The sequence below is a fragment of the Anguilla anguilla genome, chromosome 7, assembly GCF_013347855.1.
Source record: "Anguilla anguilla isolate fAngAng1 chromosome 7, fAngAng1.pri, whole genome shotgun sequence".
NCBI lineage: Eukaryota > Metazoa > Chordata > Actinopteri > Anguilliformes > Anguillidae > Anguilla > Anguilla anguilla.
The window spans coordinates 24,698,258-24,842,436 of NC_049207.1; the positions used below are offsets into that span (position 1 = coordinate 24,698,258).

The window sequence follows — 144,179 nt, forward strand, 5'->3', positions numbered from 1 at the left end:
GGCTTGACTTTTGCAGTTTTCAGTCTCAATTTCACCGCAGATCACGCGAATGCACGTGCGGCGCGTTGGGTAGGATATTTTGTATGACCAATACTCTACAAGTATTGAGGTTGTAGATGTACTAGTCAGCAAATACTCACCAGAACCCTGTTATTCTGTCTTTCAGTAGTACGCTACTTTTTTCCTTTTCACATTGTTGTTAACAATGATGGAAGCGTTTTCTCTCAATTGCTCTCAATTACTGTTTAGCTTTTTTATTCTATCAACAAGGTGTATGTCTAAATTTGTGAGTGTTTCAGTAAAGTAGCCTGCACGCACGAAAATATTTATTTTTACGACACGTTTTTGCGGCTTTGGTATTCCAGGGCGGGTAACAATGTTCTACTGTTGTTATAATAATAAATAGTTTAATAACAAAACGATTAAGAATACACTGACATCCTCGTAACACCTCCTTTTTGTGCGTGAGGTTAGCTTCAGTGCGACTTAAATGGCTGCTAAACGGGCACAGTTATTTAGGCTATGTTTTTTGCAGTAAATAACAGCTCTTCTAATGTACTACTTAGCTGCGACCGGGAAGCATCAAGGTATAACTCGACGCATATTAACAAGCGTTGCTGTCTTAGTGAGCGTTTTATCTTAGAGAACAAGAGTAATGCTAAAAACAAACGTTTTGGGTTACATTTTTAGCACATGAGATGAAGTTATCCCGTCCCTATCACTACCTGGCCCATTTGAAGGTTAGACGTGATACAGCAGTTTACTTCATGCTATGATTATAACAATTACACAATTACAATTATAATAATGGTAGACTGTGTTGTTTGAAAGAACTCCCACATAAAGTGAGTGCATAGTCTGTGTTTCTTCAGAAAATATTATTTAAGTGGATTCTTAAATAATTGCATTATTTTGAACACTTCATACAGGAAATGTTCTCACACCAATTTTCACTCAATGGCTACCCCCCCCCCCCCCCCCCCCCACTTTTTGTTCGGATCCTCTTTACTTCTACATTTCACTTTTAAGCTTTAAATCCGAGTGAGCTTGAATTTAACTGGTTTCCATTATTTTATTATTTTAGTGATTTCCTCGGTTTAGGAGAGAGTGGGACTGCACAAAAGAAGAGAGGGGAGAGAAGATAAGACAGGAAAGGAGGAGTAGACTACGGAAGAAAAAAGAAAGGGGAGTACTGAGGAGAAGGGGTCTCCTGTCGGGTTTTTTCCTCTCAGACGGACTGTAGCCTCCTGGGCGGCCGTGCTTTCGATGTGGAGTTTGGCTTTGCTCTCGCCAGGCTGAAATCCACTGCGTTCAGGAGTTCCTTAATGGCGGGATTGCTTCTTGGGCTGCTCCTTCTCATAGCTCAGTCCCCTCCCATCCCGTCCCGACCTGCCGACGGTAGCTGGGGCGACGTCAATGACAAGGGCGGCGGCCCGGGGTCCCCGGCCACCCCAGGTCCGGCCCCCGTCGTCACAGCGATTCCCACCGCCGCCGGTCCGAACGGGACCGTCCGGCAGCTCCCCGGGACCATCATCATTGGCGTGAGGAAGGGCGGCACCAGGGCCCTGATTGAAATGCTGAGCCTGCACAGCCAGGTGGCGGCGGCCGAGAACGAGGTGCACTTCTTCGACTGGGAGAGCCACTTTGAGAAAGGGCTGCCCTGGTACCTCAGCCAGATGCCCTTCTCCCAGCCTGAGCAGCTGATCGTGGAGAAGACCCCCGCCTACTTCACCTCCAGCAAGGTCCCGGAGAGGATCTACAGGATGAACCCCGACATCAAGCTCCTGCTCATCCTGAGAGATCCCACGGAGCGGGTGCTGTCGGACTACACCCAGGTCTTCTACAACAGGCTGCAGAAGCACAAGCATTATCAGCCCATCGAAACGGTCCTGGTGAAGGACGGCGAGGTGAACCTGGAGTACAAGGCCCTGGGCCGCAGCCTGTACTACCAGCACATGCAGAACTGGCTCCGCTTCTTCCCACTGGAGAACATCCACCTGGTGGACGGCGACCAGCTCATCCGGGATCCCCTGCCCGAGATGAAAATGGTGGAGAGGTTCCTCAACCTCACACCCCAGATCAACGCCTCCAACTTCTACTTCAACAAGACCAAGGGCTTCTACTGCCTCCGCGACCACGGCCGGGAGCGCTGCCTGCATGACTCCAAGGGCCGGGCTCACCCACGGGTCGAGCCCGCCATCCTCCAGAAACTCTACCGCTTCTTCCACGAACCTAACAGGAAGTTCTTTGAGCTCGTGGGCCGAACTTTCGACTGGAACTAAGCTTAGGGATTTCATTTTATTATTTTTATTATTATTATTATTTTATTATTATTATTGTTTTTAATATAATATATACCAAACCTGAAACCCAACTTCCACGGCACAAACCCCAACAGCAGTATATGCCTATAAGTATTATCAGTAAACTTGTTATATTTTACATGCTAATTAAATACAGAAAAATAAAATAGCCAGAGTACAGTATAAATATGACATATAAGCTAAATATATTTTTTTATGTTTTGAATTGAATTCAGCTGCTGGACAAGAAAATGACACTTTTTTTGTTGTTGTTTGTTTCTTATTTTTGTTGCTATTTTTCTAGCTTGCATGATGGAAAAGGTCAAGTTTGTAATGAAAAAGAAGTGGTGTTTCCTAAATCGGAATTGGCTTTTAGAGTTGGTGTCACGTGGCATTCAAGAGCCCTCTTCTCCTCCCCCCTTGTCATGTGTGTCTGCTGTTGTTTTTTGACACTCAAGTCATAGAGTTATGCTGGAAATAAAGTGTGTCACAGTTCAGTGCCATCATGCTACGGGTTCTCTCAAATGTCAAGGTCAAAGGTCATTCCGTGTTGTGTTTCATCCCACATGCAAATGTAAACCATGCAAGCTATTATAATTATGGGATGCGAAAGATGGCATTATTAATTGGTAATTATGGTGTTATGAAACTGCAAATGAAGAAACGGTGGTCTTATTTTGGTCTCTGGAAATGTAGTTATACCACAGAAGAAAAACAATACTCCATATGACTTTGTGAGTGTACACGTGCTGCTATGTTTTGTTTTTTTATTATTTCATTTTTTTCTGTCATGTCTGGTGAATTTAATTTCAAATACACAGTTTTATGTTTATTTTCAGATGAAGAATTCTTCATACGAGTCCTGATATGAAATGTTTATTAAAGTTTTCTTATGTTGTCATCTCATGTATTAATATGTTTATAATAGCATTCTGTAAATATTAACAAATTACTTTTATAAGTGAAGGATTAAGACACTAATAAAAATGTATTTTTATTATTTACTGTTGTGTACATATATATATATATATTTTTTTTTTTTTGCTTGACTGTAAATGATGTCAGGTGTGGTATGTATGTGTGTTTTATCAGAGATTTACTGTGGTCTCTGTTTCTTGTGTTCGCCTCATTCTCCAAAGATGAGGCTCGGAGTGTAGCAAAGTAAAAATCAGATTGTGGCCCTTCACGTTAACCGTGTTCACATTGAACATCTTTTTCTTCAACTCGTATTAGGTTGTGCACTAAGCTCAGGGAATTCCTGCTAGCGTTCTCTACCCCGTTTTAAGAAGTACGTGCTGTGTATGTCGCATAATTTTACTATAGCTCTGCCTTTAAAGGGGAAGGAGTGCATACGTTGTACTGATGTGAGCAGAATTTAAAAAGGCGAAGTGAAATGTGTCCCCTGAGCTCCATTCCCTTTAGCATATGAGGTGAGTCTCTCTCCTTTGTAGACTTTATACAGAATGAGGACGGGAGGCATTTCACTAAGTCCTCTTAGTGCCTGTAAGCGTTTTCAGTGTAGTAGTGTTAGGGGTAAACATTTGATTTTCAATTCTTAATTTGTCATTTTTAAGTTGATTCAGTTCTTGAATTGAAAAATGCCCACAAGGTTATTTTTCTCTATTTATGTATTGAATTTAAATTAATTTCTTGAATTGACTGAATTAAAAATAAGTTGATTACAGTCCTGCACTGGTCCCCAAACCCCCGCTCATCCACCCTACCCTGCAAGCACAGAGAATACACCAAAATAAAAAAGTCCTGCAAAATGCATAGAATCACTTTTGTCCATGATACTATAAAATGAATGGCCAATTATATTAATGCAGAGGTGGCGTCACTTTATTTTCAATCAATTTAGTAATGAATTTCAGTTTATTTCTTGAATTGACAAATGATTGCTGGGATATGGTTTTAAGCTGTTATGCAGAACAGTGCGGATTCCAGGGCTTATTCTACTGTATCCATGTTATAAATCTATGCAGATGGATAGTTCTTGAAGTGCTCCCAATGAGGAACCCTTAGTCAAGGAAGCATGATCCTACTGTACGTTGCCAGCCAGGCCACCATTCTACAGTCTTCAGCATACCTTGTCAATTTCCAAACCACTGTGTCCACAATGTCAGGTTTTTTTTTTCTAAAATGGGAATATATAGCAGGGAATTGTGGGAGTTCCACAGTGTGGAAAATGAGATTCAATATAATTTACTGATGATAAACTGACTGGACTGTAATGCTATGTCGGCCAGTGGGAAATATAACCAGCTTTCTGCGATTGCTGAGAATTCTATTGCAGATGTGAGGTTTTTTGTGCGCCAGATACGACAGATTTTTGTCGATCAATGTGGGTTTGTCGATCAGTAGCCTTTGTCAGTCCGTGTAGTTCGCCATTTTGCCCTTCTAGCCTTCTGTCCTTGACCTTCTGCTTCCGTTTGCCTGACATTTCAGGGTTGTTGCCAGGTGCTGAAACTGTGTGCCATTCCAGCATTTGGCCCGTGGCTCAGACGGATCAGACACCTGTTTCAGATTCTGTGCGATAATGCCCATGTCCCTTGGTCTGGTGTAGCCCACGTCCCTTTGGCTTAGAGAGCACTTCCTGGTGTACTGTAGATGCATTTTTTAAATTATTTTCTTTCCTGTTGGGCATTAGCTCAGCATTTCAGCTGTTTAATTTGAACATGTGCTTCGGCCGGTCAACTGAAATGTACAGCCCAATTTCTAAACTTTCATGATTTGTTTAGATTTGGTTTGGAAAATACTCTTTTAAAACACTTTTGTTGAATCAATTTATAGTATACAGGATGTGGAATTACTACTAAAGCAAATGTACATATGTTTTTTTAATGTTTTTAACCATGGTAAAAGTGTATAGTTTGATGTTTTTGCAAGTTTTAAACCATGTTAGCAGTCTACATTTTGATGCGGCGATATAGAAATAGGAAACCTGAGTATCTTGTTTCAGTGCTCAGCTGATAGGCCGATAAAGAAACAGGACCTGCTTTGCTGATATCGAAAGTTCAGCGATGTGAATCACGCGAGTGAGCGTGCAGCACGCTCTCTTTCAGAGAGATCTGGCGTGGGTACTTCAGACTTGGGCAGGAGGAAGTTCCTGGGGGGAAGTGGTTACTTGTCTGTTGAAGCCTGAAGGTGATGATTGTAATCCTTCACTCATTGCTCTTGTCAAATTAGCAGCTCTCCAGGACTACAGTTGCAGACCCCCGACAAAAAACATGCATTATTCATGGTGCTTAGGAGTGATTAGAAAAAATACAGTAAAATGTATTGTGTCGCCAGATGCAAAATGCACCTCACAAATAAATGAGTCTGTAAGCTGCAATCAAAATGGGGGAGGCGTAGGTTGTTTTGCATGTGGCACAGAGATATAAACTGTGGTAAACAAATAAAGAGGTGAGTAACCTATGAGATACATGCATGCAAATATTTATTTCACATCCAAATACTGCCCTTCCCTGGAGCCCCAGCAGAGACACAGTGCTCCAGGGTGGTTTTGCTATGCTTGCCACAGCTAGTACCTTCATGCCTGTATTCTACAGGAAAATGCCTCCCCATTAGCATGTTGCTAACAGGCAGTGCTCCCTAGGACAGTGGTTCCCCAAAACTCTCCTTGGGGACCCCCAGCCAGATCCAGGTACTTCATATGTTCCGTGTCAAGCACACCTGCTGAAACTAATCAAGGGCTTGGTATGTCGTATCAGGTGCGGAAGTGGAGGTGGTACGCATCAAATACCTGGATCTGGCTGGGGATACCCGAGGAGAAGTTTGCCCTGCCCGTGACTACCTCCCTGACCCTCAAAGTGCATGCCTCGTCTTCACACGTTCAGATTCATCCAGTCCGCAGATTTCCTCCCATCACAGAAACACTCCCTGGCCTTGAGAAAGTTCAGATCTGTGTTTAATATTGAGCTTCCCTCAATGCCGTATGACATACAGTAACCTTTCACCTTTCAATTGCATCACCGTTCGTGAGATAAGATCCCTCTCAAGAGCCCAGACAGGTATTTCCAGCTGCACTGGCACCGTGACTACAACCGGAAAGCAGTCTGCACCAACATTCTTATTATTATTATAATTTAACTTTCCATCATTCCTCTTTGAAACAGTCATGGCAGTGGTTTGAAGCTAAAGAAAATGCAAATGGCGGTGTGAAATGCAAAACCACTGGAGAAAAATAAAAGGCGTTTACGGCAGAAACTGTGGGAGGCAGCTCCTTCGAAACTGAGAAAATTGTACTCACAACACTAGTCTGAGTGGAGACAAGCGCTTCATAAGAAACACGTTGTTCCTAAGAATTTTGTTACATAGATATTATTTCTTTATCTGTCTTTTTAAGGCAACCGATTTCATGCTACATTATGAAATATTTGCAGGTGAAAAAAGATTTTATTTTTATTTTTTTATTTTTAAATCAATTCAAATAAAATATAAACCCAAAATTATTGCTATCACTTCTTGAAACCCTCAAAGGTCATTGCTTTTCCCCCCTGATTTTGGCTGTATCATGTCTCCTCTTTACCCCAAGTGCAGATGGGGAGTCGTGGCTCTTTTTGTTTTATTGTGATTCGGTGTTTTTGGGCCAGCAAGTCCAGTCATTTCCAGAATTGTGCATACAAATGTAGGATGGGCTGTGTGCCAGTGAGGTCATCACCGTGAGAAATCTTCATGTGTTTGCCCATGTTGTTGAAATCTAACAAGAGAGATGAATAACCAGGAGACAGAAACTGTAAATGTTTACATCTGAAGATATGTTCCTTTTGACAGCTTTTTAGAGAGAACAGACCGAGCAAAGAGCAAGCCCCAGGATCTTTTGACCGCACTGTTCTCCATTCTGCTTCTTGGCATTCTTCTATTTTAAACTGGTTTTAGTCAGAACAGGGTTCTGACAGAGAAAATAGTTTCCTCTTTACCATTCAGTTCACTTAACATGTCACAGGTCATCTCCATGGTTACTGAATCTGGTCCCTGGAGTGTGTTCAATTGCACAGGAGAGCAATTAGTGAGTTTTATGGCACATAGTTATATTTGTTATTTTCCAAACTGATTTGGTTTTCTTTTTTAACGTTCCTAAAGATTAGGTAAACACACACACACACACACAAACACATGAAGGGGACAGGGGTAGAATTTGTATTTCTGACAATTCAGTGTTGTCAAAATAAAACACACCTTTTTTACGACATGGGTCCTTTCAACATCTCCCGTGAAACAGTCAAGAAAATAGTGCTGTGAGTTATGTGAGTGATTACAAACCTCAGCTGGCAAAACAGAAATATTCCCCCGCACGTTTTCTCTTTCAGACTACATCTTAGATCCCTTCCCATCCTCACCCTATAACGTTCCCACCTATTGTATTTGTTCAGGTTGTTTTTATGATTGTGTCTTGCTATGGAATTAGGTCTGTTTGTATTTAAAATGTGTACTTTGGTCACCCTGGATAAGACCATCCGCTAAATGCATGTAAATTAATTGTGTCAAATTTGTGGCAAATACTGTCACACAAAAGACCCTGAGTTCTCCACACTGTAGATCTCCCTCAAGCCATGCTATTAAGTAGTCTGGCCTCACTAAATCTCTGAATCTCCACTAAGAGAGACAGAGAGGTTTCAGTAATTGGACAGAAAGCCATCGATAATTCAAAAGCATTACTCCCAACACAAGATGTGTGAGCTCCCAGTCCTCACACATGCTTTGATTCTCCTCAAAACATGTCAGATTGTGGATGGTTCTGCAGAATTTTCATTCATTTATTTTTCATGGGCATGCGGTTTTCCCTCTGTTCCTATTTTCGTCTCTGACATATTTCAGGAGTGAGGGCCTGCAAGTTTTTCCCGACTGTTGCCTTCAGCAGCTTTCTTCTCGAGAAAGATTAGTAGTGGTTCTGATCATCCAGCACTGGCCTCGCTGTTTGAGCGGCTCTCTTGGGTCAGACTGCGTGCCAAACATACTACTGTCCTAATCCTGCACAGATGTCATCCATTTAAATCTCAATACTTCAATAATGTTTGAAAAAAGGGGGTTGTGGTTGGATCAGAAAAAGGAAATGAGAACATGCTTCATCATGTCACTTGATACCAGTGAATTACATTTATATTACATGCTGTTTATATGTACACTCAGTAGTCACTTTATTAGGTGCACCTATCTATAGCTGGGTAGGCCCCATTTTTACTTACAGAACAGCACAAATTCTCCTCAGCATGGATTCCACACAGTGTAAACACTTTTTAGGGATTTTGGTCCACGCTGACACAGTTCCTGCATTTTTTGGCCATTTATCCTGCAAACCTCCTGTTCCATCTCATCCCAAAGGTACTCCATAGGATTGAGATCTGGGGCCTGTGCAGGCCATTAGAGTAAATTGAAGTCATTGTCGTGTTCCTGGAACCCGCTTGTGACATGATGTATTATCCTGCTGGAAGTATCCTTTTGAAAAAGGATAGACTGTGGCCAAAAAAGCGCTTCACATGGTCAACCACAATGCTTAGGTAAGCTGTGGCATTCAAATGATGCTCAACTGGCATTAAGGGGCCTAATCTGTGCCAAGAAAAACATTCCCCACACCATTACACCTGCACTGTTTACATATGGCAGGATGGACTTATGGATTCGTGTTATTTACACCAAACTCTGACCCAATCATCTGAATATGGCAGCAAAAATCACGTCTCGTCAGACCAGGTAACGTATTTTTCAGTCGTCCAGTTTTGGTGATCATGTGCGTACTGTGGCCTCATCTTCCTGTCTTCAGCTGACAGTAGTGGAGCCCAGCCTAGCCCATCTGCGTTAAGGGTTGTTATGTTGTGCATATAGAGATGCCCTTCTGTACTCCACTGTTGGAAACAGCTGTTATTTGAGCATTTGTGGCCTTTCTGTTAGCTTTAACGAATACGCCCATTATCTTATGACCTCCTTCATTAACGAGATGTTTTCACCCACAGAACTGCCACTCACTGGATGTGTTTTGTTTATCACACCATTCTCTGTAAGCTATTGAGACCATAATGTGGTAAAATCCCAGGAGGGCAGCTGTTTCTGAGTTGCTGGAAGGACTATGTCTGGCAGCAACAATCATACCATGGTCCAAGTCACTTAGATTACACATCTTGCCCATAAGTAATGTTTGGTCAAACAACAACTGCTTCACCATGTTTGCATGCTTCATATATTGTGTCACTGTTTGGATATGCAGGCTATTTGTGCTAACAAGCATATATATATATATATATATATATATATATATATATATATATATATATATATATATATATATATATATAATATATATATACATACATACATACAGTGCCTTCGGGAAGTATTCAGTTCAGACCCCTTACCTTTTTCCACTTTTTGTTATAAAATGTCAGTAACTACTGTCCGCAGAAGACTTCATGAACAAAACTACCGAGGCTACTCTACAAGATGCAAACCACTCGTTAGCTGCAAAAAACAGGATGGCCAGGTTACAGTTTGCTAAGTAGTACATAAAGAACCTGTAGAGTTTTGGAAAAAGGTCTTGTGGACAGATGTGACCAATATTCACTTGTATCAGAGTGATAGCAAGAGCAAAGAGTGGAGACCAAAAGGAACTGTCCAAGATCCAAAGCACCCCCATCCATCTGTGAAACATGGTGGTGGGAGTGTTATGGTTTGTGCACGTGTGGCAGCTGCAGGTAATGACTCACTTGTCTTCATTGATGATGTAACTGCTGATAGAATTAATTCTGATGCACACAGAACCTGACTGTTCACATTCAAGCAAAAGTCCCCAAACTCATTGGATGAAGCTTCATCCTTCAGCTATACAATCCCAAACATACTGCTGAAGCAACAAAGGAGTTTTGCAAAATCAAAAACTGGAAATTTTTCAGTTGAGCATGCATTTCATATGCCAAAGAGAAAACTTATGGTCAACTAGCCACCGAGACAAGCAAGAGCTGATTATGGCTGCAGTATAGGTGTGGCAGAACATCACCAGAGAAGATACTGAGCACCTAGTGATGTCAATGGGACACAGACGCCAAGCAAACATTGTATGCATTAAACTTGAGACAAAGTACTAAACATGAATACTTCCATTAACATAATATTAATATGTCCCAAACATTATGATGCCCTGAAATGGCAGAACAATGTATATAAAGTACTGCATTTACTATGTGGTGAAACAAAAGTATATAAAAATACATTTAAAAAATAATACCCTTAAATAAATCTAGGAATATGCACTATTACTACTTTTTTCATTACAAATCTAAAATTGTGGAGTACGCAGCCAAATCAAGAAGATAATATGTCTTTGTCCCAAACATTTCAGAGCTCACTGTACACACACACATGCACACACACTCACACACACACACACACACACACACACACGCACGCATGCACACACACACGCACGTACACACACGCATGCACACACAAACATTTCAATACACAAAGTCAATAGCTGACGTGTGCATGAAGTAATGCTGCAACGACACATAGCTGGCCAAGAGACAGCTTAGCAGCCAATTACTTTTGGTCCCAAAAATGAGGAGGATTATGTATAAAAAGGGATGCCATTCTAGAAGGATCACCCAATATGGATGTAAATACCTTTAAATTAAAGGTACTGGACTTTCACCTCATATTCATACTTTCGTTTCACATCCAATGTGCTGGAGTACAGAGCCAAGATGACAAAAATTGATTCAATGTCCAAATACAGACAATACATCCTATATTTACATTTTTGAGTACTTCTAATGCCTTGCCCTAGAAAGTGGAATAGTAAGGGTAGTAGAACAATACTGAAGCAATACTGAAGATGAGCTCACAAAACTCAAATGTGGAGAACCACGAGGGCCTTCATAAACAGGTTGCAAAACAACCTTTGACCTCTTTGCAGAGACCTTTCCAGGTCAAAGAAGATCATTGCCCTGCAAACATTCCACTTCTCCTTGGGTAATTCTGAAAGGACGATGTCATCAAAGGCCAATCAGGAATGGGCATTGGTGGTGTTGTCAGTGGATGATGAGTCCCCTCCCCCTCCCCTGTGAGGCCCAGACAAACAGGCCCTTTTCCACAAGTGTAAAGAAACCCTTCTGTGGCCCTGAAAGCTCCCTCTCTCTTTCCATCTCTCATGGCTGAAAGGTGTCAAAAGCATCAGAAAACACTAGTCTAATCCCTTTCAGACTTTGCATGTTTCCTGAAAGGTTGTGTCTGGCACATACAGGCACAGGGAAAACAATAAACAAGGTCATGGTCATGGTCATAAAATATATTTTGACTAGTCATTGGGAGTTAAGATTGCCACTACAACTTCAAAGAGAAGGAAGGCTGGGAAAAACAGCTACCATACACATACATTCCTGCTCAGCTAGTAGTTTAACCCTTTGAAGGGTAGTTTCTTTTTTTCTTACTAGTCAAAGTCAATGTTCTAGAACTTGTTGCTTTCAGTCGCCTGTAGTGATTGTTTCATCAGCAATAGAATGTTCAGTTCATAACATTCTAATCACATAATTGTGATCTTACCACCTTAATACTGAATTGGTTTAATTTAATTTAATTGGCACATTTCATTTCTGTTATTTCATTAAAACCACAAAATCTCATACTATATCATGTGAAATCATTTGGCATTTTGAACAATCTATTTACATGTTACATTTTCTTGAACAATTTTACATTCACCATATTTGTCTCTGGTATGGAGTACAATATTGGAAGTCATAACCATTGCTCAAACAGTAGTTCAAGACTGAACATGCTTGCACACTTGCAAACGTGACAGACTGAAGCTGGTTCTGTCAATTTCGCAATCCATTAGCTGAGCTGCGCAATCAACGTAATAGAGAACCACATACGTGCCGCAGCGCAAGCAGCTAACCAATCAACCGTGTGGAATGCACTGAGTGATGAAATGAGGACATGAAACCCTGTTCCTAGGCTGTGCTGTGGCTAGATGCCTGGGACTTCAGGTCATTTGGCTTAGTATTCAACTTGGCTTAAATTCAGTTTAAAATCGAAAGCATGTAACTGCACTTGTCGGAAACGTCTTAAGGGAACGTGACTTGGGAGGCAGTTTCTTTGTTTCTTTTATTGGTTGTTCAGTTTTAGATGTGGTTATTTGTTCTGTTTGATTGGTTGTTCAGTCTCAGATGGCTATTATTTCGGTTTGATCAATTGAATACTTTTTCACAGCACTGTGTATATATATATATATATATATATATATATATATATATATATATACACACATACACTCACACCGGCCACTTTAGTAGGTAAACCTGTTCAACTGCCCGTTAACGCAAATATCTAATCAGCCAATCACGTGGCAGCAACTCAATGCATTTAGGCATGTAGACATGGTCAAGACGATCAGCTGAAGTTCAAACCAAGCATCAGAATGGGGAAGAAAGGTGATTTAAGTGACTTTGAACGTGGCATGGTTGTTGTGCCAGACGGGCTGGTTTGAGTATTTCAGAAACTGCTGATCTATTGGGATTTTCACGCAAAACCATCTCTAGGGTTTACATAGAATGGTCCAAAAAAGAGAATATATCCAGTGAGCGGCAAAATGCCTTGTTGATGGCAGAAGTCAGAGGAGAACGTCCAGACTGGTTCGAGCTGATAGAAAGGCAACAGTAACTCAAACAACCACTCGTTACAACCGAGGTATGCAGAAGAGCATCTCTGAACGCACAACACGTCGAACCTTGGAGCAGATGGGCTACAGCAGCAGAAACCTAGCAAGGTGTACCAAATATATATATATATATATATATATATATATATATATATATATATATATATATTCATTTTCTGTATTTTAAAGTGACCATTTTAGAAATGAACTAATGACGCAGATTTCATTGCTGTGTTCACTGCAGAAAGCAACGTAAATTGTCAGTAAAATGTTTGACTGTTTTCATTTTGGCAAGCTCACTTTTCCCCTCACCTGATTGATTCTTTTTCTTCACTGGTTATCAATCCTCTCCGAAACCCAATACATCTCAGGAAAACTTGTTCTTTGAATCTGAGGTCGCCTGTTAGCCACCCACTCATTAAATGAGGGTTCACAAATTTTTATAAGCAGACATTGTTTCGGCATGGCCAGAAGAATCTGCAGAGCTATCATTGTGCCCATGCTGAGAAGCCTCTCTTCCTTTTAAATTTCATTCACACTGATTTATTGCCAGGAGTGAGTGTTGACACAGTCAATTTATTCTTTGTTTTCACTGAAGATATGCAAAGATGACATGAGTAATATCAAAGGAATCCATGTAAAATCTCCCAAATAGCTATTTCAGATCAAAGTCTGTAATGTTCACCTGATGAAAACTATCGACTATAAATCATTGTTTCAATGTTATTGCAGTAAGGACATTCATTTTTCAGATGATCTGGTGTTTGCTGCATTGTAGTTAAAATCTCATTATTCACTGTTGATAAAATGTTCCTTGCTGTCAGCTGGGGTATAAGCCTACCATTCACGATAGAGGTCAAGAGTCAAATTTATTTCATTACAGAGTCTGGAAAATATGATCGTAATTTTGAACTCATGGGCAGGCTCATTGGGCACTAGTTTTTGGAAGCTTCCCAGAGGCTGGAATCGAATACCAACTGTGCCACTGGCACACACAAGTGGGTTCAGATCCATTTCAATTCCATAAATTCTGGAAATTAACTTAAATTCAATTCCTAAATTGTGAAGTCCTCATAACATTTCAATTCATGAGCTGAATTCAAATTAATCCCCGATTTGACTGAATTGAAATGGAACATCCTCTCAACCCTGCCGTCAACAGTGTCTGGAAGCCCTCTCGGGTTCTCATAATTGGTGTAAATATCTCCCAAGATTATTTGGTAGCAATATCCATCCTCTCAGTGTGCAGGAGTGGCTCCTTCTGGTCTGTCAAGGTCTTGCAGTCTCTCTGCGTTAGTCGCACATTAACTGTGCGCCAGCAGCACAATGACTGTGCCGCTCAGCTGTTCGATACTCTCAGTGTCTGGCAGCATGCCGGTCCAGAGGAGTGACAACACACTTGCCTGAGCTCTCCCAGATTGACAGAGCATGCTGCAGCAGTGAGACAGGCCCAACAAAAACAATAGATCTTTCTAGATTAGAAGAAAGGAAACAGAATATTGTTAAAAAGCATAACAACAATGAGCGGTTTAGTAGGTGATTACAGTGCTGTACAATTGCTGACATTTGTACAGTCCGTAGGCACAGGTGGTGACCACAGAACATTCCGGATCCCAAACCCTGCCCCCTCCCTACCCATAACCATTGCTGCTCATTTGTTTTTTGTGGAATAGCAATTGTCCCGCTCAGGACTCCAAAAGGCGATGCGCACCTCCAGAGCACGGCTCTTTGCTCATGAGGAGAGCCTCAGGCCTTTTAACCCTTTAAGGTGTAAGCTCACAAATGCGTTTTGAATGTTCTTAAGGGAACATTCAAAAGCTGATGTAACAATCACTACAGGTAACTGAACACAATGGAGTTAGAGAACACTAGCTTAGAATTTCTGGGACAAAACATTCCAAAAATCCAATAAATGCTCTTAAAGGGTTCATTAGAACAGAATGTTCTGCCTGCAGAGAGCATGAGGCAGGATCAGAAGGAATACGCACCTCGTCAGACTGGAGGCCTGGAAAGATCCCCACAACCCGTACACATTTTCCTACAAGTTCCCTTGATTGGGCAAATCAAGCTCAATCAGCCAAACTCCTCTGACGGTAAAGATTTATCTGGACTTTGGAGACTGATAGCAAGCACCTCTGGGCCGAACTCTGTGCCAATTCTGTCCCGAAGTCAGCAGTGCCAGGCTGGGATCTGCGCTGATCGTTTGCTATCTGGGAAGTGATTGAAGGTGTGGATCAACTAGCTGAGTGAATCTGGATGAAATAAAATGGCTGATCGCCCACAGTGGCTTTGTAAAGAAACCATTACTGCATCCATTGTGCTGGAGCTGCCTATTAAGTCCCTAATGGCTCCGGTGAACACAACCGCTACCTTTGTCAACTCAGCACAAAATGTATTTCCTGACTTTTTTCTTTTCTATTTTCTTTTCTTTTTATTTTGTACACACGCATATGCTCTCACTCTCTCTCTTTCACACACACACACACACACACACACACACACACACACGGGTTGATACCATGGCACATGGGAATTCATTGTGCTTGTACTGCTGCAATGCATTTCACAGGCATTCGCCAAAGAACGCAGTTTCCCGGAAAAATCCAATGAGGGCACAATGAAATAATTTAAATTTTGGTTTCATGTCTCGATTAAAACCCTCAGGCCTTTCTCTCTTGGTAGAGCAAGCACTACTGTTCCCTCCACCCCCTCCAAACCCTCCCCGTTTTCTGTCCCACAAGATTCATTCATTATAGTACATCCCGACACCTCTAAATGTCGAATAAATGCTATTGCTTGACAGAGGATCTTCAGTTCTCTGCGGTTTTCAAAAAGAAAAAGAGAATGTCTCTCATGTGAGTGCAGCGGCAGCCCAAAACACATCAATACAAATGTGTCATTGTATTGGACTGAAAGGAATATCTCTGGAACAGACCTGGAAAACAGAAAGGGTGGAATGGAGGGGGGCAGGAGAAGGGAGGGGAATCATACACTGTACGGTGAAGATTTTTGTGTGTGTGTGTGTGTGCGTGTGTGTGTGTGTGAGAACTAAAACAAATAATATCAAGAGCTAAACCCAGAAGACAAACTGACCTTTGGATCCAATAGGTTTTATAGGACTACCAGCTGGTACATTACAACAGTACAAACATCCCTGGAACATAGAGATTCCCAAACTCAGTCTTAAGCCCTATTCGCACGGGACTAGTATTACCTGGGACCTCATGTGATTTAGAAATTACCGCCCCACGTTTGTGTTTTGTGCAGCGCATTTGCACGGGATAAGCAAAGTCTGTATTTTACTCAAATTTACTGACATTATCCCCCCGGATATGATTGAAAATGTCATGGCTCTGCTCTGCGTAACAGTAAAATACGACCCCAAATCACCGAGATGCCGATTCGCACGGGACTAATATTATCACATGGCCTCTGTGTTTGGTGAAATATGGTAGGTAATTTGCGGTGGAATTTTTACTTTACAAATTACGGACATGGCACGGGATTCGCAAACTCAGGCCACTGTATGTTACAGGTGTTTGTTCCAGGTGAAGTAACTATTTTCAGAGTCTAAGAAGCAGTAAATTGAACATACTCAAATTTGACATTAGATTCATTGAGTGATTGATTGATTGATTGATCATTCGATCAGGATTACTTGACTGGATGGCACTGGCATTCCACAAGCTGAATGTGCAAAAAAACCTGAACCAAGCATCTGTTTGTGTGTGAAATGAAGGCTTTAAAAAAAGAAAATACCAAAGACAAAGCCTGCTTCGGAATAATTCAGTTAAAATGTAAAAATAGCATACACATGGGTCCTAGGACTACAACCAGTGCCTAAATTATATAGCTGTAAAGTGATATTAGCATCTCAATCAGTCAGCATAAGTTAGCATGTCAAAAAGCTAAATACATTTTTGATGTAGGCTCTTTGCAGTTTGTTGTTTTTTTTGTGTCAGCATGGGTCTGTCTGTGCTTTTTTATGTTATGGTTGTTCCCTAGCCCATATCCTCCTGTCCCTTCAGGGTAATAATGGTAATAAATCACCACTCACTGCCATTGTACATGCTGGTTGAACAATAGGTTGCCAGCATCTGACGTAGTTTAGCTAAAGGTTAGGGTCAGGCTGACATTGCACTTCTGAAGAAAAGATGGTTTCTGAAGTTTGACATCTATGCCTGCTCCAGTGTACCCTGTGCAATTAATTCTGGTTCAGACACAGTTTTCATTTTTGTCATTGTCAATAATAGGGAAATATTACAATTTTGTTCAATTATGGTCTATATCAAATTCAGTCGCCTCTTATGACTTTGAGTTATATACAAATGCAGTTCCCGCATGGTTTGACAAATTACACATAACAAGTTAGAGGGAAATTAAATCAGGCCAGTATCTTTTTATGTCATACAGCCAAAAAACTCATTACCCTTTTCTTCCATAGAACCATATCAGGATTTTCAAGCCAGTTTGGCTTTCCATGAAGCATGTTTAAAATTCTTCACATGGTAAATATCTGAAGTGGCATATCTCTGGGCACTGACTCATGATAGTAGGGGGAATTAAACTCAACAATGTGTCAAACTGTTACGTGGTGGATAAAAGGACCAAATTTGGCAGATACTCTTTGGAATGTACAGAACCATCTCAGAAGGGGTGCCCAAAATGTCAGGCCCATGAAAGGTTTTTCTGAAGCGAAAATTCAAAATGGCCAATCAAAAAACACTAAGATATTGCTATTACTCTTAAATGCTGCTGCACTAATTACATTTATGGACAGTAGACACATAAGAAACAATGTTCTCAGAATTGCCTATTAAAATGTTTTCAAATACTTTTTACACTGTTTTAAACAGTAGAAACTAGGGTGACCGCTTAAATATTCACCTGTGACCTCTGTTTTTCGGAGAAAACTGCATCTAGAAAGTTTTCTAGATGCAGTTCACCTTGAAACAACGGACCCGTGTAGACCCATATCTTTCCAGTACTCTATGCATCAAAAATCTACAATTGAAAAACTCAACAGCGATGTTTCGTTATAATGCCACAGTTACTCACGAACATTCACATTACTTCATTTGTTTAATTGAGAATGTCTTCTATCCAAAGCACGCCAACTGTGTATACCAGAGCAATATCTTCGGCAGGCAGACTAGTTTGAAACTTGACGTGATGTTAATGGAACACAACCATTGTTGTAGTTTTGGTATAGCAACTAGTTAGCAACGTATTTTATAAAAACAACAGCATCAAAATTCATGATTGAGATATTGACAGGTGCTTTGTTCTACAACAGAAATTACACCCATTAATATCTCAATTATGAATTTCCACCACTCAAGTTTCAAACTAGTCAAACTGGTACACACAAGAATGGGACTGTGCTACCCTCCACAATGTCTGTGGCGAATATCATTAAGACAAAAAGTTGCAGGGCAACAGCGGGGCTGCCAGAGCATGGCTGGTAGCAGACTAAAGCCAAAATCATACGATGATAAATTGACAGGGTTTTAACAACAAAGAGGCTGATTAGCAATTATAAAACTAACAAGCATCTAGCATTAGAGACTGATAGTGTCATTTTCCTACCTGTTTGAAGTTTACACTACGCCGTTCATTTGAGGCAAACTCCTGCAGAACAGCCGCTGCATCAATCTTGATGTTTCTGTGATTGTATGACCTTGAAGTGGCATGTTTTGCTGCCCGCGTACGGCAATGAGATCGATCGTAGCTTTAAGTCCGCACTTAGGCCGTTCAACCCTCTCTCGGTGAGAGTTATCTAATCTGGAGCAAATTGACTCCTTTTTCCCCAAAGCAACGCTGACAAACTCAGCTGCACAAAGCATTCTCTGATGTGCTTCTGTGCTAACATGCCTTGAGACAAACTTTTTTTTGCGTTGCTCCAGTCTTTTAGGGGCTTTGTTCTTTTTTTTCTTCTCCTGAGAAGAAAAGCATGCATGCCACACAGAAGATCCCATCAGCAGATAGATAAGCTGTAGAGGAGGCCTCATCAAAAACACCTCAGGAATTTGTCTGTGCTTTCCAAATATGTATTTACACGGGGCTGCCCAACCACTAGGAGGTTTGAACCTAGTTTGTATCTCCTTTAATTTGACTAAATCTGGAACCAGTTTGAGTTCATCTTGACATCCCCTAAGTCCCCCAAAAAAACCATGTTGCCTAGGCCTAATGTTAGCTGTTGCTGTTGGACATGTAAGTTAGTTGCTTCAGGGTGGGGGCACTCAAGGTTTTCCCTGTCTGTTAGCGGTTATTGAGTCATTTATTTGCAGGTTCCCTTCAGTGCAGGAGCCTTTTTTTAATGCTTCAAAGACACTGAGTTGCTTTCACTTCCTCATTCCAGCTTACAGTAGCTGGCATTTGATTTATCTGTGAATTAACTATGCAGACATTAAAGAGCATGATAAACATGCAAAACTTCTTGATGGTAACACTGTATGAACAGTAGCCTAACACATAGCGTAGAATAACCACGTCATCACCAATCATCATCCCACAACAACTTGATTGCTCATTGGTGGATGGGGTAGACCTACTGTCAACAACAAAGTTTAACTATTGTATCAACATCAATAACATAACCTCTATTAACAGAAGTAATTTTATTTAACACATTTCAAATTAAAATCATGCCAGAAATAGAAGTAATTTAATCTCTTTAATCTAATAACACTGCAGTGCTACAGATTTTTTTTTTCATTCTGCAAAATGTACGCACAGTGCATACTGGCGCAAGGCCACAGGCACCAATGGATAGCACAAACTTCAAATTGGGGCTACATCAACAATGCAATTTACACTAACCGTGGTGATTACTATTAACATGAACTTTTTGCCAGCGATAACTACGATGAAATGAGATATAAAGCTTCAAAAACATGCTTTTTTCTTTTCAAAGATATAGTAGAACTCATTGGTGGTGGTGCAGTGGGTAGCACTGCAGTCTCACAGCATGTGTCTGTGTGGGCTTCCTCCGGGTACTGTGGTTTCCTTCTGCTGTCCAAAGACTTGCAGGTAGGCTAACTATAGACTCTAAATTGCCCATAGGTATGAGTGTGTGAGTGAGTGTTGCGTGCGCCCTGTGATAGATTGGCAGCCTGTCCAGGATGTATTCCTGTCTCTCTCCCAATGCACGCTGAGATAGGCTCCAGCACCCCCGCAACCCTGCCCAGGATAAGCGGGTACAGATAATGGATGGATGGATGATGGGTAACAAAGACCTTGTCATGCTGGTATAGATAAATAAGATTTTCCAAAGTTACTTAATTATGCATTGAGCGTAACATGCAATAAACCAATCAGAGTGTCATCTCCCATATACAGTGTCATAAGCCACTTCTTTAAATGGATAGCCATTGTCCCCTAAAAGCCACACTTCCAGGCAGAGTTGGCCACTATAAAGGAGGTGTTATGTTATGGGGAGTTCAGGTATTTGATCTGTGTGATCTGTACAGAGTTTTCACTGGGTCTTGACAGACACCCAGTACAGATATTATCTAATTCAGATCAATATTATGACTAACCGTTATGAGATGTTGTATTTTTTAATTATAGTGTATTTTCTGACATACACAGTAATAATCTTTCAAATCTTGATATTTTTATGCATGTGCAGTATGTCCATGGCCCTGTGTCTGTAACACACAGGAGGGTCAACACCCATTGTGCACCCACCTATGTAGGCACGTTGCTATCTCAATATTGCACCTTTTGAATAACAATGAACCAACTGCAACATGACTTAACCAGGTTTCTGTTGGTCTTATCGCAAACACTTTCAGCTGCATCAAAATAGCTGTATACCAAAAATGCGCCTGACCACACCTCTTCTTTACATCAACCCATCACATGGGTGCAAGTTCATTTGCTATTCGAACAATATGGGTGGGGGATAATAACCACTCTTCTGGGAAGGCTTTATACTAGGTGTAACGGCATTGTTGCAGGGATTTTCTTCCATTCAGCCAGAAAAGCATTAGTGAGGCCGGGCACTGATAGGACAATTAGGCCTGGCTTGCCGTTGACTTTCCAATTGATAGGTTTCAGGTCAGGGCCCTGTGCAGGCCAGTCAAGTTCTTCCACACCATTCTTGACAAAACTATTTCTATATGAACCTTGCTGTGTGCCTGGGGGCATTGTCATGCAGAATCAGGAAAGGACCTTCCCCAAACTCTAATCATCTAAAATGTGATTTTATGCTGAAGCAGTAAGATTTGGCTTCACTGGAACTAAGGGGCCTAGTCCAAACCATGAAAAACAGCCCCAGACCAAGGGGTGTCCAGATACTTTTGAAGAAGCTCTACGTCTACTATGCTGACACCTGTTGTTCTGTGTAGAGGAAATCATACTTTCGAAAATATTTTCACTGCCACACGTTTTTGCCATCCAAGACACTTGTATTATGTCAAAATAAATTAAAATGCTTAAACAGTTTTTCTGTCTCAGGGGGATAGGAAATAAAAAGAAAATGAGCTGCAATATGATCTCAGCATGATCTAATATTTGGCTTTGTAGCATGTTGATATTTCAGTGCTTTGTTCTCTTGTCGTCACTATTACAATTCTGACTGAAGCATTTTTAAGTGAATTTGTAAAATTCAGCATGTACCATGACTGAAATGTCACATTGCACCTGTTGTACGCATTTGGATTACTGTTCTCACACACACACACACACACACACACACACACACACACGCACACACATGCTTGCACACACACACACACACACACACACACACATACGCTCAAATACAGACATCCAGCACATTGATAGAAGTGGCTTCCTGCCAAGGTTGTCCTGGCAGGAGAGCAGGCCCTCCTCCTCACAGTTAATCCCTGCTGCTTGCAGACATTTCTCTCTGTAAAACAAGACTGGGCACAGAGATAGCCTGACTCTTTGAGTTGAGCGGCCACCGTTTGAATAACCCACGGGGTCCGACGTGTGCCGTATGCTTTTATTACACAAAGAACAGCAGCGACATGTGAGGGGGAGAAGGCTCAGTCTTTTTGGCTGACCTGAAAATGCGAACCGGGGAGAAAAACCCCATGGTGCAATTAGCCCTTTGTTGACATTGTAGGAGACAAGAGCAGTGACACTAAACCAGATGACAAACAGTTATTTCCTTTTTCTTTATTTAATGTTTGTAAAAGTAGAACAACAACCTTTATTTTACATTGTTTAAGGGGAATAGAAGAGAATAACTGTAACTGATGGGCAGGTATTTGAATAAAAAGCCAATTTACTTGAGCTCACCTGTTACAACCCCTGATTGGATTCCTGTGTTTGACCATTTGCTTGTTCTCAACCTTGACTCTTGTTTTGCCCTCTGCTCGCCGCATAGTTCTCCGGTTAGTTAGTGTGTTCCCAGCTGGACTGTAAATCCTTCCATTGGGACACTTCTTTGTTATTTTGCCTTGTTATTTTCCCTTTCGATTGTTGAAGGTACTCTGGGTGGAGTTTTAACTCTCCGTTGGAGGTACGCTATTCGGACTTTTGGTTTCAGACTACTAATTAACCGTTCGAAGCTCAGCGTTCAAAGCCTCACAGTGCCCAGTACCCTTCAAAGCCAAGCCAGTTTTCAGTTAGATTTGGATTGGCAGATAGGGGCCGGAGTTACTGGTCAGTAGGCGGTATGTTTCCCTAATCTCTCCTGCACTAATATATACTCAGTCGATATATGGGCTCCTATATTTAGAATACAAAGGTGCACTGAGATTAGCTAGGCCTTTGTACACATCATTCCCCTGATTTCCAGGCTATATTTAGCTGCACATGCTAAAAGCTGATTCATAATTTCGCTCCAACAGAGGAGCTTTTGTTCCCTGCGTGCTGGTGAACACATGACTAGACACACTAGTCCCCTTTCATATCCTCTCTTACGTAGCCTTTTAGTTTAGATGTGTGTTTAATAAATTCTATTTTATTAAACCTCTTAATTTGTCTGATTATTATTTGGATGAATGCTTGAACCTACCAGCTCTAAGAACTTAAGCATGTTCTTATAGTATATATTTTAATATTTAATATTGAAGTTCAGTATCAAGATTTAATTAATTTTATTAGACAAATTAATTATGAAACTGATTGTACTTTTGTACCATTTGATCACTTCACAATGTAATATATTTATATTTCCTGCATTCCTTTGTGCATACTTCTTAGGATTGTAAAAACAGACATGTTTTAATTATTGATCCTCATTATCCTACGATTTGTAGAGGCGTTTTCCCCTACAATACAACAATCATCAACCTGGGGAATCAATTGCAGCTCTCATTTGGGGAAGGGGACTACCTTGTTTTTAATTTTTTATCTCTAGGGCTTTTACTTATGTAATCAGGGTTTTTATAATGCCATATGGGTTATAGCACTGTGTCTTGAATCAATGAAAGCAGTAATTTAAGACTTTTTTTTTTTTTTTTTTTTTTGAGATGCTGGCATCTAATTTCATGGCCATTGGGCTTTTTAGGTTTAACTGCATGTGATTTGCTTGATTGCAAATATAAGATTGTTGAGTTCAGAGCCAAATCAAGAAAATATATGTCTTTGTCCCATGTAGCACACTGTATATTCCATGTTTGTGGCTCTCTGGCTACCATGTTCTCTGGCTGCTGGCTTGACCTTGTCCTCCAAGTGTCGTCAGGAGGTTTTAATAGGTTTTAAAAGGGTATGATACATAAACTGCAGAATTAATATTGGAATAGGAGAGTGGCAGTTATGCTGTCAGCAGTCAACAATTCCAACATTCATGCTGCAGTTTGCATATTGTATCTAAAAAGCTTTCTCCGGCTGTTACATACGCCAGCTGGTACTGAGAGAGCAAGGGTCCAGTTGGCAAATATGTTACCACTGGCTGCCAGTTAACTACAAATTCAGAAAATAAATATGCATGTTTCTGTGTGTGTGTGTGTGTGTGTGTCTGAGTGTGTGTGTGTACAGTATGTGTGTGATCGCGTGTGTGCGCATGTGCGTGTGGGTGCTTGCATGCGTGTTTGTGTGTGTATGTGTTTGTTTGTGCGTCTGTGTCTATATATAGTCAGAAAGTCGGAAAGAGAGAGCACGGTAAATGAAATCCAGAAGACAGAACGTACCCAAAAACACGTTCTTCCCCTTTAATGAATTCATCAGTTTTATTAAGGCTCACACAACCTCTGCTACGTTCACAGGATGGCGATTCATTAACTCAAATAGGTATGGCAATAAATAAAACAAACTTCACCTCATTACAAGTCTGATCACTGATTTGATCACTTGATAATGAGGAAAAACAGATCCTGTTTTTGCTTTTAACCTTTAACAAACATACAACCAATATTTTAAATGCATCGCTGCAGGCTCTCTAATTACAGTAATCAGTGGTAAGCAATCAAGGCAACAACGCCATTAATTTAATCAAGTGCTGTAGTGCTGGACTCGAGCATTTTCAGGCACCGAGTTTCTCTTGTAAGATTGGACCACCCCTGTGATAATTGAATGATTATGTGGGATGATTACCACAATGTGTTTGATTGCTTAACAAGTGCCTACACAGCCCTCTCGGTGTTGGAGGATTAAATAACAGGTAAAAAAATAGAACTATGGAAAATCTCAGGACCCTTATCATACTGCTTATCAAGACTTTCCAATCCCAAATCTTTTGTAATTCAATATCCCATAAATTATATAGTTTTTTTTTTCTTTCAGATGAAGCAAGCTTTTTTTATATGTCCTCGGTAATATTCATAATGTAATTCCACATGTACTGCTGTTAAATAGCTCCTTAATTGTCTTGTAGCTGGTGTGGGATAAAGATGTCGAACATTCTACTTAGTTAGAGATGTTTATTTCAGTGGGCCTTGAGATTAAATAGTTTGGAGACTGAAATGGAGCCATTCTCCTTTGTATACATTTATTTTTCCCCAGAATATCTGGGTGTGCAAACTGAAACTTGGCCTTGTGGAGGACTGGTTGCAGCTGTGCAAGTAAAGGCTAGCTGAAATCATTTTTTTCAGTCAACTTTTATTTGGTATAGCAAGTATTTTACAGTTGTCAGAGTCCCGCTTGGCAGTACACAGTGCATTTTCAGGAAGGATGTAAAAAAATAAAATAAAACTAAAACCATTTTTGACTGAATGGGACTTCCAAAGGTGAGTGAGATGAAGGAGAGTAGGCCAGCTGCACACAAGCATACAGCTGGCCCAGAATATCTGCCTCCTCTGTCTTGTTGTTAAAGAGGCCATCTCTTCCTTCATATTATCCTGTTAAAAAATGAAGCCACAAAAGCGCTGAGAACTCTCATATAAATGCATCAAATGTGCAGTTTTGGTGTTTCTATGGATGGTGTAAAAGAGGGAATACAGTGCAGAGTCAGTCGTTTATTTTACATTCTTTGATTAAACAGACAGAATTCAAGATCTCTTTGACTTCACTGCTACAACCTTTACATTTGTTGTTTGCAGGGAGTGAAAGTAGGCCAAAAATTGACAGCAAACTGAATTTTTTTCTGGATATCTGGATTGTGCAGATCAGAGAGCTATGTTTCCACAAGACCTCTGCACAAAGCCTCCAGAACAGAGTAGTTTCAAGAAAGAACCACTCTGTGCCCTGGTTCTGTTTCATGTGAAAGAATGCCAATTTATCTCCCTGGGTCAACAGTCCTGGCTCCTGTGGCACATTTAGTTTAGTGAAGAATGGTCTTAACAACCTCCAGGGCTCTTGGCTCGCACTTGCTCTTACAGATTAATGGCCATCAATTCAGGACAAATTCAATATAACAAATTTGATCAGCATAGTTATTGAGCCTCATTCACGAAACATGCGTACGATCATATTTGATTGTAAACTGTGTGTAAGAACGTTTCCACGATCATTTCGATATTCATCATTTTTTTCTTATCTATATTTCTTCATGATTGTTTCCTTGCTAATGCTAATCAGATGATGATAATGTGCTAATCGCACAAACAGGATAGCGCATACAATTGTAAAATGTAAAATTTACAATGAGCATTTATCATCTCATACACTTGGGACATGCACAAAAATAAAGGCCTGCACATGAATCCCATATTTTGTTTTCTCAAGAACATTTTTTAAGAACAAACGTGAGAATAATTTAAGAAACCTTTGGTGCAATTGGCCCATTGATTTTAAATTGAAAAGCCTCTGATGCACCCCTGATTTTCCCGCATGTAATTTTTGTAGATGAATCGGAATACTGGGCTTTTCGTACAACAACACAGCGGAGATTCATTAAGAGGTTTGTTCGGTAGTTCTACTAATCCAAAAGTGTTAATTAAGTCAATGTACACACCATAAACTCTCCAGTTTCATAAGCGCTAAATAGATATTCAGAAATGTTTATGTCTATAGCTCCAAAGTCACTACTACATCAGGGGTGACACAAAGGCTATTTGTGGTTTTTTACCTAAGCATTTATGAATCTCTATATGGTGTTTGTGAAATTGCTAATGAAAGACTTACATAGCTCTTATGAAAGCCCATTTATAGAAATTAAAGTTGTAATTATTTCAGTGGACAGCTGGTGGCTGAAATAAAGTCTGTGTGAGGTAGATACCTTTGACTGAGGCAGCTGTAATTGCTGCGAGACTGAGATATTGGCCTGAAGTCAATAAATGTCTGGCCTTGCTTTGATTCACAAATACATGCCAGTGCTTTCCATTATATACACAGCCTGAAGAGTACATCATCTGCACAACCTGTATTCATTTTCAAAGCTGTGTTTATGAAGAAAAAAAGAATGCCTTTCTTAAAGTCGAATGCTGACTAAATCCAAGACTAATTCACAACAAATCTGAAGATCAAGAGAAAATATTCCCTGGAGGTTATATTGGTCCATGTACATCGATTACATGACAAAAAAACAAAATATTAAACATCACAGGCGCTACCGTTCCATGGCATCTAATCCCATCACTATTTGTTTTTTTGGTTGCAGAAACACTTCCTGGTCTGCCGGATGCACTTCCTGCTGGGGCATTCTTACCTGGCCATGCTCACATAAATACATTTTTTAAATAACTTTAAAAACCCATTGTTGTGTGAAAGTTCTTCTTCCAGCTTCTTGGTGATGTCATGCCATATTTTCCCCATCCTTCCTGTTAGATAATTTCATTATTCTGAAAGAATTAATTTTGTGAGTGATTGAATTCACCCTCAATTTATTTCCCCAGGACTGTAAAATAAATGCCATTTAAACTAGATTTGCACAATGACACTGCCTGCACTCACCCAATTCCCTCGCTAATGTTTAGTCTTCTCTTGCATTTGCTGTCATTCCTTTTGTTTTCTTTTGGTCCATAGGGATGGAACGCATGGTGCTTTGGTTTAAACTTGCTTTTTATCGAGTGGGATCAGGTTTAACTGTGGCCAGCCAACACTAATAATGTCCTTGTTTAGTGGTATAACTAGCTGTTTAGCATAAATTAGCAAACATTTTGACAACAGCACAGGCAGTACGTTGTTGCCATTCATTCTACTCTCTCAGTGTATGAGATCAAGAGCAAGAGCATTTTGAAGGTGGGGTAATTATAGTCTTCTTTATCTTTACCTGTGTGTTTGTGTGTGTGTATGTGTGTGTGTGCGTGTGCATGTGTGTGCATCTATTGGACTTTAAATACCAGATAAATATCCAAAGCAAGGAAAAGGATGTTTCATAATTTGAAATTTGAATTAAAAAAAAAAAATTAAACAATTCTGCCAATTCTGTTCTTCTTTAGACCTGCAGATTTAGCGGTTGTTTGGGTTTGAGTTTATAGGAGTTCTGTGTCCGCTCTGTGGCTGCTGCTGCTTTCTGTCCAAACTGCATCAGTGATTGAAGCCGTATGTTTTTCCATGAATGAATGCTGTGCATTGTGTTGCTCACAGTTCTCGTAAATGCCGTTGGCTGCATTACTAAAAGTGTTTGTGACCAGTACGTTACGCTACTACCAGTGTGTGACTGTATGTAATTGGCAGGCACCACCCATTCGCGGGGCCTCAAGAAAGTCACGGTAGTGGTACTTTTAGGCCATCTTTCTCTTTATTTCACTTTTTGCCTGATTCTCTCTCTCTCTCTCTCTCTCTCTCTCTCTCTCTCTCAATTCAATTTGCTTTATTGGCATGACAAAACATTACATTTCATATTGCCACAGCATACAATGTCATAAAAAACAAAAACAACATACATTTAACATAGAACAATACTTATATCCTTTGATGTAAACATCAAAGACTAGAAGCTAGAAATCTCTGTCTCTCGCTCTCTGTCCATCCTTCCCTCATCCCCTGTGTTCAATATCATAGTTATTTTCAAAAAGAATGTATGTTGTAATTAGCGTCCATGTTTAAATCATAAAGGCTTTGTTATGATACTGGTATGTTTGTGGTAGACAATATAGGCTTACCCACAGGAGCTAATAAAAAAAGTGTGTTTGTGTGTGTGTGTGTAGGGGTGAGCCAGTCTTTTAAATATTGCAGCTAAATATTCCATGTTGTTATAATGAAAACATTTAGTGGTGCACTTACTCCTTCAGAGACAGATTTCATATAAATGTATTAGGTACAGGTTGTTTTTCTGTTACAGATAAACTTGAATCATCAAACAAGTTAAGTAATGCATATGGCACTTTAGGCAGATATGAAAACATTTAATGTGAGAATGAAGTGTGTTGCTATAGCAATCTGGCATTTGCAGAAGCGAGGGAATGGGCATATGGTTTGAGTTCTGTTCAATAGTTAGAGCTGAAATTCCGTTGTATTTTCAATGTGTGAAATGGCCAAAAGACATGCTGTTCTGTAATGCTCTGCAACTCTCACATAAATACCAAATACTCAAATCACTCAAATAAATCTCTAGCATGAACATTTATGTTTTTTTGGCAATTCTCACAGTCTCATACAAAAAAAAAAAAGTTTGTTTCAAAGTGGGTTCTTTTGCCATTTTGTTTATGAAGGAATATTTTACAAGTAATAGAAACAACTGATTAAATAATTTATTATACAAAAAAACTAACCAAATAAACCAATGAAATTTGAAACAGCTGATGGTCATGTGTCTCAATACTTAAGCTGACTTGAAATCAGGGAACTTGACTGATTGAATGGCATTGCTGCAATGCAGTTTAATGTCTGCTTAAGAATAAACATGAAATAAATGCAGACATTGTGAATTTTGCCTCATCGACATTGTTTGATTTGAAATACTGCACAAATTTGATTAGTGTCTTTGTGTTTAATTGTATACCAGTATTAGTGTTTCTTATGGATTTGAGACACACTGGGCCTTGCAGTAGCCTTGATTCCAGCACAGCTATATATTTTATCATTAATTTCATTTTTATTATCATCTTTTTTTATTAAAAAGCCAAATGTTCTTACAATAAAATATGTTAAATGAGATTTCAATCCCTCCATTCAGAGGTCAGCTTGTCACTACTTCAAATTATAAGAGCAATATAATATATAATGAAGAGAGCTCATCTAGGTTTGTAAACCTGCTGACTAGAGTATCCAGCACTGCGTCAGGCCTGGACTTGAACACTCAGCCTTTATGACATAATCTGGCGAGCTGCTCCACATTGACTCTTGTCTCTCGTCTCCATGACCTTGTAGACATGGCCGGTCTTTTCCAAGGTTGAGTACACAGGCCACGTTCTAAACGCTATTTTCTATTTCGCTGACGATGCCAGTGCTGACTGTGGTCAGGAGGCCCACACTGCTGGCACTAGCATCACTCAGGGATGCGACAATTTCAGCCAACCAGGATGACAGCTTATAACCACTCAACAGCGACCCCTGCTGGTCAACCGGGTACCTAAAGTCCACCTGTTGAGCCACAGATGAAATGTCTTCCTCCATGTCAAATGTCTTTGTGAGCAAAACTTCCAAACTGTATTACCACAGAAGCCAGGCTTAGCATTGTATACTTTGAGGAGAGCGCATGCCTTGTCTGTGCTCAACTAAATATATAGCAGAGGTTGTAGCAATGAGCACTGATATATGTATGATTATGAATTCTAAATTTGGATTTTGGGAATTCAAACCTGAAACTTCTGGTTTCACAGTGATCCTCTAAACATCACTCAGACTCTGTTGAGGGGGGTTAATGTATACGTCATGGAATGTGGCAGGGGGTGTTTCTGCAGGGACGGCCCTGCAGTTCAATCATTTGAGTTCACAAATTTGAATGATAAAGCACAGTAATTAATTGCTTTGTTATTACTATGAACAATGTTATCCAAAAAGATGTCATAACAGCATAAGGTTCAAATATTCCGGTATATGGTCTACATGACCCTTTCGCCCGCCTTTCAAAATGTACACCTGGAGTTGCAGAATACCACTGTCTACCCCACACTGCAGTTGAACTTCCCAAACACGCTTCTCGCGTTTATCTTGTTCTGAGTTTCCACCGTGCCATTTTATCGCCCCCCCCCCCCCCCCCCCCACACAACACGCAGCTTAGTTAAGCATCCTACATCGTCCTATTGCTTGGAACTCAAGGCACAAAAACTTTGCAATAAATTCATGTTTCCCAGAGGGAGAGAAAGGATGGAAAAGAAAGCTATTGATTAGATGTTGTAACATTATACAGTTCACGGTAGGTCAGTGGAATTGCATTAGTTTTTCTCCCCAGTCAATACCCTTCCATCTCAGAATTACTGCCCTGAACTGAAGGCTTTGGTGAAGAGTCAGTGATGAGCAGCTCCAGCCAAGGGTCACAAGTCCACTCAAAGCTCAGAAAGCTGCCAGCTTACATCGATAACTATAGATGGGGCCGATTTTAGATGCTGTTGGGATAGAACATTAGAATTTTATTTTTCTTGCAAAAATGAAAGTTATCTTTCATGAGATGAGAGCCTGCTGTCTCACTCCTGTGAAGATTAAAATGGACGTGGCCATTTTTTTTCTAAAAATAACTGCAAATTCCCACACAAACAATTATTTACTTGAGCCAGTGTATTCTCCTCCTTGGTCAGGAACCATGAGCTTTGTTCTTTCTTCCTTTTTACCTTCTCTCCTCAGATATCCTTGGTGCCATCGTTAGGGATCATGTTGTTGCCGTCACTCCTCCGCAGAGACCAATTTTTCTCAATCATTCTGGCAATCCATCAGATTCTGTTCAGCTCCCCATTCCCTTTGATTGAATTATTGAATGTTGCATTGCCCTTAGGTCTTTTGTGAATATTGATTACGTCAATAAGTAAATAAATATATAAATAAACACACCATCGAAAAGGTATGCAAAACACACACACACACACCCAAACTTGTGTAATACCTTAATACAGTTGTAGAATGATTTATGAAAATAAGGAGAATGGTCAGAAATGATGTCAGTGACAGCCAATAGAAAATGAGACTGTGGGAAAGGATCTAATTGGCTGATAAAGAGGAGTATACAGTCAGATGAGCTGTGTTTAACACATCACTGGTGCTGTTGCAGGGTATTTCACATGCTGACAGGGAGCTTTTACACTTTGAAAAAAAGTTTAGCAATTACCCTTACCCTTGGTTCCTCTCCCTTATGTAAATGTAATATACAATACTGCATAACTGCAAATTATTGTTGCACAGTGGGTAGCAGTGTCGCCTCACAGCAAGAAGGTCGTGGGTTCTAATCTGGCCTGGGCCTTTCTATGTAGCGTACTTTGGTTTCCTCCCACAGTCCAATACATGCTGGTAGGCCAATTGGAGACTCTAAATTGCTCACAGGTATGAATGTGTGAGCGAATGGTGTGTGCGATAGAGTGGCGGCCTGTTCAGGATGTATTCCTGCCTCTCTCCCAAAGCACGCTGGGCTCCAGCACCCCCGCAACCCTGCCCAGGATAAGCTGGTATAGAAAATGGATGGATCGTTGGATCTTGCTATGAGGTTTTGTAGAATGTTTTATTTTTTCCAAAAATATGTCATGAAAATATATCTGTCCTTATATTTTCTGCAGCAAAAATGTTTTTAAAAAAGACATTTATTGCCATTTAGAAAATATTTCATGACAAGGTCAAACTTTTTTGGAAAATTTGAATTCTAGTACAGCCGTGAGTTGCACAATAATCATTTTATATTAAATGCCATGTTAAATTGGTATGCATGTCAGTTAAGACCCATGTTAGATCAATTTGTGTTAATATATTTTGCAGGATCAAAAAATGATTAGCAATTAAATCATATGTCCTCCAAAGACCCAGCAATTCTTTTTTGTCCCCAGTAGGGGACGTGAGTCTGGTCTTAATCAATATGACCAGAAAGTGGAGTTTGTACTTTTTGAGAGTATTTCACTGGTCCCAATACACCAGACAAGATCAGCAAAGCATAAAACATATTTGAACCATATATCTGTATTTTTCTATGTTGAAACCTTCAGTACAAGGGACATTCAGTACATCTGTCCAACCATCCATTATCTATACCTGCTTATTCCTGGTCAGGGTCACGGGGGTGGAGGCCATCCTAGCTTGCATTGGGCTAGGAGCAGGGATATGCTCAGGTCAGGTCACCAATCCTTCACAGGGCACACACACCATTCACTCACGCACACGCACCATACCTACGGGCAATTTAGAGTCTCCAATTAGGCTCACTTGCATGTCTTTGGACTGTGGGACGAAACCCACAAGGGCACGGGGAGAACATTCAAACTCCACGCAGAAAGGCCCCGGCCAGGATTTGCGCCCAGCACCTTCCTTGCAACGTTTTTTGTCATCCAAGACACTTGCATTACGTCAATAAAATTTTAATTCTTAAACGTTTTTTTCTGTCAAGTCTCAGGAGAATATTGGCAATTTACTATATTTCTGTTAGATCTGTGAGGTAGCATTATTTGGACGTATTTTCATAGTGTCATTAATAAATTATAAGTCTCTGACTTGGTGAAGCAGGCATGGGAAGAAGGTAAAACTCACTTTTCAGTCATATTTTATTAAAACCGTCATCATACTGTTAGTTTTCCCATGTCTGTGTTTAGTGCGGAAGCTGCACTTCACATTCTTATTAATTTATTAATGTTTTGTTTCCAAGACTGCCTTTCTAGAGATGGAAACTTTTTTTTTTGTTTTTGTTTCCATGGAAACTGCTACTTTCCCATCATTCAGAGACTTCTTTAATGAGCATTTCCTTGTCTGGGACGTTTCACATGCAAATGAGTCTCCTCCCACTGATGTGTCTTGGGAGGGTATCTTGAAGGCCATTCGTTCCGCGTCCCTTTGCTTGTTCTCCCTGCTGTCTTCACATTCAGGTCAGACGAAGGGGGCCCCCTGTTATTTTTATCTTTTTTTTGGGGGGGGGGGGGAGGGTTCTGCTGGAATTGACGTAGCTGAATAAATACATTTGGTTTGGATATATTGCAAAGAAACAATAATGATAGCTTCACTATGCTTATTAAATTCTCACACTCATTCGACCCTGAGTTCTAAGTGACAGAGAATAGCACCTAGAGAAAAGAAGCAAAATGGAGCCGTATCATATTAGCAGCTTCAATGCTAAGCATAGGACCTGAACAAGCCTCTGAAGGACAAGAGTTAGAGTGTGCCCTCCCCCTGAGGAAATTTAAATGGGGAATGAAAAAAGGGGGGGGGGTGAGAGTTAAAGGTGAGAGCCGGACCTGGGGGGAGGGGGGGGTTAGAAGAGGAGTGCTCATTCTGATGAAACAAACTCCCCCAATCTCCTCTCCTTGTTCTCCACATGACAGGAAAACCTCGCACCTTATCTTTTTCCTGCTGAAAAATGATGTTAAACTAAAAGGCTAACCTAGGTTATATTTAAATACGAACTACATCATGTGAAGTTGCTGTTCACCAGAACTGAAATTCAGTTTTCTGTCAGTTGCAAACATCTACATGCACACAAATGCACTACACACACACACACACACACACACACACACGCATGCACACACATACACATAAACACAGAAACACAAACACACACATACTGTACCACCTCAGTTTACTATTGAGGTTTGCCATTTTCTCTGCTCAATTTTTTATTTCATAACCCAAACAAAGAATAAGTCCGCAAACCTTCATTTAAACTTGACCCATCACCCACAATCCTTACTGTCAATGTTTTTTTTTATCACAATCCTTACTGTGACAGTTTTTTGTCACAGTCCTTACTATCACAGTCCTTACTGTCACAATTTTTTTATTTTTTTTTGTCACTGTCCTTACTGTCACAGTTTTCTGTCACAGTCCTTACTGTCACAGTTTTTTGTCACAGTCCTGTCACAGTTTTGTGCATGTGGGACAGGAGAGAGAGAGAGTGAGAAAGAGATGCAGAGAGAGAGAGAGGAAAAAAAAAAACAATTAAGTGACGTATGACCAAGTTACACTCCTTCACAGCATTGAAAACCCAACACGGGTCAGACGTAATTAAGTATTCTTTTTTTTCCTCGGTACTGCTTCCATGCCCAATCATGCTGTTTTCATTGGGTGTGTGCTTGCTTGAGAGAGAGAGAGAGAGAGAGAGAGAGAGACCTTAATAATGAGCACAGATAACATCCTACAATACAGCAGGCCCTGATGAGGCTGTTTCTCAGGCATGTCTAATCGAGCGGCTGTTAGCCACAGGTACCGAACAGCATTTGTCTTCTGTAGTCTGGGAGACATCCCTCCTGACCCTCACTTTCACTGTTCACATGGCAGTCTGAGACAAAGGATCCCTGAGATTATTTTTTTTTAAGTGAAATGATGATCAAATCATAGAGATTATTTTTCGTTTTTTTTTAATTTTCCATGTTGTAATTGTGATATATACATGTCACTGTGCGCCCGAGAACAGGTGGTAATTAAATGTCAGAACAGATTTATTAAGTATTTACAGTTCTGCTCCCTCAGCTGGGAACTTTCTATTGTGTAAATGCATCTTAAGACAAAATACAATGCATTTGCAGTTAACACTGTGGCAACATTGTCTGATTCTTTCCACATGAGAGGGTCTTTCTTATGAACATTAGACCTACTTAATCTCCTGCTTGCAAATCAAATAAAAGTCTATTTGTTGTATGTCCAATAACAGTACAGAATGTTAGCAGACGTCAGCTGGCAAGGGAATGCTTAGTCTATGAGCAATCTCATATGTAAGAGGGTAAGAAAAAAAGGGTAATAAGAAAAAAAGTTGAACGGTTTTAAATAGAATTGAAAATTATATAGAATTATATAGAAAATTATATAGAATAAAAAAGTATGCCACATAGAATGTACACGTAAGATACTTTTTTTTTTTTTGTTTTGTTCCATATGTCTGAGCAGTGATTATCAAAGTGTCATTGTAAAGAACGCCATGTGGACCTGGCATTCAACGTCTCTGCATGATGTCTCTTGTGTTGATTTATTTTTACCAGATCCGCAGGGACATTTTTGAGTCAATTTCTTTCGAAAGGGTAAAGCAGAGTTCTTCCTTAAGAGATATAGCCTGCTGCCGTAGAACCAACTCCCGCCTTCAGCTTATTAAAGCAAATGACCTTAGGTCATCAAATCTGTACATTTCCAATAAACATGTGTCTCAAGATCTCCCTTGGTCTGTTTCCAACCGAATTGAATTCCTCACTCCGATACTTTCAATGTAACTGTAAGTGTTTTTCATTGTCTGACATTTTTTATAGGTATGTAAAAGGGAGAAGAAGTGTAATAGCTTAACGTCTAAGTTTACAATTATTGATCTTGAGCCAGTGTCTGGATTGAGGAAGTGAACTGCTGGCTGATGAGAGTTTTCTGCTCCTAATAGTTAGACTCAGAGGAGTAACTATTTGCTAATTTTCTGTGTTAACCAAGCTAATCACAATTTTTCCCAATAAAAATGTGACATGTGACAATAATGGCTGGCTTGCCCAATAACTCCATTACCATGAAGCTTATTGATATGTGGTATGGTAAAAAAATTAAAAAAAAAAAAAAAAAAAAAACAGTTTCTCTCTCAGGTACTCTTCACAAAATGGCAGAGGCATCCCCAACATATCTCCACACTACTAGGATGCTTTCAACTAGAACATGCAAAAATGAATGGTCCACAATAAAAGTATTTAAATCCATCTTGTTATTCTACTCTCATTATGTACAGATAAAATTTACAGGATGCTGGATGCCTACATCTAATTAATCATGAAGAACAAAAATAAATAAGTAAATTCACCAAAGCAAATCAATTCTGCTATTTTTCAAACATATTTTTTTCTGGAATGTCATAAATCAAAGATTGAAGTTAACCAACAGAATTTAATATGTTTCCGACTTATAATGATGCCTTGCATCAAGAAATATTTTTTTGCACCCATGACAGAACCTTTTTGATAGATAAATAAATATGCTATAAATATGCAGCTATTTTGGGGATGTTTTCCACACAACACTCAATAATATAACCAGACTGTAACCAGAACATTCTGCAATATTCTTGAAATGCTCTTTGTAAGCTAGGTCTTTCTTTTGCCTTGTTGAATGCAATATTCCTGTGAAACCTGTACTTAGTTTCACACATTAACTTCATGTTACAGAACAGACCTCATCTATTTACATTTATTGTGTCGGATTTTATATATTTGATATTGTCTTTCATTACACCTGCTCAAAAATGATCTGACACAGCAGTTTAAATAATGTTAGTATTTAGAGTGCAGTTAAATCTCATCTATAGAAGCCCATAAATCTACTTTTCCAGACAAGTATGACTGAAGTCCAAAGGTACTGCATATAAAATAAAAATAAGGTTTGTGCACTTTCAGTAGAAGTTTAAAAACAAATGCAATATTTGTATTCTAAGGACACTAGCGACAGAAAGTGCAAAAAAAAAAACAATGCAAATGTTTTAGAAAAGGAAATAGCCCTTGTGCTTTGGCCCTTTTTATCAGGTGTTGACCTTGCAATAATAAAAAGTGATGTAGCTTTGGTATATTTATTTTTTGTAACGCTTCAGCACTTCTGAAACTTTTTACTGTTTTCGGAGTCTTTCACCTTTTATATTTCATATAAAAAAATACCAGTAACAATATAAGATGCATTTTAACAGTAAGAGTTTAAAGTATTAACAATGAAATTCACTAATATATGTCAGTCATTTATTTATTTATTTTTGATCCTTTGTGATGTCACATATATGAATTATACCTTACATTAATTACCTGTCAGTTGGGTTGCTCCATAAACAGGAAGTTGATGTCTGTAATCTGGACATATGAGCAAAGATGGTGGTGTATCTAATTAACAATATGCATGTGCCACTGGACTTTGTTTGTGCAAAATATAACATGGAGAGGATTTTCCAACCTTGATTCAATTTTTTTTTACTCACAAAGAAAACACTTTGCGTACAGCTTTTGTAATAATTGATTAGTTGTAATAATTGATGTCAAGACCAGGGGTGGGCAAGGAGGGCTTCTGCTCTTAGTTATTTAATTAGCCCAACCATTTAGAAATTGATGCTTTACCTATATTTCTTTGTAGGTTTATGAATGACAGCTGAAGACTGCTCCTGTTTTCAAAAAATGAAACATCTTATTATGGGCCAATGTATGGTTAAGCCAGCATAAGTGTATCCAGCTTCTTAGCTAATTTTACGAGTGTAATTGGCAACAATCAACACTTGCATACACAACAGCCCTGAAGGAAAGGCATACCCAACCCTGGTCTTGGTGGAAAAGAAAATGGAAATGTTGCAATACATTTTCTTGAAGAACTGACTTATTGCCCTCACACTACTCAATGCTTTCTTTCTTTCTTTCTTTTTCATATTTATGAAGTGGTTTTGATATTTGTTTTGGAAGTGTTCCCTGCTGGACTGAATTGCTTAATGAATTTGTCCATGCTATGACATGAGCCTGTTTCCTTCCATGTGTCCTAGGGTGGATGGGTATGTGAGTTTTGGAGGTTTGTAACTGTAGTCCACTGATACCATTTGATCAAACGGCCATGAGCCTGCATGCACAGCATGCTGTTGGTGCTCTGCATGTGAAGAGTAGTCTCACCCAAACTCATCACTCAACATGAGCTCAAGCTGTATTACTGGGAACCTTCATTTGCACAATGCAGGCGTATGTCCATTCAGTAATAAAATCTGCATTTTGAAACATTTTTTTTTAAATCTTGCACATCCAATTAATGCTGGTGTACCACAAACATTCGTCAAACGGAATTTTTTAAAACACAAGGGTTGCTGTAAAGTTTTAAGTTCCCCACCTACATCACAATTAATCTGGTAACTACAATGATTTTACAACTGAGAAACATTCGGGTAGAACATACTGGTGTAGCACATACTTGTGTTAGTGAGTGAGGAGTTGGTGTGGATGGAGAGTGTCAGTGGAAGTGTGGCCAGCTGTAGTGATTGGATGTCTGTTCTGTATGTATGTGTGTGTGTGTGTGTACGCATGTGTCCACATGGTTGCATGTTTGTGTGTGTATCCCACACCCCCTCTGTCTTGAAAAGCTCTTAGCACCTCGAGTCCCATGTGCATTTTAGGGTGTGAATCAATCATCGTTTCCACGCTCCAGTACATATTCTGTTTCCTAACCATTCCATTTGCCGGCCTTTTTGGGGAGAGCACTTTGAGGTGAGCGGAGACGCACTGGCACAGTCTTAGGTTTCACATCATTTCGGTCTCAGAGTGACCTTTGGCTGCACACTTGGAAATGTATTCTTATATTACACTCTCTGGGCTGAGAGCCTCACACCTGTGTTTTTACACACTGAATTCATTCATTATATTCTGTTCTCCATCCAAGTGTCCACTGGTGGTGCTACAGTAATTATTTGGAATAGATTATTGTTAATTCCTTGTAAATTTATCAATCATTGCTGGTTATGCTGTGTTGTGTGTGTGTGTGTGTGTGTATTTTGCTTTCATCCGGTTTGGAGTAAATGCCATCGCACACTGTCTCAGATGTGCATCTGAAAGCCCAGACTAATGAAGGGTATCCTTAGTGTACGTGCTGACGCGGCTGCCTGAAGTCAGACATTAAACGACAAACGAAACAGAGAAAACCGTGCATTTAGATAAGATTCCCTCTGACCATACGTGAAATACAGACCTGGGTTGGGGACCATTTTTTACTTTTCGGGCTAATGATAATTCAAAGAAAAATGAAAGATAATCTACTGAGAGAAAATACTGAGCATCACCAATTACGTGCGCAAGCTGGACTGAGCCTTTAACGACATAAGGCAGTCCATAATCTCCGCTGTGCAGATGCTGCTGTTGTGTTTAGACAGGCAGCTGTGGAAGTTGTGCGACGCCGTCAGAAGCGGAACTAATAAATAAGATTGAGCCGCTCGTACGGCGGGACGGGCTCAATCGAAACAACACTTCTAGGTCACCGCAATAAATAAGCCACATCACAGCAAAGTAATCTGGTTTCTGTCACCAGGTCCCAGTGGAACAGTGGGCCCTATCAAGATCTAAATGGTTTAGCCATTTTGTTTGGCAGGGGTAAATAACATTATGTTGTCCGTGAAACAAGATAAGGCGTTTTTTTTGAAAATGAACTGCCTTGACAGAGTCTGACATATTATGGTTGATATACAGAAATTATTAAATGAGAGAAGGGGACACGGAGGGAGAAGTCATTTATATATTCTGCGTGTGGAAAAGGAGATATGTGGTTAAAAAAAATTTATATATATATCCATTGAAATTGTGAAAATGCCACAGCTATAATTGTTTATCTGTAGAGGCTAACTTGGTAACTTGTCGTCATACACTGTTTGAGTAAACCAATATAACCCAAGATGGTCATTTATATTCTTTTGGCTCTGTACTCCACAATTTTAGATTTGTAATTAAACAATTTACAAGTTCAGATTCTCACTTTGATTCTCACCCACCCATTTCAGGGCACCATAATGTTTGGGACAAATGGCATCACAGCCGTTTGTGATGAGTCAGGTGTGTTCCATTGTTTCCTCAGTGCAGTTATAAAAGAGCTGTCAGTATCTACACTTGATTCTAGGCTTTTGATTGCCTTTAGGGTCTGTAACCAGTGTTTGTCGACACAAGGATCAGAGTTGTGCCAATGAAAGTCGTGAAAGCCATTATGAAGAAATACGAAAAAAAGCAGTCAGAGACATTGACCAAATCTTAGGCTAAAACAGTTTGGAACATCATTAGGAAGAAAGAGCGAACTGGTAAGCTCAATACCCACAAAGGGCCTGGTAGACCTCTGCAGTTGATGCCTGAAGAATTTTCACCAAAACAAAGAAAAATCCAACATATCAGAAACAGTCTTCACTAGGCAGCTGTGGATGTGCCAGTGACTACTATCCACAGAAGACTTCACAAACAGAACCCTAAAATCCAAGCTGATAATGTTAACTTTAACCACATGATATTAATTTGATTACAAATATAAAATAGTGGAATTCAGAAAAAAGAAAAAATATCTTTGTCCCAAATATTATGGAGCTCACTGTATACATATATGTGTATATATATATACCCCAGAGTGCTGTATGCACACATAAACACCACACACGGTTTTCACTATAGAAAGTCAATATCTGAAGCATGCCTGAACTAATGATGCAACGACACATAGCTCAGTGGCCACTATATTATACCACCTGCTTATTAACTCAAATAGGCTGGAAATTGTGGCTGCAACTCAATATATGAAAGTGTACATGTATATATATATATATATATAGTAATGTCCAAATATGTTTCATTATGTCAATCTAGGCACATTAGAGAAAGAGAATGTCCATGAAAAAATCAAAGGACTCCTCAGCACTTTAATTTAAATGCCTGGTGATATATATCCTGTTTTGTCTTTCTATCAGACTGACATTGAAGGAATGTCAAGCTCATGATAATGAGGATGATGACAATTCTATTATTATTATTATTATCATTATTATTATTATTATTATTATTATTATTATTATTATTATTAATAATAATAATAATAATAATAATAACAATGTTATTGTTATTATTATAGTGTAGCTATCAATAATCATATGATAAAAAGAGAAAGAATTTAAAACGAATCATTGTCATCAGCACCACCACCACCATAAAAATGCCAGCAATAACAACAAGAATACTTTTTTTACTGTCTGTAGGCACGGGGCCCCTGTTCTCAGGTCAGTTAATGTGTTGCGGAGTGGCGCGTGCCCCCGTAATGTGCTATTCTGTGAACCGCGTCGCCGGAGAAATGGATTTAGGCGCCTGCCCTCCGCAGGAACGAAGGTCAGCCGCCGCGGCCGAGGCGCCGCTTTCTGCTCCGAGACGGCGATATTGTAGTACGGAAGGAAAAGGGGAAAAAGTGCACAACAATGAGAAAAAGAAAAAGCGGAGCCGGGTTTTAATTCCTGTGATACTTGGAGGGAGGGGGGGGTGGGGAGCGACATTTATTTATTTCTATATTTATTTATTTATTAATTTATTTATTTATTCTAGATAGCACTGAAAATCCTTTGGTGCTAGTAACCACACAGCGTGTTCGACGGCAGAAGTAAAGTCTTAGCGGCGGGATTGTTTAAAAACAGGCACTTTCAAGCACTTCCCGTGACCTCAGCTTCCAGAGCGATTAGTTTACTCTCAGAGACGAAGATCCAGTTATTTTCCTGAGTCTACAGAGGAAGACATGATGGATCGTTCCCTGTGAACACGGGCTGCGGTCTTAACCCCAAAAAAAGCAGTCCTCAGTCTCCATACCTTCTCCCTGTCTGAGCCCCATTCGCTGAGAAATGGAAACTGGCACCTCAACTTTCAAAAGGGAAGTAATAGCCTGTAAAGCTATTTCTTGTTTTTTCCACCTATAAGAAAAAGAGTGGACGTTATTTATTCATTTATTTAGCTTGCGATGTTGGAGCCAGTCAGCTGTTTCAGCGCTAATGTGGGACTCCTGGGTTGAAAGCGTACACATTTCATTACATGAAACCTTTACCAAATGAAATAAAAGAAAGTCTGTCCAGCATTCTCTGGCAATAAACTATGGAATCATGCTGGAGAACAAAACACAGGGTATGCCTTATTTCACATAATTGCGTGTTTTTTTCTTCTTTAAAAAAAAAAAAAAAACTTTTCCCGGCCTTTGTTCAGTACGGAAGAAATGTTTAAAGCTTAAAGGACAATATTTTGTTTGGAAACCTCCAGTTGCATGTTCTCTGCAGAATTTCTGCTTGCTCCTATTTGATAGAAACCAAATGTACTCATTGCGGTCTTGGTAGAAGGAAAATGAATTGTTTTCTATTTCCTTTTTATGGTCAGAGATTTTATAAACAGAAAGAGTTCAAAGTTATTTCTGAACTTTTTTTTTTTACTGAGAAAAATAAACAGTGCTACAGATTTCTCCCGTATGTAACCTTGTACTGTTATGACAAAAGGAAACCATTTGTGAATAAATATCTTTCTTAAGTATTTTTGAGCAAATTCAGGATGCACTGCATTCTGAAAGAATTAAACGTGACAATGGAGAGAAAGGATTGTGTAGAATAATACTGTTACTCCGAGTAGGACACAATGATATTGGACAGCCAGTTTATGTTACGTGCCACTAAAATTAAAAAAAATATTGACTTCTTTTCTTTACCTTCTTTTCCTAAATCTTATTTGATTTTGATTTGCATATGCAGTGGTCAGGATGTTGGCCTTGTGGCTATAAGGTTGCAGGTTTGATTCCTGGCTCCACCATAGCTGTGGACCTTAACTGCTTCAATATACAGTAAAGCTGTAAATGGATTCTATGTAGAATTATACAGCAGCTTGGCTGAATACTCCATTCTGATTGGCCCAGGCCGTGCATTAATTCTGTATGATGAGCACTGCTATGGGTAACGGACTGCTTTAACCTAGAACTCTCCATATCACTCTGCAAAAAAAGTTCTGCAGCTGTCAATATGACTGTTGTCACTTTAACTTAAACCAATCTGCCATCATATGAACTTGTGTTGCCTAGTAAATCTAATCGGTATTGCAGTTACTACTGTATGACTTATGCTAGCTAGCTATACAGTATATTCAGTCAGATTTACAATAGTGCAGCTAAAACTGAATAAGTGTTCACCATGTTACAAGAGTTGTGAGTCTGAATTAGATGCCGGGGAGAAAATGAATGTCGACGACACCGACAGTGTCGGGAGAGTGACAGTGAGCCAGAAATACAGAGGCAGAGAAAAAAAAAGCGGTTGTTCCAGTTGGTGTTATGCCATCGACATCAGCAGAGAGTTCATTATTAAATTTTATATAAGTATATACTACGGAGAGTCCATTAACTTGACCGTGTTAACTTGCCTCATATCAATGCCACATAAGCCAATACTCTGGAATACACAAACATGTCGTGAGACTATTTTGAGACCATTTTAAACCCCAAAAAGAATTTTACTATTAACTAGATAAAGTAGCCTAACAACGAACCTAGCATAAAGCTAATGTAAGTTTACATTCTAACCCGATTGAGTGGGACAAGAAAGACGTTACACTGTGTGACCAAACCATTTAAAAAAAAACAAAATTGAGTTATGCCAATTTTCTTAAATAATTTAATGACAAAAATAACCAAAATTAGTGATAATTCTATAATAAGATATAATAATTTTTCCTGATAAAATTATTGTTTTCATTGAATCATAAAATTGATTCTACCTTTTCTGTCCAAAACCTTTCAACAAGCAGTGCTTAAATAACTATCATCTGTTCTCCATCAGAATAAAATGCCTGACCCTCACCAGTCTGGCTTTTGATCCAGGGACAGCGAGACTTCCCTCCTGTCTGTGATGCTTGCCACTGCAAGAGCCTCATCCCTCTCCTCTGTTCTGATCCTCCTAGACCTGTCTGCAGCATTCAACATGGTCAACCACAAACAACTCATCTCCACTTTGGCTGAGACGGGCATCTCTGGGACTGCTCTCTCCTGGTTTGCTTCCTTTCTTGCAGATAGGCCCTACCAGGTCACCTGGATGCGGTCTGTCTCTGCACCTCATCCCCTTGCTACAGGAGTACCACAGGGATCTGTACTGGGGCCTCTGCTGTTCTCCATTTATGCCAAATCTCTTGATTTAGTCTTTAATTCACATGGCTTGTCTTATCACTGTTATGCTGATGATACACAACTTTTCTTCTCTTTCCCTCCCTCTGCCATACAGGTCAATGACAGAATATCCATCTGCCTGGCTGACATCTGAACTTGGATGGCCAGGCATCACCTGAAGCTCAACCTCAACAAGACAAAAATGCTGTCCATGCCCTACACAACCTTCCTATTACGAGAGCTCTCAATCACTGTCGATGGCATCACAGTGACTGCCTCTCACTCTGCAAAGAGCCTGGGGGTGGTCCTGGACAATTGGAACTCAAGGAGCAGATCAAGGCAAAATCACGGTCCTGGATATTCCTCCTGTACAACATCAGGAGGATTCAACCATACCTGACCACATACTCCACCCAGCTACGTGTACAGGTAATGGTGACCTCCCGTCTTGATTACTGCAGCTCCCTCCTTGCACGTCTGCCAGCCTGTGCCATACAGCCACTGTAGACGATCATGAATGCTGCTGCCCAACTTGTCTTCAACCTTCTTAAGTTCTCTAACATCACTCACCTGCAGAGGTCACTCCACTGGCTACCGGTTGCTGCCAGGATCAGGTTCAAAGTCCTGAACCTCGCCTACACTGCAGCCAACAGGACAGCTTCCGTCTACCTACAGGACATGATTCAATCCTACACGCCAGCTTGACCACTCCACTCTGATGTAGCAGGGCGACTCACACTACCCGCTATCCAGGTGAATGGTTCTCGCTCGTCCCTATCAGTGAGCTTCTCCACCCTAGCTCCTCAGCGGTGGAACAAACCATCTGTTCCCCTACGAATCATTCAGTCACTGCCTATCTATCACCATAGCCTGAAGACACAGCTCTTCAGACTGTACCATGACTAACTATCACTATTCTGCAGGGCACTCACAAACTAGAATCACTTATCACTTGTACCATTCTACCTTATTCCTGTAGCACTTTCATGTTACACATGTACCTCCATCCAGCCCTTACATTGAATTTGTATCGTTATCTTGATGTTGTAGCTCGTTGTTGTGCCTCCTAGTTTGACTTAACATTACTCTCTGACCTTGCTTATGCTTACTGTGTGAACTGGACTTACTGTATTCATAGCTATGAATAACTGTTACATAAAGACTATTGTACCTTATCGGACCTGTGATTTGTAGTTGTTTAAATGACCTTCAGGATGCACTTATTGTTCATCGCTTTGTCTGCCAAATAAATGCAATGTAATGTAATGACCAGAGGTTTTTGCTTAACAACTGTGCAAATAGAACCAGAGTTTTGCTTGATAACACTAAAGCAATATGGTCAAAGGGCCATGGAAGAATATTTCAATTTCAGCTGATGAAGTTGATAAAAATTAAAGAACGGTGAAAGTAACTAATATGTAATCACTTAATAACTGTTGTATAAGGTAATTAGCGGTCTAATAAGTAGGATAATCCGCTCCGAGGCTGTCAGCTATTGGGGAATAATGACCTTCACAGAGGTAACCTTCACCTATGCGGCGGCCATTATACCCCGATAGCTGACCATCTTGTAGGGGATTATTGTTAATAATAGCAAGGGATGTCATTGTTTGTATTCAAAAAATGATTAATCTATCTCCGGTAATATTTTAATAATTGAGCCAATTACAAAAACCGTTATTTCCCTGCTCTCACCTACATCATCAAGCTGTCCAAAGCATTCTCCGTTCTTGGCTGTCGCACACACATTTTTTTAAAATAGAATTTTTTACAATCAACTGATAACCTATGTGAAGCATGTCATTTGGAGAAAGAGGTTTTATAATTGTTTGCTCATGAGAAGGTAAGATTTTTTAAGTTTTCCTCTATGGGAAATTCCATTGTTTCAAACCACTTCTTTTTTTTGCGATGGGCAGGATTTAAATGCTATAACGGGACACCTCGACCTTTTAACAGTTCTAAAATCAATGCACTCCAAAGTTCATCATTCTAAAGCAGTTAAACAGTAACTTTCTTTTGATTTCAAATTAACGTTACACCCCCTCCCCTTTTCAGTGTGCAGTTTCACAATTAATGACAATGTCGAATTTAATTTTAATTAAAGTTTTAATTTAATCTTGTGTCATTTCCTACATTGTAGCATTCGTTATGTTAACGCTGCGTGACCAAACCATTTAAAAAGACAGAGGGAGGTACATTTGATTGAGTTATGGTTTCACACAATTTCCTTAAATAATGCAACAACAAAATAACAAAAATGGTGCTAATTGTATGGTATTAAAAACAAGAAAGAACTTTTTTTTCTGATAGAATCAGGAAGTGTACTTCAGGGTTGATTATGTGGCCGAAGCAACATACATTATTTTCCAATAATGGGTCAGCCCATCGTGGTTTATGATTATGCTTATTAAAGCTTATTAAAATTGCATTGAAGATGATTATATGATAAGCAAACCAATTTCCTTATTCAGATTGACTTTTGCAGATTTGGGTTCTGATAATGCCCATTTTAGCTGGTCGGGTGTTACCCAAAGACAGCTTCAGTGCTAAGTGCAGTCACCCTGGGCCATTCATTAAGAGCAGCCAATGAGATCTAACACAAGCCACAGAACGCTGAAAGCAGAAATAGAACCTTCACAAAGAACACCACAAAGAACAGACTATGCAATTATTATTATTATTATTATTATTATTATTATTACGACTACTACTACTACTATATTTTGACTAACACAGCCAACTCAAGCGGACTGCTTTGTTGTGTATGCACAGAAAAGAGCATGCTTTTGCGTGTCAGTGCAGGTCATGTTAATAATGACTCAATAGTAGCAACGCGTCACCCGTTTGTCAGAGTAATGTCATGTTGTATTCGTTCCCTTGTAATGGTCACAAAGTGTCTGAATGGTACACAGAGTTTTAGGACTTAAAGTAAAGCTTTGAGTTTTTTGGTGATTGTCCTCCCTTCGTCTGATGGGTCAGAAACTGTCTTGGTCGAAGTAGCAGAAAAGTTCAGAAAGGGGAGAAAGTGTGTGATCTTCTGGTTGGGTGTAACAGTGTTATCAGTGGGGAGGAGTCTTGTGTCAATGTGCTGTACTACCAGGCTCGGCCGTATCAGTACTGCCCATTTCAGCAAAGAATTAACAGATCCCTCAAATGAAAAGAACTCCCACTCCCACCAACCCCCCACCAGACAAATCCTGAACCTTAAGGGTGGTGGGGGCTTAGGTAGGTTATTCTGCTTTTCCAATAATAGTATCAGAAGTACAGCCCTTCCCTTCACATTTTTTTTTGTTGTTTTCTTGTGATTTTTCAACCTGCTGATTTAAATAATGCTCAACACATTAGTCAATGAGTTCTTCCTTCTTGATTGCATCTTCTAATTTGATCTACACACCTTTGGGAACTTCACACAAAATGTTCAGTCTCTTAAATAATCAACGAGATTGCATCATTATTCCATCTCTATAATTAATGTGAAGTGTGCTATGGCACTGTAAAACTGTGGAATTGAAGTTTAAAAAAAAAAAATTCAAATGCTAAGTTTGTTAATGTTGAAAACAAATGAGTTTTTTTTTTTCTTTTTTTTACCAGTTTGAAGGTAGAGTAGTTGCTTTCTGTTTCTTTTTCCGGGACTTAGCATGTTTATTTTATGGGACCCGGTGCATTTCAGCATCTTCAAAGTGCCTTCCTGTGTGTGTTGCATTGAACCTTTGAAGGCACTCTCTCTGTACTGTTTTTTTTTTTGTAGTCTTATTATTATTTAATTTTCTTCAAAGAAAATGTACTGTCATTACTGCCTGAAGTATAGTGCCACTGTCATATCTTCACTTTTTTGGAAAATATGAGTGGTTTAGCATCTTGTTGATGGGTAACAGATCTGATTAGTGATGCCGCCTAGGACAGCTTTACGGAACGTAGGACACGGCCGGGATTCACACACTGCCCTATCCCGTAGCTGTGAAGTATGCTCAAGAACAGGCCCACTATAGGCAGTGCACCCTCAGTCTGCGGCAGTGGGTTCCTCATCCAGTTCTGGTTGGGTGACGGGGTCAATGGCATTGAGCTTCATGCTTAGTCTGACCGAAAAATGAAACTGCTTGTTAATGGGAAAGGGCTGTGCCACCTAGCGGACTTTTGCCGTTAAGGGGTAGTTGTAATTCCAAAAAAAAAAAAAAGACTCCAGATGGTCTGCTTATAATGTACTGCAGGTTTTTGTATCATTGGATTTGGACTTTTTATGATGAATTGGGGCTGTTATTTCTAGATGCTTCTCATGCAGTATATAATACATTGCAAAGGGAAACCATCTGTGTGATATGGGGTTAGTTATGATGGGTCTGTAGTAAATTTGCCACTTCTAAAAAAACACCAATGAAACCGAATGCTTGCACATCTGTCGCAGAATGCTATTCTCTCTCTCTCTCTCTCAATCTCTCTCTCTCTCTCTCTCTCTCTCTCACTCTCTCTCTCTCTCCCTCCTGCTTTGATGAGCACTTGTGGCTGGCATGTGCTGAAGGATCGCAGTCTTCCTCGCCGAAAAGCATTTTTAACGTTCACGCTCGCCGCTTTCCCAGAAAGAGAAACATCTGGAGCCCCACGCATGGCTTCCCTGCCTCTGCGAGGAGCCGCCGTGCTGAGGAAAGAGGAGTGACAAATGAGCAGCCCAGGGGGAAAGGTGCGGCGGAGTCTGAGGCTGTGAAGAGCTTGTGCTGTGGTTGTGAAGTGGTTGAGGGGACACTGCGGGAAGGCTTGCGGGTGTGTCGTGTGATGGTTGTGCAGACATTTGGGAAGGCTTGTGGGTGTGTCATGTGATGGTCGTGCAGACATTTGGGAAGGCTTGTGGGTGTGTCATGTCATGGTTGTGCAGACATTTGGGAAGGCTTGTGGGTGTGTCATGTGATGGTTGTGCAGACATTTGGGAAGGCTTGCAGGTGTGTCATGTGATGGTTGTGCAGACATTTTGGAAGGCTTGCGGGTGTGTCATGTCATGGTTGTGCAGACATTTGGGAAGGCTTGCGGGTGTGTCGTGTGATGGTTGTGGGAATATTGTGCAAATGTTGAAAAGGGGTTGTGTAGTGGTTTGTGTATGCTGTGGGAAGGTTGTAGGTATGTTGTGTGATGGTTGAGGGGATATTGTGCAAATGTTGTAAAGGGGTTGTGTAGTGGTTTGTGTATGCTGTGGGAAGGTTGTAGGTATGTTGTGTTATGGTTGTGGGGATATTGCTATTGATGTTTTGATGTTTTTTTTTTTTTTAATTTCACCAAAATACTGAAGTTTTATATTGATAAATTCAATTTTTGTTCTCTGTCAAAAAGATACTAACAGATGGATTTAGGGTCTGTGTTTTTTGCTTGGCTGCAGATATGTGCTGTAGCTGTAAAAAATTTCATTTGGAGAGAAGTAAACAGGAGTTCAGCATCACAAATGGAGTTAAGTGTACTGGTTTATCAAAATATTTAACTTGGTCCCTAAATCAGGGCTTATCTTTGTCAGACAGGTGTTAAAAAAGGTCATTCTTTTTTACTGGTAGGTGGGTCAGTGTTTTGATGAAAGTCTGTCAGTAACATAAACAAGCCCTGGCAACCTTCACAGTTAGGGCTGGGTTGTGTGGTGCCAAGCAGGAAATGTCTGAATGGCTGAGGAAGTGAAAGGTCAGGGTGTTGAAAGGCTTTTTTTCACGTTATCTATCATGAGACCTTGCCTCTGGCCTGCAAAAGCAAAAGGCAAAATCAAGCAAAAGCTTATTTTCATATTCACAGATGATACATTAGCATATAACATCATTAGTTTTATTTTTTTTTTTTGGAAATGGTTCACAAAATGCTAATTCCATCCTTGTAAGCTTTTCAAAGGCAAAATGCTGAATTTTTTAATGCCTGTTTCTGCTGGGTCATGTCACAGTTCATAACTCTTGAACACGGCCTCAATATTTTCTGGATGACAGGACATTGGACAGAAAAGGGAACATTTTAAAAAAATAAATTTGGTGCCCATCATGGGGCTGAGCATATCCAATTCCAACCCAAATTTGGAATAACTAATGAACTATTTGTAGTTGCATGCATGCACAAGTCCCCACTGCCAGTCCAGGGGAAGTGAAAACATCCGCAGTTCACCACCCTGCTTCTTTTATCGCTGAAGCCCACAACCAAGCTTGCACAGACCTGAGCTGAAGGAAGACATCTCATATGTGGATTTTGGCCTGTACTCCACGGGTACCCAGTCACCCAGCTAGGATCTCTAAACAGCGATAAAACACGGTCCCCCAATAAATGGAGCCCTCCCATACCCTGAGCGACGCAACCACCCATTAACACAGCGAGGTGTCATTAACCCAAATGAGCCACCCAGCAGCCAAGAACACTTTTTAGATTAGATTCTTCTCGCTTAAGAATCACACTGAAATGTGACAAACCAACACTTCAGCTCTGAAGCTACCCCATGGGCATCTATAATTACATCAAACCAAGTGCTTTAGAAATAGAACGCTATGCATTAAACACATTATAACCTGTTAAACTTTGATTCGTTTAATGATAGAGTGCACACTGTAATGATGGAGTGGGAGAGACAGATGGGAACATGTATCAAAATCAGTTACAGAATAAACATAAATTCTACATGTACATTAAAAAAAATTATAATAAGCAACATTACAAAACATGTAACCACGCTGCAGTCAGATTACCCATACCCCCCATACATTCAGACTCTGCCCATACCGCCCCCTCTCCCCACCCTCACCCCCCCAGCCCCCCCATTTCTTTCCTGGGCTCCTGCTGTAATCATTATTGCAAGTTAAATACAAGCCCTTAATGGTCTTATAGTGTGCAGGGCATATTGGGCAGGGCATGATCAATGTCGGGATTAACGGTTAAGGAATTGCGGCTGTGCTCTCCGGTGAATGAGGCCATTAAAACGGCCGTGCTGGGGGGTGAGGGGGGCAGGGGCCGGGGTGGGCGGGGGGGGGGGGGGGGGGGGGGTTGGGGAGTGGCTGAGTTGCAGGCCTGGTGGAGTGATGGGGCGGTATAAACAACACGCTGCTCTAATGGCCGACAGAGACTAATGTTGGCTCTGAGAGCCAGTTTCATGGCCAGCCGGCTCGTTTGGTCCATCCACACGCAGCGCAAAGGACGGCAGAGCCATAAGATTAACCTGCAGAACCCCCCCCCCCCCCCCCCTACACACACACACACACACACACAACCACATACACGCACGCACGGACACTCCAGCCACCTCACCGGATAATGTATCCCCACTGCACTGAGCCGTGGACCCACTCCTTTTACTGAGGTGTGTGTGTGTGCGCGTGTGACTGTGTGTGTCTGTATGTGCATACATGTTTGGAAGCATGTGTGTTTGTTTGCTTGGGCAGATATGCCCATATAGCCTGTCTATGTGTTCGTCTGTGAGTGTTTGTTTTCTGTATATTTAATCATTATTTCACGGAAGATAACATATGACAAGTGATGGGATTGTCAAACATTCATCTCTGTGGATCCTAAATTGTGTGAAAATGTACTGATGAGGCATACTGTAAATTCCTGCTGCATGTACAGTGAGTGTGATTGGATGGGGGGGTGGGGGGGGGGGGTGGGTTGGAGTGTTCTGTGACGGACGTGCAATCATTCTGTTTGAATGGCATGTTTTAGAAGTGGCACATTTTCTACAGACCCATCATAACTAACCCCTCATCACGCAGATGGGTTTCCTTTTGCAGTATATTATATACAGCAATCTAGAAATAACAGCTTCAGTTTATCACTCAAAGTCCAAATGTGATGATACAACACCCTGTCCTTGAAGCGGACCATCTGTGTGTGCTTTTTTTTTAGATGCCCCTTCCCTGCAAAAGTCCGCTAGATGGCACCACTAATCACAGCTCTTCCCCATTAACGAGCCGTTTCATTTTTCGGTCAGACTAAGCATGAAGCTCAATGCCATTGACCCCGCCACCCAACCAGAATGGGAGGAGGAGCCCACTGCCGCAGACCAAGAGTGCACTGCCAACGGTGGGCCTGTTCTCGAGCGTGCTTCGCGGCTCCGGGCGAGGGCGGTGCGTGAATCGCGGCCGCGTCCCGCGTTCCGTAGAGCCGTCCTCGGGATTGGCTCCTGAGAATTTCGTTCGTCTCGCTGCTCTTGCTCGGGGCTCTGAGGACCCGTGATGCCGTTCTCACAGACGGGTTCTGTGGGTCCACGCGTGAGCGATTCCCATAAATCTCCCAAAGGCTCACGTGAGGAGCGCCCCTCACACCTAAAGCCACTGCAAGGTTTCAGGTTTCCCTTCTAAAACCAAAAGAACTAATAAAAACCAGTTCACTGATATTTGGCCACCATGCAGCTGGGAAACTGCTCCATTTCGGGGAGGGGCGGGGGGGACTGGTGTCGCGACTTCAAGCGACACGAGTAACCCGGGCTGCTTTGGTGCATAATCTAACTGCGAAAAAGAAGAATATCATGTAAAAATAGATTGAAGAAAAATGTGTGAGGTATGCATATTTCCCTGGATAAGGACATCTGAAAAGAAATCAGAAATATCAGGTCTCAGCTAAAAATAAGCAGCAAATATAAAGACACCCCTTCATTGCTGTGGCCTGTGTTCGGATGCGGTAAAATTATCAGTGTTCATTTAGCTAGAACATATTTCATATCCAGGACAGGTCAAATCCAAGGTCAAAATTCACTCTAGTGGAGTTTAACATGGAACCTTTTATTGTGTATCCATTGTATGTTCCTGCTCTTCTTCCCCCTGTGTGCAGTAATAAAGGTATCTTGTCAAGATGGCTTGGAAGTCAAATGGAATAGAAAGTAAAGCAGCGTGATTTGGTGGTTAGAGTACAGGTAATACAGGTAGCGTTGTACAGATGTCGGCAAACAGAGAGATGGTGTGATGCAGTGGTTACTCTCAGAAAAAAAGGTACCATTCAGTACCTAGAAAGGTACAATTGATTGTCACTGTGGCAGTACCCCTTGAAGGTACAGAACTGTACCTTTACCAGAAAAAAAGGTAGAAAGGTACAATCGCTTGTCACTAGTACCTTTAGAGGTACAGTTTTGAACTTGTACAGAATTTGTACCCTTGTGTACCTTTATTTCTGAGAGTGTATATAGAACAGCCAAGAAGTATGCTTTTCCTGATTAAGGGACCAGTAAGTAGTGTGGTGACATATTAAGTGGTGTGGTTAGGGCATGATTTCCAGAGTAGCCAGGCCATAGGGTTTAGGGTAGGCATGCACAACTCCACCTCCTGGAGGGTTATATGTACAGTATGTTCGTTTTTGACGTGGTTTCCAAGGTCTAAATTGGCTGTTGATTGAAAGGAAATTGTGAAGACCTGCGCTCTAGATCTTGAGGTGGGCACAGTTGCTTTTGGGAACAGGGAATTGGCAGAAACTGGGTGGGAACAAAGTACAGAGTGCACATTAGGTCCTTGGCCCCCTAATAATGAAAATACTGCAAGCTAGTGTGGCACACTGACCCACGGCAGTCTATGAGAGCCTGCACACAGACACACCAAAGAAGCTTGCCATTTATTAACTCTTCCAGGAGCACCACATTATTATTATTATTATTATTATTATAGATCCATTATGAGCTCAGCACAATGGGTTTAGAGCTGAGGAAGGGCGTTAACCATAGAGTCTGAATGCAGGGAGAGCAGAGAGATCATGCCCACATGCATCATGCACTCTGTGTCACCCTCCGGCTCTTGTGTAAGGTTATCCTAACGGTCATGTTCGCATTCATCTGCAGGAAATGGTGGGTCTCATTTCGCTTCCATTTTCTGCATGACGGTTACGTTTGTATGCGGTGTATCCTCCCCTGACAGAAAATTATGCAGGCTAAACTCACCCCTTACTGTTGCCATTGATCACTGAGACATTTGCCCCTGTCACAGACAGAGCAACATCTGTCAGCCTGCTAACACACAATCCCGCTGCATTTCATTTTGCACAAACACACAGACACACTCATGCAGACAAAAATACGCATGGCGATGCATACAAACACAGGCACACGCATATACTCGCAAACATGCATCTATCTTTCTCTCTCTCCGTTAAAAAGGGCTAGCCTTTCTGTCAAAATCTTCTTCCTTTGTGATTGCAAATACATTACGTTTGATTATAGGCTAACAGGGACACTGAGTTGCATCAAATAATTTTAATTACATCAAAGAGATTGAAAATGTCTTTTTATTATTACAAGAATTATTTAACGTGAGGAACACAAATGTAACGCATTAGATGCAATCAAAAGGGAATCATCTGCTATTGTGCGAGTCTTATTTAAATTGGCATGCCTGATAATCATGCAAAAATCCGGTTAAGGATAATTATCAAAACAAAGGAAGGTTCACTGCCTTCTCTGTTTGCAGCTCACCAGCCGTTACTGCTTCTACACTCAACTGAGCGCACAGACACTCGTGAGCGCATGCATTCCCCTCTTATTTAGCACCTCATTTTAACTTATCGCGCCAATGCGCAGGGAAAATTAATATAGGTCTCACCTTTCTGAAGTGTGCCTCTTTTGTCTAAATTGTAATAACTATCCTGAACGCTCAGTGCCCTGGCTGTCATCTTTCATCATCTTTAATCCCATTATTCAAATGCATTTGTCCCTTGTAGCTCTTCTGAACGAACTTACTATTTTAGTTTCGGCAGAAGAGAGAAAGGCACATAAAACGTCCCCGAAGACTCAGCGGGGAGCTTCATGGTGACCCCAACGCATTAACCCCGAAGTTACAAGAAGCAATTTCGAGAACGGCGCGTGCTATGTGTTACGGAGAAGGTGAGACGCCGCCGTTCAGTCACAATGCTCAGGTAGGCAGAAAAATGCAGCTAAATATAAGCTCGCCATTCGGAGAGCCGAGGCACACGACTTGAAATAATGTCAGCTGAAATGAGAAAAGGCTGAGGGCGCGCGCTTTCGATGGGGTGGCAGGAGCGATACGACGAATTATGCGTCCTCGCGCAGGGGGCCCGACTCCCGTCTCATTAGCGCCCCCTTTATCGACCGACGCTTTCCGCGCTCATCTCCCGGGGACTTCTCAGAACAGCGGGAGAAAAAGGCGCGGATGAATGAGAAGATCATTAGGAACACTCCGACTGCGATCCGACCTGGATTCGCGCTTCGTTCAAAACACCTCTCCAAAACTGACAGGATGAGGGTTAGACGGCCCAGTGAGTACTAAGTAAAACATAAAAAATGAAATAAAAAAATCTCCTCTGCACGCTGCAAATGGTGGCAAATAACCCAAAACACACATAAAAAATAAATAAACAAGGCCTTGACACGGATTAGGGAAATATGCCTATTTTTATTTAAAATCCAACGGAAGAGAAGCTCCCGCTTATAAAAACATATTATCAAACTATATTTCTCACGTTTCTAATTGTCGACATGGGTTTCACAACCTGATGTTTTGTTTTGGATTTAAATTTGCCTGGAAATTTACTGGTGGAGCTTGCTTGGGGCGCAAATTGTAACACATCCTCTAGACTGTATGCCTCTGGTTTTTGTTCCAGTTGAGACCCGAATTGCGTAATTGAGATTAATTTATAATTGGCCATTTTTGGGAATGGACTGTTCCTTGTTCTTCTGAAGCCAAATGGACCGCAGAACTTGACACTGTATTCTTGCTGCACGTTATTTTCTTTTTCATCCAGGGTGACCGGCATGATTTGCAGTTTAAAAAATAAAATATTTTTGTGTGATTCAGCCTATTCGTCTGGATGTATGGATTATTGCGGTGGTGACAGTGTAGTACATCGGGTAGGCATCAGGGCTTGCAACTCAGGAACTGTAGGTTCAGTTCCCTTGCAAGAAATGCCATTATGCCATTGATAAAGCTGCTTAATTAACCTAAATTGCTTTGGTAGATATCCAGAATGTATAAATGGATCGTATGATTTAAAAAAAAAAAATAAACAGCAAGTTGCTTTGATTATGGGTGTCTATGGAATGTTTAAGTGTCTGAGCCACTATAACTGAGCCCACTCTAGTGCAGTCCATGGCGATGTAGTTTAGCTCACTGCCATATAGTACAGCAGGTCCACAGTCATACAGTGTAATATGTTGTCATGCAGTTCATTCCATGGTCATATAATTGATTCTGTAGCTCAGCTGACACTTACAGTCAAAGAGTCTCAGATACAGTTCCGTATTACAATTATCAGTACAGTCCAGAGTCATATAGTTTAGTCCTGGTGGTCTGTCTAGTGTGTGCTTAATTGTTCTCTATACATCATCTGTTTTATTTCAAACTCAATTTAGGGAAAAAGAAAAATGTCATTGTAGGTGAGAAATAAAATTGGAAATCAAAAAAAAAAAAAAAACTTGCTTTGTGTATTTCCTGACCAGGTTGAGATTCAAGCAGGAGGAGCATCAATGGCTTGGAAAATTAAGGCAACATAAAAAAATAAAAATTGTATATACTGAGCTGTACAATCTGTATAATCTGTAACCATACCGACACCCTCAGTGAGATCAGAAATATGTCATTAGAATTTTATCAACTGAACATTCTAATGTTTATGTAACAATCACTAATTGAAACCAGTGGAGATCTAGGACACCAACAAAAACTTAATTTTGAAGAAAAGAAAAATTCTAAAAAACGTTTGAAATGGTTGCTCTTCAAAGGGTTTAAGGCATGGGGCTCCCAAACCAGGAGCCACTGGTGGGGCTGGGGAAAGGGCTCCAGGTGTGCCTTGAGATAGATATATCTAAAAGAATAACTTGCTGTATATTAAACACTTTCTATCAGCATCCATACCAGTCATATGAAAGGCTGCCTTTGGTTGCATGTGCTCCACAAACTGCAGTGTACATGCAGTTGATTTGACATATGATTTTAGAAATTATGATGTCATTTCTGAACATTGGGCCACATTTTAAGAAGCTGTGACTCATAGAAAGGGTATTCACTGAAGTAGGCAGGCTGAGAAAGTTTGGTAATTAGTTCCTACTTCTTTCCCAACAACTTCCTGTATAAATAGAGACTCAGCTGTCAGAACATTTGATCCTCTGTATCCAACCTAAATGGCAGAAATTAGAATTGAGAACACCGCGCCAGTGTGTTATTACACCAGTCTAACACCTAATTTTACGTTGTTTTCATTTCCTATCTAACACCTAATTTTACATTGTGCATTGTATTTGCTTTTGTTTTGTCATTGATAACTCACTATATTCAGCAGATAATTTGACTTCAACCATGACAAAAAAAGCATATAAATACATCATCTATGTAGTTAAGCAGTCACATCCAAAACTCATCCACAATGTTGTGTCATTTAACAGTGTTATTTTTGTCATCAAGGATGTGGCAGTTGTCAAACAGATTTCAAATGTGTTTTCAATTTTGAAAGAAGCAAGTTTTTCACTTCTCCCACAGTGAGAGTTGGTGCCATCTAGTTGTGAAATAAAATATTGCACTGTGATTGCAGCGCCAGAGCTCATACGCTCTTCGTGCGTGCGTGCGTGCGTGCGTGCGTGCACACATGCGCGTACATGCTCAGCCATTTTCCCAGAAAGCGTCCGTGTGACAGCGTCTCCGTAAAAAGTTCAAACCAAATTAAAGTTGAATTGAACTGAATTTGAAAGAGTGTGATGTGTGTGTGTGTCACTTCATCTGATTGACGTGTTGTATTATTGGCAGTGTTTTCAACTTTTTTATGAATTGGCAGGAGGAGCATGGTTCGGTACTCTGTGGGGCCTGAAAGATCACAGGTCGAGGGAAAACTGAAATACTCTGCACTACTCTCACTGTTTAACACCCTGTGGCCAAAGCCACTTCCCTCAGCTACGTATATCCGTTAGCAGCAAAGAGAGGCCTTGTCTTCAAAGAACAAGTCAAACATGTGGTTTCTGTTGAAGCTATCTGTTTCTGTTTCTTTTGTTTCCTTTTTTACAAACCTTTATTAAATTTACAGTCTATGGGATTGTTCTTCCAGTGTATGAAACATAAAAGAAGCATACAGCTTCTCTCTGAATGACTGCTCCCTATGACACACGCACACACATGCACACACACCACCGCACAAACACACACATACACACCACCACCACCGCGCACATACACACACACCCACACCGCCAACACACACACTCACACACCCCCCCCACACACACACACACACACACTCACACAAACATTTAACTCAAAGTGCTGCCATAAATTCCCTATTCCGTAAAACATTATAGTTACATCTACCTCATTAATGTTAATATCACCTTGTTTGTCATAGGGATAGTATACAGCACAGTATTTGTGTCAGTTGAATCACTCAAGACTCAATAGATCAGGGGAACCGAATGATATTGTAGCCAAAATGATCACTGTATTGACATTAATGATATTAATAATAATAATAATAATAATAATAATAATAATAATAATAATAATAATAATAATATTATTATTATTATTATTATTATTATTATTATTATTGTTATTATTACAAGGTTGAGGTGGTGAGGGTGCACCTTGTGGCCAGAGGTGCTTGTGCGATTTGCAGTTATTTTTGATGCACCCTCTACCAAGATTACTCTCATGTTTCATTCTGTACTCAATGATGACAGGAGAGGTTGTTAAATGTCACTCTGACAGAGGACCATGATTAACCCAAATGGTTTCTCTACATGACATGCCCAGAAAAAAAGAACAGACGCATGAACTGCTCAGATAAACAGCTGTTTCCAAGAATGCAGACTCTCAGCTATATCATTAACTAACCGACCGCCTGCCCCAGTGGATGACAGTGAGCCTCGTCTTGTCTGGCGTCGGGTGGTGTTATTTTGGCCGGGCCTGGTACAGCTGTTTACATGCCACAGTGAGAGGCGTGTCACTGGCTCTCCTGTAGTACAGTGTGTGCCCTATAGGGTTTCAAACAATCACTGGCTCTCAGGTTTGAAAAAATACAAGCCAAGGGTGTAACTTCAGTTTGAATGTCGGGGGAGTCGAAATGCATGGACTCCAAGAACTGGAACCCTCTGGTTCTGGGAGCATGCCCCCCCCCCCAAGAATATGTTTTACCCGCTCACAGAACAGCTGTGAAATTACCATTTCTGGTTAATTCTGAGGGGGAATACTATAATATTGAACAGTGAGGCTTTCATCACAGAAATATTGACTGAAGTTCAAGCAGTTTTTGAAAATCACAGAAAACTGAAAGAGCAGAAGAAATAACAGTTTTTTTTACGTGAATTTATTAAATTAATTAATAGATCTCATGCGCAGCAGTGGGAAACAATTGAAATAACATATGCAACAATAGCAACAGTAGCCCAACAAGTTCTTGTAGTTAAAAAAAAAAAATCAATAGGCAGTTGCCGGCTGCTATAAGATGTGAGTCAAATAGCCCAGTGCATTCAATCGCTTAATTTGGTCCACAGAAAGACAGAATGCTTTTTGCCTTTTGCCTTCATTTTCACTTCCATGACAAACACCCAGTCTTACTGATCAGTACAGTATATCGTAATCACATAATGAAATCCTCATCTTTATTATATGAAAATATTTTTCCTCACCATCATGTTATATATTATTGGGGGGTAATTTTGTTTTACAATATGGTGTGTGTGGGGGGGGGGGGGGGGGGGGGGGGGCTGTAACCTCACTTTCCCAATCGCTCCCCATCCTTAAATTACACCATTGGTACAAGCTCTTGAGGGAAGGCAATGGTCAGGATGATAAGCTGGAATCAGAAATGCAGAGGCAGTTAGGATGAGGAAGCTTAGTTGAAGCTCCAGTGAGTTGAGATGAGATATCAGCTGTGAATGAGTAATTGGTTTCACAGACCTGATGCCTGTGCTCTTGATTAATAAGCACGCATGGTGAGAGAGCCCCATCCCTGAGATTTTAACAGAGGACAGGCCTGCATTTTAAAGAGCCCCCTGCATTCTGCCTGATGACATCTGCAGTGAAGCCACACATCTCAAATTATTTTGATTTTTTTTTGCTGGATTGTTCACTTTCCCATTGCAGTAATTGTCTGTGTGAGTGTGTGCTTGGTTGTGTTTGAATGTGCATGCATGTGTGCATGTGCTGATGCATTCTTTAATCAAATTATTCATATAAATTTAGTTTATGGCCATAAAATGCACAAAATGAAATGAAAATGCACGTTCACGACAATTGGCAAGCAAATGTATTATGATTGGCTGATGTAGTCATGTGATATGGAAGCTAAGGTTCCTAAGGTTGACAAATTCTTGTCATCTTTCTTGTGAACTTATTCTTGGAGCATGGAATGCCGGGACCTAATGTATATGTGCCAGTGGAGAGCTTTGGTTAGTGCAACAGATCCCAAACATTTTTACCTCAAGACCTGCTAAAATCATCACCTCCTCGTTCAGCTGGGAGATATACTGCAACAATCATTATGGAGTGCTATAATGATCCTCATCATCATGTGGTGTATTGCCTTTCTTGGAGTCTTCTTTTCTTTCTTGATACCTGATGTGTTAGTAAACATCCAAACTGCCAAGGCAGCGTGAAATGCTTTCGGGGAAAGACATCTCTCCTGTTATCTGTTGGATGTTGATAAGACAGCCAATCTGTCAAGGCCTTGCAACTTCAAGGTAACAGACAAAAACACATGATATAAGACCTTGCTGCTGATTGTCTAATCAACACCAAATAGATATTGCCCAGCCCTACAACCCCTCCCCACCTCAATAAAATAGATAATGTCTGACACCATTTTCCAGTATCAGCCATACAGTAGCTGTTTAACTCACTAGTGCATGAAAATATTTTTCTAAAATCAGATGCCATGTAGTCACTATATCAGACAAGCACACAAATCATAGGGCTAGTTCTTTCGTAAGGCACTGCATTTAGTACAAAATAAATGAAAACAGAGTTAATGAAATATACGCCAACACAAAAGGGAACATATTTTTGTCCAGTCTGCTAAGAACATCCACAGGGCTCCTTGCAGACCCCGGGGGGTCCCAACTCCTTACACTGCAGTTTGGGAACCAATGGCTTAGTTTATGCAAAACGTGTGCCCAGGTGTTGGGGTCCCAGATGGTGGGTTTCTTGTTTCTTGGTCTTTTTTTTCTGCGAAGAAAGTCCTATAGTGCTGATCCTATACTGGGAAGCTCACAAAATCGTTTGCTATTTGGGGGGCTATTCATCTACCTATCGATCTGTACTGTCTAGCCAGCCAGTTCCCTGATTAATGAGTCATCTTTGGCACACCGACGCAGAAGCACTACGTGTGCTTTTCATTGCAGTTTGGACAGGTGCGGTCCATTGCTCGTGTACCTGCCTTATGAGACCCCAGCACGCATCTTTTTCTCTTTCTGATCTAACAACCATTTCCTTCTGGGTTATTATAGTTAAATATAGGCACTGGAAACTTACGCGTGAGATAAGTAAAAGTCTAAAACAGACGCTGGTGCTGGTCAGTTTCACACACACCGAAAAATGGGGTGTACCTTTTTTCAGACTCGCTCATGAATGCGAGCAGCAGGTTTAATCAGCCAGCAGGTTTGACCTCAGCATCTGCGTCTGACTCACAGCTTCGACCTCATAAAACACCGGCACGTGTTTACGTCCCCTATTAATAACCCGGCTGATGAAAAAAAAAAAAAAATTCTCACCTTGAAACTTTTTTTTTTTTTCCAGCAGCGGACTCTGTTTTTATCAGGAAGTCCGTTCTCTTTCTGTTCTTCTCTCGCTGTCCTTCAAAGAGAGAAACTTCCTCCGCAGGGGGCCGTGGAGACGTGGGCTAACAATGAGGCTTTGTCACCCGAGGCGCCACTTCTCTGAAATCTGAAGGGAACGCGGAAAGCCACCTTACTGCCAGCCACAGGTCTAAGCTCCCGCTCCGGGGATGGAGAGACTCAGGGTGTGCGCGGAGATTCTGCGCTCCAAAGAGATGCCAGTCCCCAGGTACGGTAAAGAATCGATCCTCACGCACCTTCTCTCCCTGATCCCCTCATCGATTTTACAGGGGAAGCTGGAAGCTTTCAAAGCGGAATATCTGCGCTCGAAACAAATAAATAAATTGTGTTAATGCACATCTGTCTTTTTAACCTATGTCTTTATGTAGAGACCAAAAGGTCAAGTGTCTGGTGACAAATTAGAAGTGACAGAATGGCAATCCGTATTGATCGGTTCAGTGGGACAAAAAAATGTGATTGTACTTAACTGCTGGGTTTATATTTTTGTGTGAAAAGTGTGATCATTCCAGACAGACCTTTGTGCTGTGATTGTTTCCTTTCTTTTGATCCTACAAGCTGCACTTTCTCTGAGAAGCATTTCAGCTGCACGTGGCTGTAGGTTGAGGATGTTACGATCCCCCTGAGATCTTTTAAAAATAAATAAATAAATAAATAAATAAATAGAAGTCAATAACTCAGCTTTGAGAGTTTCAAAGAGTTTTGCACTCAGTGAAAGTTTTATCCTGGATTTAGAGCACAGAATCTGACCCTGCTGATGGTCTGTTTTGGCACCCCCACATACACCGTAGATCTCTGCCTCTCTGGGGTCACAAAGGCACACATTCTTTTAAAAGCCATTCATAAAGAACTGTTTGGCGTATCTGATAAATGAGTTTTACACTTAATTTGAATTAAATAAATGTGATTTTTTTTCTCCCTGCATTGAGTTAAATGGGATCCCAAACTGAAACACAAGCGACTTTCCACATCCATTTGTGTTTGTTTCCACATTTCTGTCATTAATTATGCCGACTTGCACAGTTAATATTTTATACATCCATTTAAATTTTATTGATTCAAAGCCCTGAGTTCTTTCCAAGCTCGTTGAGGTGAAGTGTGTGAAGAGTATGGAACCCATAGGTGGGAACTGAAACAAAATCATATCATGTGAGGTACAAATTTCACTTCTTAAAAAAAAACTCCCTGAACCCTAATTTTTTTTTTTTGTTTTTTTTTTTTTTTAAAGCTAAATTATATGTACTTTTGCAGTATTATTGGCAGTTTAGGCGATAGACCTGGAGTCAAAACGTCCTTGTCTCATAAAGGAAAAGATCCGTTTTAAAAATTAAGACTGCTGCATTCAGTCAAATCAGCCTTGTACTCGTACGAATCCACTTTAGGGCCATAAGAGACAAGAATCCAGGAAAAATGTTGGACCAAAAGGATGAGTGCACACACAATACATTGAATATTGAAGTGGGTGGGCTACTCCAGCAGAAGACTACAACGGTTTCCACTCCTGTCTGCTGAGAATAGGAAGATGAGGTTACAACGAATACATGATCACCAAAACTGAATGACTGAATATATGTCTTGTGTGAAATGCAGATTTTAGGGTCAGAATTTGGCATCCGTCCCGCCTCATGCCAATGGTGCAGGCTGCTGGTGGTGCTGGTGGTGGAATGGTGTGGGGAATTTTTTTTTTGGCATACATTGAGCCCCTTAATTCCATTTAAGCATCATTTGAATGCCACAGCATACCTAAGCATTGTTGCTCACCATGTGCATCCCTTTTTGGCCACAGTCTACCATTTTTCGAATTGATACTTCCAGCAGGATAATGCTCTGTGTCACAAAGCACACATCATCTCAAGCTGGTTCCGCAAACATGACAGTGACTTCAACTTAATCCAATGGCCTGCACAGTCCCCAGATCTCAATCCAATAGAGCATCTTTGGGATGAGCTGGAGAGCTCCTCAGTGGAATGGGAGGTTCGAAGCATGGTCTCCCCCACCTCTGCGGTCCAGTCCCTCTTTCGTCATTGCTTCCACCCTGCCCACATCCGTCGCCACCTGCTGCTCCTCATCACTGCCATCCGGCCCCACCCATCATCTGAGCCACATCATAAACTCTATAAAACTGACTGACATGTTGGTCACCAGTTGGCACCCTGAGCCGACCAGAGGAGGATGGGTTTCCCCCTTGAGCCTGGTTCCTTCCAAGGTTTCTTCCCATCTGCCACAGGGAGTTTTTCCTTGCCACTGTTGCCTCAGGCTTGCTCCTGTGGGGGTTTAGGCCAGGGTTGTCTGTAAAGCGTATTGTGACAACTGCTGTAAATACGCTATACAAATAAAATTTGATTGAATTTGATTGATTGCATTCATGTGTGGCTGAAAAATTCACAATTGTGATGCAATAGACCAAAATTCCTAAGAAAGGTTTTTGGCACCTTCAGGTGGTTCTGATGGCAAAATAGTTTTACCCAGTACTGAGTACTGTAGGTGTACTTAAAATGCATCACTACAGTGTGGCTGCACAATACAATGCCAGAGGGCAAGCATTATCAATGATGTTGGTGGTGCGTGAACATGGCAAAGTGAGCATGGCATTTGGTGATTTGATGTTTTTCTCAGTATCACTGAGAGAGTTCCATGCGTCTGCCTGTGGAGAGAGAATGCTTACCATGCCACTCTACAGGATCACAGTCAAGGACGCTGTCCATGCTTTCTTTGACACTAATTCAACAGAATCTCTACATTCTCTGTAGGGTTTGGAAAGACAACATTGCCTGTTTGTGTGTGTGCATGCATGCGAGTGTGTGCATGTGTGTGAGAGAGTCTAAAATTGTACACATGCATATGTATTAGTGTGTGAGCCTGTTTTGCGTGTATGTACGTATGTATGTGTGTACGCATGAGTGTGTGTGTGTGTGCATGTGTATATGTGTAGGAGTCTAATTTGTGAACCTGTTTTGTGTGTACATGTGCAATGCATCAGTGTGTGTGTGTGTGTGTGTGTGTGTGTGTGTGCGTGTGTACGCATGTGTGTGTATGTGTGTGGGAATCTAAATTTGTGTATGTGCATGTTAATTAGCAAGCCTGTTTTGTGTGCGTGTGCACATGCACGTCTTTTTCTTAGCCTAGCCTCAGTTGTTTATTTCCACCAAGGGAATATTGAGCAGTTCGCAGTTCTAGATACCCTTCAGCCTTCACAGTTTGACTTGCCTGACCGCCCAACGTTTACAGATCTCTATCTGTCTGCATTTAATTATTCACACTGCTGAATAATCACACAGTCTTATCTCTGGTTCCTCACGTCATCCCCCCCTCCCCTCCCCATCCCCCGCCTCCCGTACATTCCACAGGATCCAGGGCAGGGCATAGAGAAGCGTTTGGGCCTTCTGCAAACAGACAGAAAAAAATGTTCAGTGTAAAATCAAGAGTACACTTCACAGTACCTTTTCACCAGTGTAGACTGGAGTTGAATACCGAAACCCGGCTCCCATACAACCGGTACATACCGGACTGAATCTCAGCGCAGATTATGGTGCCTCGTTTCCATGCCCCTTTAAAATACAATGACTGAGCTGCTAATATCCACTGTTTTCCACCTCCCTCTAGTGCTCTGAATTGGAAGTTACAGGCAACAGAAGCATCACTCAACCATACCCTATATAATGTTACACTCACTCTGTCAACTCAGTCACTGACAGCAGGTACCGTTAGCAAGCAAGCTAATGTAAAAGCAGGTCATAATGCCAAAAGCAAAAAGTTACAAATCATGAGCATCAAGTATAATTTAAACAAATAAAACAAATCGCTCAATTTCTTTGCAGTAAAAAGATGTTCTGCTGTAGTGAGCGGTCTACAGACAAAATCTCATCATGGATGTGGACTCTACAGTACCATAGTTATACCGTTTGACTACTTCCAGTGTTGAGTAATTGGGAGCTTAGTTAACTACATTTCAGAGGAGCTTCCCCAAAACTGATTATTTCACTGTATTTTTAACATTATATTGAGTATAGTAAGGTGGATTGTGAAACTAGAACGGACATTCTTAAATTTGGATTTTTGCTTATTTTCATACTTAGAAAATCACCAGAATGCAGGAAACAAAGTCTGTGAAACTATAATTTTTTCTCAGAGAGGAGACCCAGACCCTACATTTTTACCAAAATCTTCCTATTTCTCAGGTCCCAAGGTTGCCAAGTATGTTGCCACCCTGTAAGAGCTTTGGTGAAGTAATCCATGAGTGAATGGAGTATGGCTGAAATACAATGCAAGGCGATGCAAAGCACTAAACTCTCAGCAATAAATGCTAAGTGCTAAACATTAGACTTCAGAAGGACAGCTTGAACAAAAGTGGCCTGTTCATTGTTCTGAATGTAGGGTGAACCGCATACACTCATGCACACACACACACACACACACACACACGCGCGCGCTCACACAGCCCATCTCCTTTATCTCTCTTTCTCTCTGTGTCCGGATCACTCCAGATCTTGAAATTGGACCTTATCTCCGGGGCAGATTTGGGAAGGGGGTGTTTGATTCTGGCCGATAAGGAAAGCACAGGATGAGGTGACAGAGTGACAGGCAGGCCCTCCTCAGCTCATTTGAGAGGACAGATGACAATCTCTGGGAGGAAATGAAGCTACACTATAACTGAGGAAACCACAGGGGAGTGGCTGACCTTGCACAGCAATACCCTGCACAGACCTCCATCGCACTTCTTTCAAATCCTGCTACCTTCTAACCCGCCCCCATTCTGTCCGCTGCCCCCCGCCGTACACTGCCATACCGAAACCAATCCTGCAATGGTGAATTAGTCACTATTTGATATCGCTAACATAATGGCTTGGGTTTTCCTGTAAGGTAAGATTAGATTTTTTTTTGTTGTTGTCATTGTTATTTTTTGGAATGGATGGCTTGACTTTTTTTTTTGGAGGGGGAGAGCTTGGTGGATATCTATCAAAATGGCAGCTTAAAGACGGAAACCTGTTCTGGCCAACATGTCATTTGTAAGCAGGGTCTGACTTGTAATGTTTGCAGTACATCCCTATAAGTAAGTTCACTGGGTACACATACAGGTACATACATTTTGTATGTACAATACTTTCAGTTAACAAATAAGTATAAATTTGTATCACAGAGCTGTACATAGGCAGGTCATGTAATTTAAACAAAAGAGCGCAGACAGAAGCACTTATATTGGTGTGCAAAGCTTATAAACCTGACCAAGTATTATTTTACAAGACATAAAGGCAGATTTTACTGCAAATGTCAACGTGATGCAGATCTGTTTGTCTCTAACAATGCAACAGTCTTTTTTTAATGCACTGCTACAGATACATTGAGGTCAGTGCCCGCTGTTGTAAGCTGACTTCATAGCTCATTGGTGTTATCACAGTCACTATGAATATCTGTGTGTCAATTATTTTGACTTGAGAAAAACATAGATGTATGTCACAAAAATAAAATTAACTGGATGTGGCAGGATGTGGAATTGATTCAAAATTAAGTTAAAAATGAATTAAATAGTCAAAACTATGCTACACTTGACCGACATAGATTGTTGGAAGGTTATATGAACTTTTTAAATCAATACAATCAATATTATATTTAATAGTATAATGTAGTGTCCACACCTATATTACAAGGCACATAAGAGTGTAACTTAAACTGTGTTTAAGTGTTAAAATTGACTTAGTTTATTAGGCAATTTTCAATGTGCCATTTTTTCAAGTTGCTCCCCAAATAACCTACAAGTAAATGTATTCTGTGAATATTTTGCATAATTGTAATCAGACTAGGATGTTTTTTATCAGTCATGTACACAAAATTAAAAACATCAATTTTGTCTGCTGGATGCTTAGCCGCACCAAAAAATGGTAAAAAATTAAAACACAAGTAAAACTGTGCACAAACGAGTCTCATACATACACATATTTGTCATGTATAATGCTATAAATGCTACAGTATAATCAGATAACATATAGCCACCTCCCTTGGCCCATAAATGCCCATTCGAAAACTAAAATTCTTTATACCACACTGTAGACAAGATCTTAGTGAGGAAATACATGTACAAATCTCCTTGTTCATACTAGGTTTCCCAGTGACTTAGCCACCAGAAACATGTATACGACCAGCAGGTTAGCTGGATGTGTCATGCTATTCTAGCTGCTGTGGATTCGGAATTCAGAAGGCAGTGCATGTCACTGTAATTTTTTTTAAACTCCCATTCATAAAACTAAAATGCTTTATACCACTCTGTAGACAAGATCTTGGCAAAGATACATATGTAAAACATTGTTGTTCAAACTAGGTTTAGCTGTCTAGCCATGTCAGACAACATTGCTGAATTGTCAGTGTACTTTTTAAATAATTTAATAGCTTTACCTACTCTAATTGTGTATATTTCCTTAGTAAATGGCCTGTTAAAGTGAGCCCAGATGCCAATTGTGTGTTATGTTCGTGTGTAGAACGCCCATTGTGATTACATTGTGGACAGAACAGTCGATCTCCCGAAATTTAGATAGAAAGGTAGCTATATATAAGATGGTGAAAATAGTAATGCTAGGTAGATAGCTAGCTACCTCGTTACTAGTTTCCCTATCTGTCATAGGCAGTTTCCTCATCTTTTATTTGGCTACCTTTCTGCCTGAAAGATTTATTCTTAGTTTGACAAATCAGGTCAAAATTTCCTCAATTTAATTCTTCTATCATGGCGAACCTAGTGGATAGGACAGCAGTTCCTCAAATCTCCTGAATTCCGTCTAGATACAACCGTGGTAGCATCATCATCATTACTGTAATACTCTTGAGATTAATACTTTTGAAAGAACTTAACTTAAGTTGTTCAACTAGTGCAAGGATATCGTCATCTTTATGGCGATCATGCAGCCGTTTTAAACACAAGGAAATGAGCTGAAATTCCTGGCATGAAATTTCCATGAACTTGGAAAGTTACTCTGGTGTCAATGATCCTGAATTGTGCAAAGATATATATAAATATAAAAAATATACTCAGCAAGCATGTGGCACTACCACAAGATGGCTGCCATGATTACTGCCATGTATTTCCTATGAGTTCTAGAAATTCATCAAATTCACTCCATAGAAGCAGGCAATAACATTTTACATTTTTTCCTAGATCAAAAAAGATTTATTGGCTGAACAGAATAGAGATTAAACTGTATCCGCATATTTTCACTTATTCATTGTTTATGTATTACACTTATTCATTGTTAACTACACAACAGATGTTTACACATGTTGTAAATCTGTAGATACAATTTTTGAAATATATATATTTTTTTGCAATCAACTGATATGCAAAACACATCTTTTGAAGAAAGAGTTGAATTGTTTGTTCATCAGAATATGAGATTTTTGCACAAAGTTTTCTTCAATTGGAAATGCTGTTGTTTCAAACCACTTCCTAGGTGGGCAGGACTTTAACACTGTATGCTAACCACAGTGTCTCGCAATGCGTTTACTGGTGGTTTGTTTTCGAAAAGTGTGCACATAATTTGGAGTATACTGCCTACTTATGGGAGTCATGATAGGCCTCCTACTTTGCCTTGAATGACCTGTTAAGAAAGAGGCACTGCACAGGAAGGATAGTCTATAGCAGTTAACATATTTAGGCCAGCCCGCAGTGTATAGATACACCCACATGGTAAATATCTGTTGTACATATTGCAGAGGTTCTAATGGTGATAAGACAGGTGTTGAGGTGACCAAGGCGAATGCGCTTAGCTGATGTTTCTTAGTGCAGAAGGTCCTCCAAATTCAATTATGTGACTTTCGCCATCATAAGCTTACTGCATGATGTCCACCAACATTAGTGAGCTCAGGCAATGCCGGTTTTCAGCTACAGGAAGTTTGCAGAAACTCTTCTGTGCTGTGGCAGGACTCTAAATTTAGCCAGGTGGGTATTTGGGTCACACGATGGTGACAAGAGAGGAAATGCCGGCAATAGCTGAGTGGGAGGAAGGTAAAGAAAAGAAAGAGCCAGTGGAGGCTTTCGAGTGAGGCAGACATATCCACAGTGAGTCTCGAACAAAGAAGACAGACACGGGCCACAGTTACAGTAAGCCATGGGGCTCATACACGCGTGGCTGACACCGTGTTCTAGGAAGTTTACAAGCAAAGCTGTGAGATGACATTACATGACATGCTTCTGGATGTAAACCGAACAAATTCAGATTATAGAGCAACTCATGGCCATGTGACCTGACCGGACAGAGATACTCTGAAATGGCGTAAAGCGTAAAATATGTGTGAATGAAACAGCACAAAAAGCACTGTTTCCTAATGAAAAACACCCCACGGGGCGTAAGCCCAGAGGGGCACAGCAAGGGTTCATCCGTTTCAGGATTTTGTGGAAACTTATGCTTTTAATTGATTAGCTCAGTCAAATCTTGATCCGACATTTCTATTAGCACCAACTACAGCTGCAGACTGCAAGTAGGTGACTTAGGTGCATTAACTGTCTTAACTACTGCTTGTATTTTTTCCATAGACTGCATTGTTGCCGTTCTCGTTGTTAGTGTTAATCAGTTTAACCTTCAGGGTCCAAGTTGAACTATGCGGTTGTTCCCTGCACTTGGACCGGTACTTCTCTCTAGGGGTTTCGTCATACTTGTTCCTGGTTATGGTTATACACTTTGTTGTACGTCGCTCTGGATAAGAGCGTCTGCCAAATACCTGTAATGTAATGTAATGTAAAGTGTATCCTAAATCTTTTATTGAGCTTAATCGCTGGAGTGATTCACCATTGTTTATAGAGGTCAAAAACCAAAACGAAGTTAACTGGTTGGAACAAAAACCAGCAGGCAGACCAGAGATGTGCATCCCTGCTCTATACTGTACACCAGAGAAGGGCAACAAGGGCCTTATCTGTGTCTGGTTTTTATGCCAACTTTTGGCCTTAGTTAGCTGTAACATTTACACCATATGATATTTTAGCTACATTGTTTTTATGAGCTCATTAATGACAGCTGAAGGCTGTACTTGTGTCCCTATATGAAACGTTATACTGTGGTTTTATGAGTGAACCAGTGTTGGTGTATGCAGTTAATTATCTGATTTATCCAAAGTAATTGGTGGAACCAAAAACTCCTTTCCTATTTCTCATGTAATTATTTTAAATATAGCACTATAAGCACAATGTGAACATGAGACTGTTCTTTTTGGCATGCATAACTTGTTAAAATTCTGGGATTGCCATTGTGGTTGGAACGAAAACCAGCTCATACACAGTGGTCTGGCTAGTTGATTGGCCGCTTGGCTACTTGTTTGTTTAGTTGATTGATGGGCTTTTTGGTCGCTTGGCAGATTGCTTGGATGCATGGTTGGTTGAGCATAATTGATTTATTAAAGGCTGACATTGGATAAAATGTCAACATCACGGCCCAGTTTTGAACGATATCTGGCTCTGGAGCTTTAATTTTGAAACGTTTACATAACACATTCAGCGTGTGAAAGCTGTAGCTATGGGCCAAGAGCTTTCTTCTTTTACCCTCTTTGAATATTTATTCTCCCTGAAGTCTAATGTTTAAAGGTTAGGGGTGGGGTGGGGTGGGGGTGGTGGGGGGGGGGGGGGGGGGGGGGAACGGCAGAGCTGCTGTCTTCTTTTCCTCACTTAATTAATTATATGTCAGAAGCAATTAGAGTTAATTTTAGTTGGGACTATACAGGAAACGGCAGTGATACCGCACATGACCAGAAAACTCAATCAGCTGCAAACCTTGCTGACCCTAGAGCTAACTTTGAACTATTCCACAAGTTTGTGCTCACGCTAAAACTCCAGAAATTAATGAACCTTCACACATTACATTCTTGTTATTGTCTATCTCTGTTTAGGCTGTCGGAGCATCTCTGGAACACATTGCAGTTTGACAGTATAGTATGTTTGTTCTGGTTTTTTCGTGCTCCCTGTTTGGAATGTTTAGTCACTTTCTTACAGCTCCACTATGAATTCAGGAAAGTTCAGACGAGCACAAGCTCTACTCTGAAACATGATTATCAGACCTCTGCAGTCCACTACTTGAGCTTAAGTAAATATATGGTATGGAGAGACTCTTCATGTGCAGGTTAAAAATAACAGACCACAGGCACCTGATTATCCAACAGGGGTCACTGGTGAGTGATAAGCCATGGTTATCCCTGCTAACTGAATCCCTCCCTCCCTGCTACAACCAATTATGTGTTACCCTGTAGGGCTGCCAGCCACACTCTGCACTCGTATAATCTGAATTCAGTACCAGACTATGAGGCCCACCCACACAATGGAATAGCGCCTTAACAGATACCAGATGATGGGGCTCATCCACACACTGGAAAAGTGCCTTGGCAGATACCAGACCAGTGGTAACCATACTTGTTCTCGGAGATATACCATCCTGTAGGTTTTCACTTTAACCCTAACAAAGCTCATTAAACAGCTAGAGATCTAGTTGAGCTGCTAATTAGTAGATTCAGGTGTGCCAAATTAGGGTTGAAATGAAAACCTACAGTTGGTAGATCTCCAGGAACACGGTTGTTACCACCATACCAGACCACGGGGTGCGTCCACACTCTGGAACAGAAAGAGCCATGATCCTGGTTGCTATTCCCCTCTGGACCATGAGGGGTCCTCAGGACACTTGGCTCTTTGTTGTTCACCTATCATGTGCAATGTGTTGTTTCTGTGCTTTGTTACCAATGAGGGTTGTCACCTGTGTCTTGTTGAATGGTGTATTTAAGTTGCCTGTTCTTTTCTGTTCCTTGCACAGTCTAGAGAAGTTCCCTATGTGTTCTGACCCAGGCCAAGCCTGCGTTTGAGTTTCTTCCGTGTATAAGAGACCTTATTGCTACGGACTTTGCTTGTTTTGTTTTCTATACATTTCTTGTTGGGAACCTTTTTTCCCTCAGTAAATTCTTGAAACTTGACTTCTGCCTGTGACTCGTCTCCGCATTTGGAATCCAATTCTCGCCGTGGTGTAGAGGTAAAGCGCTTAACTCCCACACAAGAAGTCTAGGGTTCGATTCCCGGCCCCGGCATACAAGAAGTCCAGGTTTGAATCCCGGCCTCGGCTTACAGCTATTTGATGTTATTTGTGATGCCTGTTTCCTGTCAGAAGCCGATTGGTGGAGGATGTGAGATCAGCTGAAGTTGATCCAGCTCTCCAAAGCAGGTGAGTTTACCATCTCTCACACCTCACCAACAGTGATTGATTTGACCATCCATACATCCCTATGCCTGGTTATACTGTATTAATGGGAGATATTAATAAAACCATGAGCCAAGGTCTCATTTGATTAGGTTTGGCTGAACTGTTAACTGATTACTGATATCACTTGACATTTCTACATTTCATATTCAGCTAATGGTTTGCAAAAGAAGTTAGATTTTAAAGTTTTTTTTGTATCTGCACTGGCATTAAGACAAAGTAAGGCTTCACATTCACTAGCCACAATTTATTTTTCCCAAATAAGGGTAGCTGCTTCAGCTAAGTCTAGTGATTTGTCAATCCAGTTTAATACCTGTCTTTAATACTATTTTGTTTTTACAAAACAGAATACTTTTTCTTTTGTTTACAAATGCAGTTCTACAAACTTTAACAGAAAATGAAACGAACATCCACATAGTGCACCCACAGGATAGTCATTCAGGAAATAATGCTACGAAAATAGAACATTAGTACGTGCAGAGTGTGTCTGTGCATGCGTGTGTACATGTGGTGGGGGTGTGCATTTATGTGTGGTTGGCTTGTGGACGGATGAACGATAGACACAGTTGATGAAGGTATTAAAATGTATGTCAACAGGAACTTTTCTTTTATCAGAAACAGAGGGTCTGCTGTTTCTTCCTTTCCGGAAGCTTCATTTCAGGTCACAGGTAATATAAGTATTTATTTTAAACCAAACACTTTACATTGTAGCATTCATACAGTTCTGGTCAGCATAGTCAGTATGTATGCTTTACTATAAAAGCAGGGGCCTGTTTAGAGATCCAAGCAGAACTTGGAGAATTTATCCAGAAAACACAAAATATGTGATTGGATTGGCCACGGTAAAACTCATCACATACTTCAAGGAAGCCCTGCGCCAAGCTAATGTCTGCTGTTTTCTTAAATTTGCATTGTTCTTTCAAGGAGCAAAAAGAGAGAACTATGCTCTTCCTCCAGTAATGGTGAGTCATTTTGCATTACATTATATTAATTTTAGAAGATGCTTTGATACAGTGATTTACAGTAAAATAAAGCATTCCCAGGCCAGTGAATGCAAGTACACACCTGGGCAAAAAAATGGCAAAAAATTAAGCTTTTAATGGTCTTAACCAGAGGTGTTACTAGGATGTCATCTTTGGGTGGGCATTTGGATTATTTGGGTGAGCAACAACAAAAATGTTGCTTTTCTTAAATAGGGTATGTAAACAAGGGCGTAGTTTCATTTTCAGAAGCGGGGGGGGCGGGGGGGGGGGGGGGGGCAAAAGGAATACAATTACAGCATCCAATTTTTGTATGGGGGTCTGGGGCCATTACCCTGTGAAAAAGAAAAAATAATTAAACTCTGTAACACTAAACAAATGTCTCATTTGGTACTGTCACGCTGATTTTGATCCGGGCTGCAAAAACGATGCAATGACATTCTAAAACAGCTGTTGTACCCGTTGTGATGTGCTTGAAGTTTCATTGCGGCGTCCGTTGGTATGCCGACATTGCCAGCCTTGCTGCATTCTGCGGCGATAAAGATTCTAAGACAACTCGGCAATTTCTCTGCTTTAACGGGTTATTTTCCAGCCTGAAACGGTTCAATGGTATTAGTAAACGGCTACACGTGTCATCTAACTTGCGAGTAGTTGGATATCTCTCTGAATATGAATTAAACTTTTAACTGAAAATAACAATTATAAATGCAATTTTATCACAGAAACGGCTATACAAAAATGCTGTCTAGCTAGCTGGCTAATCACTAATCCAATGGCCACCAAATGAGCTGGAATTTCCCTGTTTCTAGCTTTTCCCCAGACAGTTCACTGCAGCAAAAGTAAACGAGCAAATGGTGGCACAGGAGGTTTCAGGAGTGCATTTGTTTAATTCTTGCTAATTTTCTGACCAATGATTTGTTGTTAAGACCATTAAAAGCTTAATATTTTACCATTTTGGGTTTGGCCCATTTTTTTTTAATTTTTTTTTTGCCCAGGAGTGTATAACATCAATTACATTTACTTAACTTACATTTCTAAATGCTAAATGTATTACCTAGAACTATGATACAAATTGTAGATTTGTAAAACTACGTATATAATTTGAGCATTTCTTTGAACCGGTAGAGGGAATGATAACAGCGAATATTCATTTTGTAAGCTGTGCTTAAACTTGGGCCCACACGCCACACAACTGACAGCAAAAAAATGGTGTGGGTGAGCACTTCTAACTGGAAGAGCCAATCACAATGGGAGAGATACAGTAACGCTTTAAAATAATGCTCACTGAAACTTTACTGGACGTAATTCCTTTCCTGCTGCTTTTAATTTTTTGTTTGAATGCAAGTTTTGATGCAGTCCACACCTAGGGTTTCAGCTACGCTGTGTTTTTTGGCATGTAGTTACAGTAAAGCAGATCTCGGGTGTTCCTATTGCAGCTGGCCCACTGTCAATGTCTCATTTTCTCCCGCATCTCGCATCGTTTGCGAGGTTAGGGTCTTCACTAAACCTCTGGGGGGTCAAACGAGAGAATGTGACGACATAACAGCAGTTACGCCTCTGAAAAACTCCGACAGCACCGTGACTGAGTCATGTATGTTTTTTTGTTAGACCGCCAAAATAAACAAAAATGGAAACCTGTAACCTGCTCACACTTCATGTCCTGATATTTTCATGTTATTGTATGATTCACCATTTCTCTAAATCAAACCAGATTAGATGCAGTCGAACAAACAATAAAATCCACCGCTAGAGGATAATGGTGGTACTAATTTAAACTGGCACGCATGTTAATTATGCGAAACAATGAAAAACAAGCTCACCGACATGGCTGAGACTTACTGTAGAACTGTCTGCACTTCCATACCCAATTTCCTTGTGCCACTTTGTTTCATGATAAAATCCAAAAAGAAAGTAATGTGTAGATGGCAAAAGCAGTACAAGAAGCTGAAATTGAGTTAGTGTTGTGGGGGAAAAACGTGGTTTATGTTATATTTAGACTATTATCCCAACAAAAATCTTTTACTGGGAAAACAAGTTTCACACACAAAGCATCCAAGAAAATCCATCTAGGCTCTCCATTTATGTATTGTAAAAATGAGAGAGTATCCAACACTGTGTTAAGTTTGGGACTGAACACCCTGAGGGCCTCTAGTACATAGCCTGGCAAGCTGATCCACACATTAACTCGTCTCTCTGTAAAGAAATTCAGTACTTCCTGATAGCAAAATTTACCTTTCGCTTTTATGATTTGCTTTGTTAATCCCTTAGTGAATTAAACAAGTGTTGTTGTGTGGATGTGGTGTTTTATATCTTTATAGATTTTGATTGATTTCTTCACATGAAAATGGCTGCCAAATGAATTCCCTTTCATGAACTTCAGTCCATTTCAAACCCCCTCAGTCTGCTTGTTTCTTTCTCACTGTGTTCTAAAAAAAAGCCAGATCTAAGGAAACTGAATCAATTCCGACACTCCTATTTGCTTGTAAATTTTCAATTCAATTAAATTTTGTTTGTATAGTATTTATCTACAAAGGGAATTGTTTCGAAATAGCTTTACGGAGGTTTCGGCCTGAACCCCACCAGACATGTAGGGCACTTTTGGCGACTGTGTGGGGGGTGCGGGGGGCAGGGGGGGGAGTTGGCTGGCTGAGTTCTTCCTCTGTATCTTGGTCTAGACGAGTGGCTCTGTGCGCTGTGGAGGAAACGCCGACTGTGTGGGAAACAAAGAGTCTCACGCGCTGTAGGCTGGCCGGAGCAAATTACGCTTTGCCTCTTTTGGATACCCACACCATCAAAACTGCTAGGAAAATTACACTTGTCACAAAGGGTACACACAGGTCCATCAAATTAGTCCATCAAATTACCTGTGCTTTATCTGTCCTGACTAACCTTTCAACCAGTTTATAAAGCTGCATCCATTGTGAACTACATCAAACCATGTACAACACTAACCTTGAATTAATTCGATGTGTTTCAGTTTTTAACGTTCATCTACAGAGGTATTAATAAACCGATTACAGCACTGGGATGGGTCTGTTGTTTATCAAGTGTCTCAGAGCAGGAGTGCTGATCTAGGAACAGGTTTCCCTGGTCTTCCCTAACTTTACTCATTATGAGCTAAAAGGTAAAACTGATCCTAGATCAGCACTCAGAATGAGATTCCTGATAAATATGGGCCCTGGTCTTTCCTGCTCTGTTAAATAAATAAAAAACAGGAGCAGCGCCTGAGGGGCAGAAAGATGGAACACAGACCCTGTCGCCATGATGACATGGAAGAGGACGACTACCACGGTGTGGATGACCAGGAGGAGACCCACCCCGTCCGAATCCTGCCACCAAAGCCCTTGATGTCTGATGCAGCCTATGCTGGTTAAGCTCATCTCATTATACCATACCTTTGATTAGCAGTGTCACCCTAGAAACTAACACAGTTCACTTTATCCATTTATATAGGATGATGTTCACATAGTAACCCTAATAATAATAATAATATTAGTATTATTATTATTATTATTATTATTATTAATAATAATAATAATAATAATAATAATAATAATAATAATAATAAAACTTTATTTATATATACCTTCCACACAAGTTATTTGTAGTCCAAGGGTAATTATAGTCTTTTTATTATGCACTTTAAAAGGCCATGAATATGGAATATTCTACAGTTTATTGCAATCAAATGTATTATCCAAAACAGAGGAGGTATTGCAACACTGCAATATATGGGCAAATATACAAAGTTCTGCCAATTTTGGGCATCATATTTTCCAAAAATTCATTAATTTCTGATGTATTGCAGTATATTCCACCCCAGCTTTTGGGTCACAAAGCCCCATTCTTGCATGACTTTGTTCTATAACCCCCCCCCCCCCCCCCCCCCCCATAAGAAATTTAAACATACACTTTTGTGGTAACAATCCTAGGCCTGTATATCCAGTAATATTTTCATAGAATTGGTATTTTGTATAGTGGCATGTAGTATAATGGATAAGGAACTGGCCTTGTAAACTGTAACAGGTTCAGTTCCCTAGTTGCTGCTGTTGTACCCTTGAGCAAGGTACTTAACTTTCCTTGTTTCAGTATATATCCGGCAGTATAAATGGATGCAATGTAAATGCTACGTAAAAAGCTGTGTAAGTCACTCTGGATAGGAGCGTCTGCTAAATTCCCGTAATGGCTTTCTTTTACGTTTTCTATATTATTTCTATACATTTGGCAACTCTGTATGCATGTCTAATGAACCCATAAAAATGGGTGCAACCATAGCTATGAGAAAAAAAAGTTTATTTCTACGACAGTACTGCCTGTGCCAATAATTAAACAGGCTATTACCAACCAAAATCTTTGATAATGATGGTTAGTTGAATTAATTCAAAAGAGAAGGTGTTTCCAAGAAAGTGTTGTCTGATTTCCTAGGAAGTACACAATTACACTCATGCTATGACCAGATTAAACCTTTGAAAACTAAAAGGTAGTCACATGAATATATACTGTAGGTAATAGAGGAGGTGTTTCCAAGTATTGTATTCTTACCAGTGTTAGCTATGTTTAATTTGTCCATTTATCTGGTAAGTAAACTTATCGAGAACTTATCGAACTGTAAAAGGAAGCGTTACCAGAAAATTCAAGCATTTCCATTTTTTATTCTCAAATAGTTTGGTAAGTTAATTTTGCTGATTATGAGACAGAAAAGTCTAAAATGTGCACGTATTTGTGAGTCACACGTTCATAGAATCCAGGCCCCAGTTCCTTCAGCACTACCGTACCTTTGTTACAGATTTAGTTAATTGTATCCTGGACTGTACCTCATTCTTCATAATGAATATTGAACAGAATCACACTATCTATTCCAATTACCCTCCTCTGCCATGGCCAATTAGCACTGACATAATTCCCACTTGCAGCAGAGAAATACTATGTTTATAATATAACTATGCCCAATACCAAGGTGAGAGGTCAAGGTAATAAAGGTGCAACTTTTCCAGAGCATAAAGTATAAAATTAGACAGAAGTTTGTATAATGCATAAAAAGCTAAAGTGCCTCAGGTGGAAATGTCCGTAGACTTACAAGACTTGCCTTAAATAACCCAATCCCTAAATATGAATGATAATAGGTCTTGTGATTCTCTGGGAAATAAAAGCAGTATGTTTCTATCGCCCTCTGCTGGATTGTGTTTTCACACACAAATAACAGTATTATTTGATTTAATGAAACAACCATTATAATGCCCCATTCATATTATTATTATTATTATTATTATTATTATAATAATAATAATTTCTCAATTTTCCCCTTTGCAGACAGGCTCATTAGTAGGTCCTCACTTCCAGAGTTGCCTGCTTCCCCTTTGAATGTAAGTAATCTTCAGAACACAAACACAAGATAATGCAACACTGTGCAAGTGCACATACTGAAGCCAGCCATTTAAAGTGTCAATTCACAGACTGGCAGTAGTGTATTATGTCACATAAGTCTGTGACTAGTGTGCAGTATTAGTTCTCAGATTGTCAGTATTTTGTAGTGATAGTTCTCAGTCTGTCAGTAGAATGTCATGTCAGTTATCAGTCCAGCACTAGTTGTCAGTGTTAGTTATCAGACTGTCAGTAGTTTTTAGTCAGTCCATGAGTACTGTTTTGTGTCAGTTATCAGCCTGCGAGTAGCATGCAGTGTCTGTCCTCAGTCTGTCAGCAGTGTGTTGTGTCTGTTCTCAGTCTGTCAGTAGTGTGTTCTGTTAGTAACCAGTGGTGTGTAGTGTTAGTTCTCAGTCTGTAGTGTGTCATGTCAGTTATCAGTTTGTCAGTAATGTGTAATGTCAGTTCTCAGCCTGTCACATGAATTATTATTACTGTTTGTAGATGAGCCAAAACATCCCTCCCAGACTCCCAAAAAGAAACATCCAAGGTAATTGACCACATATATTACGTATATAATCACTTACATTTTGAGAAATTTTAAACTTTGTTTCAGTCCTTAAACATTCAAAAGAAAATGTTCAGTAATGTGCAAAATTAAGCTATTAAACATTCTTACAGCTACAGATCAGTGGTTTAGGGACTGGGCTTGTTGCTTGAAGGCTGTGTATTTGAATGTACTGCCGTTGTCCTGATACTGACCCATTGATTAAAGCTTCTAACTGGATCTGCTCTGCCAATAAATACTTCTAAGCACTTTATTCCTCAGCTGTTCAGTTTAAAGGCAGCAACTGAACACAGCTCTAATACAGTTTGTAATCTCTGTCCCATGTACAGTATAGCTCAGCTGGAGGGCTGACAATCCCACTCTATCTGACACAACAGATATGAAATTTAAAGTTTGAAATAGAATTGACCCCACCCCAGTGGTGTATAGGCAAGGAATCAGACTTAAGAGAAAGGAATCGACTTTAATTGCCGACTTGTTTATTGGTGGACATGATGTCCATTCTTCCAGAGGGAAACAACACAGTTTACAGTTTTATCAGTGTACATTGTATGATATTTTCTGTGCTAAGTGGGAACATTGTTATATTCTTGTCTTGAAAAACACCCTTCTCTGCAGGAAAGAAAAGTCTTGAAGATGGTCACTCAGTACCATGAAGTAATGAATCAACCCTTGTCTTCTAAGGACAGTGATGAAATTCAACTTTGTGTGTGTGTGTGTGTGTGTGTGTGTGTGTGTGTGTGATGCCTTTGTTTCTCAAATGTAGGACCATCAGTGGACAGGAGCCTGAAGCCAGGAAAAAAACAGAACTCTCAGACCAGTGGTGATGTGGACCTCTTCTTACAATCTGTTTTGTTCTTCATATATTCTGTTGTTAAAATTTGATAAAGATAATTTAATTATAAATTAATTCTCATAAATCACACTGTAATATAATGGGCATCAACAGGTAAGAAGTATATTTGGAATACAATGCATGGGGGATTGAGGCAAGCAGTGTTGGGGAACCCACTCTGAAAGCATAGCTTACTGCCAATTAATTCACAGTGAAAGTAGTTGAACTGCAGCAAAGCTACCCTAAAAAGAAATGTTGCTTGTGAAACTACAGTTCCTCAAAAAATGTCATTCAATCTACTTCTCTAAAATCTCTATTTTTTTAAAAGTTTGTTTTCATGTTCCCCTGACATGACGTATGTGTGAACTGTGCCTCCATATCACACACAAACAGAACCACTATGCAGCTCAGTGAGAAAAGTCAGTAATGTGTGGCAATTGGCAGTTCACCGTTGGCAACTATAGTGGAATGGACTTCTTCTCACCAACAGATTAGTGGGAAAAGAGAGAGAGGAGGCAATATTTGGGACCAAAAGTAGCTGGTAGTTCCTGTAGTTAACTACACCTCAAAATGACAAGTAATAAACTACTACAACCACAACACACATTTGAATGTAGTAGAACTATCAACAAACTGCTGCAAAATGTTATTAAATTACAAGTTTAGCTACTGTACATGTAGTTAAACTACTCCCCAGCACTGCTTGCAGCTCTTAAATACTCTCACACACATGCATGAATGCCACTGATTGACACAGCAGCCACACCAGACACAGGCGGTATTTGGCAGTGCTGTATTAGGGAGTCTACTTATGAGTCTGTGTAGGCAGGCTTCTTCCTTGTCAGCTCCAGCTCTGGCTGCACTTCAGCTGGGAGCTGTTACACAACTTATCTCCACTCACACATGCATGTCTCATCGTGTCCTATCTGTGTGTGGGTGTGTGTTACAAATATATTCTAAAAAATCATAAACTATTTTCTGTAAAACTCTTTCACGCAGGTGAGACAAAACATCTGGGGGACACTGGGATTCAGGTAGAGGAAGAATAGATTTTCTATGTTCTTTGCATTCAACACAGAGCCAGTCAACACGCCTGCACTACACTGTAAAGAGGATTTTATCTAAATACATTCACTGCTTCTAGCCATTTTCCTTATTAAGGTGTGCTTTTGTTTCTTCTTTTTCAGGACATACAACCCCCAAGGTAATTTTGTCTGGGCCTACAGGGGCATGGGTTATGCTACTCTGCACAGTAATAATCAGTGTTAAATCAACTCTGATAGAGCACCTTTTACGCTGATAAAGTGCATTTGATCCCTACTTGATTCATAAAACTCTAAGAGTTCAATGAACAGTGAACATTTTACTGTGTCTCTCTGGCTGTTTTGCCACTCGACAGATAGTTACCCTAGAGTTCACATTCGTGATCAAATCACCTTGAGTTGCATTCCTGTGAGCACAGCAAGGGTGTGTTCTTCATGGAGCTGCTTTTCTACAGCTCTGGTTGAGCCCTTTAAATGTGGGCTTAAGGCTTAACTCTTCTCGTGTATGTATTCCTCTATATTTGATTTCAGCCAACTTTTCATTTTAACTTCCTTGTAAAGGGCTCTGTGGTGCACGTGTGATTGCAATTGGGGTGTGTATGCTGAAGGAAAAATACCTCTGAAACATAGCATTCAGCATGTTATGAACATGCTCAGGACTGGGCTTTCAAAAGTGATTTCAGTGTTTTGAATTCCATTACCATGGAACACAAGGCCCTGACACTGACATACAAGGGCCCTTACACTGCAAACACAAGGGCCCTTACACTGCAAACACAAGTGTCCTTACACTGAAAACACAAGGGTCTTTACACTGAAAACACAAGGGCCCTTACACTGCAAACACAATGGGTCCTTACACTGCAAACACAAGTGTCCTTACACTGAAAACACAAGGGTCTTTACACTGAAAACACAAGGGCCCTTACACTGAAAACACAAGGGCCCTTACACTGCAAGCACAAGGGCCCTTACACTGCAAACACAAGGGCCCTTACACTGCAAACACAAGTGTCCTTACACTGAAAACACAAGGGTCTTTACACTGAAAACACAAGGGCTCTTACACTGCAAACACAAGGGCCCTTACACTGCAAGCACAAGGGCTCTTACACTGTAAACACAAGTGTCCTTACACTGAAAACACAAGGGTCTTTACACTGAAAACACAAGGGCTCTTACACTGCAAACACAAGGGCTCTTACACTGCAAACACAAGGGCCCTTACATTGAAAATACAAGGGTCTTTACACTGCAAACACAAGGGCCCTTACATTAAAAACACAAGGCCACATTGTCAAATCTTAGGTCCAAAGTTGTTTCTAAAATATATGCAGTGCCCCCCGTACCATTTTGGACATTGACATATTTTTTTCTTGATTTTGCTCTGTACTCCACAATTTTAGATTTGTAATCACATAATTCACATGTGGTTAAAGTCTCAACTTTTTGGCTGGACCGGGCCAGCCCTACAAACGCGAATGTCTGTGACTGACTGACTGACTGAGTGATGAAGTTACACCATTGGCCAGCCAGATCACATGTGTTAGGTCCAGCCATATATTAGGTTTTAGGGGAGGGTCGGGGAAGCAATGGAAGACAGTGCCAGAGTGCATGCTACTAAAAGTTTGTTAGTAAAATCTTTTTGAGAGAATGAATAATTACTTTTCTTCAGCATGGATCCATTTGAAGACAATATGGGGTGTGTTCGTTTAGTCTTTGAATCCGTCATTATGCAGAGAAATAGCTAAACCATTTTTCTTGATAGTATTTCAGTTTCTCTGCGTGAAAACGTGCTGGTATAATAGAACAATGATGGTAAATATATATATATATATAGTCCACTTCGTTCCGTTGCTACCATAATATAACAAACTTTCTTGTGTCTACAGCTGCAGTTTCTTGCTGCAATTACTAATATTGAATATAAACAAAAGACGCAATTTATGCTGTAGTCTGCCAATGTCTAAATAAATAATGCGGTACTCTGCGCGCAGCATGCAGGTAGCAGGGATGGCGAGTTGATACTGCGTTTCTTGTTTCGTTTTTTCCCAATGTCGTATTCATTATTTGAAATATGTATTATTATTCTATCTGTCTCTGAGGCGCTCTGAAATGTGCATTCTCTCCTAAGCTGAGAAATGGATTGGAATATGTGTCTGATGCCTTTTTGGCTGGACCGCAGCAGCGGGGCCAGCCCTACAAACGCGAATGTCTGTGACTGAGTGATGAAGTTGCACCATTGGTGGGCCTGGTTATGAAGTTACACCATTGGTTGGCCGGATGACGTATGTTAGGTTCAGCCATATGCTAGGTTTTGACTTGGTCTTGTTTAAAGGTATGTCTATACATTTTGGTTTCACCATGTAGTAAATAAAATACGTTTTATACATAGACCCCATTTCAGAGCACCATAATGTTTGGGACAAATGGCTTCACGTGTTTCTGATTAATCAGGTGTGTTCAACTGCTTCCTTAGTGCAGGTAGAAGAGAGCTTTCAGCATCTAGTCTTGATTCTAGGCTTTTGATTGCGTTTGGAGTCTGTTATTGGTGTTTGTTAACATAAGGACCAAAGTTGTGCCAATTAAATTTATTTAAGCAAGTATGAGGGTAGGAAATAAGAGAAAAACATTGGTCAAACTTTAGGCTTAACAAAATCTACTTTTTAGAACATCCTAAAGGGGACGGAGGACGGAGTGTAGCACAGTGGGTAAGGAACCGGGCTTGTAACCGAAAGGTTGCAGGTTCGATTCCCGGGTAGGACACTGCCGTTGTACCCTTGAGCAAGGTACTTAACCGAAATTGCTTCAGTATATATCCAGCTGTATAAATGGATACAATGTAAAATGCTATGTAAAAGTTGTGTAAGTCACTCTGGATAAAAGCGTCTGCTAAATGCCTGTAATGTAATGTAATGTAAATAAGAAAGAGCGCACTAGTGAGCTCAGTAATCGCAAAGGGTCTGGTAAGCCAAGGAAGACATTTAATGTCGATGACCAAAGAATTCTCACCATAATGAAGAAAAACACCTAACACCTGACCAACAGATCATAAATGCTTTTCACGAGGCAGGGGTGGGTGTGTCAGTGACTACTGTCCATGGAAGTCTTCAGGAACAGAACAACAGAGACTGCAATCCATGATACACTTGTTAGCTGCAAAAACAGGATGACCATGTTACAGTTTGCTATGAAGTACTTAAAAGAGTCTGCAGAGTTATGGCAAAAGATCTTGTGGACAGAGTGCTGGCAAGAAGAAAGTGTGTAGGCCAAAAAGAACTGGCCAAGACCCAAAGCACCCTCCCTCATCTCTGAAACGTGGTGGGGGTGTTATGGTTTTGGCATGTAAGGCTGCAACAGGTACTGGCTCACTTGTCTTCATTGATGATGCCTGCAAACTCACTGAACAGTGCTTAATTCTACAGCAAGGATGAATCCAAACATACTCCTAATGCAACAAATGCAACAAAGTCAAAAACTGGAAACTTTGTAACAGGCTATGTCATTCACTCGATCTGTGTCCAGTTGAACACACATTTGATATGATGTAGAGCAAACATGAGGCAACTAGCCCCTGAAGCAAGCAGGAGCTGAAAATGGCTGCAGCTTATATGGCAGAATACTAAACATGACTATTTTTATTTATATAACATTAATATGCCTCAAACATTATGGAGCCCTGAAATGAGTGGCTATGTATAAAAAGTGCTGTAATTTCAGCATAATGTCCCAAACATTATGGGTGGCACTGTATGTTTAACCCCTCTTTCAGTCCAAATAATAAAAAATAATGGATGATATTGATGATATTAAAGGCATCTGGTACACTTCCACAGTGACATTCTAATTTTTTTATTTATTGTAATAACATATGCATTGATGCTTATCTCAGAAGGAGGGAAAAATTGACACTGGAGCATACATTTTGACTGCAGAAGCAAAACACCTTTCAAGGATATAACTATGGAATAATATCTAAAAAGCTGCTTAGTTATAATACAGTGTTAACAATGAGGTTTAGTTAACAGTTGCGTACTGGCCTCATTCTTATTGGTTTATAGGTAACACAATAGAATGTGTGTTTGCCTACAAAGAGTGACATAAACTACAACAAAATAACCAAGAAATGAACGATGAATGTGTCACAATGAATTACAGTAACCTATAGTATTTATCTTGTTATACTTGCTGCATAGATGTAAGCAGTGCATCAAATGTTTTTATTTCTTGCTTTTGAGCAATAGCTGAAGTATCAAGCATCATAATGCTCTTCCATTGAAACTGATACACAAATGGTGGCAGTCACTGTCATTGGTTAAAAACAAGAGATGTGCTTACATTATATTCCTCCCCAGACTCCCTAAACGAGTCGTCAAGGAGCTGAGGGCTCCATCTCCTGTCTCAGTATCCCCCAAAGCCAGGAGGGCCACACACGCTGACAGACGCCCAAAAACAGAGTGAGTTCCGCCTCAGATAATGGCCTCATCATCAAATATTTTCCTGTATCCTCTTTCTATCAAATGGGGTTCAGAAGGAGGCTTACACACACCCCTAGACTCATATAAATTATGAAAAAAACGAAAAAAAGTGTAGCAATATTTCATAAATTATTATTATTATGTATTTATTGTTATTTTTTATTACTGCCCAGGTGAGTCGTATAGCTATAACTGTTTATTTATTTATTTCACTGACAAATAGCTTTTTTAGAGGAAGAAATGACTTATGTATCACTACAATATTTCATTTAAGCTGCAAATATAGGGACTATATATATATATATATATATATATATATATATATATATATATATATACTGTACATATATATATATATATACAAATACATATACTGTTTATATATATAAAATAATGAGCCTACATTTTTATAAATTTTGTTTATAATGTTTTTTTTTTCTTCTCCCACAGGACTGGGCACCATCAAACTGTAAGTTTAAAAAGAAGATCTGGATGTAAACATAGTCTTACTGTACCCTGAGCAAACTTGGTCTAAAGGACTGTAAAACTAAGCACCACCCTTTTGTGTATGTTCTGATTAAGCAAATATTGCCAGCCACGTCCACTCGCATGTTGCAGTGATCACATAACATTTTGCTCAATTCCCTTTCAGGTAATGAGTAGAAGTCCTGTGAACGGTGAGTTATGGCTGAAATGTGAGAAAATGCAACTCATAGTAATGCAGAAATAACATAAATACACTCATAGTTTGAAAAGGCATTTGAGTAACACAGTGACATTATTACCTGGATTGGAAAATAATTATGAACCCCCTACATGATTCTTGTTATATAATTTTCCAGTATAAGGGATATATATATATATATATATATATATATATATATATATATATATATTAATCTGACAGTTCAACACAAATTTTTGAAACTGTTGCATGACAGAATGCTGCAGATTGGAATGTAAACATTGCACAATAATTAAAACAGATCTTTATATTCAGCAGGCACGAGAAGAGAAGCACGACCAATGCAAACCACTTTCTCTCAAGACCTTGAATTCTGCAGGGAGTCATGGTACAGTGTGCATGTGTGTGTGTGTGTGTGTTTGTGTGCGTGTTTTTGCCTGTGCGTGTGCGTGCACATGTATGGGTGTGTGTGGCCTTTTGTTAAGAATGTCTTTATAATATCATTAATACTAATACTATTCTTAACTCTTAAACTTATAGGTCAGCAGGAAGCAAATTGCCTGGTAAGTAACATGGTAAAACGTTTTATATTCGGGGTGTGTGGGGGGGATGTGGTGGTAGAATGACGGTGAGGACCAAAATGAAGCCCTATAGAAGCCTCCACCTTTGGCATCATTCTTGCGATGTTGTTTTACAGCGACGGGCACGCCGAGTGTGAGCGCGAGTCGGCACCACGAATGGCCGCCGACCAGGGGAGACATGAAAACATACGGACATCACGCCAAACCCAGGCCCGCCCAGGTGAAGATCCCTCTCTCTCAAATCGCACGCCCGCAGCACTGCACTACTGCGCAGGGTCAGCAAGCAAAAGCGGGTGCACATCTAAGCTCCGTTACTTATAGAGCTGGGGGGTTCCTGCCTCTTCTGTTCAGTCACGTCGGGACCTGATTTAAAATTCCAGTCATTACTTGGAATGTCAACATAGAAGTGTAGGGGTATCTTTTCAATTATTCACTGAATTTCAGTTCCTGGATTGACTGACCCCAGTCCTTGTAACATAAAGCTCAATGTGAACAGAAAAGGAAGTGTAAAGTCTAAGTCTAATCTCCATTCATGAAGGCATTGATGCAAATATTGTAAAAAAGGGAATTTTGCCAGGAGGGTTCATCTGCACAGTGTGCCAGCGCTTTGACCTCTGAAGGAATGTGCCTTTCAGGCCACAACTAACTTGAAAAATGAAAATAGCATCAATGTTATGCAGTTGGCTATGTTATAAATGACATTTATAATACATTTACAACTGAAATTACAATTGTGCAGTTGTACAGGTATTCGGTAGACACTTTTAGCCAAATCAATTTACATGTTTTCATACATTCTTGCGGTGTCAAAGTATTGATCAGCGGTCCCTCATCTTATCGGAAAAGGGGTGTTGTTGCAGGTTTTTTTCTAGCGTAGCACTAAAACACCTGAAGTAGTTTAGGTCTTGACAGAAGACTGCATCTGCACCCAAGGAGGACTGGGGTTGGTCCCATTTCAGTTCAGTCAATGCAAGAAGGGAATTTAAGGGAATTCAGTTACTTGAATAATTAATTGGCCATACAGTGCCCTCAAAACATATGGGAATGGTACAGTGGAATTAGTATTTTTTGGTGTATACCTGCAGACTCCTATAATTTCTCATCAAGAGTTAGTAACTGTCAATTGTCTGTTAACTTTGCACAGCTGAAAATGGAGACTATGCATGTAAATATGATGAAATAAAAGCTGATTTAATGTAGTTTTATCTCATATTTATCTTTTGATCTGAAATTGAAATGCCTTGAATATATAGGAATTTTTTTTTAAATTGTGTCTACTGTTCCCACACCTTTGAAGGGCACTGTATTTTAGATGACTAGGGGAATCAAAGTGGGTGTGGAATGAAAGGGATTTTTGTAGCCAATCAGATGTAGGGGTTCATTAGGTGGCCAGATGCAGAACTTTGTGTGGTTATTAGACCAGGATACCATGGTTAACATGGCTTTTCTTTCAAAAAGTGTGACAGAATCTCTAATGAGTTCGGACCTTTCCTAAGACCAGTCAGTGACTGGCCAGAGAGTACACTCACCTGGCAACAGAGGGGAGAAACAAGAACCAGCAGTACTACTGGCCCTATTTGAGGGCCAGATTTGAGTATTGCTGGTTTAATGTATCATCCGAATGACGGCACCTTCTATAGTACAGTGTCCCCATCACTGTGCTAAGGCAGTCTTCCATTTAATTAAGTGGGAAGAGTGCCCCTTAGTGGCCTATCCACATCTCTTCCATCAGTAACCTAGTTTCCACAAGTCTCCCATCCAAGTAATTCACTAAGCTCAAACTTGCTTAGCTTCAGCCAGTTATACTGAAATGGGATTTGTTTTTAAACATGTTTTTTTACAGATATCCAGTGATCAGAGCTGGTACATTGGCGCATGTGAGAGAGCAAACGCTGAGCATGCATTGCACCTAATGAACACGGTACAGTAAACCAGTCCAGTGCTTCCTGTTTCTACACACATTCATGTGTCTATTGCCTATGAACATGTGATATACACTGGTCATTACACTAATTATAGTGAGGAAAAAATCTATATCTTGTTGTGTATCAAACTATCTAGAGGCTGATTGTAAAAACAGCACATGTCCAAAAGTACCCGGACATCACACCACACTGCTTTAAACCATTCCCGCGAGTGCTTGGCATTGGTGATCTTGGGCTTGTGTGCGACTGCTCGACCATGGAAACGCATTTCAATAAGCTCCCAGCAAACTGTTCTTGCACTGACATTGCTTCCAGGGGCAGTCTGGAACTTGGCAGTGTGCGTTGCAACCGAGGATTTTACACGCTACACGCTTCAGCGCTCGGCAGGCCTGTTCTGTGATCTTGAGTGGCCTAACGCTTTGCAGCCTAGCTGTTGTTGCTCCTAGACATTTTCCACTTCCACAACACCACTTGGGCAGTTGACCAGGGCAGGGCAGAAATGTGACAAACTGACTTGTTGGAAAGGAGGCATCCTATGACATTGCCATGTTGAAAGTCACTGAGCTCTTCAGTATGATCCATTCTACCGCCATTGTTTGTCTATGGAGATTGCATGGCTGTATGCTTGATTTTATTCACCTGAAGAAGCAAAATCCGCTAATTAGGAGTGGTGTCCACATACATTTGGGCATGTAGTGTTTGTACATTCTTTTAAAGTTAAACATAGGTTTCTTGTATTACTTATAAAATAAAAATAGCACCAAATTATTATTAATTATTATTATTATTATACTATTACATTAATATTATTATTTTCATCTGAACAGGATGGGGCATTTTTAGTGCGAGATCACTCCAAGAGCTCTGCGGAGGAACCCTTTGTTCTATCACTGCTTTCTCAGAGGAGAGTTTTCAACATCAAAATTCGTTTTATAAAGAGCGCTCGCAAGTACGCCCTTGGAACTGGATTACGGACAAATGATGTAAGTATATATGTGTGTATCTGTGATTTATTGTTGTAAATCCTTGCTAATAATTATCCGCACTGGAAAAAAAAAAAAACAGTTTTTTCAGTGCATTTTAGATTGTTGAGGAATTTTATTTTATTTTACTTTATTTATATATGTTGGATTAAATTAAAATTCTTAAAATAAATTTTATTTAAAATAAATAGGTTCATTTAATTAAATTTAACTTTTAGATGTGACCTGCTGAAGTGTATATACAGTAGATCATGTATGCATGTACATATGTATACCATGGCTTGGATGAATTCTGAATTCTGATTAGTTGACAGCCAGGCATTATATCTGTGTATAGGCATGGTTATCTGGATTACAGACTCATTAAAGTTCTAAATAAGTACAGGAAAACTTTAAAGTTGTTGGCTTAGAAATCCCAAAATAAAGAGAAATGTAACCATATAACAGTATAACAGCTTATAACAGTATAACAGCTTATAACAGTTGATAAACAAAACCAATAGCATAGCCAAAGGATAAATATGTGGATAAAAAAAGTTTTCATCCAGAAAATATCTCAGTTGCGACACTTTGCACATCTAGCCGAGCGTTTTTGGGGTCAGAGGTGTAATATTTATTAAGTTTTCAAAGTTTTTTAACATAGCGTGGTTACATGAGGGTAAATGACACACCTGACTTTCTGCTTGCGATACCACTAGCTAAATTCTTCATACAAATAGTTCATTTGTACTTTGTTTTTCATTGTTGAATGTCTTTTCTCTTTTTCTATGTATCTGATAGCTGACAGTGGTAGACAACTCTGTAGAATATGAACTCTACCAAACATCTACTGTTAGAAGAATAATTATATTTACGTAAGTGGCGGTTGTCTATACATAAACGTTTTGTACTTGATTAAAAGTTTTATTTACATTTACATTTATTCCATGCATTTAGTTGTAGCTATGGTATAACTGATATAAACCAGTATATCAGTGCATATATATGGCACTTCAGGTTGGTCAACAGGGTGTTACTAAAAGTGTTAGTGACATTATGTTAGAACCTTTTGCCTCTAAAAGTGGCTCTGACATATAAAAAAAACAAGACCAGGTCAAAACCTAGTATACGGCTGGACCTAACACATGTGATCCGGCCGACCAATGGTGTAACTTCATCACTCACTCAGTCAGTCACAGACATTCGTGTTTGTAGGGCTGGCTCCGCTGCTGCGGTCCAGCCAAAAAAAACAACAAACAAAACACACCTTAGCTGCCTTTCAGATTTCTTGGTCATGTGCATCTAAAATGGCTAAAGGAAATATTTCTGATGAGATGAGACATAAGATAAATCACTGCATAAGAAAGGTGAAAGTCTAAGGAAAATAAGTGAAAAAATAAGTGAATAAAGGAGTTTCCAAAACTTGAGTTAAAAAATTATAGCAAGATAGTGAAAATGGTCTGGCTAGGGGTGTGTCGATGTAAAAAAGCCACTACTGAGAAAAAGATATAAAAAAAGAGAAGAAAATTTTAACTAGTGACCAAAACTGGACACTTGATACGTGGATTAAGGTTTTATGGACCAAAGAGTCTAAAATGGAGATTTTCGGAAGTAAGAGCAGGCAGCACAGTTGAGGCCAAAAGTTCACATACACCTAGGCTAAAGATATTCAAACTCAGTTTTTCACAACTCTGCACATTTCATGTTACCATACATTTCTTTTGGAAAGTCAATTAGGGCATCTACTTTGTTCACATCAGAGGTAATTTCAAAACAATCGATTAGAGACAGATTTATTTCAGCTTTAATTAACTATATCAGAATTCCTGTGGGTCAAAATTTTACATACACCAAGTTGACTGTCTCTTTAAACAGTCTGGAAGATTCCAGAAATTGATGTAATGACTTTTTAGAAGCTTCTGATTGGCCAATTGTCATAATTAGGAGTTAACTGGGAGTTAAGTGGCACCCTTGTCTGTATTTAAGGGCTTACCTTTAGAGCCACTGCCTTTTTCCCTTGATACCATGGGAAAGTCCAAGCTACTCAGCTAAGACCTCAAAAAAAGAAACAAAAGAAAAATTGTGGACCTCCACAAGTCCGGTTCCTCCTTAGGAGCAATTTCCAAACAACTGAAGGTACCACAAGTATCTGTACAAACAATTGTATGCAAATATAGAATCTTGGGCACAAATTAACTCCCAGGGCTGAACAAACTTTGGTCTGAAAGGTTCAACTGAACCCCAAGACAGCATCAAAGGAATTGGTGAAAGAATTGGAGGCATCAGGTACCAAAGTGTCTACATCCACCATTAAGAGAATCCTATATTTTTAATGGCCTGAAAGGCTGTCGCGCAAGGAAGAAGCCCTTACTCCAAGACCAGCATAAAAAAGTCAGAATGAAATTTGCAGGTGATCACCAGGATGAAATCCTAACCTTTTGGAGGAGTGTTCTCTGGTCAGATGAAACAAAAATTGAACTGTTTTGCCATAATGATCAGCGCTATGTATGGAGGAAAAAGGGTGGGGCTTTTAATTTTAAGAACACTATCCCAACTGGAAACATCATGTTGTGGGGCTGTTTTGCTGGAAAAAGGACTGGTGCACTTCAGAAAATTGACGACATCATGAGGAAGGAGGATTATCTATAAATACTGAAGCAGCACATCAAGACATCAGCTAGAAAGTTAAAACTTGGTCGCAACTGGGTCTTCCAGCAGGACAATGATCCTAAGCATACCTCCAAAGTTGTAACAAAATGGCTTAAAGATGACAAAGTGAAAGTACTGGAGTGGCCATCACAAAGCCCTGACCTGAATCCCATAGAAAATGTGTGGACTGAACTGAAAAAGCGAGTCTGAGCAAGGAGGCCCACAAACCTGACTGAGTTACACCGGTTCTGTCAGGAGGAATGGGCAACATTTCCGGCAAAGTATTGTGAGAAGCTTGTGGAAGGCGTTTGATTCAAGTTAAGCAATTAAAATGCAATGCCACCAAATACTAACAAAGTGTATGTAAACTGTTGGCCTCAACTGTATGTACACCAAAGAATGACCCTTGGAACCATGTCTGTAACTACTGAAAAATTAAGTCAATGGCTGTTTTCACTGGAAAGTAAATAAAAGAAAGTGGGGTCTCTGAATATATGCTGATTGAATATTTTCATTTTCAACAGATGTTTGATTCTGTAGATGCAATCATCAGGTTCCACATGATATTTCCAATTGTCCTGATCGATGGAAAGGACCAGTCTGTGCAAAGGAAATGCACACTCACGTGCCCGCTCACGAAGGATGAAGTTGATAAAATATTAGGTCAGTGACATGAGAGAAATGTATGCAGCTTACAATTTGCTTAATTCAAACAGAGCTTATAAATCATTTGCTATTTATGTTGGTTAATAAATGTATCAAATGTGCTATATGTCCTTTAATTCAAGTGTGTTACACCAGTGGGACCACAAAGCTGTATTGAACTTAGAGGTACTTCATTTTCATTAATGGCTATTGAATTCAGATGCAATGTTACATAGAAAATAAATGGCTTTAGCTGATCATTCCAGTTTCATATATGTGACTTCACTGTTGTGAAAAGCCAACAAAAAGTGCATAAAATTTCACATTCTGATTACACGGAACATTTTTTTTTTCGTTTATTTCGGCAAAATTGTAATGAAATTATATAAAATAGCCATGACAAACCAAAGCCAACAGTGTTGGAAGATATTCAAGAAGAATCAGTAGTTACTTCAATAAGAGAAAGTAACACTCAAAAACAGTGTCATTACAAGGTCATTTGACACAAGATAAGAATGTTCAACATTCCACTTGTGTTACATAATCAAACTGTGTTCTTAAAAAAAAGGATTGTAAAGATAATAATAAACATAAAGCAAAAAACCAAATTAATCCAGACTATTTTTATCTTATGACAATGAAAACAAAATTATTTTGACCAGAACATGCCTACCATTCAGTAGTAGAAAACCTCAAAGTACAAACTCACATTGTGAAAATAAAGTTTAAAAAAAGTAAAAACAAAATAGAATGTGCTAGAACAATAAACCCTGTCATCTTTCCCACATTACAGTCAAAATGAATATGTAATAAAATGGCTATGCAAGTGGCTAAGTAGTTCAAAAGCTGGCGTGAACCACACACGGACTGAAACCCACTGTCTCTTCCAGTTCACCAAAAATAAAAAATAAAAACTGGTGGCATGCTTTAGTAATTATAATCCTTATTTAAGGAACAACTTAGAACACAGCCACGTCACGTGTAATAATATAACACGTGAAGTGGAGCAACATAACATAGAGGTTGGCCAGTAACTAGAGAATAAAATTAATCACAATAGAGCTGCTGGGTGCCTCATCCTGTTAAGGCACTGTTCCACCATATGGATGGGCCAAAGGTTCTAGTATTGAATCCAGACTGTAACAGTGCCTACTGCAGCTGGTTGCTCCACAGTGCAACACATAATTGGCTCCATAATTGCAGGGAAGACAGTGGCTCATATCACAGTAGTGACCACCGCATCTTCTGTTTAGCTGCACATGAAGTTTCTTCTTCCAAATCCTATCTGCAAGCGTGACTGTAATGAGGTGTCACATAGCATTGCCTCCTTCAGAGGAGAATGTGTGTTATAACATAACAAGTGTCATACCATGTTAATTATGAATAAAAGTCAGTTGTTTTTAGCCCAATGTGATGGTATGAGGCTGGAATTATACCAGAAGTGGAGCGTACACAGTCCAAGACTGTATTTGATGAGCAATTTATATGCATATTGTTGTTGATGTTGTTGAGTCATCACAGAGATCTGCTTTTGAAATACCGCTTTCCAAATGAAAATTGGGTGTCACTGAATTACCAAAATAAATTAAGATGTTTACTAAATGTTTAGATGTTTAGTTAATGTTTGATGAATATATTTAGATGTTTAGTAATGTTTATCTTTAGGCAGCTATTTCAACACATTGACTAAAGGAACAGAAACATATACGTCCTCCGGGCTCAATGAAAGATTAACCAATCACAAGTCACAATACAACCTTAAAAAAACCCAAAGTAAACACGCTGCATGAGAGTATTTCAAGAAATTCAGCAAGATGAACCACACAAAGTTTACTGTCAAGGTGAAAAAGCACCAGGTACTGTAGGACCCCCAACACAATTTTTACAAGGATAACCTAAAAAAAAGGCTTTAGATGAAGTTGTTCTTGCTGTTGGAACATGAATTCCATGATGTAGCCAATATAATTTATGAGGAGAACAGGGCACTCCGCTTCCTTGTATTTTTGTTTCTCAGGGAAAGCTATGCTTTAAAAAAGCTTATATTTGCCAATATAGACATTGCCGTTTATATCCTTTATCACCAAGTTAACAGAGATGGTCAGATATAAATAGCACTATTTCCAATGGCCTGGGCCCAGGAGTTCAAAAGTGATTTGATCAGATTTTGACTATCGGATTGGATTAAATCTTGCAAATGGGCAGTTCAAAACCAAAAAACAGGATTGGGATCACTTTGGAATCCGATCAGATGAGGTAATTGAATCCTAGCTTTAATCTGGATCAAATCTTCAAAACGCGTACTTCAAAACTTTAACATAGGATTGGGATCATTTTGATCCAAAAAATCAGGATTACCTTGATCCCAGTAGAATGGTGGATTTAGAGTGGATTACCATAACAAAATGTAGTATACAATTCATTTCAAAATACATTTCAATATAAAAAAGATGGTAGAGTTTGTAAATTAAAATAATACATTGTTTGTAGGCTCAATGGTTGCAAAATTTTTATTGACTTTTTTCTGTCACATTTACAGTGGCCTCTAGCCTACCTCTCAGAACACTGTATTCAACCAAATATTAAGTTTATCATCACAAAGTTATCTCAACAAATATTATATCAATCATAAATTAAATTTTGAATCATCAAACAATTATCTACAAATAATAAGCACTAGTCCATCAAAGCACGCCTTGAAGATGCTGCTCTAGAGCTGCCTTTCAATGAAGAGGATCTGTGAAATTTTTGTTGTTGTTGTTACATTATTACATTACATTACAGGCATTTAGCAGACGCTCTTATCCAGAGCGACGTACAACAAGTGTCCCTATTAGATTTATTGTTTTTGATTCAAATGTGGCTTTTTATTATGATTTAAATCAAGTGCTGTTATATACGTGGCACAAAATGATTTATTATATTCTTCTTAATAAATGGCTCAAACTGCTATTCCTTGTATCAAGAGCTGTCAGAGTTAAAAGATAATTTTAGATGTTAAAAAAAGAAAAGGTTGTTTACATTTGTAGGGCCATAAAAATCGACACTCAAAAAGTTACATATTGCACCTTTAAAGCCCCCCGAATATTATATATAATTTGAAGGTTAGAAAATCGTAATCTTTCTCAGTAATGTTCCAGGGCTTTAAAGCACTGATAATCAGGATCTGGTTATCTTGAAAAGTCTGAATCTGGATCAGGGTGATCCTATCCTGAATTGTTTTGAAATACCTGGACAAAATCTGGCTGAGTTGTCTGATCCTGGGTCACAAAATATGGGATTTCAACATCTGATCGGATCTGATTGAGATAAAAAGTTTTGAACTGCCGGGCCCTGGAGAAATAAATCCAAATCTTCCCCCCAACAGTCTTTGCCTATGACCTCAAATATGTCAATAGTGGGGCTAATTAACTTTGAAAAAGCGGTTTCACAAAGGACAAGTTCCTTCACCTTAAAAAACCTTAAAAACTACAGAAAATAAGCTACCCTCAAGAGAAATGTTCATTTAAGATAAAAAAAGTACTTTAAATGGTTTCAAAAGTGCTAGCAACAAATGCTAAATTAACAATAACGCAAATTATATGACTTTAAAAAATGAAAGCAATTCTGATGTTAAAACATTTCATTAACAACAGTATGCAAGGATTGTTAACCATGTTTCTAAAGGCAGTTTCTGAGCAGCCCACAAGAATCTGCTGGTGGACCAAGACAAGGAGATTGTTTTTGGTATTGCATGTTAACCTCTGTTAAACCTCAGCTCAACACCTCAGGTAAATCCAGCCTAACACTGTTAGTTATGAATATGTACATCAAACACTTTTTATTTCAATGGTATTAAACCTCTGGCCAATCAAAGAAGGGTTTCATCTGGGCTAGACACTAACTGATACACTCATTAAAGGTAAGATTTCGTAATGTTACATATTAATATCATGACACACATTCTAAGATGATGTTTGGAGTGCACATACTACAAAAAAGCTATCTCCATTAGAAGGTAAAAATTAACATGTACTGACAATTCACCAGAAACTTCCAGGAGTCAATGGTTGATGGGATTACTGTTCTTGGCTGTAAACTAATGAGATTCCATACAAAAAAGAAAAGAAAAAGAAAAACCTCAAAAAGGATACAACTCACTGTGATCACGATTCCGGAACTCGAAACTGGCAGCTCTACATTGGGTTTACATATATAAATCCATTGAGCACTTAAAATTTGTTTTAACTGGCAATTAAAGAGTTTAATTTACATTACAACACTATATTAAATCTGTTGTCTTATTTGAGGATAATGTGTTCATTTTTTACAACATATTTTATTAGCATCTGCCCTTCCAACAAATTTAAAAAATATTAACTGAGCTCAACTGGAAAAAGCCATAAATACCATGTCTACATGATCACGCTTGTTAAACACTGCAACAGAGTGAAATTAAATTTCCTAAACTTCGCAACCACAGACAAAAAAAAAAAATTAACATAATGTAAATAGCTTCTCATTAGCTGTACATATTTCACAGAAAATGAAAAAACAAATTGCACTAAACATTTGGCATTCTCAGTTGTCATACTGGTTTTTCCTCCCATGTTATAAACTTGACCAATTCTAAGCCAATTTTTAATTGGTAAATAATAAGACATACTTATTATCAACAATCACACTCTTCATTTGCTTTTTGCTGTGAACTATATTCATGAAACAACATTGCTGGAAATTCCTTAATAAGGAATCCAATGTAATTTTCCATGGTATTTTCAGGGAGCATTAAATACCTAATAAGGTTGCTTGTATAGAAAAAAATGATATAGACACACGAGACAGTGATTCAACCTATATACAATATAGAAAACAGAAATATATTTCATGGATATCTCAAAGATATTGAAATGCCTTTTCAGATGTAACACACCTACTACAACACCTAAAACATGCCTTATTCACAACTCTGTTATGTTAAGTTCTCTGTAGTTTCAGTCTTCCACATCCAAGGACTTCTTCCTTTATGTTTCTTAAAAACATGTTCACCGGACTAGCACTTGAGTGTCTGTTGGAGTGTCTCTAAATACAAATCCCACTATCTGGTATTTGTTTTGATGGACCTTCTTTAGTTTCATTTTTAATGTGTGCCGGGTCTGGTCCGTTGATTGTCGAGTTGTCCTTGAGTGCCACATAACAGACCGTTCTCCTGTGGGGAGCGCACAGTTGGGGAGGTTCGTGTTGCCTCTAAGCATGGTTTGCATGTTGGTCCTCACCCTAAAAGCCTGTGGCTTTGGATGATTAAGGACAACAACGGGTTGGTCAGGCCCTGGGCATTTAACCGGCTGATCCTCCTTCAGCGGAATCAGCCAGAGTCTTCCTGTGTCTCTTTGGGTTTTCTTTGTCACTTGTGATGAGGATTTTGCTTTAGAGGTCTTCTTGTGTTTTTTCCTCTTCTTGTGCTTGGCTAATTTCCAAGCATCATCATACCCATCATGAGTCTGCGAATCCTGTTGCTCCCATTCTTCATCCAAACCCTTGTTTTCTGCTCCTGATTTCCTCCTTTTCAGTGAGAGCTTAGGAACCTTGTTCTGGGAAGAGTGGTCCGTGTCCAAAATGTTCTGCTCATTTAAACTGCTGAAAAGGACAGGCCTGGGCATCCAGCTGCCTATCATCTCTGAAGCTGGTGTGGATATCTTCAGAGTAAGTGAGGACTTGTTGGACTCAGAGATCTTCAGCACGGCTCCTTGTGGAATGAACATGGGCACGGAGCTTTCCAGAATTTTTTTATTTTTCTGTTTAGCGGGAGCGTCCACTGGATTTTTGACCAGGTCACGGGGCGAAATGTTGTTCAGCTGGGGTAAGTAAGTCTGACCCAACAATGGAGACCTTGGTGCTTCACTGGCAGGGCTCGGCGAGTCCGTCTTAACACTGTCTGTGTTAGTGCCTTTTTCTCCTTTACTTGTGAGCTTATGATTTGTTCCTCCTTTAGGGCTGCCACAGGTATCCACTGACGTTGATGTACGTCTGGTGGACAATATGTTTTTTGAATTCCCTTGCTCTGGAACAGCAGATATGTTCCCATTCTGAGGGAAAATTCCCAGGTTGTTGTTTAAAGCCTGCTCCCACCTGATGCAGCCTGGGAAATCCCCAGGGCCTTGACTAATGGAAAATACTGATGATATGACTGGTAGCTCAGTGGTAGCCGGAGCATCATGTGAATCCTTATCATCAGCAACTTTCTCAGAAATGGGGTTGACAAAAGGCATGAAATCCAGAGGACAGCCGTTCCCTTTAGTCATAGTATCACTCCCACAGGGAGTGAAGGAATTACTTGTTGGATGTGATGGAAAGTCACAGATTACCTCCTCCTTAGGAACAATATTACAGGTTTTTGAGGGTACAGTGGGTCTGACAACACTCTGCTGGACGGCATTATTTGCAGTACTTTGAGTAGATAATATGGACTGAGGCTGAAAAGGACTCTTGAGTTTACTGGAACTCAGTGATTTCTGTCCCATTTGCTGGCGCACACTTTTCGATGCTTCCTTCCTAGTTTTGCCACCAAATTCCCTCTCAAGCTCACCAGATTTTTCTTTCACAGCCCCTTGTGCTTCTTTCGAGTGTTCTTTTAAGTTTGGACCTCGATCACGGGACACATTCAACACAGTTTTTACTGAGGAGAAATCCCTTTTTTTCACATTCTGGTTTACAATATGAGGCTCTGGATGGATTGCCTTGCTCTCTTGTGCAATGACACTGCATCTGAAGGTTGGTTTATCTATGTGGCTGTTTTGAACACTGACACTCCCAGTTTGAGCCTCCAAATTCTTCACAGGTGATTTGGTTTCAGCAGTTTGCTGTGAGACTAACTTAAGCTCCAGCTCCTTGGTCCCATTGACTGTTTTCACCTCCACGAGTTCAACAAAGCAGCCAGGGGGTATGTCCATTTCTGGTGGATAAGCAATAGTCAAGGGTTTGTCATGCTGAATGGGTTCATTTAGGGGAGACAAAAGTTCCACCTGGACCTTGGACAAACCACTAGAATTACTTGTCTTTCCAACGGCATCACTGCTGACTGGTGCATTACTAACCACACCCACAGGGGGCAAGTCCACGTCTGTGCTCAAGGGTGATGCATACATGTGCGTTTTGGTCGAGTGGGGCTGCTGTTCTAAATTAGTCTTGGTGACTCTGTATGAGGCTTTCTCTTCAAAAACCTTGTGAACTCGTTGAGTGTGCTTCACGATGTAGTCATTTCTCACTGCACCATAGGGGCAGAACTGGCACTTGAAGGGGAAGGTGCCAGTGTGCTTAACGAGATGCCGCTGAGATTCGCCTCTGGTGTACGAGACATGGTTGCAATAAGAGCAAGAGAAGGTCATTTCCACGTGCTGCAAAACATGCTTATTGAACTGATCCACGTCTATGGATGAAAAGCGACATTTGTCACAAGAAAATCTGTTCCGATTGTTATTCAATTTAGATAAGGCCAGAGATTTTTCTGAATTGTTTTTCTTTGTTGTGTTTTCCACAAAAGAAATGAAGACATTCTGATGCTGACTGATTGGATTCATGTCGGTAGAATTACTCTTGTGGTACAAATACCAACAATACCAATAAAATACCAAAAGTTGATGGTTAAATCATCTGTTTTCCTGCTATTCCATCCCCAAGAAAACACAGAGTGACCCAGGCATCTTTCAGAGGCACAAACTCAACTTTAGAAGTCATCCTGTAGTTATTTCACATGAAGAAACACAGACGTGAAGTAGGAAGCATCTTCAAGCAACAAAAAACCTAAAAAAAAATTTAAAAAAAACTATGTATAAAGATCACATTTTCACACTGACTGAAAGTGTTCATTTAAAATTTCACTGTAATCTTAATGCGGTACACAATGACTCACTCCTCCTTTGAAAAGTGTCACTTGCTCTGTCCTTTCATCCACCTGTATAGGCAGAATCCAACTGCAAAAAAAGAGAAAATGTTTTAGCTATTTTCCTTAAAAAACTGAATTTGTTTCACCACATAGAAATATCTTTGTATACTGCACTTTTTTGATGTGGCTGTTAATGGCAGCAGCAGGATGAATTTTGATGTATACAGTCATCTTAACTGCTCAGATCAAATCAAATGCAGACTTCAGGCATTCATTGAATGCAAAGGATTTGCAAAGAAGTACTAAATATAACAACATTAAGAAAATGTTAATCTTTTATAGCCCGATTAGATGGGAGTGTATCTATGTTCCCAGGGTCCCAAATCCCCAAGGTCCTATGTTCCCAGGGTCCTATGTTCCCCAGTTCAATATTCTGTTAACACACATTAACCCTCCTATTGTGTTCGGGTCAAATTTGACCCGTTTCAAGTTAAAATATTTCATTAATATTATCCAGTTTTTTTTATTGGAACAATGCATCAAAACAGCTATATAAACACAACAAAACCCCATTATGCGCTCTATAGAGCTGGGGAACATAAGACCCTTTGTCATGTTCCCATTCTGTGCCATATAAATCTGGGGAACATAGGACCCTGGGAACATAGGACCCTGAGAGAGCACATATGTAGAGCTGGGGAACATAGGACCCTTTGTCATGTTCCCATTATGTGCCATATAAATCTGGGGAACATAGGACCTTGGGAACATAGGAATGACCTTGAATAGATGCCGGTATCTAAAAATTGCATTCTCTTAAATTATTGTTTTTATCTGTCACCGATTCAAGGAGCACTACTTAGACTCTTTGTACTTTTATACAAAAAAAACTCTGTTGTGATTGGTAAAAATAATCAAGAAATAATACAGAAATAATAAAAGAAATAACAAGGCAGTCCCAAAGGAGGGCTGAAATTGACAGCCCAGGTTGATGATTATGGTATTTTATAATCCAATAATTGTCTGCAACAAGTAAACAACAGCTAATACTACAGAGATGGTATTGATATCACTAAAATCCCACTTTGACCCCTAAGCAATCAATCAGCTCTTTGTACACAGGCTACCAAAAGTCATTATTCATTCTGTATTATGTTCATTGAGCTGACAGCGTTCAGGAGCAGTTGAAAACAAATTTTTCTATGAACATAAATAGAATTTTGCAGGCAAAAAGTGATGTTTTTCTAAACAGCAGTTTCCATACCCTACAAACAGTGAAACAATGATATCAATTACACATTCCAGTGGCAAGTAAATTACTTAAAAGAAAGCTACTACATGAAACTACCTCTCTATGATGTACCCATCATGACTTTTGCCCCCGCTTGGAAACCCTGTATACATTACAATTACCTTACAGTCTCGTTTTTCAAGGTAATTTTCACAGCTTTTAAACATAGCTTACATCGTTCTTCTAGCTAAAATGATAGCTTCGCTATTTGCTGTGTACCCAGTTATTTTCACTTTGTGTTTTTGCATAGTGCAGGAGTGCATGCGCATGCTTTATCAATTGTTTATTGGAGCTTTGTTTATTGGAAAATGCTTGCATAAGAGACACTGCAGTACTGATTAAGGGCACTATATTACTGTAAATCGTATATGATTGGATTACATATTTTTGTAATTTTTCTCCTTATGAGCTCTCATCCTGTTGTGATTGGGAGGTTTACTGCTGACAAGCCTAATTTACAGCAGTCTGAGAGCAGAGTGCAGGTCAGAGCACACAGCAAAGTAAAAACCAAGTGGTTTGATTGTTTTTAAGTGAATTTAGTTTGTGTGATAAGTAACCATTATGGACACATTTTGTAAATAGAAGCTCTCCAAAAGGACAGAGTTTGACTGTAATACAAGGCTAAGTCAAAAACAGACAATGGGTAAATAATGAATATTTGTTTTGTAGGGTTCCAGAGAGTACCACCCTCAATGGAATTAGCTTCTGGATGTGGAATATGGCTGGGAAAAAATATATACAGAATTTTCCAATTTGGAGAGGTTTGGTACCATTTGGAGGTTTTGGGGACACTTGGGCCCACCTTTCGGGAAACACGTAAATTTTACTGCTTATCATCATTTAATGTATACATCCTGGGGTACAATTCAAAAAATAAATCTATTTTTACCCAGTTTCAGGAGTACATATAATCACTACAGAATAAAGAAAGTACAAAACAATTTTTGTATTTGGATTCTTTCTTCAGAATGAGTATGCCCTGTATGTTTACAGAGTGAAACTCCCATAGGATCAAAGGATTTGGTCATTTTGGTACAAATGTGCTCTTTAGTTCAAGCAATGTGGTTTATTTAAGACAGGGGATTCTTACAACTAGCCCTGTGTTTTAAGTGGGGTTTAAGGGGTTAGTTTATTCAGTATGGTTCTCTAAAATGGGGCAACTACTTATGAAAAGGGCTGTAATTCCTACAAGGTTTGTCTGATATGGATGAGAATACTCTCAAACTAAATATGCACTTTAACCTTATATTCATGGTTTTACTTCAAATCCAATGTGCTCGCATACAGAGCCAAAACAACAAAAATTGCCCCACTGTCAGGCCAGCCAAATCAGGGCCATAGTTAAGTCAGCAGATAGGACACATTTCTCCTGCAAAATATGATAATAGGTCATAGATAACAGGTGAATAGTTTAGGAGTTTTCAGTGGAGTATTGCTGCGGTCTTATTGGATCATGGTGACGATACTGCTTGGCTTAGAAGCATAAATGAAATAAATTTTTCATAGATCCTTAATGAGGAAGTTGATCACTGAAACAAGTATCAAATCTCAGCAAGAGACAACAGTGATTTTAGTGAATTTATGCATGTTTAAAAACATACAGTTGTCTATACCACAATAGGTTTAGGTTCAGGCTCTTGATGTGAGTGCCATTGTGTTACCGAATTTCATTCATTTATGTCAAACCATTTCAGTTACTTGTATTTTTGTCATTTTTATTTCCTTTCTAAAACCAACTGTTTTTAATAACTTTTTAGAGGACCTTGCAATGAACAAATTGTTGAAAGTTAGGCTATATCATGTCAAATGGTCTAGGAGGAAGCCCATTTGACATAGTTTAACTTTGACTTTTGTAAAAAATATATATATATATATATTCAAAATGGCGGAAAATGTTAAATGGTGGACATCCTACTACTATAATTGGAGAGCGGTTTGTGTGTACGTGTGTGTGTTTGTGTGTCCCACTATTCCTCCAATTCACATTCCTCCAATCCCTCCAAACTTGCCCCAAAAAAGTTTCAGGGGGCCAGTGTTTGCATATGCTGTTTTTCATAATTTCATTTTTAATGTTAAAGAAATACTCACCAGTTTTACTTTTTATTTTGCAATCCGGAACTACTGTCACCCGGAACTACCATACCATACCAATGGTAACAGTTACACCACTGTAGGAGGGCTGGCCCCGCTTGGTACTTATTCACTGTTTTGGTACTTATTCACTGTTCCGTGTGTTTTCTGGTCTCTTAAACTGTGAGCCTGTATGGAGAGTGGTGCTTCGCTACCGAGTTGTTTGTTTTGGCACTGTTTTTGTGGTTTAATAAAGCGTTGATTCGTAAATTCGACTTTTGTCTCTGACCCGTAAGTGGAACATCACACCACAGACGGTTTAGAACTGAAAACGCTGGAGAGGGTACATTCAAGACAGAGAGAGTTTTTTCAAGAACGTTTGTATCGAAAACACTGGAGAGGATCCATTCAAGACAGAGAGTTTTTTTGAAGAACGTTTGCATCATGGCTAAAAAGAAGCGCAAATCACTGTCGCAAAGTCGTGATGCCAAACGCAAGAGATTGGCACGAGCTAGCGAATCTCCAGAGAAGTCAGGTAAGAATTCTGAAGTATATTGCTGATTCACCGTTTGGCGTTAGCATGCTAATAAACTACCTAGCTAGCTTTCATGCTTCTTGCGGTCAGTGCTAATAAACTACCTAGCTAGCTTTCATGCTTCTTGCGGTCGGCGCGGTCTACACGGTGCTGATTCACTGTCTACCTTTCGCATGCTAACAAAGTACTGAGCTAGCTAAGGTGACCAGATTTCTGAAATGAAACCCGGGGACATTTCCAGTTTGGCGGTCAATATATCATTAAAATATCCAATGTTATTATCTATGAAATAAAAAAGGGGACAATTCCGGTTTCATGTACTTTGACCATGGTAACTGTTGTACTGTAATAAACTATGGTGCAGGCCGACTGTTAAAACTGGGTACTAAGTAAGTAACTTTATAAACCGTGTCAGAAAATCATAGTTTACAGTACTATGGTGAGTGAAGCTATGGTAAACTATAAAGAAAACACAATAAAGAAAATGGTCAAACACACAATAAAGAATATGGTCAAACTACAATGCTTCAATAGTGTATTTAATTATCTATACGTAAAAGACAGACAAGCAACACTACCGAGTTTTCCACAGCAGTTTTCTCTAAAACTAGTGCAAGCAAGTAGTTAGTAGAAGAAGAGTGATATGAAGCTGCTATAGCGAGCAGCACCCTCTGTTGGCCAACACAAGCGCAATGGAGAGGCCTGGGGTACAGCGAGAAAAGTCTCAGGGCTCAGGGGAGGCTCAAGGACAACGGTTGCAACGCCCAAAGGGCACTTTGTTCTAGTTATTATAACTTCTAAGCATTTACATTGTCCATGAGTAGAGACATATAGTGTGCTTAATTTCAAATCTGTAGTCCACAAGGCAGGATTCATGATTTTTTGTTTATATTGGAAATTCAACTGAGTTATAACACCCCCAAGTGGCTAATCAGTGCTAAAATTGCTTAGTGGCCATATAGAGGTACCCTTTACCAATGCCAAGTTTCATTGGTCTCACCGATGTGGTTACGTTAAAACAGAGGAAAGAAAATGGCTAGTGGCATTTCCAAAATGGCAGTCAATTCAAGAAGCCAGTGATCCACAAGGTCCATATATATGTTCCAGATTAGGAAATTGGTCACTAAAGCAAGTAGCTATAATCTCTAATAGACAAGTTTTTGCCACTGTATTTCAGTTGGGCGATACTTTTGGTTGGTGATTTTCATGTGAGTGTCAATACAGCAACAAAGTGTCATCAATTTATATCAGAATGCTTGAGAATTACTAGCATTTTTGTGATAAGCTATTCCCACATCAATTTTTATTGGCTTTTGTTTGTGTACTTACTCCCATGTTTTTTTTTAGTGCCAACTATCCTTACAGTAACTTTTTAGACAACCTTCAAATGAACAAATGTTAGGCTACATGTTGATGGGTCATGTGGTCTAGGAGATGTGGAATGGCGGAAAATCTAATATGGCGGACTTAATGGCTTTGATGGAATTACTTCTAGTCGAAGAGACGATGCACCTCTTGACACTGCTTTTATGTAGCCTACCTATGACAAATGGGGCAGGAGTTTTTTTGTTTCATTTAACTGTATGCTATCCTGCCATCATGTGGCCAACTGTTGTTAAATTTGCTGCACGACTATTCTGTGCAAGGACCTACCATTGTGCAGTATTTTGTCAATTTATCCGTTTTGCTGGAACTGCAAAAAATGGTAGAAGACATAATAATAATAATTATTATTATTATTATTATTATTATAAAAACCATCCAATGCAATAGGGAGCCTTGCACCAGAGGTGCTTGCCCCCATAATTAAATGACTTGTTAATCAATCATATTCTTAAACAACACATGCATTCATTTTCTGCACTGTATTCTGTGGAAACAAGAGACAACAGCCAAAAACACATAGGAGTCAGTGAGTGCAAGCGTAGTCAATATGAACACCTAGCCTATTTAATGAAACTAAGCACCAGTTTTAAGGAAATTCTATATTTTGTTAAAATCAATGGTTGGTTCTTGTGTGGAACCTCAAAAAATATTTACACTGACATTTTCCTTTAAATGAAGCAAATGTAGTAATACTGTTGAAATACAACTGAGGCATGTAGCCTAGCACTTTTCACTTAATATTTTACTCTATTTGGATTCCTGGATAAACTGACAAAAAACAGGCACTCGTATAGCTACAAAAGCACCCACACTAAAATACAGTGTACTTATTAAAAGGAATCTAGAATATCATACCAGATTGTGTAATAATGTAGAAATCCCATCACATGCATTGCCTGAAATGCCACCCCAAAAGCATTCCAAATCACACACAGTTTGTTTCTACATGTAGGCTATCAGAAACAGATTAAATCTGAATTATTTTGACAAATTGGGTAAATGTCTAAATACTGGTACACTAAAGTTTATTAACTCTGGAAAAACTAAACGAAGGCCAGAAGAATTATGTAGCTAAAATAATCAAGTTTTAACTGCACAAATATTTTGTCAAAATCATACTGTTATAAAAAAAAAACTTTGTTATGTACAATAAAATGACAGGAGGTAGGCTATTTTCTTTCATCAATATTTGTAGCAACAGTACATGATACTGGCAACACTACAGAAATTAATGCAAAATTTTACAGTTAAAGAATAATTTAGGATGCATTCCTGCACATTTTAACCAATTAGTCTGAATGCAGAGAACTTAAGTTCGAGCACCAAAACTGCAAGTTTTAGGCTACTTCAATTTGTTTACTTCAATAACTGAAAAAATATAGTGAGCTCCACAATGTTTGTGACAAAGACTTTTTTTTTCCTTGATTTGCTTCTGTACTCTACAATTCTAGATTTGCAATTAAACAATGGACAATGCAGATACTCAGCTTTTATTAAAGAACATTTTAATACATCTTGGTTTCACCATGTAGAAATAATGATTTCGAAATAACAACACTTTTTATACATAGCTCCCCCAATTCAGGGCGCCATAATATCTGGGTCAAATGGCTTCATAGGTGTTTATGACTAGCCAGGTGTGTGCTTCTTTAGTACAAGCATAAGACAGCTTAAAGTAGCCTACCTAGTCTTGAGTCTAGGATTTGGATTGCCTTTAGAGTCTGTTATTAGTGTTTGTTAGCATAAGGACCACAGTTGTCCCAAAGACAGTCAAGGAAAACATTATGAGGCTGAGAAATAGGCTATATATATTTTTTTTTAAGAAAAGAAAAAAAAAAAACAGTCCAAGACATAGGCCAAACCTTAGGCTTACCAAAATCAACTGTTTGGAACATCATTATGTCGAAAGACAGCACTGATCAGCTCACTAAAGGGTCAAGTAGGCCAAGGAAGAACTCTACAGTTTATGACTGGTAAAGGTAAAGGGCTGTTATTTCTACATCGTGAAAGCAAAATGTATTAAAATACCCTTAAATAAAAGCTGAGAATGTACAATTTAACCACATGTGCATTGCTCGATTACAAATCTAAAACAGTGTAGAGCAGAGGCAAATCAAGAAAAAAAGTATTTATCCCAAACATTATAGAGCTCACATATATAATGCATCCAAATTTTTCAGCCAAATTAAGTTACTCTAAAAAAAGACAGTAGGCTATGAGAAATTTTTTACGCCTCACAGCACCAACAACAAAAAAAAAAAAAAAAAAAAAAAAACAGAAATTCACCTAGAAGACATAAAATGCCTATAATCCCGAAGCTCTTTACTATCTCTGATTTTGGGTAATATACAATTAATTTAATATCTGAGTGATACTAATTAATCAATGTCATTTCATTTTTATAGCCTAATCTATATGCTTGACATGGATTTATTCAGTCTTATAACATTATTATTATTTATCTAACAGCGTTGTTTTTTTAATTGTTTCTCATAGCCGAAACTAAACATGTAGAACTGAAATTGGCAACGTTTATAGAGTAGAAAATGCATTCGCAAGAATGCGCTGTTATCTGAAGAAACCGTTTCGACCACACTTCTACATTTTCGAGAATACTGCAGAAAACAGCTGACGCTCGAAGAGTGAATTGCAAGCTATCTTCATATGTGTGAAATGTGCAATGTTCTAATTTACTGTAGGTATATTTTAGTTCCACAGGACTCAATAAATATGACCAATGTGGATAGCTAGCTACCGTAACACCGCTTTCTACACACACCGAGACAACTGCGCAATAAAATTTACGTAGAAGCACATCTACGCCCCTATGAGATAAACTATTCGCATAAAACGCAAAACAGATCGCACAACGAGGCTAGCACCCCAACTAGCCAAAATGGGAGGAATCTAACGATTCGAAGAATATTCTAAAAGCACCTATACCAGTTGTGGACCATAGCTATGCACGCTCACTTTCAAGATGTTCTAATGCAAAACAAGCTATTTCACAAACCTTGAACTACTGTTGCGCATTACTGAAATTCCCATATGATTCCTAATCACACTGGCAAATGGTGTCCTGGGTATTGTCTTCTCTCATTCTGGAGGAAGAAAAGAGAACCCGTGTAACGTCCAACAACAAGCTGTGATTGGTCAAATTCGCAGTGGGGCAGTAGATCTCTACACCGTACTATGCGCTGTGCATTTAACCCTTCCTTGTCCTCAGAATATGTTAAGAAGTCTGTGTACCAATTATCTCAGAAAAAAGTTGATGAAAACATATGTGTGTGCGCGTGCGTGTCTTCGTTTTTGTGCCACATCTGTATAGTTAGAGTAGCCTAATATAACTCAGTGCAACTCAATATCTTATGTCGTCCTGCATCACACCTGAGATGGCAGCTAGCTCACAATAGGGAGGTTTTGATTAAGTGTTGTTTCAACCGCTTAGCATGTATCGTGTGCTGAAAATAGCCTATATTTGTCATAATCACTGGAACGTTGTGAGAGCTTGTAAAGTGATGTTGTGTAACGATGTTGCGTCGCACGACGCTTGTCGAAATGGTCGAGCGACGAAGTAAAAATCGGGCTTTACTCGCGGACGCACGACCTTAAAACTGAGATTTCATCTCCTTCTTCGTAGCAGATAGATGATCTTCTTCTAAGCGGCGATTGGACATCGCAGTAGATGTCTACTATTACGCTGTAGTGGATACCGTAATGTTTATAATATAAAGACTGTATTCGTGTCGATTGTCCATGACGTTATGATCACTGCGGGCTGATTTAAATGACTTTAAGAGCACATCTTGCCCCCTGTTGATTGTAATACTTTTTAACTTTGTATGGTACTGGCTAGTAAATGGATAAATGCATGTCGATTTGTGGTTAAACATTCTCTGCAATATTCCAGGACAGACACAGCATCCTTTCCCCCAATAATGCGTGAATTACTGAGGCATACCTTAAAAATGTTTTTTTTTTTTTTTTTCTTTCCAGCGGAAACCAGCGCCATTTTCTTGTTAAGTAACTTGTTTGTTAGATGTTATGACGCTGTTGAAAGGAAGCATGTGCCCGGATTCCTCAAAGAGAACAAAAAGGCATAGGCCTACCAAATGGCAAAAAACGTTATCCAAGCTGTTAATAATAATATTATTATTATTATTATTATTATTATTATTATTATCTTTTTTTTCTGTTATTACGTTTAAAAGTGCTGAAATGTTTTGTTTTAAAAATGTATAGGTAACATGTTGTAAGACCCATCATGATCAAGGTAAAAATCCATTTGTGCATCCATCTGCCAACAATTCTGAAATTAAAACAGTAAAACATTATGGTGAAAATTATGTTTAACATGAATTGGATTCGGTGGTGCAGAGGGCAGCACTGTTGCTTCACAGCAAGAAGGTCCTAGGTTTAAATCCTGGGCCTTTATGTGTGGAGTTTGCATGTTTTCCCAGTGTGGGTCTCCTACAGTCCAAAAAGGCTAAGAGGCTAGTCCAGGTATCATACATTTCCCATATGTTTGAATGTTTGAGTGAATAGGGTGTGTGCCCTGTGATTGGCAGCCTGTCCAGGGTGTATCCCTGCCTCCTGCCCAATGCACATTGGGATAGGCTCCTGCACCACCCTCCACCCCCACCACGCCCCCCCCCCCCCCCCCCCCCCAACAACCCTGCCCAGGATAAGCAGGGCATGGTTCACATGAACAGATGTTTCTTCATAAATACAGGCTTTGTCAGTAATTAAACTTTTTTTGTGTGCCTATGAGGCAGGGCACCTCCAATCTCATCTCATTCATTGGAACATGTGACTCCAGTTAGCCTTTGGAGAATCCATTACCCTAGATGTTTACATACTTTTTCCAACCTAGACTGTGAATGTTTAAATGATGCATTCAGTTTGAACTATACAGTTGGAACTATGCATTCTGCCAAACCCAGATTTGTCAGTCTGACTGGAAGATATTGAAGCATGAGTCATCACTCCAGAGAACGCGTTTCCACTGCTCCAGAGTCCATTGGTGGTGTGCTTTACACCACTCCAGCCGACGCTTTGTGCTTGGAGATCTTTGGCGCACGTTTAGCTATTTGGACATGGAATCCCATTTCATGAAGCTCTTGGCGAACAGTTCTTGTGCTAATGTTGTTTCCAGAGGGAGTCTGGAGCTCTGTAGTGAGTGTTGCAACCAAGGACAAACAATTTTTATGCTCTTCATGCTTCAGTACTGGGTGGTCCCATTCTGTGAGCTTGTGTGGTCTACTACTTTGCGGCTGAGCTGTTGTTGCTCCTATACGTTACCACTTCACATTTACAGCATTTACAGTTGACTGGGGCAGCTCAAGCTGAGCAGAAATGTGACAAACTGACTTGTTGAAAAGGTGACATATATGACAGTGCCCAGTTGAAAGTCGCTGAGCTCTTCAGTACGACCCATTCTACTGCCTATTTTTGTCAATGGAGGTGGCATGGCTATATGCTTGATTTTATGCACCTGTTAGCAATGTATGTGGCTGAAATAGCATGAAAAACTAATTAGAAGGGGTGCCCACATACTTTTAGAAACTGAACTTATTTGTCTGTCCTTCATGAAATTGTAATAAGACAGTGTGACAACATTTGTATTGCATTAAAACATCACACACCAGAGGTTATCAAAAAATAAACTCAAAATCTCCCCCCCTATAGCTCGGTTCCTCCTGAGATGTCTTCCCATTGTGGCGGGGGAGGTATCTTGCCACCATGTGAGTGTTTTTATTCCAACTGGAATTTTTCCCCCCTCAATTGCTCGCTTTTTGCAGGTTCAGGCCTGGTTGTTGCCCAGTTTTTTTGTTTTTGGTTTTTTGTATGTCCACTGTAAAGTGTTTTTGTGACCATGTCTATGTACTATACAAATAAATTTTATAATAATTTTATTGAACAATCTCATTTCAAATGGTGTTTGTCCTAAGGAAATACTGAGAGGATTATCATATTAAATTGTGTTGATTATTAAAAAACCAACACCACTAGCATATAGTGTATTAGGACTGATTTTCTGATTTTGTATTTCCACTGTAAAGCATCACTAACTATGTCTCTATGAAAAGTATTGTACAAATAAAATTGAATTGAACAGTTTCATTTAAATGGAATTTGCCAAAGGAAATGCTGAGAGGGTTATTGTATTAAATTATCATATACATTTTTTTAAACAGAATTTGCACAGAATGTTCATTTGAAGTTATATGTCTTATAATGACATAAATGGTAATATGAGAACTTGCTATTACTGATTAGTACTTATTATTATTTATTTTTAGGAATCATCAATGTACTGAGACAGCCCTTGTCCTAGTATTGAATGATTTCTTTCTCTCCATTTATTATGGCTGTATCTCCATTCTTGTCCTACTTGACCTACTGTGTTGCCTTTGATACCACTATACAGTATTATCTGTCGTAGACCAGAAAAATCAGTTGGTATCACCAGGCAAGCTGTTAGGTGGTTTAAACCTTATTTCTCTGACAGATCTCAGTTTGTTGGTTAAACAACAAGTATGCTGAGTATTCCAAGGTAAACTTTGGAGTACCTCAAGGATTTGTTTTGGGTCCTTTGCTCTTTTCTCTGTGCATGATCCCCCTTGGGGACGTTATAAACAGACAAGGTAAACTAACACTGCTATGCAGATTATATGCAATTTTATATCTTTTGAACGAGGCTAAGTTGATTTGGATAGCCGAATTAGAGACCTGTCTTTAAGATGTAAAGGCTTGGATGAGACAAAATTTCCTCTTGTTGAATTCTCATCAGACTGAGATCCTGGTAGTAGGTCCCAAATCTCTTAGGGATAAATTCCTGCAGTTTTCTTTAAATTTAAATTGCTTCTCTGTCACTGCCAAATCAGTAGTTAAAAACCTTTGTGTAACTATTGATTCAGATCTCTCCCTTCAGGCCCACATTAATCAATATCACAAGAGTGGCCTTCCACCTGAAGAACATATCTAAAGATGTTTTCCCGCCAGAATGCTGAAAAAATGGTTCATGCATTTGTGTTCTCTCAGCTCGATTACTGTAATGTTTTATTGTCCGTTTGCACTAATTCAACCCTGAAACGTCTTCAATTTGTACAGAATGCAGTCACTATAGTTCTTACTAGAACTGAGAAATGTGAACATATCAGTCCAGTGGTCAAAACTTTTCATTGGCTGCCAGTCAAATTTTGAATTGACTATACGATTCTACTGTTAACTTATAAAGCTTTAAACTGTTTGGCTTCTGAATATCTTAGTGAGTTACTTATTCCTTATTCTCCTCCAAGATTACTTTGTTCTCAAAATTCAGACTATTTGGAAATTCCAAGTATATCTATAATTACAATGGGACCTTCTCTTCTCTTACAGAGCTCCTGTCTTATGGAACAATCTCCCTGTGCATATTTGGGCTTCAGACACTGTCTATAGATGTAGGCTCAAAATCTACCTCTTTAATCAATCCTATAGTTAAAGATGTCTAGGAGGGGTAAATCGAGAGCATAGAGCTGTTATGTGAGCTGAGCTGACTGTGCTGTTTAGTCTGGGAGAGCGGATATAGTCTAGAGAGAGGTGATTCTGGGATGCTGGGCACTGATAAATGGTTAAGTTAAATCACAGAGTTAAGCAAGTTAGATGCAAATGTCTGGACAGAGGAGTGGGCCAGGGCATCCTAGCAGTGCCGCCTCTCAAGCCAGCAGAACCAGATGTTCGTTTGGCAGCCTAGACCTCATCATTGTTCTGGGCTAAGGAACAGAGGGTGGATGGTAGTTCAGCCTAGGCCATGAATGCATGGTCAGAGTTAGCTACTGCAGGATTACAAAATAAATTGAAATCTGGTTGGGGCATCAGTAGGTCATTGGTTATACACTGATGACTGAGGATTTTATGGTAGCTGGATAGAACTTCTGTATGAGTGTTTATCCTAGTTATCTGGCGGAGAGAGTACACTCACTCTGTGAGTTGACAATCTCTATGATGCCTAATGTTCTTTTCTCTGTTTCTTTTTCCCTGGGCCTCCTGCCCTTCCCTCACCCTGAGTTCACAGACTGCTCCAGCCTTGCTCCGTGCCCTGAGTTCAGGGGGTCTGCTCCAACCCTATCCATCGTAACACTCATAAAGGGGCAACATAGCTCAGGAGGTAAGACCGATTGTCTGGCAGTCGGAGGGTTGCCGGTTAAAACCCCGCCCTGGGCATGTCGAAGTGTCCTTGAGCAAGACACCTAACCCCTAACTCCTAACTGCTCTGGCAAATGAGAGGCATCAATTGTAAAGCGCTTTGGATAAAAGCACTATATAAATACAGTCAATTTACCATCGCTCTGTGGTCGTGGACCACTGCAGCCCTCTTTCTTCCCCTGGTTCATGCCCAGGCCTAGATGCAGCCTGGAGCTCCAGATTAATCACCATGCCCCTCTAAACTGCACACTATACTTCCCTTCATTTCGATTACTATTTTTCCAGCTAGTTTACCTCACCTCAAATGCAACCTGCTCAACCCATTTTATTTGTTGTGATAGATCCCTTAATACACTTCTGTTACATCCATTCTACCCCTACGTTATGCCAGCAGATGGGCTCCCCCTCTATAGCTGGGCTCTTCCTGAGATTTTTTCCCATTGGGGCTTTTGCTTCCCATGCTTGCTATTTGGGGGTTCAGGCCTGGTTTTTGCTCTTTTTTTGCTACTCTGTAAAAAGCACGATACAAATAAGATTGAATTGATTTGACTGATGTGTGTTCAGAAATTGGGTGCTGTCTTGGCATAAGTACTTATGCAGCAATGTATACCGGTGCTTATGTATAAGAGGAGTGTGTAGTTTAACTATTCATGTTTTGGCAACTGAGTTTTTTTTTTGTTTTTTTTCCACCAGAATTGTATACATTTTAAACCCGGTAGGACATGTTCGCATGCATTTCTTCTAAACAGAAGGATAACACCTATAATGGCCTCACTGTTTTACAAGACAAATCTCCAACAACGGAGTCAGAGATGACAGAGTTGGCTGATGATTTTTAAGCAGTGGTCCAATATCAATAGGACAATGAAGCGGCCTGCCGCTACACGTCATGAACATTGATGTCATCCCGGTATTTTAAGTGCAATGATATTTCATATATTAACGTATTGCGATCGGATATTCTAATTTGCATAAGTTGCAGCGATGGTGGCTAAAAGTAAAATGTAAAAAAAAGAAAAGAAAAAAATATATATATGGATCCCATCACAGAAAAATGTTGGTCTACTGTTCCCTTGTGGGGCTTCTCTAAATCTAGGCTATTCAGCAAACGTCATTTCCTCTGTAGGCAAGTGAGCGTAGGTCTACAGCACTGAACGCTCTATGGTCTAGAGAGGGGTGGCTGCTCGTGCTCGCGTCTGAGTCGACTTTACTATATATGGGCAAAGCCAAGCAAACCTTCTGCGGAGCTGGCTTCCGTGTTTGTGCGATTAGGCGAGTCTAGACCAGCCGGTGGCAGGGACGGATAAGGGAGGCTTGGTTTTCCATTCATTCGGGGAGATTAACACCAAATCAGCGAAAATGGCCTGTGAATTAAGTAAGTGCATAGATAACAAAACATCTTGTCCTTCTCTTTGTTCATCTTGCATGGAACGATCTAGTTCCCGAATTTATTTATTTTGCGACAGAGTTAGCCTGGCTATATCATAGAGTCTGTATATTATCCAACGAAAACATCTAACATTAGCCAGCGAGCTATCGTCTGGTTTCTGTACGCGATGAGCAACCTCGCCCATTGCTGCCAGGTTAATGCCCATGGCTGGCTGTCTGCTTGCATCTGCACTATTTAGTTGTGTTAACTAGCTGTGCATTTTAGACGGTCTATCAACTATCTGCAAAGGTCTTGTAATATCTTCGTCCTGGTTCTCCCGTCTCAAGAAATCTGTCATCCGGGTATCAGTTTATTAGAAGTAGCTAGCCTGGCTAACTAGGAAAACCTATCGCCATTTGTACAATGCGGAACTATAGAGCTGGTTGTTATGACATGACAGTTCTAGGGACGCGGAGGCCTGTTTAACTCAGCCGGCAGTGGTCAACGTTAAGATTGATAGGAGTCTAGCCACTTTTCTTCTTGTATGGTGTATTTTTTGCCCGGTTATGACTGAGATCGCAGTGCCATGTGTTTGAGAGCATTTAAATGCCTGGCTATAGTTGTCATTTACTCTGGAAGTTTCCCCAATTGCATGATAGATCATTTAACATGCTACAAAAAACTACTTTGCTAGCGAACTATTGGCGTTGTTCTATTCAACTTTATCTGTAACTAAGTTAGCTACGTAGTTATTTATATATTGCTGATTTCTTTGCAATTGTCCAATGCAGAAACGTTTTACATAATGTAACCAGCAAGGTACTATTAAAAAAGACCTCCTCCTGTGCCAAGCCATCCATTAATAGCATGATTACATTGTAAATAGCCTTGTAACTCAAATTCATACGCTGAAGGAATGTACAGTGATGCTAGCGTTGAGTCTTAAAATTGATTGAATGTTCCTGTTACCGTTTCTCCCTTTCTCACCGTGCGCGCGCAGAACAAGTGTTCGCCAGTCTCCCTCAGATGGAGAGAGGCGTTGCAAAAGTCATCGGAGGCGATCCCAAAGGAAACAACTTTCTGTACACCAACGGAAAGAGCGTCATCATCAGAAACATTGATGTAAGTTTTGTAGTATTGCATTTATCTGAATCGTCCATTTATTTGTACCCCACCTACTCGTTCTCATGTAAGCTACAATATGCAACTATTGCGACGTTACGTATTGCTTTTTTAATGTCACGTTAATCACTAAGTCAAAGAGAAGCTTTTGACTCCCTGCAGTCGATTTTCGCTGAAGAGAATATCCAGGGATGAGTTGGAGGGGATGATGCTTTTACCAAGACCTTCGAATTTCAAATGTTTTCTTTGTTACCAATATATGATGTAAATTCATGCTTGACAGTGAGCTCAAATTCTAGAGCTGGGATATGACATATGAAATTCCGTTTTTCGCAGAATCCGGCAATAGCGGATATTTATACCGAACATGCTCATCAAGTCCATGTTGCCAAGTATGCGCCCAGCGGCTTTTACATCGCTTCAGGAGGTACGAACAGCAATCCTTGTATGCCCCGAAACTTTATTTAGAGTGCAGGTCTGGCTTTGAGGTAAGGAGCTGACATTTCAGTCTGATTTGATTCCCATATATGATGTGCTGACACAGTAGACAAGATCAAGGTAATTATCTTGCTTGCAAAAAATGTATGCAAAATCTCAGCTGTTCTTAACAATAGAGACAAAACAAGAGCAGGAAAAAATGAAGTAATATATTGGCCTTAAAGCATGCAGACTGTTCTGATAGATTATTTTAAATTCTGCATCAACAGCTTTTTTGTTGTGTATTTGTGTATAATGTGTACTTCTGTAGTGTGCTGTTCTTCTCTTTTTATTGTACTTAAAAATGATGACATGCCTGTACGTCCTCCATACACCCAACAGAGTCACAGACCTAAGCCTGAATGGGGGTGTGAGCATACATAATGAAATCTCTAGCATTGGTTCAAATGTAGAAATTTAACACCAGTTGGTTATTGGCGCAGTTGTTTTTAATACAAATTTTTACATAATAAATCTTGTCAAATGTCATGTCTAATCGATTAGAAAGAATGACATCTATGTACAGTGTTCGTTTTTATTAATGGTAAGATTCCATTCCCCGATTATTTTGCCTTCATTAAAGTATTGGAGCACTGGGGTTCATAGACGTTATTGTCCTGTACTCAGATGCGTCAGGTAAAATCCGGATCTGGGACACGACCCAGAAGGAGCACCTGCTGAAGTATGAGTACCAGCCTATTTCGGGGGCAATCAAGGACATTGCCTGGTCAGGAGACAACAGCCGGATTGCTGTCGTCGGCCAGGGACGGGAAAAGTGAGTTCTCTTCTTCTGTGCCAGCTTAGAGTTTTTGGGTTCTGATACACCCGTAAAATATAGACGTTCTGCATGAGTGAAAATGTCTCTGGTTTCCGCTGAAGTAGTAAGGAAGCAGCGCGTACACTTTGGTGTACTACCTCACACCCCTGTGTGTATTTGTAGCAGGCACCGGTTTTAATTGGAAGTGACGTGAACTCTATCTTCCTATATCTATGCTGGAATGCTGTGTACAGGTATTGTGTATTTCAGAAGTCCAGAATGAGGTGTCCTCTAATGACAGTGAGGAACTGCAAAAAATTAAAATGCAGAAGCTGCGGGTTGGTCACATTGAGCTGTATTTCTCTGGCAGCAATAGAGTTGGGTGGAATGATCTCCGTGGATCTCTCCTTTCTCATGGGGGCAGCTGTATAAATGAATTGTTAAAAAATGATAGCCCAGCAGGTTTCTCTAGGTAAGAGCGTCTGCCAAGTGCTTAGGTCAGTGGTTCCCAAACCTCTCCTCAGTTACCCCTGCCGGATCCAGGTATTTGACGTGTTCCACCTCAAGCACACCTGATACGACATACCAAGCCCTTGATTAGTTGCTCCAGGTGTGCTTGAGGGGGGACAGATCAAATACCTGGATCTGGCTGAGGGACCCCGAGGAGGGGTTTGGGAACCCCTGGCCTAGGTGAAACTGGGGCCCTGCGAAGGCTAGCCAAAACTGGTTCAAAAGCAGGCCAACAACATGCAGCATGAGGTGGGTTTCTGTTACGGTATCTGAGGTACAGGGCATAGCCCAGAACAGTGCAGTCTTCCCAGGTATCCATCTCTGGTTGTACGCAGTGGTCAGGGCTCAGCGCTAGCTCCCCAGGCCACATCTCCTCAGTTTCTGGCACTGATGCAGGAAGCGATTTAATTGCATAGTTTACAGACTCCACCCATTGGTATGCAGTTTGCTTATTATTAACACAAGCTACACAACCAGGATTTCTTACCAATATCTGCCCCTGATTATTTTACTGGGGGCCAATGTTGGCACAGACAGAATGACAAAAAGAGCACCTAGTTCCGACACAAGGGAGGTGCCTTCCTGAGAGATTCACTCCAGTCCGGGCTGTGGATCAGTTTAATTGAAGTGTCCAAGCAAGGCCACGGATCATTTAACTTCCACTGTAAACAATACCCGTCATTACACAGTGAACTGTGATGGGAGTCATTTTGTGCAATCTAAAAATCTTTTAAGCCATGCAGTGTGTTTTGGTCTTGTGTGACATAAAGCTGCCTCGGTTTTTCTTTCCACGAACAAGCACTCCTCAGTCTGTGATTTGTGGCTATTTGTCTATTTCTGTGGAACCAAATTACATAGAAATGAAATCATTCTTGGCATTGCACCGGGTTGAGTTTACAGTGGTTTCCCAGCTTTACCTAGTGGAAGCATGGCAGCAGTTTTGAGCTTTATGAATGATAAAACTTTAGACCAGGGTCGCACAACTGCTTTCTTTTAGTACCCATGCGTTCGTAGGTGTACATTCTGACCAATTATTCTGGCTTAATTTTCTGACTATCTGTGCACACCAGTGCAGGTACACGCCTATATCAAACTGCAGTAAAACCTGTAAAAACATTTTAACCATGAATACATATGCAGTCTGCTGCTGTGCCTCCCAAGGATGGTAGCAGGCTCAATCAGTTCATTGAAACATTGAGCAATGATGGGTTCATGGGTATTTTGGTATCTTCCAGAGTTACTGTATCGCTTATTATAGTTAGTGTACCTCTTATTAAATGACACATTTTACATTTTAAGCATTTAGCTGACACTCTTATCCATGGTTACTAACTATTAGTGCAAACATGGCCTTAACATGGCCAGCTGAGCCAGGTGGTCTTCAGGGCGCATCTTTGAGTCCGCTGAATGAGTGTGATGTAATGTTTTGTTTTGTTTTGTATTGGCAGGTTCGCAGCGGTGTTTTTATGGGACTCCGGTTCCTCCGTGGGCGAGATCACCGGACACTCAAAGGCCATCACCAGCGTGGACATCAAGTCGTCACGTCCATACCGACTGGCCACCGGCAGCGACGATCAAACCTCTGCGTTCTTCGAAGGGCCGCCCTTCAAGTTCAAAGTTATGATGACGGTACTGCCCTGCCCTGTCTTCAGCTTATTGGGGGGGGTTGATCTTTCTTTGATTTTTGGAAACACAAATCTAACAATGTCATTATCAAACGTACGTTTTTCTGATTACTAGTTTATTAATGCTGATTTTTCAAACACAAAATGTAAAATTTTCTGGCACAAAATCTCTCTTTGAGACTGAGGACCTTGGTATTTGTTTAACATCCCCATCTAGGTGTATTTTAAAACCTTAAAAATATTCTGTATTGAATAATAATTCGTTTATAATGGGTTTTCCACCAAAAAAAAAATATCAGGGAACTCCTGAAAATGGCTTAATAGCATTTCTATAACCTTTACCCTCATTGATAATGCCAGGATCTATGAATATGCAAATTGGCAACGCTTGGTGCTGTGGTCCTTGGATAGATAGTAGGCGTGGCACCCAGGTTGAAAATCAATTTCTTCGCGAAACCCATCAGCTTCTGCATGAGGTTCCGGAGGCTGTCATCTGTAAAATGTGCGCTATAAACACGGATTGCCTCTGCACTGTTAGGTACGTCCATAGGAGTTTTATAAACAAATCCCACCCATTTTTGTTTTAGAATGGGCTCCTGTGGTAATGCGTGGGAGAAAGTTCATACCTCAGGGTTGCATCCTAAAACTGCACTGTCTGCAATGTTTAACACACCAATTATCACAACAGTGTCACTAACTAGTCTGCATTCTGTGTGCTAAGGTTTCAGTTTACCACATCACTCACTTGTAATTTGCATATCTTTGCATAGTGGACCAACACATTTGTGACGTTTCAAATTTCTCTAGAATATTGTTAATTTTGGTTGACTATGAACTACCTTTTCAAGTATCTTACTCATGAAGGGTAGATTGCATAGAGGCCTGTAATTACACTAGGATCTAGATTTGGTCTCTTCAATACGGGTTTCAGAACAGCGGTTTTAAAAGCATTTGGAAAGATTTCTGTCTCCAGAGATAATTTTTTAGAACAGATGTGGAGACACTAAAAAAGTTTTTTTCTTAAATCTAGTAGGAACAGGGTTGAGATGACATGTTGAAGATTTGATTTGTGTTACAATCTCAAAGGGTTCTGCCTCAGAGATTCTGGTAAAGCTCCTCATAGTGGCCATCTTGTTAGAGGGCAGATCATCTAAGTTAATGGTGTTTCTAATACCAGCTCTAGTGGCTGTTATTTGTTTGCTAAAAACGTGTGCAAATTCTTCACTTTGAGGCTTGAAGCTTGGCTAAGAAAATCAGAGGCTGGGGGAGGATTTAGTAATTGGTGAATAATTGAAAAGTACCATAGAAGAATTGCTACCATTCTCAGCAATGATCTTTGTAAAGTGGGCTCTTCTCTCAGTGCATATATATTTATTATAGGTAGTAATGCGTTCCTTAAAAACGATGCAATGAACCTTTAGTTTGGTTGTTCTCCGGTTTCTTTTGACTTTTCTCTTAATCTCTTAGATCGCAGATAGTACTATTTATCCATGGCCTCGCTTTTTCACAAGGCCTCTTTCTGACCTTAACAGGGGCGACTTTGTTCAGTATATTACTTACATTTTTATTAAAGGCATCAACCATTTCTTTTATAGAGCCGTTAACAGTACATAGATCAGAGGAATTTGCAAGCTCAGAACTTTTGTTCAGCTGCGGCATCTAATGGGGAAGTACAGAGAAACTATCCGTCTACAGCAGAAGAATGTTTATAAAAGTCGCTCTGGTGACAAGTTCTGCACAAAAATCAATCTGTATAGTCAAAGTCATGCTTCCAAGAGGAATCGACCATTAAAAAACATGCTTGTGAGTGGGGAGGGGGTCTTTAATTCTGCATTTAAACAGTTGTTTATTTGGAGCTTGTTCTCTTTCATTAACAGAGATCTGGGTACGTCACATGTGTATGCATAAAGCACTCATTGATGGCTGTTGGCTATAGAGAACATTCAGCAGTAAAGGAAAATTCTAGTGGCCCCAGAAGAATCATACCTCCCTTATTTGTTCAGGAACAGTCATAATCAACTGCGATTAAATGGTCCTATAAATCTAAAATGTGATGGGCTTAAACTTGCCTCGACCACTGCCAATGTGCAACACCAACCTGAATTATGCTTGGCTGACATTTTTGACCAGAACAGTCAACGCATGCTAGTTGAGTTGGGGAGCGTGTTTTTAACCAGCTTGGTCTCAACCTTTTTTATGATTAATTTCCCTTGATTGAGAGTTTAATGTTGGTTATCAAAATGTTTATGTGTTTGTCATTCATTTTGGGATGAATTGGGCAGTGTTTACCTATCCAATCCAAACAAATAAAAAGTTTAAAAGAATTCAGGAAGAGAAGTGAAGTAGCAGAGACCGATTGGCTGTTTGCTAATCCTTCAAACAGAGGATTGTTGAATGCGGCCCACTGAAAACTCTGGAAAGAGCCTGGATTTCAAACCTGCTCTGTAATCAGCACTGGACTAGCTCTTTTCCCCCCCTCTCCCTCTTTTGGAAGAACTCCTGGAATGAGTGGCCTGTGTCTGGGCTCGTTTTATCAGGAGGGCAACTTGTCAAACAGCCTGCTGCTCCTCTATTCATTCCACAGCCATTAGCACTGTTCTTTGCTTCCGGCACTCTGCTCATTAATAAGTAGGCTTGTGACTAATGGGATGCCCATGCCCACACACTGTATTAATTACTCCCAAACAAGTTTGATGATGGGAGCAAAGTTAAAATTTTTATTTCTTAAAATACTTTAGGTTAGGATGGGCTTCTACATTGACATTATGAAATAAATATAAGCACATTATATTCACATACTACCCAATACTATCAGATATAGATTTTGTCATTTATATGATCTTGAAGCATGGGTTTTGTTGTTAAAGATGGCCTTTTTTGCAGGTTGTGCTGAAAGCTAACACAGTAGATACGTGGTGTATAATTAAAGTGTACTTGGTGATTTTTCTGAATTGTATTTATCATTTAATCTCCCTAACATGATATGATGCAAGAAGCCGAGTGTGCACTTGCCATTGGATTATTCAGTTTGTTGGCACACTTTTTAATCAAGGGAAATTAATGAAGAAAAGTTTGAGACCAATGATCAGTTTATAGGGAAGTTTTATACTACTAATAACGATATCAGCGGTGTTTTAGAGCGAAGTAACACAGTGGCGAGCCATCTAGGTAAACCTAAAAATGTTTTGTGAGTCTACTTCTTCCTTCCAGCACTTTAAATATTTTTACCTTCCCTTCTTCCAAGATTTACCTTGCCTTCTTCTAAGATTGTGACAGGTCAGTGTGGCTAGCAGAGAAGATTTATGAGCCTTTGGAATTCACCGTGTATTTATTCCCCGGGAACTGGGCAGAAAGGCAGGTTTGTCATTTATCATTAGATTCGTATTGGCATACACGGAGCCCTTGCACGGAGCAGATACTTCTTGTTCTGTTCCTGCACTTTATTTGAATGCAAAGGGGCTGCCTCGGGCGAATCGTAGCCGATAAACTGGAGGAAGTGGGTCAGACGTAACCGTAGGCTCAGCTTCTGTCACCGCGGACGAAGAGCTCTGCTCGATAGATAAATAATGTAACGTGATTGCGGAGAAAGTTCCTGACCCATTAGCAGCTGCCGACGGGTTCGTTTAGCAGGCTGTAAATTGCTTGGCTGGCTGGCGCTCACTGGTCTATTAAAGGAAACGGTCGACACGCGGAGAGTAGCTGCGGCACGCTAGCTCTGGGCAATGAACTCCCTGTTCATTCATGATCATTGCATTCTGACATCTCTTTCATTAAGGGATGCGGGTAACGATGGTTGCTGTTATTGCTATTGTTTCTATAATGTGTTTGATCAGTGTTTGGCCTAGCCAGGAAAGTCTATTGTATTGTTTATCAAGTCTCCTTTTTTGAGATAGCTCTTTAATCACCCACACCTGGCTGCTATTCTATAATTGAGTACTATGCTGATCGGTGGCGACGAGTTGTCGTCTGTGCTTTTAACCTGCATTGTACTTACGATAAGTTGACCGATACTATCTGGGCGGCAGTCATGGACGATGTGCTGGTGTTTGAGACTTGAGTGGATAATCTTACCGTATCTTGGGGTTTTGTGTGAATTGGAGCACTTTCTTCTCAATTATTTGCACTTTTAAATTCAGTCGTGTTTAGTGTTGTTGTTTATATTTATTAATTTATTTGTTTGTTATTACCTGAATGTGTCATAGTTAAATTGTAATCAGTAGTTCTCTGACTGAGTCATGTGACTCAGGGAGGTCAGGGAATGTTTTAATGAACTGATTGACCTTGTCTGTGCCCCCCCCCCCCCCCAAATTTCCAGGACCATAGCCGATTCGTCAATTGCGTCCGCTTCTCTCCGGACGGGAATCGGTATGCTACAGCTGCCTCCGATGGTAAGGTAAGTACCCGCTGTCTGCTTCACCTCCTGATTTAAACTTAGGGGAGTGACCGCATCTCTGAAAATAAAGATTACACTAACCGGAGGCCATCCCTACATTTAAGGCACCCTTGTTCTGCTGTTTCCATTGGACAGGGTAAACAAGTGTCATGATAGATGTTCAGTTAACAAACATCCATAATTTATTTTTTTGAACATTATTCAGAAATGAAAATGTTCATATTTTATAAAGTGTGAATATGTTTCATACTTTATAAGTGATACAATGTAATAGTGTAATAAGGCTGTCCATATCATTCCTGCTGGATTTTCCAAATGGCTTTCCGCTGCTGTACCGCTTTAAAGTTTTGGAATGGGGGCAGGAAAGCTTCTGTTTAGAACCCTTAATTTTCAGTTGGATAGTTTCTCCCACGGGAAGCCACTGTGGGAAAATTTGTTGACCGGGTCCCTAGCGGCTTCACGTACATCCACGTTTACACCGTCTCTTCCGTTCTCGTTCAAATCAGATCTTCGTCTATGATGGAAAGACCGGAGATAAGCTTGCTTCCCTGGGCGGTGAAAAGGCCCACGAAGGGGGCATCTACGCGGTGAGTGTCAGACGCGACGCAGCGTCCGCAGCCACCCCGCAGCTGGGTCAAAGTAAACCGGGTTGATGCTTTGTCAAAGCAAAGGGGTGAATTGCCATTAGGAGAGAGAATACGATGTGTACTCTGAGAACAGTCTCTTTTATAATTACTTTTAAAATAACCTGACTAGCTTATCGAAAGTGTTTGTAAAGTAAATCCACATCAGCAGTAGAATTCACAGCAGAGGATTACTCCCAGGTCACATTGGAAGACGCTATGTAATTATATAGCTTATTTTGAAAGTGTAAGCAGTGTGAGAGCAGTACTTTTTCTACTGTTCTACTGTTAGTTTTTTGTTTTTAATTTGTGAGAGTCTCCATTAGTGCAAATTACTTTTGTCACCTCATTCCGCTGACTGAACTCAACCTGAACTTTGTAGCCCACTTTATTAGTCCCGTTACAAAACCTTAAAAACCTCAATCAAATCCACGGCCGTGACCTCCTTACTCTGTCAAGGCACCGCGCTGTTCATGTGTTTCCTGAGAACAGTGAACAACCCCTTGAAAAGGAGATATTGCGCGCCTCTGATGTGATTCATGTGACACATTGGTGCTATATAACAGTGGTGAAGATGACTGAGATTGTAACTAATGATGATGACAGCGACGATGACGGCAGAGGTGATAACGGTACTGCTGAGCTCTAATCCTTTCCTCCGTCGCCCCCCCCCCACAGATTAGCTGGAGTGGCGACAGCTCCCAGCTGATATCTGCGTCGGGAGACAAGACGGTGAAGCTGTGGGACGTGGCCGGCAACACGGCGGTCACCACCTTCAACATGGGCGGCGACGTCAACGACCAGCAGCTGGGCTGCCTGTGGCAGAAGGACCACCTGCTCAGCATCTCCCTCTCCGGCTACATCAACTACCTGGACAAGAACAACCCCGACCGGCCCTTGCGAGTCGTCAAGGTGACCTATGTGGATTTGTAACCGCTCGATTGGCCGCGCGGGTGTCGCAAGAGCAACGATTGGTTGTAAAAGTGAATTTAGAGGCGGGGCTCCCTGCTGAGGCGGCTTCCGTGTAATGACATGTACGCAACCGACGCGGAAGTGCAATTCGCCCAGCGTGTTCGACAGTGTTCCACAGTCTGGGACCGCGTTGTTTTTGCTTAACCATAAAACACTGTACTTTAAATCCAGTTGCTACTAAAAAAATAATATCCTGAGTCTCCCTCTTGCACTTATGCTGGCACTTAACAGTATGCTGTAGGTTTATATGATGTCTCCAAGTGCCATTAGTGACACCGACAGCTTGGTGTGTTGCGTTTGCTCTGAGTGTCTGCTAAAGCACTGAATGTAATTATTGTGGGCACCATGGGGACTCTATCATGTGCGTTATGTAGAAGCAGATCATCTCTTTACTGTGGGTGGGACCAGACCATTTTCGGTAATGACAACAAGCTGATTAGTCCTTGCATTTACTGGAGTTCTCTTCCTTATTTTATTGGTGCCAAAAGCCCTTTTTACAGCATCAGATCCTCTTAAAGGCATCACAGAGTCTTTTCTCTGGCATAGGGTAGCCCACGTGACAACACTGATAAGATAAAAGCTTGTGCGGGGGTTAAGAATCTGCTGGCGACTCGAATAAACAGTCCTACCCCTTCTCTGAACCATGCTCTCTTTGTGCAAAATGAATAAAGTAAAAATTTTGAGATGTTTAAATGATGGCGGATGGAAGTAAAATTCCATGTGACATGTAACAATAACCACTTAGGGTTGTGTAACGGATAGCTAGAATATAATGCTCTTCGCTTCTGAAAAACACTTTTGCCATTCGCTAGTTCAAGAAAGCAAAACTGCTTATAAATTATTCATCTTTTAACAATGAGGAAATAGTTTCCTGCATTTATAAGAATTATGTACGGAGGGATTGCCAGTAAGACTGGGTTTATCATTGTGAATAAAAATGTAAAAAAAACAGGTCAGGTAAGAGAACATACTAAATGGAAGATTTGAATGGTAAAATACTAACTCCCCCACTGAAACCTTCAGTATTGCACATTAATGAATTTCTTGGTTCTCTAGTGTGTATGCACTCACACAAAAAGAAAACGCAAGAGCAGTGTGCCAAAGCAATTCATTGCTTGGCTATAAAAGACATGTTTTCACCCGGCTGCCATTTCCCATGATGTACAGCATAGAGATTTGGCTTTTGGTCCAACTACCCTTGTCCTAAACAGCTGAGTAAAGAATGAAAGCAGTAACTGATTTATTTTATTAATTTTTGTTGTGCTATTGTTATTATCCTTATTTAGTGTATTCCATTTGTGTCGATGACTACTAAAGCAAAAAAAAGTATATTTCCATCTGCACAACTTTAATTCTGAACATAGATCTTCAATAATTGTAAATGCTTATATAAACAGTTAATGACTGTTGTAAATCTTGGACCTCCCTCCCCCCCCCCCCCCTCCCCCGCATATTAAATTATTCACTGATTTAACACTTCTGTAAATGTATCCCCATAATTCTATTCTTAATCACTGGATTCCATAATAACCCTTGTGTTTTTGTTTTTTTATTTATTTCTTCCCTAGGGACACAATAAATCCGTTCAGTGTCTGACGGTGCACAAATCAGAGGGAAGGTCCAACATCTACACAGGTAGCCATGATGGTAATATCTATATCCTTTCACCGAGCTGCGCCTGGACACCAGCTGCCGATTATCACCTGTGTTTGTGTGCTCTTGTGTCTGAGTCCGTGTGGATATCTGTGTGCGCTTAATATTGCCTGTGTGTGCGTGCGTGCGTGCGTGCGTGCGTGCGTGTCTGCACACCGCAACCGTCGCCGTGGCGTATGTTTCTTTAACCCCGCGCCTGCACTTTGCTGGGACGCCGAGACCGGGGACTGCGACGAGTTCCACGGGAAGGGCCACAGCAACCAGGTGTCCAAGATGGTGGTGGACGAGTCCGAGAAGCTGGTCACCTGCAGCATGGACGACACCGTGCGCTACACCAGCCTCGCCAAGAAGGAGTACAGGTGAGCCGGCGAGAAGCGGCAGATGCCCACGGGTCATCGAACAAATGCTCGGGACAACAGACACATCAACTCAAAGCACAAGACCAAGTGGAGCAGGTGGCGGCTAATACACACTGCAATAGCAGGCAGTTTTGTTACTTGCTTTAATGGTGCTAGCCCTATAACCCCCTATAGGTGTTTGTTTTATCGTGTCTTCTTTTCCATTTTTCTGGAAAATGGAAAGAATGTTTCAGATTCAGATGCATGTTTCAGATTCAGGGGGGCAGGGTTGACCGAAATAAAAATGGGGCGTTTTTGTGTGTGTCCGGCAGTGCTTCTGACATGGTGAAGATGGACCTTCAGCCCAAGTGTCATGCCGTGGGACCAGACGGATACGTGGTGGTCGTCTGCATCGAGCAGGTAAACAGTCCTTCCTGCGCTTTCCTTGGCCTGTCAAGTGTTGATGCAGGTGCAGGTGATGTGCTGCATCGATATAATTTACTTGAAATGGTTTCTGTGAAACTTTGCATATTCTCACACGTAGATTTAGTCTATGTTCTTATCCAGAGCAACTTGCAGAGCTTACTTTTTAAATTTTTATGGTATGTGTACCATCCAAAGCTGTGCTTTTTTGTACAGTACATAAGCATGCTGTATGCTTTTGTTCTGTAGAAAGCTGTAGGCCTCCTGTTACTGCTGCAGTTCGGGCTTGATTTAACTGCAGTGCCTCATCTTGGACTCAAACCTGCAGCCTCTAAATTATGAATCCAGTTTCATATCCGTGAACACTCCCATACTTTTCTCAGACTGCATGTGTACAAAGCTTTATGAGATATGAAATTGTCACCGTCTGCAGAAGAAACCTTGCTGTCACTCATTTAATCACTGAGTGACTGAGTCACTACCCCCCCCCCCCCACAAAGTAAGGTAATACCTCTATTTTAACACTAGGTGGCAGAAGGGCACCAGTAAATTGACCTTTCATTACTTCTGAACTGAAGCGGTTGTTTGAATCGTGTGCGTCGCTGTGTTCATGTGGACAGCTGGTGCTGCTGAAGGGCGGGAAGAAGGTGTTCACCCTGGACAACCTCGGGTACGAGCCGGAGGCCGTCGCCGTCCACCCACGCGGCGGGACTGCCGCGGTAGGAGGGTCGGTAAGTCCCAGTCATAGGTTACTGTACATTCAATTTTTTGGCTGACGCTTTTTATCCTAAGCGACGTACATTAGGTGCATACCAAAGATCATTGGAACAACTACATAACATTGGTCCAATATGGTACAATGCTCATTTTGTACAGTTATTCATTGCCATGAACATTAAGACTAGTTCACAGAGTGAACATTACTCTGACCTAACATATGATAAGCCAAACTAGGAGGAGGGTCATAGGTCCCAGTGCACCACCATTTTGAAATCTCAGGCCAACTTCTGCTTTGTATTATTTAATTATCTGTTTATTTAATCTAAAGATTTTGCACACGCACGTGAGCGAGAGAGAGAGAGAGTGAGAATGTGTGTTTACTGAGCCTCGCTCGCCCTCACCTTGGGGTTCTTCCTGCTTGTTTTTCCCCGGGTGTTAGGACGGCAAAGTGCATCTGTACTCCATTCAGGGAAGCGCGCTGAAGGACGAAGGGAAGACGATGGACGCTCAGGGTCCCGTCACCGACGCGGCCTACTCCCGCGACGGGGCCTACCTGGCCGTCTCGGACGAGAGGAAGGCCGTCACCGTCTTCACCGTGGCCGACGCATACGCCGTAAGCCCTGCGCGCTCTCGTCTTTCGGCCTCCGTTTCTCTGCCTGAGAACCAAACCGGCAGTTCCGTCTCTCTCTTTCCCATCCTTCCTCCCTTACTCTCCCTTAACCTCCCTCTCCCTCCTCTCTTTTGATCTCTCGCGATCTTCCTCTTGCTCCCTCTCACTCTGTCATTCTCTTTTTTGCTTTATTGCTTTTTTTTTTTTGTCTTACCGTCTCTCGCTCTGTTCCATTGTCTCTCTCTCTCTCTCTCCCTCCCTGCCTCTATACATCCGTGTGCTTGTCTTGTCTACAGGAGAAGGATGTCTTTTACGGGCACCACGCGAAGGTGATGTGTCTGGCCTGGTCGCCAGACAACGAGCACTTCGCCAGCGGGGGCATGGACACCATGGTCTACATCTGGACCCTCAGTAACCCGGACAAGAGGATCAAGATCCAAGGTGAGCCCTTCCGTCACGGTGAGCTTTGAGTCCACCTTACCCAGGAGAGCGAGGTTTTGAGAACCTCCCACGCCAAGCGGGGCAAGTGCAGCCATTGGCTCTGCTCGGCCAGCCTGCGGTGACATCGCAGCGGCCTCTCCCTTTTTTGTTTGCGGTTCACGAAGCCTCACCCTTGGTATTTAAGACGGGGGGTCACCGTAAACCGAGCTGGCGACGTTCCGGTGATGTCAGTGCTGCGCGGCGTCGGGTTCCGTCGCCGGGGATTCCCAGCCTGCTTCTCATCCGCGGGCCGCCAGGCGGCCATTTCGACACGCTCAAAATGAGCAGCTCTCTGGCCTCCTCCCACGTTGTTGCGTCGCGTCAACAGATGCGAAGGAGACAGGGAGACGTCCAGCGGCGAGCGGTATCGGCCCGGCCGTACGCTGCTCTGCTGCAGAACATAGCTGAGCTCATCCTGTTTACGCGGTGTCTTCTAGCAGCAGTCTTTTGGGTCGTGCTGCTCAATTGATGACATGTGTATTGATTGACGTTTAATGCTTTGAAGTCTGACACTGTTAAGTGTAAAGTATTATAAACCGGATGGTTTCCGGTCCTAGCTGCTGATTGGTCAATACTAACAACGCCCTTGAGGCGTGACTATATTCACAATATAGCACGGCCTCTGGTGCCCTGTTGCTTAATTAAAGCGCAGACATTTACGCAGGTCCTTCCGGCATTCTGATCAGATCAGTGTTCTCAGTTACATGATTAGCTTTTATTTATGAGTGGCAAAACAGTTTTCAGTAATGCCGACAATATGTTTTTCAGATTTTTAAGTTTTGTGTAAAAACGTTTTTCGCCAAAGCTGCTCACAGACACAGGTCCCAAGGTGGGCTTTTTACATGATGACGGGGACAGTGGAGGGAAAACTGATCAAAGGGGAAATGTTCTTTTCTCTGCTGGTATTTAGGAGATGCTCTTGTCCAGAATGACTTACAGTGCAAACACAAGTGGACTGAGCACGGATCAAAGTACAGTAATTCTGCCTTGGGAAAAGGGCATTCCCAAGAGAGAGCAAGAGCCAGACTCTATTGAGAGCTCGCCAACGACAGCCTTGAACATTTAACTTAAGTTGTGCATTAAACTATATTAAATCAACCATTTTATGCTTGTACAAAGCTGTGTCCCAGGCAGAATACTAACCTTATTGTTGTTTAACTCATCCCTTTTTGGAAGGACCTGTAGGCTGCCCCAATCGGAATGCTCACCAATGTGTTGTTCATTTCATCTCTCCTTCAGATGCTCACCGGCTGCACCACGTCAGCAGCCTGTCATGGCTGAACGAGAACACCCTGGTGACAACCTCGCATGACGCCTGCGTCAAGCAGTGGACTGTCAAATTCTAACCGGTGCCAGCGGCTCTTTGGATCATCAGGGACTAGAACTGCTGTAGAAGACATGGCGTTCTCCTCTATCAGTCTGTGTATCTGTCCCCACCCCCCCCCCTGTTCTGATAGGTCCCTGAGCCGTCATGGCGACGGGGGAAAAAGGTTCACATCTAAACACGTATGCTGTATTTTTGAAGCTTTAGTCGGCTTAACTGATTGCACGGAAAACACAAAGGAACACACAAAAAAAAAAATAGAAGCACTTAACATTATATCTGGAGCTTTTTCAAATAAAAAAAAAAAAGTAAATAAAAAATAAAAAAAGAGACACCCGCATAAAGGAAAAAAACTTTCTATGCTCGACATTCCAGAGACAGCCATCTTGTCTCAGTTCAAACGGGGGATAGAGAGCTCCGTCTGCTCGCTTATTTCTATTGAGGGATGTGTGTTAAAATTGTATGGAGTGGGATTTGACTTTCTGCCTGGTTGTGTGACCGTGGGATGTTTCTGTATCTTCCAGAATTGTTACGTTGAGTGGGTGGGTGGAAAGGAAAGTAAAATTAAAGCTTATGGTGGATAACAGTGTGCAAGGTGTAGCTCCTGCATCCTCTATCATTATGTTCTTTGTATCTCACTGTTTTGTTGCCTCAATTTTTTTTTTCTTACCGGTGAGTATGATTCATAACAATTATAATAATGACGATGATGATGATGACATTAAAAAAAATAAAACATTTTTATGCATTTCCAACAGATCTCAAGTCCCATCTCACACTAATCCATAATCCATCTTTTTCCTGAAAGGGTTCTTCTATTCATTACATTTTTTTAAATGGATTTTTGTTTGTTTTCACCAAACGGATTAGCATAGGCTTTAGACAGTTCTATTAGAATAAGTATTACTGGGCCCCAAGATGCTAATCTGTTTCTTTCGATTATTGTGTCACCAAACCAAAAGTGTGTAGCTGTAACTGAATACTTTGGGTCCTAATTCTTGTCATGCACTGACGGGACGCCTCCTCACGAACGTTTCTGCAGGCGCGTCATTTGGCTTGCAAAACCTCTGTCACCAGCAGCGCAGGCCTCCCTGGAGTCCTTCGGGGGGGTATCTCCCCGCTATGCTTTTTGCTCGTCTGAATGCGGGGAGAGGGGTTGCAGCCGCCTCTGGTTCCCGTCGCTTGGACCCAGGTCTGTATTTTTACTGGCTGTGACGAGAGGAACCGCCCACTGAATGGCCGTGTTCCTCGCGTGTTGACACTGTAGGGTACCGTTGGGAGGGTGAGCCGCGCCGGAAGAGCTGTCGCTGAGACCGAGAGCGGTTTCTCCCGGTTTCTCCCATCTTCAGCCTCCCTCGCTTTGTTTCTCACCTGCTCATCTCCGCCCTCGTCTGAAACGGCAGCGCAGCTCTCTGCTTTCTCTGCATTATTCATTTGGTTTTACTGACTTGCAATTCAGGCAAATGTGCCCTTTCTGAATGACACTTGAAGGACAGGCGATCAGTGGTATTCAAATCTGTGTTCATGCCTGTAACCATCTCAGGTTACTGTATTTCATTCATTTATTTTAGTGCTTTCGGAGAACAGATTTTGCAACCAAAAGTAAATTAAGTCTGTAATTATAAAATGGCATTCTCACAAATGTTTAAAGTGGGACCAGCGTTTTGTTGATATGTGTTTGTATTCAGTAGATGGATTTGAATTCTGGTAGGTGGTCACCAGTATACATCCAGTCCAGAGAGATGTTGAATTCCATCTGCCCTTATTTGGAATGTGAATTCAAACATTCTAAATGTAGCAAAATAATGCATGTTGATATTGCCTCAGTGGTAAACAAGGTTTTTAGCCATTCACGGTGATGGATGTCAATGTTTTTTCTGGAATAATTCACACATGAGTCACAGATCAAATTGCTTTCTGCAGAGCTTGCCCATGTTAAAACACTCTGCCGGATGTTCATAAACATGCATTTTTGAGAATCTCTTGTCAGGTTTATTTTTAAACCTCTAATTTCATAAGAATGGTTTCGCGTCAGAATCATTTTACTAATAATTGTAGAATTTAAAATTATTTTTAAGCCTGGGTAGATTAGTGTGTGTGATCCTATATAAGACCTTGAATGAATCATTACATTAATTCTTTATATGTTGAAGTAGTTCTTTTTTAATTTTTTTATTTGTTTTTTTTTTTTTTTTAATGGCTTCTGGCAAATTCTGCAAATTTCTATAGATCAAAATTTTACTGATCTATAGAAATGCCTTGCTTTCACTGTTGTGGAATTATATTGGGTGAATTTTGTGTAGCTATCAGAATCAGAATCAGAATCGAATTTATTGCCAAGTACATTTACACATACGAGGAATTTGCTTTGGTCAACACACCGAGGCAGCCATCTGCGGCGCCAACTTATTAGATGAGAAATGAGAGAACAGGAGGAAGGAGGAGGAAGAAAAACAGTCCTTTCAATGAAACGAGAGGGCACTCGTTTCATTGAAACGAAGAAAAAACCTCAGCACATAGCAACATCATAAAAACATTACAAACATTACAACATTACAACAAAAACTCGAAGACTTGCACATGTGGTAGGGGGTAGGGTGTCGGGGAGGGGAAGTGTCGCAGCACAGACACTGGGGGGAGCGCTCAGCCGCTCAGGCGCAGCGCATCAACCCTCAGCAGACTGCACTGTAACGGGGGAGGGAGGGGGGGTGGGAGCCAAGAAGGCGTTGAGTAGGAGGTGGTGTGTGTGTTGTCTTCATGTGCGTGTGTGTGTAAGTCCATGGACTTCATCTCCACCACAGTCTCAACATTGTCTCTGCCGTCTGATACTGATGACGAGGACACGGCCGTTGCCGTGGAGATAACCTCGAAGAGTCCTGATCCAGAGACAAAGTTCCATAGGAGCAGGGAGGTGGGGGTAGGGCCGAGCATCTGGCTGCATAACAATCCAGGAGAGTGGAGAGATATCAGCCTTCCAAGGCCGATGTGGGGGAGCCAATGAGGATAAGGATTGTTTTGGGTTCAGGCAGACTTCTGCATTTTTCGTCTACCTTTAGTCCTGTGGTTCTCTCAGCGTTGTTCCAATCATCCGAATTAGTGGCCCATTTCAGTGAGCCGAACCGACAACTTCTCCAAGTTGGTATCCGTCATGCGAATTTGCGATCCAATCGCATCCAGTTTGCGATTGAGCTCACAAATCGCTTGAGTCTGAGTGTTGACAGCCCTGCCCGTTCCCTCAATGGCGGGCAGCTTCCCAATTAGTGCTGCCAACGCCTTCGGCATTTTGCGATAAATCAGGATGCTGCCAGCTCCAAACAGCAGAAAGCCTGTTATCATAATTCCAATCAAGTAAACGTCTTCAACATCCTCAACGGAAAGAATCGACAGGCACACGACCCTCCACTCGTTCCAGGAGTCCATCGTGTATCCGGCTGCAAACGTTCCGTCAGGGCAAGAGGGCTCTCCCTGACCCGTTCTTCTCGTCGAGAAAATACTATCAATTGCGTTGAGAGACCAGTTGATCAGATCCATGCTTTTAGGTTTCGGAGAGAAATGCAGAGAGAGGCTCCGGATAGTTCAGACAGACGCAGCACAAGACAAGAGAGCAGCAAGCAGGGGCAGATAAGGGCAGGGAGGGAGCAGAGGAAAAAGCGTCCGCCTTCGTTGAGAGCAGGAAAATTGATATTGGATTGTTTAAAGCAGGGCTCTCAAACTCAAATCCTGGAGAGCCACTGTGTCCGCTGGTTTTTGATGTGTTCTTGCACTTAGGTGCTTAATTTAAGTCACCGTTTGGCTAAAGGGTCTGCACACCTAGTTTCCAAGGCCTAAATCGGCTTCTGGTTGAAAGGAAATCACAAAAACCAGCAGTGACTGCGGCCCTGCAGGACTGGAGTTTGAGACCCCTGGTTTAAAGCATATACTTGATGCAAGTATGTATTTAGAAAAAACACTACTTTTTCTACAGAAAAGAGGATACTTAACAGAATACCATCTACAATTAAACTTTGCAATTAAAACAATAAGGGGTTCTAATAAAATAGGTAAACAAAAATGAAACAGTGCTAAGTGAGAGAACGATACAGACCTGAATGCTTGACCCCTCCAGAGAGGGGTGGCTCTGTTATGCTGTGAAGGGCATTTGCCTGGCATGGTTTGGGTCCACTTGGAGGGAAGGGTCACTGCAAATCAATACAAAGTTATTATGAATGATCACCTTTATCCTATAATGAAACATTTTTATCCTGATGGGAGTGTTTTTTTGCAGGATGACCATACCCCCATCCACAGGGCACTGGGGGTCACTGAATGGTTTGATGACTATGAAAATGATGTGAATCACATGCTATGGCCTTTGCAGTCACCAGAACTCAACCCAATTGAACACCTATAGTGGACTTTGGACCAATGTGTTAGACAGCACTCTTCACCATCATCATCATCATCTTTTGGAAGAATGGTGGTCCAGCCCTTTCGTAGAGTTCCAAAGATTTGTAGAATCTATGGCAAGGCACATTGAAGCTGTATCTTTTGACTCGTGGTGTCCCAATACCTTAAGACACTTTATGTTGGTTTGTACTTTAATTTGTCACCCGTCTGTATACATTAAAGAAGATAATTAAACAGGTTACACATCTACATGTGAGGAGCAAAAAATGTAATGAACATTTAATTTAAAATGGGTGCAGCCTGACACCACTTTAGTATTTGAATCATTCCTCTCCACCAATTGAGTGTCTTGATCAACATGTCTATAAACTGATTGAATTAATGATATTCACAGGATATTTGTTATGCATGACACCTGTGGTTTGGAAACTGTTGTCATGGCAATAGATTCTCACCTGACTTCCCAATGTGTTAACTGTTGCACGCTGATTAAGGTGAACCGTGTTGTTTTTTCTTTTAGGCAATATTATATGCAACAGGAATTTTGGTATGTGTAGCCTGTATAAAGAAAGAAAAACAGATACAGTGCTGTCAAAAAGGGGTGAAATGCTTTTGAATATATTTGTACCTTTATGAACTTTGTGTAATAATTAGAAAAAAACTTAAAGCTGCCAGGTTAGCCTAACAGGCCTACAGTATACTTCATGCAACTTGTCATATAGATCTATTTCACCACAATAAATCTGTAATTTAGGTTACATGATTTGGTGAGAAAATGTAGGTCCAGTGTGGCTTATTTGTGCTTATCAAATAAGGCTTAGCATTAGGACAAAACAGGCTGCATGTAGATGTGGTGTGACAACCTGGAACACCAGTGGAAGTCTGTTTGACCAAATGGCTCAATACTAAAGGTACAACAAAGCCAAGCACTTTTGCACATGTGTGTGTTTCCAGGGTAGGGTCTCATTTTAATGATTTGCCTTACTTTGGGAGTGCTTTGCCTAATGCTGAGAGTGATGTCACTTCGTGCTGGTAAAGCAGTTAATCCAGTTTTCCCTCAAATTGAGTTATCCAACAGTTTTGCCATGTGATAGTGGTGATGTTGTTACTTGAATGACTGAATGTTGCCGACTTCTTTGTGATCCACGAGGCAGTGAGGTACTCACCGAGAGGTAGAAGAGAGAGAGAGAGAGAGTGTACTGTTTGTGTGTGTACGCTTTGGCAATAAGTACAAATGTATTTCATACCAATAAAGCATTTTGAATTTGAATTTGAATTTGAGAGAGAGAGAGAGAGAGAGAGAGAGAGAGAGAGACTGGGGACTCCTGTTGTGTGGTGAGTTATATTGCCTTTGTTTTATAAATACATTTATTTATTTGGAGTAGTATTTACTTTGGTGTAGTAATAGATGTGTGTCCCTTGCAGTTTGAACTGTTATGTAATCCTTTCTCCTTTACTAAATCAGACTTCATTCTATACAAAATGGGTCAAAATTAAACGGGAATAAAGCAATATTTATTTGATTGTACAACAGAAGGTTGTTGATGTTGAGATATTATATATTTTGTTTCCAATACTGAAGAAGGGAGATTAACTCTTGGAGTAGTGAGGCCTTACTGTTACTCTTAGGGTGTTTTTCTAAAAAGCAGGCTTTGACTGCAATTTGCCATTTGGTCTGTGTATCCACCTATTTTGAACAGAGATGGCGAACAGGCTGTGAAAGCAGTATTCTAAGGTTCTCACAAAGAGGGCAGTTTCTGTTGGAATTCCACCCTCGGTCTGTGTTCCTTCCTTGTTTGGGCACTGTGTGAACTAGCTGAGTTTGAGGACTTCCAAGGATAGAACATTCGGCTGATCCAGCACGTCTCCCATTCTGAAGCACGGGCTGTCCACCATGTTGCATGGATCTGAGTATTTTTTGTGTTGTTTGTTAAACCTTACTGTGTGTGCCATGTTGTACGTCCTTCTAGGTAATAGCATCTGCTAAAAAAAATTATATCTAAATGATTTGGATCTCTCACAGGCTAGTTAATAGATCACTGAGCATACTCAGCCAGTGATTGCAAGTAAATGGGAGGGGGGAGCTGGCTGGTGACCTCTGTTGTCTTGCAATGTTCCTGGTGTTGAGTTACAAAGGTAACTACAGACCAACAGGTTCAATTCAATTCTATTTTAATTTGTATAGCAATTTACAGAAGAAATGGAAAGGAAAATTGGCCGAAAGGCAGGCCCTAACTTCTCAAAATGCAAGCAATTGTGGTGAAAAGAAAAAAAAAAACTATAAAAAAATAATCATAGCTTCTCCCGGTGGGCAGAAAAACTCTCCAATGGGAATAAATCTCAGGAGGGACCCAGCTGTGGAGGTGGTGCCCATCTTCTGCTGGCCGGCCCCAGACAAGCCAACAGGCTTGTCTTAATTAACAGCAATTTGGCTTGACTGCCTCTGCTTATTAGATTGGGCATTGTGGGTTTTTAACAGCCTGCATTGTAATTTCCAACAGAGTAGACTGATTACCCGCTAGCTCTTTACCTCCCTCCTCATAGCCGGAGGTCCCTTGGCACGAGACTCTGCATGTACTGTACTTTATGTGCTATGCAGCAATTATTCATATTATTAATTTAGGCTGCACAGACCAAGCACACTAGCTGTAACTAAATGGTAAATGGTCTGGAAATGGTACTTTTAATTTGTCAGTTCATGGATTGGGCTTTTTCATTGCCTGCATCATAACTCTTGCTATGTCATATTTATTATTTGCGAGAGTTATCGCCATCTCTGCCGCCCCCCCCCCCCCCCCCCCCCCCCCCAAAGATTCAAAAGATTCAACACATTCTTATTAGCCAACCGGCTGTGCTGTCATTACTGTATCCTCAGTTTTTTTGGCACAGTCAGGCTAGTTCAGTAGCTAGTCTAGGCACTGTAGTCTGAGTAAAACAGATGCGGCAGTGTTTTTGAGTCCAGTGATTGGTGCCTGCATGCAGCCTGTTGGAAATAAGGAGTCTCTGTGTGTTTTCCTGGCTGCCCTGCCAGAGTCAGGCCCATGTGATTCTTCCTTCCCGCTGGTAGGTGGGAGGGCTTAGTTCAGCCCCTGTGGATTTTGTGATTATGCCTTCATTCAGAAACTGCTCCATGGCCACTTCCTGGTGGCAGGAAATATCTCTGAGCTGTGTTGACAGGCCTTCCCCAGAGAGCCTGGAGTTGTCCGTTTCTATGACTGCATTGAGTGCTAGGTAGACCTTGGTGAGGACTTGTGTCGACCAATGTATTCTGCGCACAGGTTGTGGTGTCAGCATGTATCTCTCGATACGGCATTACCATAATGCAGCGGTACCACTTACTGTGTGCACATGGTGAGATGGGATTGGCTTGTTTATGAATGCTCATGTTGTACTTATGAGGGTGTTGCACAGCGCTTTTGAAGGCTTCATACAATTCTTCCACACACACACATACACACACACACACACACATCTGAGCACATGGAGCACAATATGCACCCTTCATCCCACAGCAGGAAAGATTCTGCCTGTTGTCATGGAGACTGTAACAAAATCTGCAGTAGCTTATCTCAGTGAAGTTAATAGAACAGAAGCATATGGAAAGTTAGCGGTATGGTCGGGAGTACAGAGAAAAAGGCTATAAAAAGCTGTAAAACTGTTCCGCTGTCACAGTATCACACCTGCAGATTGGCTTGCTGCAGTTTCTGTTTGTGCTGGATCAAAAGAAAAGGTAGGGTACCCATATCCAAAATATTATTTCACAGATGCTGGAGCAAAGAAACGAGATGCCTCAAACTGTTTTAAATGCTCCCAAAAATGTCATGGAGAGCAATGTTTCTACCTGAACAGACATCTTTTGCACACACGCACATGCACACAAAGTGTACACATACTCACACACACACACATATCCACACACACACAAAGCGTACACACGCACACATACACACACACACAAAGCGTACACACACACACACACACACACACAAAGCGCACACACAAAGTGTACACACACACACACCCAAAGCATATACATACACGCACACACGCACACATACACACACACACACACAAAGCGTACACACACGCGCGCACACACAGGCAGATGCAGGAAAGTGTGGTGTAGCATACTGCCTGCTCTGTGCTGAGTGCTGAGCAGGGGGGTGGGGGGCAGGGATTTCTCTGCAGGCCGCTTTATTAAATCAAAAAGCCACCAGAGACCTATGGAATGTGTACACGTATGATTTCAGCAGCGTTGCTCAGCTGACTCCAGTGCTGTTTCACATGCTAAAGGTACTGATTGTGTGTGTGTGTGTGTGTGTGTGTGTGTGTTTGTTTGCATGCGCTTACATGTGCTTTAATGTTCACCGCTGAAATTTGATATCCAGGGTTCTTGCACGGTGTGTAGGCTGCTGGCTGCTGTTGGAAAAAAAATACCCCAGAAGAAAGCTGCGGAGAATAACAACAGGATCTTCTCTTTAAAAATGTGCTTTTGCCATCATGTTTTTGTGGTTTATTATCCGTACAAATGATCAACAGATCTGTGTGGTGTGCTGCCTGATTTGTGTCTCTCTGTAAACACCCCTTTATATGAGATTGCATCGAGTTCACTTGGCATATTCACGGCCTGCTTTCGTCCTATTACTGGTGCAGGCAAGCCAGAGTAGCGGTGTTTGTGGCATGAATAACTTTGAAAGGTGCAGAAACGTTTGGGCGTTTCTTGCATTTTCTGCTTATAACAGTTGCATCTGGGGACAGACAGGAACTCCACCAGCAGATCTTAAATCCAAATGGCATTTCTGCTATGGATTGCGGGTGCTGATTACTGAAAACTAATCTCTGCACTAATACTTAATTATGAAATTAAAATAGTCATACAGTGGTTGTTTTCAATTTACTTGTACCATCTAAAATGAAGTTCACGTTACTGTAATCATGTTCAGAAATAGCAGATGACGATGCAGAAGATGAAGGTGATTAAAGTGAAATTAAATTAAAAATGAACTCAAAATTAATGAAATATTGCTATTTAAGGAAGGAGTGGTATTTTTTAAAAATACAATAAAATTCACAATCAAATGAGGTTGTTTGGTAATTTACTTATTTATTAATGAATGAATGAATGTATGAATGAATGAAGATTTCCACAGCCACTGGTACTGCTCTCCTAGCACTTTGTAGCCAGTCAGGATAATACAATTACTCTTGAATATGAATGTAAGTGCGCTGAAGGCTGTTCTGTGCCGTCTCGGTTCCCTGCTTGTGACCCTCTGTTTCGTGAGAGAGCGGGCATTTCGCTCTAGATAAGGGGCTCGGTCTGAATGTGGGATGAAAGCTGATCAGCGGGAAAAATATCCACTTCCCCCTGGAATGTTTTCACAGGACCCTAAGATATTTCACTTGGAGCTGTTAGTTGTTTGAATCTCTTCCTCTTTATTTCACACCGGTCAGCACACTGGAAGGATCATATTCTAAAAAAACGGATCTTTCGCATTTTGGGCTCAACCCCCTGTTGTCAGTTTTGCTTTGCCGAGAGCCGTCCCACAGCCAAGCACGTTTTTGATGTATCAGAACTGTTCTGTATCTTGTTATTAATCCGGCAGTTTTTTAAAATTTATTTTGTATTTTTTAACCTTGCTGGTTTCATTAGCACTCATGGGAGAGAACCTCCCTCTCTGATTTTATAATGCATCAAAGCGATAATTGACACCTGTCATGTGATTCCATCTTTTTCAATATTTATGGATATAGGATCAAATCTGCCTTTTTAAACTGCTCTGATTTATCATTGTTTGGAGGTGTAGAAGATAGCTGGATGGAAAATGATGCACATTTATGTTCTGGACATACCCAAATGCTGCTGGTTCTTTTAAACCAAATTGATTCCTTTTTTCCAAGATGCTTAATTATATATATTAATTATAGTTTCCTTATGGAGCCACAGGTCTTTCTTATTGTCATGTTTGTTCACATCTGAGTTGTGGTCACGTTTTAAAACAAGATAGACGTAAAGACGTTCTCTACAGTGGGTTTTGCAAATGTGTACTAATATGTGCAAAGAAAGACTATGACATTGCACTGTTGTCTCTATGGAGACGAGCCTAGAGCAGCACACATATCTCACCCTCTGTAAGTGGCATCACGGAACCCTGCAGTCAGGGGAACAAGGGCCAACCTGCGTTCTCTTCAGTAGCCAGGAGCTGTAGCTTCAACAGGAGACATTTTATACAACTCAAATAATACTATTTCTCTTGAGCTCTTGTGAGATATCTTAACTAGTGTGTCGCTGTGGCTGCTGCTTTAAAATATGCATTATGTTGCACAGCTGTCCTATTCGGGATTAATCAATAATCATGAAAATCACAAAAAAAAATCACAAAAAAAGTGTCACCTCTTCTCTGTGATTTTGGAATAATTTAGAAATGTTTGTCTCATGGCAATTTAATGTATATATTTATTTGTGTTGGGGTGTTTGTGTGCCCACACATATAGACAAAAATGCGCAAACCTTTTCTGAGCAGTCCAAGGGCGTTTATTTGTGTTTGCTTTTTATGTTCATTCAAATGTCTGTGCACGCAGACATGGTGTTTGTAGCTGTGAGTGTGTGGTTGTGTGTGTAGGTGTGCGCTTGTGCGAGTGTGCGTGCGTTTAGGTGTGTGTGTGTTAGAGTGCATATGTGTGCTTAGGAGTATGTGTGTGCATAGGTATGTGTATGTGCGCGTGCGTTGCTTTGTAAATCATTTGCCATTAGAGCAGTCTCTAGCTGAGGTCCCAGGTCCATCTCCAGCACACGATAGACTTTGTGTGAGTAGAGCGCAGCTCAGCACAGCCTTCTTACCTTGCGCAGAGATCGCCTACTCTAGCACCCGCTCCAGCGCAGAGCTCCCGCGCAGCTCCCACGCAGACAGGTGCAGGCATTCTCTGCCGGTTCCCCCAGCGACTCCTTTCAAAGAGAAGTGGCCGAGGAGCCGGAGTGCGATTGCCCAGCGTGCGTCACAAAACTCTGCCGGCTGGAGTGTGCTCGCACCTTTTGTCTGTGAGTATTGCCCTGTCTGCCCCTCGGCCAGTCGCCTGGAAGCGCTACGCAAACCCATAGTTAGGGAATGGAACACCTGCTGCCTTTGAAGTGGGTCATGGAAATGCTAAGAGGTAAAAGTGCATCTTTAGATTCAAACAGTAACCCTCCTGCCTGTGCTGGTTAACCTTTTAAGGTCTAAGATCATACATATGTGATTAGAATGTTATTAACTGAATGTTTTAATGCTGGGGTTCTAGAACACTAATTTACAATTTTGAAGGAAAAAAAAAAACCTTCCAAAAGCCTGCTATTCAAAGGGTTACAGTAAGTGTTGTCTGGTGGTACTGAGTACAGTGTGGCAGTGTAGCATAGTGGTCAATTAGCAATTATTACTAGGTGATCACAGCCTTGAATCTCAGTTTGAGGCACTGTTTGAACCAAATGTATCCTTTAACAATATTTTTAACTTGCCGTATGTAAGTTTGTGTAAGAACATGTTTGCTCATATT

The 144,179-nt window shown here is 40.5% G+C and overlaps 5 protein-coding genes across 12 annotated transcripts in view; 4 read left to right on the plus strand and 1 right to left on the minus strand.

The window, feature by feature from the left end:
* hs3st1 (heparan sulfate (glucosamine) 3-O-sulfotransferase 1) overlaps window positions 1–3,495 on the plus strand; it is a 4,774-nt gene extending 1,279 nt beyond the window's left edge. Inside the window, exon 2 of the mRNA XM_035427736.1 lies at window positions 1,085–3,495. Coding sequence (XP_035283627.1) covers window positions 1,326–2,282 — 957 coding nt within the window. The 5' untranslated portion in view covers window positions 1,085–1,325 and the 3' untranslated portion in view covers window positions 2,283–3,495. The remainder of the gene's footprint in view (window positions 1–1,084) is intronic.
* Window positions 3,496–61,619: 58,124 nt separating this feature from the next.
* LOC118231493 (lymphocyte cytosolic protein 2) lies at window positions 61,620–93,798 on the plus strand. Of its 6 annotated transcripts, XM_035425319.1 has the most exons (20): window positions 61,620–61,832; window positions 72,736–72,792; window positions 73,426–73,496; window positions 73,753–73,790; window positions 77,024–77,177; window positions 79,119–79,171; window positions 79,674–79,719; window positions 80,504–80,560; window positions 81,572–81,606; window positions 81,760–81,776; window positions 85,971–86,072; window positions 86,544–86,562; window positions 86,746–86,770; window positions 87,094–87,166; window positions 87,319–87,341; window positions 87,476–87,579; window positions 89,203–89,280; window positions 90,112–90,267; window positions 91,048–91,121; window positions 93,420–93,566. In XM_035425319.1, exons 1-20 carry the CDS (start codon window positions 61,774–61,776, stop codon window positions 93,433–93,435), a joined length of 1,257 nt encoding a protein of 418 aa, XP_035281210.1. In that variant the 5' UTR covers window positions 61,620–61,773; the 3' UTR covers window positions 93,436–93,566. The 6 variants fall into 6 exon arrangements, with proteins under 6 accessions (XP_035281210.1, XP_035281207.1, XP_035281208.1 ...); XM_035425316.1 differs by lacking the exon at window positions 91,048–91,121 and having other exon boundaries at window positions 93,420–93,798; XM_035425317.1 differs by lacking the exon at window positions 91,048–91,121 and having other exon boundaries at window positions 87,097–87,166; window positions 93,420–93,798.
* An 86-nt stretch (window positions 93,799–93,884) lies between these two features.
* LOC118231492 (zinc finger protein 518B) lies at window positions 93,885–109,871 on the minus strand. 2 transcript variants are annotated; one of them, XM_035425315.1, is made up of 3 exons: window positions 109,694–109,871; window positions 101,426–101,486; window positions 93,885–101,316 (listed from the first exon to the last, which is right to left on the minus strand). In XM_035425315.1, exon 3 carries the CDS (start codon window positions 101,091–101,093, stop codon window positions 98,562–98,564), a length of 2,532 nt encoding a protein of 843 aa, XP_035281206.1. In that variant the 5' UTR covers window positions 101,094–101,316; window positions 101,426–101,486; window positions 109,694–109,871; the 3' UTR covers window positions 93,885–98,561. The 2 variants fall into 2 exon arrangements, with proteins under 2 accessions (XP_035281206.1, XP_035281205.1); XM_035425314.1 differs by having other exon boundaries at window positions 93,885–101,486.
* A 6,155-nt stretch (window positions 109,872–116,026) lies between these two features.
* On the plus strand, window positions 116,027–132,855 carry wdr1 (WD repeat domain 1). Its single transcript, XM_035426850.1, has 15 exons — window positions 116,027–116,245; window positions 117,240–117,361; window positions 117,698–117,788; window positions 118,466–118,613; window positions 120,554–120,734; window positions 125,046–125,123; window positions 125,630–125,710; window positions 126,425–126,658; window positions 128,287–128,374; window positions 128,574–128,730; window positions 129,042–129,129; window positions 129,753–129,863; window positions 130,292–130,465; window positions 130,759–130,903; window positions 132,182–132,855. Exons 1-15 carry the CDS (start codon window positions 116,230–116,232, stop codon window positions 132,286–132,288), a joined length of 1,821 nt encoding a protein of 606 aa, XP_035282741.1. The 5' UTR covers window positions 116,027–116,229; the 3' UTR covers window positions 132,289–132,855.
* A 7,968-nt stretch (window positions 132,856–140,823) lies between these two features.
* slc2a9l2 (solute carrier family 2 member 9, like 2) overlaps window positions 140,824–144,179 on the plus strand; it is a 137,847-nt gene continuing 134,491 nt past the window's right edge. The window contains exon 1 of one of the 2 annotated variants that reach the window (XM_035425052.1): window positions 140,824–140,945. The gene's annotated coding sequence lies outside the window, so the exon portion shown is untranslated. Of the gene's footprint in view, window positions 140,946–143,456; window positions 143,689–144,179 lie in introns of those variants that run through there. The other variant, XM_035425050.1, reaches the window with a different exon arrangement.

Bases quoted from the DNA above. Each gene is read 5' to 3' on its own strand.
- LOC118231493 (XM_035425316.1), top strand. From the start codon at position 61,774: ATGGAGAGACTCAGGGTGTGCGCGGAGATTCTGCGCTCCAAAGAGATG. The intron at 73,497-73,752 runs GTAATATAAGTA...TGTTCTTTCAAG, and splicing joins AGCTTCATTTCAGGTCACAG to GAGCAAAAAGAGAGAACTAT. The intron at 79,172-79,673 runs GTAAGTAATCTT...TACTGTTTGTAG, and splicing joins TGCCTGCTTCCCCTTTGAAT to ATGAGCCAAAACATCCCTCC.
- LOC118231492 (XM_035425315.1), bottom strand. From the start codon at position 101,093: ATGAATCCAATCAGTCAGCATCAGAATGTCTTCATTTCTTTTGTGGAA.
- wdr1 (XM_035426850.1), top strand. The intron at 120,735-125,045 runs GTACTGCCCTGC...CCAAATTTCCAG, and splicing joins AGTTCAAAGTTATGATGACG to GACCATAGCCGATTCGTCAA. The intron at 125,124-125,629 runs GTAAGTACCCGC...CGTTCAAATCAG, and splicing joins CAGCTGCCTCCGATGGTAAG to ATCTTCGTCTATGATGGAAA.